Source organism: Delphinapterus leucas, chromosome 20, assembly GCF_059928025.1.
Source record: "Delphinapterus leucas isolate spDelLeu-1000000601 "Yukka" chromosome 20, BTC_Dleu_Yukka2, whole genome shotgun sequence".
NCBI lineage: Eukaryota > Metazoa > Chordata > Mammalia > Artiodactyla > Monodontidae > Delphinapterus > Delphinapterus leucas.
The window spans coordinates 11645548-11760184 of NC_143148.1; the positions used below are offsets into that span (position 1 = coordinate 11645548).

General features: G+C 55.3%; 4 protein-coding genes across 5 annotated transcripts; 1 reads left to right on the forward strand and 3 right to left on the reverse strand.

The window, feature by feature from the left end:
• Positions 1 to 15656: 15656 nt before the first annotated feature.
• RABAC1 (Rab acceptor 1) lies at positions 15657 to 18754 on the reverse strand. Of its 2 annotated transcripts, XM_022585533.2 has the most exons (5): positions 18593 to 18744; positions 18088 to 18300; positions 17676 to 17773; positions 15985 to 16086; positions 15657 to 15902 (listed from the first exon to the last, which is right to left on the reverse strand). In XM_022585533.2, the coding sequence occupies exons 1-5, from the start codon at positions 18646 to 18648 to the stop codon at positions 15814 to 15816; spliced, it is 558 nt and encodes a 185-aa protein (XP_022441241.1). In that variant the 5' UTR covers positions 18649 to 18744; the 3' UTR covers positions 15657 to 15813. The 2 variants fall into 2 exon arrangements, with proteins under 2 accessions (XP_022441241.1, XP_022441240.1); XM_022585532.3 differs by lacking the exons at positions 15657 to 15902; positions 15985 to 16086 and adding an exon at positions 16122 to 17391 and having other exon boundaries at positions 18593 to 18754.
• A 4560-nt stretch (positions 18755 to 23314) lies between these two features.
• On the reverse strand, positions 23315 to 39248 carry ATP1A3 (ATPase Na+/K+ transporting subunit alpha 3). Its single transcript, XM_022585535.3, has 21 exons — positions 39106 to 39248; positions 38760 to 38963; positions 36983 to 37096; positions 36735 to 36869; positions 36184 to 36301; positions 35782 to 36050; positions 34310 to 34508; positions 34123 to 34232; positions 33906 to 34040; positions 31426 to 31618; positions 30962 to 31137; positions 30740 to 30876; positions 29941 to 30091; positions 29651 to 29819; positions 26621 to 26775; positions 26421 to 26544; positions 25501 to 25646; positions 24815 to 24945; positions 24188 to 24289; positions 23829 to 23920; positions 23315 to 23504 (listed from the first exon to the last, which is right to left on the reverse strand). Exons 1-21 carry the CDS (start codon positions 39151 to 39153, stop codon positions 23476 to 23478), a joined length of 2937 nt encoding a protein of 978 aa, XP_022441243.2. The 5' UTR covers positions 39154 to 39248; the 3' UTR covers positions 23315 to 23475.
• Positions 39249 to 47768: 8520 nt separating this feature from the next.
• GRIK5 (glutamate ionotropic receptor kainate type subunit 5) lies at positions 47769 to 99348 on the reverse strand. The gene is made up of 20 exons (XM_089902783.1): positions 99072 to 99348; positions 95439 to 95560; positions 95064 to 95315; positions 92635 to 92732; positions 92372 to 92537; positions 89517 to 89695; positions 87437 to 87490; positions 87176 to 87337; positions 85421 to 85573; positions 84963 to 85067; positions 84729 to 84836; positions 73836 to 74039; positions 60838 to 60954; positions 60559 to 60668; positions 59976 to 60149; positions 55476 to 55641; positions 54701 to 54926; positions 52749 to 52877; positions 52533 to 52654; positions 47769 to 48762 (listed from the first exon to the last, which is right to left on the reverse strand). Exons 2-20 carry the CDS (start codon positions 95509 to 95511, stop codon positions 48334 to 48336), a joined length of 3027 nt encoding a protein of 1008 aa, XP_089758909.1. The 5' UTR covers positions 95512 to 95560; positions 99072 to 99348; the 3' UTR covers positions 47769 to 48333.
• Positions 99349 to 105725: 6377 nt separating this feature from the next.
• ZNF574 (zinc finger protein 574) lies at positions 105726 to 111168 on the forward strand. Its single transcript, XM_022585541.2, has 2 exons — positions 105726 to 105833; positions 108195 to 111168. Exon 2 carries the CDS (start codon positions 108215 to 108217, stop codon positions 110900 to 110902), a length of 2688 nt encoding a protein of 895 aa, XP_022441249.1. The 5' UTR covers positions 105726 to 105833; positions 108195 to 108214; the 3' UTR covers positions 110903 to 111168.
• The last annotated feature ends 3469 nt before the right edge of the window (positions 111169 to 114637 follow it).

Here is a 114637-nt window from a genome sequence, read left to right on the forward strand (position 1 = left end):
CACCCAGAAAGACAAGAGGTGGACAGAGAAAGACAGGTGGACAGGGGGTTATGGAGAAGCCAGGGCCCCCAAAGCCAAGTGGACACCCCAGGATGGAGCAGAAAGTGGTACAAAGGGGTGAGGCTGGATCCAGGACTGGGGGAGACTTTGGCCTCGCAGGGGATCCAGGCTGAGGGGCTTCCCGAGGCACAGCTTTGGAGCGGAGCTGGGGACGGGGCTCCCCTGGTCGGGGTCTCTGCCCACCACCCCCTCCTAATCCCCACCGCCCCCACCCGGCGGGCTGCCCGGCGGAGGCGACAGATTGAGCGATGAGGCACATTACGCACTTAATCCGCCTGATTGAATGTTTTGCTTTCGCCCAAATTGAAACATTAAACAACACGGGACGAGAAGAGGCGGCCGCAAATCACTCATGAAAGATTCATCTTCTCCCCGGCAGCCGCCACCGCCGGCCTCCACCGCCACCCGCCCCAGCCGGGAAGCCAGGGGCTGGTTGGGGGGGGGGCCGGAGCGGCGCCCCTGCCCACTCTGTGGGGTCGCCCCCCAGCCGTCACGGCCCAGGGAAGTTCTTCTCACTGTCTGGCCTCCATCCCACAGGTGGTCTCAGAGACCGAGACCTCGGATCCCTGGATCAGCAGGGTCAACATGACCTTGGCCCTGCCCCTGTGGGAGGAGAAGCCCTTTTGCCCCTCTGGAGTCCACTTCTCTAGCTCCCTTCCCGGCGCAGCCCAGGACCCTGGGGCGTGGAAGGTGCTGCTCAGTTGGTCTGGAGCAGGGGGATGAGGTCTGAGAGCCTGGATGCAGCAGTGGGGGGTGGCACCTGGGGATGAGTCGGGCGGGGGGGGGGTTATGTCAGAATGAGTGGAGATGGGAGGACAGGGAATGTGTGTGTGCTTCCTGTCATTCTGGAGTTCAGTCTGTCTGTCCATCTGCCTTGCAGGGATGACAACACTTTGTCTCCCTGTCTCACTCAGCCTATGTTGTTGTAACTTGCTGTGTGACTGTGCCTGTCTTTGTGTGTCACTACCCCCATGCCTATGTGATCCTGTGTGTGTAGTTGTAACTCTGTGGGCCTGTGCATGTCTATCGGCCTGTGGGCATCTGAGTGTAACTTTCTCCATCTGCATCTTGTGTGTAGTATCTTTGTGTGTTTGTGTCTATGTGACTTTCAGGGTATGACTATATGTGACTTCCTGTGTGTTCCTCTGTGGGTGCCTGTGTGTCTGTCTGTCTTCCTGGGTTTGTGTCTATGCGCTGCTTGCTCTGGGTCTGTCTGAGGGTCTGCATTTAACTATTTCGTGTCTGGGTCTGTTTTGTGCATCCCCGTGTCTCTGTGACCATGTGTCTCTCAATCTCTCTCAGTCTCTGGGTGTTCCTTTCTCTGTCTCTGGCTGAGAGAGCACCTGCTGGGGCCAGAGACAAGTCACCAGAACAAGTGGGGCCAGGGTGGGGAGAAGCAGGGGAGAGAGGAGGAAAGAAAGAGAAAGACAGGACAGCGGTGACGGTGACGTCTGAGAGCAGGGGAGCAGGGAGCAAGCGCGAGGGAGCTGGGGGGGCCGTAGTGAGCGCCACGGCTGGAGCGGGTGATCAATATTCGATTTAGGTTTTAATTCCGGGGCTTTCGGAGCCTGTCAGCCCTGATGTATGAGCTCACACCGGGGCTGCCCAGCCAGCCACCCAACGGATGCCCATGGCCTGGTGGCCTGTCCTGGCCCCAGCTCCCTTGCCCGGCTGGCTGCCTGCTGTGGATGAGGGGGAAGGGGAAAGTGGGGCTGAGGAGGAGGAGGCCCCGTCCAGGGTCCAGGGGCAGAGGGAGGGGCTGCACACCCATGTGTGCACAAGTTCACCTGAGTTCACGGTTGAGTTCATGCCTGGTCACTCACTTACCCAGCGGACCTGCAGACCTGCTCCAGCCTGCCTGTGCCAGAGGGAGACAGGAAGGGGACCCTGGCTATGTCCCTAGGGACTCCCAGAGGTCTCAAGGACACCGTGCCAGAGTCCCACAGCCCTCCTGTCAGCACTGGTCACACACATCTAGACACACACATATGCTGCTGCGCTCACGCATACCTGTGTGCATACAAGCCCTGACACACGTGTCCGCACACAAACCCCGACAGTCAGGTGTCCACACACTTGCCTCTGGACTCAAACACACATTCGCACACACTAACTCTGACACACACGTATCCTCTGACATACACACATGTCCACATACACATTCTGACACACGTATGTGTCTGCACACATAACCCCAAGACTCACACAGACCCATGGATAAAGGCTCCCCATTAATGGGAAGTGGGAGCAATGTGGGGAGACACCCTTCCAGTAAGAGATCATAAAGAGACAGAGAGACGCAGAAACTCAGACACAGAGACTGACATGGTGACAGAGATGGAATGGACACAGGCAGGTAAAAGAAGTGACAGAGGAAACCAGGGGAGGCTGTGAGAAGAGCTAGGGGAGCAGCGGACAGGGATGTGGGATCAGTGTGGGAGGGGGATGGGGAACTCTCCCTTCCTCTCTGGATGCGGCCCCCCCAACCCTGTCTCTCTCTCAAGAAGATGGATCCTCCGCCCTCCCTGATGACAATGCTGTCTGCGCAAACTTTAATTAACACTTTGAGTTAATTAGTTCGAGATCATTTAGGAGTAAAATGTTTTTATTAGGGAGGCTGCGAGCCTGTTGATGGATGGGGCGCGATTCGCTCTTCCGCCCGCCGGGGACAGCCGGTAAACAGAAATCAATCAGCGGCCTCCCAACCCAGCCCCCCCCTCCACCACCACCACTGCCACGCTCCCAGCCCAGGGCCCAGGAGTCCGGGCTCCCGGCGCCCTCGGCCTCCCAGGTTCCCCGAGTTAGGGTCCCGAGTCCACCACTCTCCCAGATCCAGGTTCCCGGAACCCTGGCTTTATCTTCCCCCTCGGGCCCCTGAAGGCCTTGACTCCTCCAGCCTCGGTAGGACCCTCCCCACCCCCACGCCCACTCCCTTCCCGGGCTCTTGGGCAGAGAATTAAGGACCGATTCGCTGTTGCGGGGCTTCCTGGGCTGCCGATCAGACCCTTCCCTCAACTCTCTCCCACGGTCCCTGACTCCCGCGTCCCCGGAACTTTCTCTTCGTCGTCTGGGCGGCTCTGTCTGGCTGTCTCGTTTGGTCTCTGCGAGGGCCGTCTCGGTCGGGCTCCCGCAGCCCCTCCCGCCCCGCGGACGGCTTCATCAGGTGGCCGGGCGGCGGGGGCGGGCGACGCCGGGCCGGGCGAAGGGGGAGGCCCGGGGCGGAGGGGGCGGGGGTTCCGGGGCCGATAAATCTTCATCAGGCGGCGGCGGGGGGGCCATTAGGCGCTAATGGGAAGATGGAGGGGCCTGTCGGCCGCGCGGGCCGGGCCTCATTTGTCCTGCTTGCCGCTCCATTGGCCGCCGCCCCCGCCCCGCCCCTCCCCCGCCGCCGCCGCGCGCCCCATTTCCGCTTCGAACCTTTGGAAGAGATGGGGGCGCAGAGAATCTGGGGGGTGGGATTGAAGAAGGAGGGAGTTGGATTGCGGGAACAGACTTAGAAAAGAAGGAGGGGGCGTCGGAGGCGAAGGGGAAGGCAGTTAGGCAGCAGAGGCAGAGTTTGGAACGTGGGCGACTCAGATAGAAAGCAGGCGGGGGGAGGGGAAGATAACTGTGCGGGGAGGCGAGAACGTGGACGTAGTAAATAGAACTCCCTGGAGGAAGGAAGAGCTCGGCAGGGTCACGTAGAACGCGAGAGAGGACCTGGACCGCGGGAGGGGTGGGACGGGAACTCGGCGGGGAGCGGGAGGAGCGCGGGGTTGGAATTAGGGGAGGGTAGGATCACCGGCCCCGGCCTCCAGGGCGGGGGACCCGGGAAGGCGCGCGGGCGGCGTCCCTCGAGGCAGAGGCGCAGCCGCCGCAGCCCGCTCCCGGACTCGCGCCCCTCGCGCGTCCACTCTGATTTCTCGGCCCATTTTTCTTCCTCTGCTGTCACTCCGGCTCTCGCCCTCCCGCCGCCGGCTGCCCCGCCGCGCTCTGCTTCCCGCGGGAACCCCCGCCGCAGCCAACCCCGGGGACCGCAGCCCGGCTCTGCGCCTCAGGGCTCCCACTCCCGCCCCGCCCGGGCCCCCTCAGTGCCCTCCAGAACTACGTAGGCCAGGCGTGTGACCCCCAAATCGGTCACCCCCGAAATGGATCACCCCTCCCAAAAGATCCACAGGAGGGGCCCGACCTTGGGGGCAGCAGTGGAGCTGGGGTGCCCAGACCTGGGGATGGGGTCTTTAGCACTTCTGGGCCCCAGCCTCAGATTCCCCCAAAGGAGGCGGCTAGAAACCCAAGAACCAGGCACGTGAGTCCCCACCGGCTCTCAGAAACCCCCAGGCAGACTGGAGACCCCTAGGATCAGATCCATACCTTGAGCTGAGTCACCCCAGGCCATATAAAGTTACCCAGACTCAGAAACGTATTCTACGCACAGCCCAGCCCTAGACACCCCCAAACGAGGGTTCTGGGCCCCAGCCCCATTCACCCAAACCTCCAGCCCAAGACACTGACAGGATAAGGGAGATGGGCCTTAGATTAGTCACCCCAAAATAAGTAACTCCACAAGTCACCCCTAAAGTAGACATTTATTCCCTCAGACTCAGTCATCCCAGAGTTAAGCATCAGAGGCCCTAAAGTTGGCACACCTAAACTAGACTTTCCTCATTGAACCCTAAACAAACATCAGGACTTTGAGATAAGTCACCCATGAGCTAGACAAATGGGCCCCCAGCTGCTGTCACCCCACTCAGGGCATGAATGCTGTTCTCAACACAAATGGGGAAATGGGACTGAAATTCAGTCGCCCGTAAACTGAGTAACTCCAATCTTGACAACTGGAGCCCCAGACTCAATCAATCCAAACTTGGGATCTGGGCCCCACCCAGCTTAAGACTCCCCCAAAACTAGACAGTTGGCTCCAGACTCAGTTTCCACTAAGACAAGGTCAGGAACCCCCTAGCAAATCACCTTGACACTAGTCACCTAGGTCTCTACCATCACCCCCAAAACGTGCATCTGGACCCAACCGTTGGTAACCTTAACCCAGGGACCTGAACAAGCCGCTTTCCTAGCTCTCCAACTTGCCATCTGGAACCCCGCCATCAGTTGCCCTTAAAATGCACATCTGAGCTCCCTCCGCATCACCTCCCCTAAGAGTTAGGAACTTAACAAGTTAACCCACAAACTAGGCAGCTAGCCTCCCAACCTCAGACATCTCCAAAGACAGGACTCTGACACTGAAGCTTAGTGATCCCCAGACTATACCTCTGGCCCCAACCTTCAGTTACCCCTACACTGACCATTAGTATCTCATAGGCTGTTACCCTAAAAGTAGGCAAATGAAGCCAAGCACCCCCTAGTCAGGCATTTGGAGCTGACCCTCAAGGTCAGTCACCCTAAAATAAACTCTGGGAACCCCATAATCAGAAAGATTCAAACTCAGAATTTAGGGTGCCTGCCTCAAACGCCCCCGTAGTGGGTTGTGATGGCCCCGCAAAAGATGTCCATGTCCTAACCTGCTAATGTGACATTATTTGGTAAAGAGTCTTTGAAGATGTCATTAAGTGACAGATCTCCAGATGAGACCATCCTGCATTACCTGGGGTGGCCCTAAATCCAGTGACGATGGTGATGTCCTTATAAGAGACCAAAACTGAAGAGAAGCCTCAGAGGAAAAGGCCATGTGAAGATGGAGCCAGGAAGAGGTAAGGAAGGATCCTCCCCTAGAGCCTTTGCGGGGATGGTGGCCCTGCTGACACCTTCATTTTGGACTTCTGGCCTCCAGAACTGCGAGGGAATAAACTTCTTCTGTTTTAAGCCACTTGGTTTGTTACCAGCCACAGGAGACTAATTCAACCCCCCCCCAAAGCCAAGCCTCTGTATCCCTCCACTCAGTGACCCCCAAACTAGGGATGTGAACCCCACAGTCAGGTGCCCCAAACTAGCCTCTATTCCCCAGATCAAACTTCTGGATCTCAGCCCAATTACCCACCATCGCGACACCAGGGACCCACAGTCACCCCCAAATTTGTTAACTAGGCCCCGAAGCTCATTCAGCCCAAAAACGTGTACATGGATTCATAGCCACTGTCACCATTAAAATAAGTAGCAGGAACCTCCATGGGCAGTAACCTCCAACCTCTCCATCGCCACAGTCTCACAGACACCTGACTTTGAGACACCTCAAAAATAGGCAACTGGGCCCCTGGTCTCAGTACCTCCCAAATGAAATAAGCATTAGAGCCCCTCTAGTTGGCAAACCCTAAACTCAGCATCTGGGCCCTGAGGTTAGTTCACCCCGAGCTAGGTATTGAGACCCACCCCCATTAAGCCACCCCTAAACCAGGCATCTAGGCCCTCCAAGCTCTAAGCCGCCATGTCAGTCAACCCTTAACTAGGTACCTGGGTGATTAGCCTCAGACACCCCCATACTAGGCAACTCCAAACTCCATCACCCCTAAACCAGGTAAAAGGAAGCCCAGTGACAGTCGCCTCAAACCTTGGCAACTAGGCCTTGAGGCTCAGTGAACCCCAAATTGTATGTAAGTATTAGGAACTCTTAATAATCCCCAACTAGGCAGCTAGTCCCCCCTCTTAAATGCCCCCCAAAACTAGGCTTTTTTTTTTTTTTTGGACCGCGCCGAGCGGCATGCAGGATCCTAGTTCCCACCAGAAATCAAACCCACGCCCCCTGCGGCGGAAGTGCAGAGCCTTAACCACTGGACCGCCAGGGAAGTCCAAGGCTTCTGATACACAAGAATGACAGCCACCCCCAGCCCCCAGGGAGGCATCTGAAGACACAGTCAACTGCAGGTGACTGAGGGGGTCACTGCCAAACTTGACACCTGGGCTCCAGCCGTCATCCCAAACTGGCATTAGGACTCCCCGTTGGTCATCTCAACCTCAGCATCTGGGCAGCCCATATGAGGCCCCCCCCAAACTAGACATCTGAGTAGCTTGCCTCAGCTATCCCCAGACTAGGGCTCTGGGTCCCCCAGCCCCAGAACCTCCCATCTGGACACCAGGGTAAGTCACCTCGAATTTAGCATTTAGGGCCCCAGCCCTAATCCTCAAATTAGAATGCAGACCACAGTCTCACCCCTAAGTTTACCTTCAAGGCCCCGCAGTCGGTAAAGCCACAGCGAGTCTCTCTCAGAAGAGCATCTGAACCCCACGGCTAGTCACCCACAAGCTCGGCATCTAGCCTCCCAGTGTCAGATACCCCCAAACCACGGTGTGGGACACCCAGGCTCAGCGAGCCTCAAACTGCAGTCCACTCTAAAGTAATCAACAGGACCCCAAAATGAGCATATGGGCTGCCAAGTATGGTCACCACTAAACCCCAGACCAGTCACTCTCAACTGGGCAGCTGAGTCTCTAGACTCAGCCAGACTTGACAGGGGAAGCACCCCAGGAGGCCCCTCCTGTGTCACCAGTTGGGCCCCCGCTGTCAGCACTAATGCAGGCCTCTGGGGCCCCCTCCAGCCCCCGTGTAAGTCTGCACTGTCGCAGATCTAGAGCCTGGCTTTAGGCACCCAAATCAGGAACGTGGGCTCACAAGCACCAGAACTCGGCAGGAGGGACTCCGGTCACCCCAAATTCAGTATCCCCCACAAGTAGGGACCTGGGTCCCCAGTTTTCATCACCTGCAACAATGCGCTTGACCACCATAACCATGTGCCCCAATCTAGACTTTGACCCTCAGGACCCTGTTGTGTTTGACTAAGACTAAGGCAGCTGAACCCCCCCCGAGCCAGAAAGGCCCACAGCCCACTGTGCCCCAGCCTCAGAGACCCCACCCCCACCTCAGACCTGCACTCGGGCCCTGTCCTCCCCTCGCTGGGTGTCTCTGCCCCAGTGTCCATCACCTCCACGCCCACATGTTGAGGTATCCCAGCCCTGAAAGCCCTTGGCCCTTTGTGACACAGACGTCCCCAAACCCAATCAAGCACCCCTCAAGTGGATCCTGGGCCCTGGGGTCCTGACCTCTCGGGTTCCAGATGCCCAGACTCCCAGCTTCTGTAACCCCCAAACGGGGCTCCACACCCAGGCCACGCTTACTCAGAAATCCACACTTGTCCAGGGACCCCACGCCTGGGCACAGGAGGCCCCTGACTCAGTCACCCCAGGAGCGCTCAGCACACTGAGGCTCACCACCTGGAAGGCACCGCCCCCCAGTCCCTGCACCCCGAACTAGAGGACTGGGGTGACAAGCTGGTGGTCTTCCGTCTTACCAAGGGCACAGCCACAACCCCAGGCTCTGCACCCCGAACTAGAGGACTGGGGTGACAAGCTGGTGGTCTTCCGTCTTACCAAGGGCACAGCCACAACCCCAGTCCCTGTGCTCCAAGCTACACAGCTGGCCCCCGTGTTGCCACCCTCTACACAGATTCCTGGCCTAATGCCCCAGACTAGGCCCTGGACTCTAATCTCTGACATGGGAAACTAGGTCCCCCCACCCCTGGTCACACCACCCCAAACAGAGCACCAGACCCTTAGTATGAAAATATAACCAATCTCCATGATGCCGTGTGTCATCTCAAATTGGGCCACTGGATCCCCAGTTTGTGTCTCCCCAGACTAGACAACTGAGTCCCCATCTGTCATCCCAAAGTAGACTAGCAGAACTCTAGTCTCCGACACCCCAGCAAGGTACCCTTGGTCTCTGTCATCCAAAGGAGGCAAGCTAGTTCCCCATCTCAATTCCTTCCAATAGAGGGACTTCCCTGGTGGTCCAGTGGTTAAGATTTCGCCTTACAATGCAGTGGGTGCGGGTTCAATCCCTGGTCGGGGAGCTAAGATCCCACATGCCTCAGGGCCAAAAAACTAAAACAGAAGCAACATTGTAACAAACTCAGTAAAGACTTAAAAAAAATTCTTTCCAACTATTCACCAACACCCCCAATCTCAGTTACCCCATCCCGTCACCCCCAAATAGATTGTGAAACCCCAACTCTATCATCCCAAAGTAGATGACTGGCCTCACACAGTTTCTGTCACCCTAAACTGAACCATTGTTCACATGAATTGGCTCCCGACCCAGGGACAGGTAGTCTCTGTCACCTGGAACTGAGAGATGGTATCCCCCCAGCCATGTCACTTTGGACACCTGGTCTTATCACCTCAAACTAGACAACTGATCCCAGTACCTGTCTCCCCCAAATGGACAACTGAACCCCAATTAATGTCAACCCAAACTGGACAAAAGACTCCAGTCCTTATCACCCCAAATTAGAAAACAAGACCAACAGTTTCTGTCACCCCATCTGGGCAACTAGACCTATAGTCTCTGTCACCCCAAACATGACAAGGGATGAATAAAGTCTGCAACATCAGGGACTTCCCTGGTGGTCCAGCGGTTAAGACTCTGCGCTCCCAGTGCAGGGAGCACGGGTTCGATCCCCGGTCGGGGGGCTAAGATCCCACATGCCACAGCTAAACCCGTGCACTGCAACTACTGACCCCACGCGCTCTAGAGCCCACGCACCGCAACGAAGAGCCCTCGTGCTGCAACAAAGACCCCGTGCAGCCAAAACAATTTAATTAATTAATTAATTTTTAAAAAAAAGTTTGCAACATCAAACTAGACAACCAGCACTCAAACTCTCTCCACCAGTTAACAAGCTGAGCACCCAATCCCCCACCCGGACCATACCACCAACCTCTGGTCTTAACCAGCCTGTTACCCCCAAAACGTCCTGGGATGTCAGTCTCTCAGTCCTACAAAATAGATGACCACGTAGCCGGCTTTGTCATCCCAAATGCTCCCTGGGACCTCAGTCTCTGTCACACGAAATTAGAACCAGACCCCAAGCTCTGTCACCCCAGGCATGCTCTGGGACCTGCGTCCTTGTTCCACAAAACTAGACAGACTTCAATCTCTGCCACTCCAAATCCTCTCTGAGATCCCAGTCAATATCCGAGCAAACCTGACAATCAGACCCCAGTCTGTCTCCCCAAACATACTCTGGGATTTCAGTCTCTGATCTCCAGAACTAGACCACCAGACCCCCATTCTGTCACCCCCAATACACCCTGGGACCATGGCATCTGTCCTCTGAAAACCAGACAACCATGTCCCTAGTCTGTCACTCCAAATACACCCAGAACCCTAGTCTCTGTCCCACAAAACTAGGCAACCAGACCTCCAGAGTGTGTCAACTGAATGTCCCTGGGACCCAGTGTTTTCCCCACAAAAGGATACAACCAAACCCACAGTCTCTGACACCCCAAGTATGCCCTGGGACCCAGTCTTTGCCCCTCCCCCCCGAAACAAGACAACGGTACCTCTAGGCTCTGTCACTCCACTTTGGGCACCTGGGTACATAAATGTCACTTCAAACTAGAGACCTGACCCCACAGCCTGTGTAGCCTTCACCTTGTCAATCAAACTCCGGTCTGTCATCCTAAACTGGACCACCAGACCCCTGGTCCCGCTCATGCCAGACTAGACGAGCAAACTCCCATTCTACGTCAGCCTAAATGAGACCCCAGAGCTCTAGTCGTTTCATCCCAAACTGGACAACCGATCCCTAATCTCTGTTATCACAAACTAGACAACTAACCTCCTAGTCTCTGTCACCCCAAGCCGGGTCCTGAATCCCAGAACCTCTGGTCTCTGCCACTTCAATCTAGACACATGAACCCTCACTTCTGATGTCCCAAACTAGACACCTGGACCCCCAGGCTCTGGCACTTCACACTAAACAAAGACACCCCACGGTCCTCTGAAATCTCATGACAGCGGCATCCCTGGCCTCTGCTTCCCAGGCCAAACAGGAGCCCAGTCAGTCTGTCACCCAAACGAGGCAACCAGACCTGTGCTGTCCGCTTCTTCAAACTCGCCAAATGGTCACCCCAATGTCTTTCACCCCAGACCAGCACCCCAACCCCAGTGTCATCACCCTAAACTAGACAACCAGTCCCTTGGTCTCTATAACCCCAAGCTAGACAATCGGCCTTGTGTTCCTGGCACCCCAAAAGGAATAACCAGACCACAAGTCTCAGACACCCCAGTGGAGTTCACCAGACCCCCAATTTCTGTTGCTCCAAACTAGAAACTGAAACTTCAATCTGATATCCCAAACCTCAGGATTTTGATATCTCAACCTAACAACTAGACTATCATTCTGTCACCCCCCCAAAAATTAGACGCCAAATCTGATACCCCTAAGGAATCTCCAGGGCCCAGTCTTGGTCACCGAAAACTAGACAATAAGACCCCCGGTCTGTCACCCCAGACTAGTCACCATCACCCCAACCTTGACAAGCACCCCAGTATCTGACACCTCCAACTCCGGTCTCTGTCACTCCCAACCAGACAAAAGAGTCCTAAATCTGTCACTTAAAATTTGAGAACTAGACCCAGTGTTTTCAGCCTCAAACAGGACAAGCAGACATTCTCCAAACTAAAAAAAAATCATCTCCTAGGGAGTTCCCTGGTGGTCTAGTGGTTAGGATTTGGTGCTTTCACTGCCTTGGCCCAGGGGTTCAATCCCTGGTTGGGGAACTGAGATCCCACAAGCCACGTGGCACAGCCAAAAAACAAAAGCAAATGTTGTCCAAAAAAAAAAAAAAAAAAACTCCTAGTTGCTGTCACTTCACACTGGGCAGAGAACCCCCCAATCTCTGGTGTCCCAAATTACACAACAGGATCCCCAGGCTCTGTCACCACCAACCAGACAGTGTTGCCTGTCTCTGCCACCTCAAGAAACAATCAGACCCCGATCAGGTTGCTTCCAGCCCAGGGGACACCCTACCTTGTCGTCCCAAACTAGGGCCCTGGACTCCCAGTGTCCTCAGGAATCCCAGTCTGTCACCCCAAGCTAGATAAATGACCTCAAAGTTGATAAAAGATACCCAATTTCTATTACCCCAAACCAGAGACTGGACTCCAAGCTGTCACCCCAAACAAGACAATTAGATGGCCAGTCTGACACCCCAAATGAGGTGCAGGCACTCCCTGACTCTGTCACTCTACACTGGACAAGTAGATCCCTTGTCCCTGTCACCCCAAACCTGGGCCCACGGGCTCTTTAATCATGAAGTTGACAACCAGAGCCCCAATCTGTCTCTCCAACCAGCTAACTGGACCCCCAGCCTCTATCACCAAAATAGACAACCAGATTTTTGGTCCCCTGATGAGACACCAAGCCCCCAGTTTCTCTTTCCCAAAACCAAAACTCTCCACCCCAAGGTCATTCAGGAAGGGATAGAGGGGGAAGTGGCCCCCCCCCATTCTGCCCACCCCCATGGAAGCTTCTGGTCCCCACATCAGTTAGGGACCTGGAGTTAGTCACGTCCAGATTAGGCCTCTGGCCTGAGTCTCAGCCTCCCACAACCAACCCCCAGACCCAGGCTGCTGACCCCTTGCCCCAGGGATCTCAGTCCCAGGTCCTTGGGCCTCCGGCCTCTGTCACCTCCAAACAAGTCAGCCTGACCACATTGACTCCAGGCCCTGCAGTGGAAACTGGACGGAGTGACCACCCACCCCGAAGGGCAGTTTCCCCTGGGAATACTGGCGGCTGGATTAACAAACTAAATGCCCTCTGCCACCCCCCAAGTTGGGATTGGGACCCTGGCCTCTGAGTAGACTCTCCTCCTCAGGCACCCCAGGTCTCCTCGGCCAGGACAAGTCCATCCCTGGCTCCCTCCCCGGAGAAGGTCTGGAGGAAGCCCTTTTCTGCCCTCTGGTGGCAGCCACTGGAAGTGCGCCCCTGGTGACTGGGAACAGAGTGGTCCCAGACACCCAAGCCCCCTCATGTTCCCATTTTGCCAGAAGTGCGGGGGTCACCCTTGCCTGCTCTCTCCCACTCAGCTCCGACGCAGGTCAGTCGCCAAGCGCCCACCCTCACCTTCCTGAATCTGCCTTCCCGTCCGTCCTTTCCGTTCCACGTCCCTGCCTCATCTTCCCCAACCTGGCTCATCCTCCCCGGTCTCACTCCTTCCAGCCCATCCCCTACACGACACCGAAGGGATATTTCTTTTTCTTCTTCTTCTTCTTTTTTTTTTGCCCGTGCTGCACGGCTTGCAGGATCTTAGTTCCCCCATGAGGGATTGAACCCGTGCCCCCTGCCGTGGAAGCGTGGAGTCCCAATCACTGGACCACCAGGGAAGTCTCTCAGAGAGATATTTCCAGCGTTCACACCTGACCCTGTCCCTCCCCTGCTCAAAAGCCAGCCTTCCACAGTTCCACATTACCTTAAGCTAAAATCCAAAGCCCTCCCGTGGCTTGCAGGTCCTGCCTCATCTGGTCCTCGACATCCTCCCCACCATCATCTCCTGTGTCACTCCCTTCACCCCAGCCACAGTGTTGCCTTGTCACTGGGCAGGTCCTACCTCAGGGCCTTTGCACTTGCAGTTCCCTCTGGCTGGAATACTCTTCCGCCAGACCTCTGAGGGGCAATCTCCTCCTCATCGCTCAGCAAGGCCCTGCCCCTCCACTCTAAGCGAGTCCCTCCTTCCCCAGCTACCCTCCAGCCTCACCTGTTTCATTGGCTTTGCTGAGAGCTTCCTGCTGGTTGTTGCTTGGCTCATGAATGTGGGCCTACGTCTGTTTGTGGCACTGCTGGTTCCCCAGCATCTAAGCCAGTGTGTCCAGTAGAAACGGGATATGAGCTACAGATGTAATGTTGTATTTTCTTTTTTTTTCTGGCCGTGCCGCGTGGCATGCGGGATCTTAGTTCCCTGACCAGGGATCAAAGTCCTAACCACTGGACTGCCAGGGAAGTCCCCTGTGTTTTCTACCGAATTACATTTTAAAAAGTAAAAGAAAAAGGTGAACATAATAATTTACCCTGGCATATGCAACAGATTATCCTTCCAACACATAACCAATATACACAATTATTAACGAGATATTTTACGCCCTTTTCCTACTAAGTCTTTGAAATCTGGTGGGTATCTTACCCTCACAGCACATCTCAATCTGGACCAGCCATGTTTCAAGTACTCAGCGACATGTGGCTGGTGGCCACCGTACGTGACGGGATTCCAGAACAATGTTGAACACTCAGCGGGCCCCCGATAAACACTTGCTGAATGAACGATAAACCGGTGAGTTTTGGTGATGGAGACACGAAGTTGGGGAGGCCGGGGGAAGGCACTGCCAGGCCTGGGCACTGGCTGTACCTCTGCTTAGGCCACTGGGCCCACAGCTCTTCCTGTGGCTGGCTCCGCCTCCCTCAGAGCTCACTGAAATGCCACCTCCTTGGAGAGCGCCCCCAGACCAGCGCCATCTGAAGTAGCTTTTCAGACCCTATCTGTCACCTCACTTTGCTGTCACACCTGACAAGTGCTTTCCCTACCACGTGCACTTCTCTTTTGTCAGCAGTCCCACACGGCAGCCTTCACGTTACAATGAAAAGCAAATTGTGTCACTCACCTCACTCAGGAAAACCAAAGCCCCCCCCCCCCGCCCATCTGCTCCAGCCATACCGGCCTCCTCGCTGTTCCTCAAACCTCCGGGCACAGTGCTGCCTCTGGGCCTTTGCACCTGCTGCTTCCTCTGTCCAGAACATTCTTCCTCCAAAAGATCTGCGGCGGCTCCCTCACTCAATTTAAGTCTTCATTCAACATCATCTCAGGGAAGTCTTCTTTAAACTATAACTCATCTCCAGAACTTTCTCTATGAGGAAGAGTTAACAGAGTAGGCCCAAGACTGCTGTCCTTAGAGAGGCCTGCTTGCGTAGTGGCCCTTGGCTGGTATCTGGGAACCTGGGTTTCAGCACGGTTCTCACCACTTTCTGAAAGAGTGGCTCTCGTGTCTAAACTGTGCAAACGATGTTGTTTATTCTGAACAACTGCTTTCCTTTTGGGTACTAAGTCTCTGATGAGCTTCCCCAAGGACAACATTTCACTGCTGGGGGTATTACACTCAATCCAGGTGACTCCACTGGGAGAGGACTCTGGGCGGCTTGTGCCTGGTTTCCTCTGGATTTCGCCCCATGTGCCTTTTTCCTTTGCTGATTTTGCTTCATAGTCTTTCATGATAATAAATCACATCTGGGGACTTCCCTGGTGGTGCAGTGGTTAAGAATCTGTCTGCCAATGCAGGGGACAGGGGTTCGATCCCTGGTCTGAGAAGATCCCACATGCTGCAGAGCAACTAAGCCCATGAGCCACAACTACTGAAGCCCGCGTGCCTAGAGCCTGTGCTCCACAAGAGAAGCCACTGCAATGAGAAGCCCGCGCACCGCAACGAAGAGTAGCCCCCGCTCGCCGCAACTAGAGAAAGCCCGCGCGCAGCAACGAAGACTCAACGCGGCCAAAAATAAATAAATTAAAAATAAAATAAAATAAAGCCCCAGTAAGTGGCAATTCATTAGCTTAAAAAAAAAAAAATCACATCTGTGAGTACAACTTAGATACTGAGTCCTGAGTCCTCCTAGCAAATCACCGAATATGGGGGTGGTCTCGGGGGCCCCTGCATACTCTTTTCTCCTCCTTAGAACTTGTCATCACTGGCCGTCCTATCATATCTGTTATCCATCTTGTTTATTGTCCACCACCCTCCTCCCATCATGCCCGTGGCCCACTCGCTCCCAACCTTCTTGGCCTCTGCAGGATCCCAGTATCACCCAGCACAGACCCCCAGAAGACCCTGGGAGAATATTAGCTGAACATCTGTTAACAGTTTTATTTCCAAAGTTGGAGTCCCTCCCTGGGCTTGTAATGGGAAGGGGGCCTTTGGCCAGACCTGCAGAGCTGAGCAGGACGGGGGTGAATGGGGACAGGGCAGCTGGCCCGGGAGGCTGGCAGGTCCTTGAAGCCGCCTCACACAGGTTCCATTTGCAGCTCCACGCCGTCCACAGCCTCCACCTGATGGAAGGCGGCGTGGGAGCCGATGACCACGAGGGTGGCTCCTGCAGGAAAACGGGCAGTTCACGGCCTGGCTGCCTCATCTGGCCCCCACTGCCCACAGCGCTACCCAGACCCTGTACTCACCCAGGACCCAGAAGACGGCGGAGCCCGCGCCAGCCAGCCAGAAGAAGGGAAAGGAGACGGTCCCAGCCAGAGCATACTGATGGGCTGGGCTCACCTCTCGGCCTGGGGGCAGACGGCATTGGGGCAGCTGTTCTGATACTCACGCCCTCTCCCAGAGTAACCCCTGATACCCCCCCCCACCACCACCAATCTGGTGTCACAAGACACCAGATTGTCCGGGAGCCTCAGGATCTAAACTCCTAGCGCCAAGGCCCTCCAAGTCCATGGGCCCCACCCATGTCTCCAATGTCCCTACCCACTGTCCGTGGGAATACAAGGGGCCTTCCTCAGCCCCCTCGCCACCCTCCAACCCCACTCCTACTAGGAAGCTCCCAGCCTCCTTTTCCCCAGACTACAGCTCTCCTGCTCCAACCTGCACTCCCGTAGACCTAGAGTCTCCAACTGGTGGCCCAAGGGCCAAGTCTGACCCGTGGATGTATTTTTTTTTTTTTTTTTTTTTGCGCGGTACATGGGCCTCTCACTGTTGTGGCCTCTCCCGTTGCGGAGCACAGGCTCCAGACGCGCAGGCTCAGCGGCCATGGCTCATGGGCCCAGCCGCTCCGCTGGGGCACGAACCCCGGACCGGAGCACGAACCCGTGTCCCCTGCGTCGGCAGGCGGACTCTCAACCACTGCGCCACCAGGGAAGCCCCGGCCGTGGATGTATCTTTTGAGTCTGCATATTATTCCACAAGAATTTGATTTGATTTGTGGCTGACCGAGAAACTGGATGATTTTTCTTTCTTTTGTTTTTTTTTTGGGGGGGGGGGGGTGTTGTGCGGCATGCGGTATCTTAGTTCCCTGACTAGGAATGGAACCTGGGCCCCCGGCATTGGAAGCTTGGAGTCTTAACTACTGGACCGCCAGGGAAGTCCCTGGATGATTTCACAAAACAATAAAGTCAGTCCTCTGTATCCTCGGATGGAAACCCGTGGATCATTGTTCTTCGTCATTTTTTACAAGGGATGGCAGCAGTGGCTGAAGCCACGTCATGTCTATGCCCCAGGCGCTCCCTCCATGCCCTGGGCTTGCCCGACATGCCCCTCCACCCAGCCCACCTTTGTCATGTACAAAACTGGCAGGCTTCTGAAGGATTCTGTCTTAGCTCTACCTGTTTGTCTGATCCCAATTCCCCCTTATCCCCCCTCCAAACCTTGAGCTTCCCATATTTGGGAACTCAGGCCCCTCTTTCTTCTCAGTGGTGCTTGGTGCCAGTCTGGGATCACATGAGCCACAGGCCTCAGCTTTCCTCTCTGAGAAGTCCCAAGATTTTTCCACTTCCACCCCAGGAAGCAGGAAAGGGGAGCCCAGCTATAGGCCAGTGTAAGGTCGCCACCTGGTGTCCAATGTGGGTACCTGCAGCTGATGCCTTTGGCAGGAGGTAAGGGAGGAGGGAGAGGGAAGGAGGAGGTTTAAGGGACAGGAGCAGGTGGAGGTGGGTTCTGGGATATCTTCTGGGCTTGGGGAATAGCAATTTGGGGGGCTGAGAGTGGGTGGAAGCATCTGGTGTGTCTGAGACTTTAAGGGATTGAGTTTGGGGGATCTAGTGTAGATCTAGGCTTGGGCAGACTTGGGTTCACAAGGACTTAGGTTTGGAGTCAAAGGCTTGCATTCCAAGAGACCAGGATTTGAGGAGGGCAGGGGATTTCTCACCCATCAGCACAAACTTGGACTGCAACGTGCGCAGATAGAGGATGTAACAGGCGCCAAAGAAGACAGCCAGAGCCACCAGCAGCATGGGGGATGTCGCCCTGGAAGAGGGCAGGGAGGCATGCGTCAGGCAGCTGGGACTGGGCCCGACACGGAGGCCCTGACCTTCTACACTGGCGGATGACAGGCTACGTCCTTGGGGCCGGGGAAGTCTAGGTCACATTTGGTCACACTGAATCCTGGCCAGGCTGATGCGGGAGTAGGGACCTGGCCCTTCGGTCAAAAGGTCCGGCAGAACTACCCCATGGGGACGGGGCCTGGCCAGTGAGAGGAGGGGCCGAATGCTGAGGGCGGGGCCGGCCAGTGCGGGCCGGGCAGCCTGGTGGGCGCGGGGCCGGGCCGGAGAGGCACTCACACACAGTACAGGATGAGGCCCAGGAACACGAACACATAGTTGCTCTGGTAGTACTCCACGTTGCGTACGAGGCGCTGGCACAGCTCGCCCACGTTGCGGGGCCGCGAGAAGCGCCGCTGGTCCACGAAGGAGCCCCAGGGCCGGATGGTCGCACGGCGCCGCTCCAGCCACTCACGGCCCGCGCCGGACGGAATCAGTTTCGGCAGCAGGGTCCTGGTGGGTGCGGGGCCAGCTCAGCGATAGACCGGGATGGAACCCGGACCCTCGAGCAAGAAGAGGACCGAGGGGGCCCGGACTCCGGGGTTCTGGGGAAGATATGGTCCCAGACTCCTGGATCCCCGGGGAGAAAGGGGCTGAGGACCCAGACTCCAGAGTCCTCGAAGAGGACACCAGGGGCCCAGACTCATGTGTCTGGAGGCCGGGATTCCTAGGACCCCAGGGAGGAAGGGGCGGGGGACCAGGCCTCCCGGGTCTCGGTCAGGGGGGCTAGATCCAGCTTGCTCACGTGGCGCTCAGCCCTTCCACCTCGGCATCCTTCTGCTGGTCCTTCTCGGCCGCCATGTCTGTGCTATGAGGGAAAGAACCGCTGTAACGAACCCAGGGCCCTGCACACTCCGCGGGACCCGCCCGAGCCTGGCCTCACCCAGCGGAGCGGGAGCGGACGTGGCGCCGGTCTGGAGCCTCTGGGGGCGGTAGTTTTGCCGCCGAGCATTGTGGGAGCTGTAGTCCCGATGATGTCGGAGAGCGTGGGCGCCATGATGGTGGTATGGCTCGCGAAACACCTTGGGAGATGTAGTCGCGTAAAGTGACGCCTCTGGGCATTGTGGGAAAGGTGGGTTGTCTGGAGTCAGGGCGTTATGCGAGCTCTAAAGTCAGAAGCCGGAGCTCTAAAGGCAGAAAACGTTGTGTACTCCCCTATGCAGGGTACGATGGAGGCCGTGTAGAGCTGTCATTCTGACTCTAGAAGGTATAAAAGAAAACACTTGCTAAAACACGCAGATGTTCTGACTCAGAAGATCTAGGGTGAGACCATTCATTTGCATTTCTAACAAGTTCCTAGGTGATGTTGATGCTTCTGGTCCATGGCCCACATTTTGAATAGCGAGACTGTAGAGAATTTGTGGGAATCTGTTTCTTCCTTCTTCAAGAGGCTAGTGCTGGGGCCATGGCTGCTGGAGGGGGGTGCATCTAAGGTAGGGGGCAAAGCTCCCCCCACAAACCTTGGGCTCCCAAGGATGAATGGGTTAGGGTTAGGGACCTAGGGATGCCCCTGCTTTGGATAGGACGGAGGGAAGTGGGGGAAAGGAAAGGGTTGAGTTTTTTTTCATTTTTATCATTTTATTTTCTTCTAGTTTTATTGAAGGGGTGAGAATTTTTAAAAGACGGAGTTGCTATAACGAAAAGAGCTGGGATTCTGGGGTCAGAAGTCAAAATTCAGGCTGTGTTGACCTCATCACCTCCCTGAACCTCGGTGTCCTCAACTGGACAGTGAAGATCCTGGTGGTACTGTTACCAAGTCCAAGCTCGCTCTGCTCGCCGCAGGACAGGCCAATAAATCAGGAGATGAGGTGTTGAGGCAAGGAATAGCGACTTTATTTGGAAAGCCTGCAGACTGAGAAGATGGCGGACTAGTGTCTCAAAAAGACCATCTGACTGGGGTCTGGATGCCAGTTTCTTTTATAGAACAGAGAAGGGGAGGAGGTGAGGAAGTGAAGTAAAAAGGCCATAAGTCTTGCAGATATCTCCTGGAATGGCCAGCCTCAGGGAGGGGATGTGTTAATTTCTTCTTTCTTGCAGCCATTCACAGGTGGACAGGGTCAGGATGTTTCCCTGAACAAAGGCACTTTGGTTTAACATTCAAGCAGAGGGGCAGGGTTCCCTATAGACAGTATCCTTTTAGTGAACAAAAGCAAATGAGAAGCAAAGGTTAAAGTAAAAGAAACAGATCCAACCTGCAGTCCGATTTTGTTCGTCCCTGTAATTGTACCACACTCATGGGGTTGAGATGGGGTTGAATGGTCCATGTAAAGTGCTTGAAAGAGTCTTGATATTTTATAACTGCTCAATAAATGGTAGTCCATGTTATTGCCACTACATTATCACGACTGTTATGATTATTTCTAGAGTTCAGTCTTCTCAAACTTAGCAGTAACTTACTAGGGGCTGCTGGCCCCTTGGATATCCCAAAGAGTGGCTGGCATCTGAGACATGGACCTTTCTTTCCCCTAGCTCTCACAGCCATAGTTCTCTCAGTCTTTGCCCCTGCCCCTGAGTGAGCTGTGGGAAAGAAGGGTGCACCAGCATGCCTCAAGAAATGTGTGTGGAAGTGTTGGGAAGCCTGGGCTCCCTTACACAGACTGAGGACCTCATTTTCCAAGGTTGGGTGGAGCTGAAGGAGAATACTCACCTGGGAGATCCAGGTGACTCTTAACTCCAACTCTGTCTTCCAAGGATCACATTCCTTTTGGGTTTGGGCTTTGAGGCCTGCTGGAGGGCATCCCCCACAAGGTGGGGAAGATGACCCTCTCGAAGGGGCTGGTGTAGCAATAGGAGGGAGGCCACCTGTGTGCGCGTGGCAGGGGGGTCCCAAGCTGCAGCCGAATGAGCCGTACTTTGAAGATCAGGTTGGCTAGTTACCATTCACTTCCTCTTTGTCAGCCCCAGGCTTTTAGTAGAAGTTTGTTCAGGTTTCCCACTTGGGTCGAGCTGGGCTTCAGGAAATCAAGGGGGGGGTGCTGTGAGTCCACAGTTAGCCCAGAGCATTAATGGGGTAGCAGCGCCTGAGTTCAAAGTGATGGGAGCAGCAGGGGTAACCAGAAGAGCCCCCAAGAGGAAGATGAATCTTGGGGAGCAGAGAGTTGGAAGCAGAGGTCCAGCTGCCTTCTCCCAGGGCCGACCTGGGGAAATTGGGGTTTGACTTTTGTTATGAGGGCTTTGGGGTTTCCTCATAGGAACACGAATAAAAGTGATTTCACTCATAACCCGCCAGTACGTGCTCTGAGCAGAAGACATAACAGGCAAAGTCCTGGAGGTGTCAAAAGGCATGGGCCATGGATGGTGGAGTCCAGAGGCAAGGACACTGTTGGAGAGGAACCCTCTGAGTGGGGCAGGACGGGAACTTTGAATCAGGGGGTTCTGAGGGGTCTTGGCGTAGGGGCAATGTGGGGGAGGAGCCCCTTGAAACAGAGATTGTGGGAGAAGGGGCCCTAAGATGGAGATACTGTGAGAGATGGGAAGATCCATGAGACAGGGGGATGAGGGGAGACTGGGGGAGAAGGGACCTATGGCAAGTGGGCCCTGAATTAGGGGGATGGTGGGAGATAAGGGGGTGCCTGAAAAGATTATGAGAGATGGGCCCTGGCCCTGTCGTCCCTCCACCTGAGGCCTCCTTCCTGCCTCTTGGAGCCCTGGAGGAAGTGGAGCTGGGAGGGTAGGAGGACATTAGCACAGACAATCAGAAACCTGGGTTATTTTTCTGCTGTGTGACCTCAAGGAAGTCCCTGCCCTCTCTGGGCCTCAGATTGCCCACCCGTCTATGGGAGTGTTTCTTACCCTGTACCTGATGAATAGTTTCTCTGGCCTCCCCAGGAGAGGTCCAGGCTCACGTAACCCTTACCGGACTGGGCTCTGCCCTGGGCATCACAGGCGTTTCTGGCACACATGGCCGCTGCCTTCCGACTGCCTTGCCCCTCAGGTTCAGGCACTCCTCCTCAGCATCGTCTTGTGCAGTGGGCATGTGCACACACTCACACTCAGGTGGACTCTCAGCATCCCGACCACCCAGACACCTGTGCTGGGAGGCAGGCAGGCCCGGGACCAGCCCAGGCCTTCCTCTCACTCCAGTCTCTGGGCTGTGTTAGAAAGGCTGCCTTGAGGGAAGTGGTAGAGCTGCCCAACCAGAAGGGCTAAAATTCAAAAGACTGACAAAAGCAAGTGTTGACGCGGATGTGGAGCAACTGTAACTTTGATACACTGCTGGAATGCAGATGACACAAGAGCTTTGGAAGGGGTGTGGCTATTTCTATTAAAGATACACACTGTCTATCCCCCAATCAGCAATTCCATTCCTAGGCATGTACCCAACAGAGATGCACACATGTGTCATCAGAGGATATTACTAGAATGTGCCTCTTCCTAGAGGCACACAAAGTGTAAACAGCAAATGTCCATCGACAAGAAAATGGATCAACAAATCGTGTAATAGTCACACAGTGGAAAACTCCGCAGCAATGAAAAAGAACAGGCTACTGATACATGGAACACTGTGGATGACTCTCACAGACATGGTGTGGAGGACAGGAAGCCAGACACATGAGACAGCCTGCTGTAAGACTGCATTTCTACGAAGTCCAAGAACTGGTACAACTAAACGATGGTGACAGAAAGCAGTTCAGCAGTTACCTCTGGAGGGGGGCTGACTGGAAAAGGGGCATGAGAGAACTTTATGGCTAGTGGCTACATGGAAGTAATTTTTTAAATCATTGAGCTGTGCCCTTGAGACTTGTGCACGTCACTGTGTGAAAGTTTATCTCAACAAAAAGAGAGAGAAGAGCATAGTGACTTGGAGCTTGGACAGCCTAGGTTCAAATCCCAGATTTGTCACCTCTCAGCTGTGTGACCTTGGGCATGTCACTTTCCCTCTCTGTGCCTTGTGCGGATTGAGCGAGCTAGTACACGTAGAGTGCTTAGGAGAGGACAGCACGGGGTGGGAGTTCAGTGAACCATTAGCATCATCGCCTCCCTGGGTACCTCTCCAATATGAGAGGATCCAGAGTCTGATCCCCTTCCTCTCCCCTGTTCTGATCCCATGATCCCATCTCCTGGCAAATTCAAGGTACTCTCACTGTAACCCTCGTGGGGCTACAACTCCATGATTTGATGACTTTGAGATTCCATGACTCCCAAGCTCATGCCAGGCTAAACTCCTGGGGTTCTGTGAATCACCCAGCCACGGGTGCCAGCACAGGGAACACCGTCCTGCCCACACCCCGGGTCCACAAAGCAAGCAAGACACACACACGCGGCTTCTCTGTCCCCACTGATATATTTGATAATTGTCCAGAACCAGAGACGGCGTCAGCCAGGGGGTGAGGGGGAGTAAAAAAGAGCCCAGGGAGGGGGCTGGGTGGCAGGGATGAGGAGAGGGAGAGGAACAGACACACAAAAGAGAGAGAGGAGAGAGGCAGGGGGAGGGGCGGGGCGGGGCGGGGGCGGGGAGAGAAGCCAGCCAGAGGGGGAAGAGGGGGAGGGAGGCGGGAGATAACTTGAGGGGGCGGGGCCCATGGGAGAGAGGGCCCCTCCCCCCAGAATACAAAATGAGGGGGACCAGAGTGGGCTGTCCTGGGCTTGAGGGGCAGGGTAGAGACGGGTGATGTGGTGGGGTTGAGGTCAGTAGTAGGTTTCCTTCTCCACCCAACCTGGAGAGACAAAGGAGGAAAGAAACAGAGAAGAGAGGGAGACGGGCACGGAGAGAAGCACAAGCAGAGACAGACAGACAGACAGCGGCACAGAAAGAAACCAAAAGGGGCAGAGACACAGGGAAAGACACAGAAAGGAGGAGGCCCAGAGAGCCAGGAAGACAGAAGAGTTGCAAAGAGGGTGGAGAGACGACGCGGGAGGGAGGGGTTGGGGGGAAACAGAGAGTGGGGTTAATATCAGTCACACAGCGCTCTCTCGCCTCCCCTTCCAGCTGCCCCGTCCCGTCCCCCCAGCCTCCCCCCTGTACCCAGTTAGCCCCTCACCCCCGGGGTTCCTGCGCAGTATGAGTTTGCGGATTTCGTCATAGACGAAGATGAGAAAACTGTAGGGGAAGGCACAGAACCACCAGCTGGGCCTGCGGAGACGAAAGAGCAGGAGGGCGTCAGTGTGGGGCGGAGACGGGGCGGGGGGCGGGTCGGACACACACAGGCAGGGTCCCAGAGGACAGGCGGGGCGCACTGGGAAAATGCTCCCCTGGTCCTTCGTGCCCAAGGTGAGGGGTGCCCAGGCCATGGCTGTGGGCTGGGGTCTGCACAGCGCCCCCCTGTGAGGGCGTCCCGCGGGGAAGGCCCCCCGGAGGATCCCGGAGCAGGTGGTACATGGCAGGGGAGGGGGCACTCACTTGAGAGGGTACATGCGAAGGGCCACATCCATGCCGGGGCAGTAGGACAGGAAGGCAGCCAGGGCTGTCTCCTCAAACAACCCGAAGATCAGGATCTTGTTCCTGGAGGCACAGGCAGGGCTGGACCCAGAGAACTCGAGCAGGCACCCCCATCCCACCGAGACAGAGGCTCTGCCAAGGGCAGATGCACAGAGACAGACAGGGAGACACACAGAGATAGAGACCGAAAGAGGCAGAGAGGCACAGACGGGTCCAGGGTGATGGTGACACTGAAGTATAATGACAGAGACAGTGACACACAGGCAGGGGTATGAAAAGATACAGCAGGGAATTCCCTGGCGGTCCAGTGGTTAGGACTCTGCGCTTCCACTGCAGGGTTCCATCTCTGGTGGGGGAACTAAGATCCCACATGCCCTGCGGCCAGAGAAAAAGATAAAGCAGATCTGGAGAGGGACCAGGGACACCCCAGCAGTGTGCACACACACATACGGAGAGAGAGACAGACAGACAGACAGAGAATCCAAGATAGATGTGACCACTGGAGAGAAAATCAAGTCAGAGGCAAAACTGAAACGACAGACCACACGGGGCGGGGCGGGGAGCAAGCCCGGCGCCCGCGGCCCTCACCTCATGCCCTGCTGGAAGACGGAGTTCCTCCTGGTCTTACAGATGATCAGGTCAGCCCACTGCACGACCACTATGCTCACAAAGAAGGCCGTGTGGCACGTGAACTCCACCACTTTCCTCTGCTCGTAGGTCTGCAAGGGCGACGACGCGGGTGCCGGCTGGCGGTCAGTGTGGCCGCAGCCCCAGGCCCCACCCTGGGCCCATGTGCTCCTTGTCTGCGCCCCTGCGTAGGGCCCCAGGGCAAAGCGGGGACCCTGTCCAGATGGGATCCCCTAAGGGGCGTGCCTTCCCTCTGTAGTTCTAGAGCCCCACGGGAAGAGTCAGGAAATGTACAAGGAATTAGAGAGGGTAATGGTGACCTCAGTTGTGGACCAGAGATCCTGGGGGCCTCCCGAGGGGACTCCAGCTGGGCTTTGAAGGCACAGACAGAGATGGGGAATCGGGCAGCAAAGGCGTCTCGCCTGGTGGGGCAGAGAGCATGGCCGGCGGCCAGGACCGCGATGGGCTGGGCCAAGAGCGCCAGGAGGCCCCTTGTGTCCAGCGAGGATGCCGCCCCTGGGGCAGAGGGACCATCATAGGAAGCTGCCCCTGCATGGTTGGGACGGCTCGCCCCAGCCCAGGATGCTGTGGGCAGGGACCCCGCCTGGGAGGTCCCAGGCCATGCTGTGGGACCCAGCCCTACGCACCCACTGCTGCCCGTAACTGTCCTCCAGGTCGTTGACGGTGCGGTCATCCCAGTTCAGCCGGATGCCCACCAGGTTGCCAGGCAAGAAGCCATTTTCTGCCAGGATCACAAAGTAGGAGAAAAAGCCACCAAGAGCCTGGATCATTCCTGAGGGAGGAGAGAAGGGAGATGAGAAGAGGCTCAGGTGGGGCAGGCAGCCAGCCCAGGGCACCTCTGAGGCCCCTTGAGACCCACACTGCGAGGATGGTGAGCTACCCGGTCCTCTTGCCTGACATCATCCGGGGCTGAGCTCCCAGAGGGCCATCTGAGGGTGCCACCTGGTGGTGAGCCCCTGAGATGGGCCCCTTGGAGCAGGAACCTTGGAGACGGGGTTCTCCTGAGGAGAGAACCTGGAGGCTCCCTCCCACCTGCGCCAGGCCACCTGGACATAAGGAAACCCCTGAGGACCCCCTAGGCAGGAATGACCTCCCTAGGCCTCTGACCACCGCCACCAAGCCTCTGCTTCCTGGGACACTCCCAGCAACAGGGCGCTCAGCACCTGTAAGACTGCACACCTCACCTCCAGCAAAGACGGAGAAGGCAGGAGGGCGTGGGGCTCACTCCTGCCCTCAGAGAGCTCACAGGCTGACTGGTCCTTCCCATCATGGTGGCGGGTGGAGCAGGGGAGTGGCCATCCTGGGGCCAGCCCTGATCTGCCATTCGGTATCCCACGTGCTCCCCGGGTGCAGCCCCGGGCCTTTCCTCCACCTGTGCCAGCCCCACCTTGGTGACCACCGCCAGTCTGTAAGTCACTCCTTCCAAACCTCCAGCACCAGGTCCTACTTTTCACTCCACTCATTCGGCACAAGGTTTCTGAGCACCCACGGTGGGCCAGGCACCGGGCACCCAGCCATGAGCGAGGCAGGGCCCGCAGGTCCTCACCGATCTGCCCGTAGGCCATACTGATGAGCCTCTCATTGACCAGCTTGTCAGTGCGCGGGTTCCTGGGCTGTCTCTTCATGATGTCGCTCTCAGCGGCCTCGTACGCCAGCGAGATGGCGGGGACCTGGGCGGGAGGGGCCGGTGAGTCGGGGATCGGGGGGACCCTACCCTCCCGGAGCCTGGGGGTGCCGGGGCCTCACCATGTCAGTGCCCAGGTCAATGCAGAGGATGGTGATGGTGCCCAGAGGCAGTGGGATGTTGGCCATGATGAACAGCAGGAAGGGCGTGATCTCGGGGATGTTGCTGGTCAGGGTGTAGGCGATGGACTTCTTCAGGTTGTCGAAGATCAGGCGGCCTGTTGGCAGGGGCAGGCTCAGACCTCGGCACCCACACCAGGGCACCCTAGTCCCTCTGCCCCTTCCCTGCCCGGTCCATGCATCCTTTCTAATCCATCCCCCCCACCGCCTGCCTTTCCATACAGATGCCCAACCATGTTGCCCCTGTTCAAACATGCTCAAAATACAACCACTTCGGAAGACTGCTTGGTAGTTTCTTTTCTTTTTTTGGCCACGCAGTGTGGCTAGCGGGATCTTAGTTCCCCAACCGGGGATCAAACCAGAGCCCTTGGCAGTGAAAGCATGGAGTCCTAACCACTGGACCACCAAGGAATTCCCAGTAGTTTCTGTTAAAAGTGAAACATCCCTGCCTTATTGACCCAGCAATCCTCACCTTAGGTTTATATGCAAGAGAAATAGAGTGTTTATGTCCACCAAAAAGTAAGTACAAGAATGTTCACCATGGCATTAGTTATAATAGCCCCAAACCAGAACTGACCCGCTGGCCATCAGTAGGTGAGTGGATAAGTAAACTGTGGTCTGTCCATACAAAGGAATACCACCCGGCGAGAAAAAGGAACGAGCTACTGACACCCCCAACTCCATGGATGAATCTCACTGATGTTAATGTTGAGTGAAAAAAAGCCAGACACAGAAGCATTCATATCCCATGATTCCATTTGGAAGAGGCTGGAACCGAATCCACGGGCTGAAAGTCAGGACAGTGGTTGTTTCTGGGAGGGGGGTATAGACCGGAGGGGACCTGACAGAACCCCAACGGGAGGCTGGAAACGTTCTCTATCTTGATGGGGGTCCGGTGGTTGTGTGGGCGCGTGCGTGCGTAAAAAGTCACGGAGCTGCCTGCCTTTGTGTGAAAGCCGTATCCCAATAAAGATTCAATCAGTACGGTGTGTATGAAGTAAAAAGAAACTAAAGATGAACCCAGCCAGCCCCTCCCTCCACCTTCCCCCGTGTGCTGATGAGCAACGAGGTGTGTCATTAAGAAGGCACAGAAGGGCTGCCCTGGTGGCGCAGTGGTTGAGAGTCCGCCTGCCGATGCAGGGGACGCGGGTTCGTGCCCCGGTCCGGGAGGATCCCACGTGCCGCGGAGCGGCTGGGCCCGTGAGCCATGGCCGCTGAGCCTGCGCGTCCGGAGCCCGTGTTCCGCAACGGGAGAGGCCACAACAGTGAGAGGCCCGCGTACCGCGAAAAAAGAAAAACAAAAAAACAAGGCACAGAGGACTTCCCTGGAGGTCCAGCGGTTAAGACTCCACACTTCCACTGCAGGGGGCGCGGGTTCCATCCCTAGTCAGGGAACTCAGATCCCGCAAACTGCGCGGGGTGGCCAAAAAATAAATAGGTAGGACCCCATCTATCCTAGCACCCTGCTGGTTTTCTTCTTAGCACTTGTCACAATATGTAATTATGTTTGTTATGGTACAATTTGTTTGTTAACTTGCAGAAGGCTGTCTCTCCCAGCTCCTTGAGGGCAAGGACCCATGTCTGCTCTGCTCACAGCTGTATCTCCAGCCCCTGGCACCATACACAAGGTAAGGAGCCCAATAAATGTCTGGGCGGCGTGAACGCCTCCGTGAGTGTGTGCTCTGCAGGTGCGTGGAGGATGTCTTGGGGATGAGAAAGGGTTAACCATGTGTCCTCTGGGCCACGGGAGACAAGGGATAAGGGCGTTGAACCTGACACTGTAGGCTCAGCTTTTACTGTCTGAATTCTCTCTTATCAGGAGTTATTTTTTACACTGGGGACATTTCAAGTAGGAGAGAGAGACTGGAAGAAAATGCATGAACAGTGATTATTTCTGGATGGTAAGATTATGGGTGATTCCAATTTGCTTCTTAATGCTTTTCTACATCATCTATAATGATCATGAATTACTCTGATAATTAGAATAAAACGGAATGGGAACAAGCCCCATCTGTGGCCGCATCCAGGCCGGTCAGGAGGTGATGCCCGGCAGCCCCACCTGAGACCTTGAGGCCTTGCCTCTGTCTGCAACTCCCTTCGCTGGCACTTCTCTACGTGAAAATTCCCACATGGCCCTAGAGACTTGGCACAGGCGATCCCTGTCCACTTGGGGAGGCTTCCTTGGCCCCTGACTCCAGGCTGGGTGAGGGGCCTCTTCAGGGCTCCCTCAGGACCCTCTGCTTCCCTGAGGTTGTACTTATGAGTTTTTTTTTTTGTTTTTTTTTTTGTGGCACGTGGGCCTCTCACTGCTGTGGCCTCTCCCGTTGCAGAGCAACAGGCTCCAGACGCGCAGGCTCAGCGGCCATGGCTCACGGGCCCAGCCGCTCCGCGGCATGTGGGATCCTCCGGGACCGGGGCATGAACCTGTGTCCCCTGCATCGGCAGGCGGACTCTCAACCACTGCGCCACCAGGGAAGCCCCTATGAGTATTTTTTTTTAAAGACTTTTTTGACGTGGACCATTTTTAAAGTCCTTATTGAATTTGTTACAATATTGCTTCTGTTTTCTGTTTTGGTTTTTTGGCCCTGAGGCATGTGGGGTCCCAGCCCCCAACCAGGGATCGAACCCGCACCCCCTGCATTGGAAGGCGAAGTCTTAACCACTGGACTGCCAGGGAAATCCCTATGAGTATTGTTTTTTAATGCTTCCGAATGTGCCTTGCCCACCAGACTGGGCCTGTGCTGGGCGACACCAGGACCCAGAGGTGCATTGGCTGAGTCCTGCCCCCAGGGAGCCCCCAACTCCTCAGGGGAAGAAAACCGAAAAGGACAAGCTCAGGCTCTGCCGGGGGCCTGGTGGGATTCTGTGGTCTCCTGCCGTGCATCTGCTGCAGCCCTGGCCTGTTCCCCTCCCCCTTCTCGGGCTTCATGCAGGGACCCCAGTCTCCAGGGCCACCTGGGCCAACTCACTCACCCTCCTCCACACCCGTGACAATGGAGGCAAAGTTGTCATCCAGCAGAATCATGTCTGCTGCCTGTTTGGAGACGTCAGAGCCGGCAATGCCCATGGCCACCCCAATGTCAGCCTTCTTCAGGGCGGGGGAGTCGTTCACGCCGTCCCCAGTCACAGCCACGATGGCTCCCTGGAGGGAGAGAGGGTGAGGATGACGCCCAGAGGCCTGGCCCCAAACCCTCTTCTCATCAAGGACCCCGGAGTCCAGACCCCCGGCCCCCTCCTCCGAGGGACCCCCAACCCGAGCCCACCTGTCTCTGACAGCCCTCCACAATGATAAGCTTCTGCTGGGGGGAAGTGCGGGCGAAGACGATCTCAGTGTGGTTCTGCAGGATCTCGTCGATTTGCTCAGAGGTGAAGTCCTTGAGGTCGGTGCCATGGATCACACAGGCCTTGGCATCCCTGGGAAGAGCAGAGAGTGTTCAGGACATGTGGGGCAGTGACACCTGTTGGACAGACTCACAGACAGGAGAGACAGAGGACCAGGCTCTGATAGAGGGACAAGGGCTCTGGGGGTCAGAGATGAAGGGAAACAGGGGAGGAGGGGGCTGCAGTAGGAAGGATAGAGGGCAGACCTCAGGAAGAACCTTGGGACACTGGACTTAGAGGAACAGAGATATGCAGGCAACTAGGAAATAGAGACAGACGCAGAGAGACATGAGCGTGGGAAAGCTAAGTAAGTCAGAACAGAGATGAGAGACACAGAGAGAGACAAAGACATAAAAGAGAGATGGGAAGAGAGAATGGCAGACAAAGAAATAAGGGGTCTCACAGAATCCTCTCAGATGTGAATTACTAGCAGCCCATTTTAGAGAGGAGGAAACTGAGGCACAGAGAGGCTAAGTGACTTGCCCAAGGTCACACAGCTCATGTGTGGCAAAGCTGGGATGCAAACCTACCCCTTGCTAACCCCATGCAGCTGTAACACCAGGCTGCCCATCCTCACGATGGTAGAGGAACAGGACCCGGATGCTGAGTCGGCAGAGGAGGCCCAGGAGGAGGGGGACCCGCAGTCCCAGAGGGACCTGAGCTGGGCAGGGCGGGGCTCACCGGGGGTTGACCTGGCTGACGGGAATGTTGAGCCGGGCGGCGATGTCCTCCACAGTCTCGTTGCCCTCGGAGATGATGCCCACACCCTTGGCAATGGCCTTTGCCGTGATGGGGTGATCGCCGGTGACCATGATGACCTGCGGGCATCATATGCAAACGGTCCAGCCTCACCGCTGGCCGCTGGGGCCCTGGCCCTGCCTCCCCTGCTGCTCTGGGCCACACCTTGATGCCTGCGCTGCGGCACTTGCCCACCGCGTCAGGGACGGCTGCCCGGGGAGGGTCGATCATGGACATGAGGCCCACGAAGCAGAGGTTGTCGGTGGTGAAGTTCACATCGTCACAGTCGAAGGCAAAGCCCTTAGGGAACTGCTCCTCGGGCAAGTAGTAATGGCAGAAACCTGGTGCAGGGAGAGGGGCACAGGGGCTCCAGCCTCGGTCCCCCCTGCCTCCTGCCCGCAGCTCCCAGTCCCAGCAGTCAGGCTCCCTAGTTGGCCAGACAGTCAGTCAACACCCATTTCTGACAGACGCCTTCCTGTCTCATTCATTCATTCATTCATTCATGGTGCATTCTGGGAGGCCCTATTCTGAGCCAGGCTCCGGGCAGCCTCACATCCCTCCTTACCCTCAAGGGGCCCCCAGAGCTGGCCCAGCCCCTGCCCCAACTTGGCTCCACCCTTGGTGCGCACCAAGCACGCGCTCGCCCAGGCCCCCGAGCTCAAGGTAGGCATTCTGGAAAGCCTCCTTCATCTCCTCGTCCAGCGGCTGCTCCTTGCCCTGCAGCAGGATGGTGGCGCACCGGTCCAGGATGCGTTCAGGGGCGCCCTTCATCACCAGCAGGTACCGGTTGTCATTGGGGTCCTCGGTCTCGTGGATGGAGAGCTGTGGACAGAGCAGAAGGCGGCCGCGCCTGAGCCTCACAGGGAGGGACCCGGAGGCTGCCCTGCACCCAGCTGGGGAAGAGGACCCCCCCTGCCGCCCTGTCCAGAGCCACGGGTACCAGGACAGACCACCGCCAGGCTCCCCCAGAGGGCACTCCCAAATCTCTCTACCCGAGAGATGTTCATCTGTTTCTCAGCCTCTCTCACAGAGACCTCTGCTCATCCCTGCCCGTTTCTGTCTCTCGGTCTTGCAGATATTTCTTCCCCTCTGTGTCTCTCTCACAGAAATCTCAGGGGTCCTTAGGATACGTGCTTCTCTCTCTGGCTTGCCCGACAACCTCTCATCCCGCATCTGACCCATCACCGAATCTGGTCAGCTCACCTCTGAAGTACCCGGATTCTGACCTCTTCTCACCTCCCCTGCCCTCCCATCCAGCCACCACCGTCTCTCATGAAATATCACAGCAGCCTCCACACTGAGTCCCTGTTTCTGCCCTCCCCTCCCCATAATATTTCCTCCCCATGGCAGCCAGAAGGAGCCTTTAAAATATGAGAGTCACGGGACTTCACTGGTGGCCCGGTGGCTAAGACTCCGTGCTCCCAATGCAGGGGGCCTGGGTTCGATCCCTGATCAGGGAACTAGATCCCACATGCTGCAACTAAGAGTTCGCATGCCGCAACTAAAGATCCCTCACGAGGCAACGAAGATCCTGTGTGCCGCAGCTAAGACCCGGCACAGCCAAATAAATAAATATTTTTTTAAAAAATGAGAGTCAGTGAAAAATGGTGCAGCCACTTTGGAAAACAGTCTCTGGCAGTCCCCCGAAAGGTTAAGCAGAGTTACCACATAAGCCAGCAGTTCCCAGATATATACCCAAGAGACATGCAAATGATGTCCACACAAAAACGTGGAGGCGAATGTTCATAGCAGCATCATTCATAGTAGCCAAAGGGTGCAAATAGCCCAAATGTCCATTGACAGATGAATGCATAAACAAAATGTGGTCTATCCATACTGTGAGATATTACTCAGCCATAAAAAAGAATGAAGCACTGACCCGCGCTACAGCATGGAGGAGCCTTGAAAACATTATGCTAAGTGAAAGAAGCCAGACATCAAAAAACACATAGTGTATGATTCTGTTGCTTAGGGCTCGGGGAGACAGGGGGAGGTAGGGGGATAAAGCTGAGGATGTGAGGTTTCTTTTCTTTTTTTTTTTTTTTTTTTGTGAGGTTGCTTTTTGAGGTGATGGAAATGCTCTAAAACTGACTGGGTAGGGACTTCCCTGGTGGTCCAGTGGGTAAGACTCTGAGCTCCCAATGCAGGGGGCCCGGGTTCGATCCCTGGTCAGGAAACTAGATCCCACGTGCATGCCGCATGTGCACGCAGCAACTAAAGATCCCGCATGCCGCAACTAAGACCCGGCGCAGCCAAAATAAATGAATAAGTAAATAAATAATTTTTAAAAACCTGACTAGGCAGATGACAGCACGTATCGGTGAATATACTAAAACTATTGAATTATGCACATTAAGTGGGTGAGCTATGGTGTGTGAACTGTATCTCTCAATAAAGCAGCTTTTAAAAATGTGAGTCAGGTGTCATCTTGCCTCTGCTCGGTGGCTCATGTCCCCCTGAGGGTCACACCCAAGTCATGTCCACAAGGCCCTACGGGACCTGACCCAGCACCCACTGCCCTCCCCTCCCACCACGTTTCCTGGCTCAACGTTCCCTGGCTATTCAGTACATCAACACACTCCTTCGTCAAGACCTTTGCACACGCTGTGCCCGCTGCCCCCAGCCGCCTGCAGGGCTCCCTCGCTCAGCATGGTGACTGGCGGACGTATTCCAAATTTCCTAATGTCTTCATGCCTTTGTCATTGTCTGTCTCCTGGCACTAGAGCATAAGTTCCGTGAGAGGAGGGACTTCACTGCCGTCTGTGTCCGCAGCACCTAACACAAGTGCCTCTGACACGTAGTTGCTGCTCAAAAACCTATTTGTTGAATGGGTGAATGAGATCTCTGGCTGGTTCCCACTCTGCTGCAGGAAAATCTTTCCTCCCCTGCTGCCCACTCCAACAAGAGACATTGCTCTCACTCCCGGGTCTGTGTTCCTCTCCCCACTGGGTGGATACTCTTGGACTTATTTTACAGATGGGGAAACCAAGGCTCTGGGAAAGTTAATAACTTGCCCAAAGCAGGAGGGCAGCGGGGCAGAGCTGACTGCTTTTCGGGCGTCGTAGAGAAAGTGAGATCCAGGCCGACTCTCCCGGAGAGCCTAGGGTACCTGGTATTTGTTGGTGGAGTTGAAGGGGATCTCAGCCACTTTCTTATTACGTTCGCGCATCAGCTTCACGGAGCCGGAGGACAACTCGATGCACTTGAGCAGGGCAGACTCGGAGGCATCCCCGGCCACATCCCTCTGTGGGGAGAGAGGGCTGTCAGAGCAGAGCAGCGCGGGGTGGGCAGGGGCCAAGCTGAGGCGAGCGGGAGGCCAGACCCACCTTGAGCACAGGGATGTTGTCCTGACCCCCCTTGAAGACGGCACGGTTGCAGAGTCCAGCAATGTGAGACAGGGCCACCCAGGTGTGCGAGCTCTTGTCAAATGAAGTCCCTGAAAAAGGTACGAGTCAGGGCTGGGGGGTGTCCGGGAGCCAGGCCCCCTCGGTCTTGCCTGGGCCCCACCCTCACCTGACTGGTCCTCAGTGGTGTCGGCCTCGTGGATCTGGTTGTCGAACCACATGTGGGCGACCGTCATGCGGTTCTGAGTGAGGGTCCCTGTCTTGTCCGAGCAGATGGTGGATGTGGAGCCCAGGGTCTCTACAGCCTCTAGGTTTTTCACAAGGCAGTTCTTCCGAGCCATGCGCTTGGCGGTCAGGGTCAGACACACCTGGAGTGTATGCAAGGGCAGGGGAGTTACAGGTAGAGTCAGGCGGTGCAGTTGGGCCAGCAACACAACTGCCAACAGCCCAACTGCCCAGCCCAGAGAGAATCCTGGGCAAAGAATGGGGTGTCGCCCAGCCACTCCACCCAAGGTATAGATCCACAAAAATGGGCTCAGATGCACCCCAAAGAAATATACTAGAATGTTCATAGCAGCAACATGATAGTCCCAAACTGAAAACAACCCAAATGTCCACAGCAGTAGGGACAAATAAATTGGGGAACAAAAGGTGGGAATACTATACAGCGGTGAAAAAGAACAAGCAACCACTGCCTACAACTGCATGGGTGAAATTCAAAAACACAGTGTTCAGCGAAAAATGAGCCAGAAACAAGAGCTCCTGCTGAACGACTCCACTGATGTGAAGCACAAAAGCTACACTGTTTGAAGCCAGTCTATCCTAGGGGTAACCCTGGGGTTGGAGAGGAGGGGCTGAACAGGTCTTGAGGGGGCTTCTGGGGAACTAGATCTGGGTGCAGCTGACCTGGGGTGTGTTCAGTTGCCTCCAGCCCATCAGGCAGTACCTTCATATGTGCAACTCTTGTTTGTATAGTGGAGGTCAATAAAAGGCCTTTGACTTAGAGTAGCTTTGAATATGCTAATATGGAAAACTTTGCAGGATCTATTAAGTAAAAGCATCAAGGAACAGAATAGTATTCCTAGGATGGTCCCTTCTGTGTACCCTGAAAACATTTACTACACACGTGGCAATATGCCCACCGTTGCCGGGAACAGGGCAGAGAGCCTGCTTCTGGAGGGGGGCTGACGGCTGGGCAGTGGGTCAGGACTGTTATTTTATTTTTTAACTATTTTAATGTATTCTTTAGGCTTTTTACCATGAGGTTGTGCTTCTTAATTTTGTAAGTTAACTTCAAAAATGATAGGGCTGTTAGCCCTTTCTGACTGGCAGTGTTTCTCAAGATTCTTTGTTGGTTTTTTTTTTTTCGGGGGGGTGGCCATGCCTCTCAGCTTGTGGGATCTTAGTTCTCCACCAGGTATTGAACATGGGGGCCCTCAGCAGTGAAAGCGCGGAGTCCTAACCACTGGACCGCCAGGGGATTCCCTGTTGGTTTGTTTTGTCAATGAGGCCCTCTGGGCCCCAGGACCCTCCTCATTCAACATCTGGCAGGCTTGGCCCTTGATGTCCAAGTTGCAATCAAGATTGTTGCCATTGGGCCCCAGCCCCCTCCTCCCTCAGACCCGAGGGTCCGGGCCTTACAGTAACAGTGGCCAGCAGGCCCTCTGGGACATTGGCCACGATGATGCCGATGAGGAAGATGACAGCCTCGAGCCAGGTGTATCCGAGAATGAGGGAGAGGATGAAGAAAGAGACGCCCAGGAAGACAGCCACGCCAGTGATGAGCTGGATAAAGTGCTCGATCTCAATGGCGATGGGCGTCTTGCCCACCTCCAGCCCGGAAGCCAGAGTGGCGATGCGGCCCATGACAGTGCGGTCACCCGTGGCCACCACCACGCCCCGAGCTGTGCCTGTGGGGTCAGAGGGGACTGGGCTGAGATTCAGCGAGCTTCAGAGGGACCCCGCGCCCCTGAGGCACGTCCATCTATCTGGACGAGCCCGGCCCCACCTGGGTGCCTGAACCGCCCCTCCCCGCTGCCTCACCTTCCACACAGTTGGTGGAAAAGAAGGTGATGTTCCGAGTCTCCAAGGGGTTGTCGTGAGTGCAGTCGGGGGAGCGGGTCTGGGGCTCTGATTCACCCGTGAGGGAAGAGTTATCCACCTGGGGACACAGGAGACAGGTGTCAGCCCCGGGCCTGGGGTCAAGGGACATTTGTCCAGAGGAGATTTCAAGATTTTTGTTTGTTCGTTTGTTTTGTTAACGAGGCTGAAGGCTGTGTCCCTGGAAGTCACAGCTAGAAGTCTGGGTGCCTGTGTCTGGGAGGACAGAGGTTGGGCTCTTGAAGCTGGGGAGGGTACATGGCTTCTTGCCAAGGCCTAAGGTACCTGGAGGTCAGAGGTACTGGATCTGAGGGAGGAGGGGGCCTGGACTGCAGGGTCCTGGGGGAGGAGGGGCCGGGGCCCTGGACTCCTGGGTCTGAGGGAGGAGGGGGCTGGGGCCTGGACTCCTGGGTCCTGGGGGAGGAAGGGCTGGGGGCCTGGACTCCTGGGCCACTCCAGGAAGGGCAGAACTGGGCCCCAGGCCCCTGGCCCACCTTGCAGCCGTGGGCTGAGATGATGCGCAGGTCGGCTGGGACTCGGTCTCCGCCCTTGATCTCCACCAGATCCCCGACCACCACCTCCTCAGCATTTACCTGCATCTTCTCACCTTCCCGGATCACCAGGGCTTGCTGGGGGGAGAATGGAGAAGAGTCACCTCCCTGACTCCCTCTACCTGGGGTCACTGGGCATAGCCTTGCCCGCCTGTTCACCTCCATCTGGCCCCTTCCTGGGTACCCCTTACCTGGGGAACCATGTTCTTGAAGGATTCCATGATCTTGGAGCTCTTGGCTTCCTGGTAGTAGGAGAAGCAGCCGGTGATGATGACCACGGCCGCCAGCACGATGCCCAGGTACAGCTGTGGGGAGATGCAGGGTCACAGCCCGCCCTGAAGCAACTCCCCACCACCCCCATCCCGAGGCTTGTGGAACCTGGGAAGAGAGCTTTGAGTCATTGGGGGTCTGTATTTGTATGTCTGACCTCAGGTTGTATCCATTTGAGGGTCTGTGTCTCTGTCTGCCTGTCCACGTTTGAGTCCCTCTTTCTTTCTTTCTTTTTTTTAAATGTTTGTTGTTTACATATTTATTTATCTATCTATTTATTTGTTTATTTATTGGCTGTTCCCCGACCAGGGATCGAACCCAGGCCCTCGGCAGTGAAAGCACGGAGTCCTAACCACTGGACCGCCAGGGAATTCCCCTGAGTCCCTCTTTTTTTTTTTTGCGGTACGCGGGCCTCTCACTGTTGTGGCCTCTCCCATTGCGGAGCACAGGCTCCGGACGCGCAGACTCAGTGGCCATGGCTCACGGGCCCAGCCGCTCCGCGGCATATGGGATCCTCCCAGACCGGGGCACAAACCCGTGTCCCCTGCATCGGCAGGCGGACTCTCAACCACTGCGCCACCAGGGAAGCCCCATGAGTCCCTCTTTCTGAACATAGGTGTGTTTGAGCCTCTGAGTCTGTCCATCTCTCTATTTTGTGGGTTTGTCTGTCTTTCTGCCTGTGTCAGAGAATCTGAGTGTGTGCTATTCTCTGTCCATGTGTCTGTCTGTTAAAGTCAATGTGTCTGTCTGCCTGCCTGCCTGGCTTTAAATGTACGGGACTGTTTGTGTTTGAGTCTCTGTACGTGGATCTCTGTCTCTGTCTCTCTCTGTTGGTCTGCGTAGGTCTGAGACTCTGAGTCTGTCTGTTTGCCTGTTTAGGTTTAATTTCTGAGAATACTCTCTGTACTTGATTCTCACATCTGTCTGCCTGTCACCAGGCTATGCCTGAAACTCTGTGTGTGTTTGATTTCCTATGTCTGTCTATCAGTAAATGTCTGTGTCTGTCTGTGCCTATGTGTCTGAACTAGGTGGCCGTGTTTGAATCTGTGTACAAGTGTGGCTGTCTGCACTGTTGTATATATGTGCGTGTGTGCACGTGTGTGTGGGTGCGAGGATCTCCGTGTGGTCAGAATGTGGGTCTGTGTTTGCGGGCATCGTGTCTGTTGAGGCTGTGTGTGTCCCCTGTGTTGAGAGGATGGGACACATCAGCAGGTACTTGTGCCTGGGTCTCCATGTGGAGCCCACTCACCGTTTGAGCATCTTTCAGGCCATGACCACCTGCTGGTGTCTATCCTCAAGGCCGCTGAGGTCACACAGCTTTGGGATGGACCCCCAACTCACACTTCTTACTGTGTGACCTTGGGCAAGTCACTTGGCCTTTTTTTTGGTGGGGGCGGGGGGGGGGTCAAGCCATGAAGCTTGTGGAATCTTAGTTCCCTGGCCAGGGATCGAACCCGTGCCCACTGCAGTGGAAGCATGGAGTCCTAACCACTGGACCACCAGGGAAGTCCCATACTTCACCTTTCTGAGTCCCAGTTTTCCTCATAGCTCCTCTGGTTCTCTCACTGGGTGATTGTGAGAGTTAGATGAGAAAAAGTTGGAGGCTGGGCTTTGAAAAGTCTAAAGGGAGAAGTGGGGTGTGCATATGTGTCCCTACATGTATGAGCCCTTGGGCACGGCAGGGTGGAGGGCACTCACGTTGTCGCCAGAAGGATCATCCTCGGTGCCTGCCTGGATGCCGTAGGCCAGGAAGCAGAGGATGGCCCCGATCCACAGCAGGATTGAGAAGCCCCCAAATAGCTGGCGGCAGAACTTGACCCACTCTGGGGTGGTGGGCGGCGGCGTGAGCGCGTTAGGCCCATCGCGGGCCAGGATCTCCTGGGCTTTGCTGTGGGTCAGACCCTAGGGGACACAAGACTCACACAGAACCCTCCCGGAGTAACTCTGGCACCCCCAACACTTCCCGAGTGCCCCCAGGCACCCAAGGGTCACGGCTTCCCCTCCCCTCCCCCCTCGGACCCTTCTCCCTCCGGTCCAGCCCCACCTGCACACAGTCGGTGTTGTACTTCCGGCAGACCTCTTCCACTGACATCTTGTGCTCTGTCTGAGGAACAGGAGTTTGGGGGGATCGGGTGAGTGAGGAGGCCGGGCAGGGGCAGGTGGGGCCTGCTCTGGGTGGGTGCAGAGGGTGGGACTTACCATAGCCACCTCCTTTTTGAGGTCATCCAGGTCCCGGCGGTCTTTGGTGCCCTTGCTCTTCTTGGGCGAGCCCTTGTCATCTTTCTTGTCCTGCGAGGTGGCGACACGATAGCTGTCAGAGCCACCAGACTGCGGGCGAGAAGGGGTTACAAGGGGACACCAGCCCTGCGTCTGTGCAGCTGCGTCTCTGGGCAGGGGCTGGCTCTGGGGGCTCAGTCTGTCTCTGCCCTGTGGCTCTGGGTATCTCTCAGAACCCCTGAGTCTCATCTCTTCCTACTGGCCTCTCCGTCTCTGGCTCCATGTATCTCTGGGTCTCTGTCCCTGAGAGTCTCCATCTGGGTCTGTCTGTGCCTCTCTCCCTCTCTCTGTAGGTCTCTCCCCTTCAGTCTCCATGTGTCTTTTTATCTCTCTGTGTCTTTTTCTCCCTCTCCCTGGGCACTTAGTCTGTCTCTTGCTAGGTCTGTCTGTCTCTCGCTACGTCTGTCTCTCTCTCTTGATCTATCTCCCCAGGTCTCTGTTTGTGCCTCTCTGTCTTATTCTGTTTCGTCTCTGTCTCCTTGTACCTCTTTATCTATCCTTCTCTTTGTGTGTGTATCTCTGTCTCTCTGTGGCTGTTTCTCTGATCTCTCTCTCCCTCATCACTTCATATTGTCCGTCTCTCTCTCTCTCTCTCTCTCTCTCTGTCTCTGTCTCTGAGTCTCTGTGTGTGTCTCTCTTTGATTTTGGTCTCTCTCTGATCTCTGGCTCTTTATGTTTTCCATCTCATACAATATCTGTTTCTATCTCTTGAACTCTCTCTCCCTGAGTCTGGCTGAGTCTGCCTCTCTGGGTTCTCTCTGGGTTCCTATCTCTTTCCCAGTTGGTGTGCAGGGATCTCAGACTGTCTCTGAGTGTCCGTGTTTTCTGTCTGTATCTTTCTCCATCCTTATCTCTGCTTCTCTCTGATTTCATCTCTCAAGGTACCTCCTTTTCTGTAATGCTTGGTGTGTCCCTCCGTAACTGTCTCTACTGCTTCAACCATCTTGTCTATCTCTCACGATCTCACTCTGCCATCTTCCTCTATCCCCGCATCTCTCCTCCTCCGAGTCCGTCTCGGCATCTCTGTGCTTCCAGTTGAAGGTCTCCCCATATATCACTCTCCCTGTCTTTTCTGCCTGACTCTTTTTCTGGGCCTCTCTCCCCAACCCCATGGATGTCTCTGTCTCTCAAAGGACCCAGCAAATCTTGGGAGACCCCACAGGCCTGGCAGGAAGGGGGAGGTTAGTCACAGCTGGGACCAACGCCTGGGAGGCAGCCTACTGTGCACAGGGATGGTGGCCTGGCTGGACATGCAGCCAGTCCTGAGGGCCTTGACTGACAAGCTGTGGGCCTAGACTCTTTCCTGGGCGCTGGTGGGAGCCATGGATAGGTTTGGACAAGGGGTTGGCATGGTTAGGCCTCTGGAGGACAGACTAGGAGCTGGCTGGGATTTGGGGTGCAGAACAGCAAGAGGCAAAAGCCCTCGGGCTTGACTTGAACTGGATGTAGCGTGAGGGGGAGTGACTGAAGTTCCAGTTTGGGGACCTGGGCTGATGGGGAAGGAAGTGTCCTTGGAGGCTGGCAGGAGGGGTGGGGTGAGGCCAGGTGCTGGTAGAGGAGCGCTGACAGATCCTAAGGGTCCAGGGCCAAGCTGGGATCCCAGGCTCAGTGCAGCTCAGCGCTAATCCCCTCGTGACCTTGTAGAGAGTTGAGCTGCCTGCTGTCTGCCCCCAGACTGGGAGGCTGAGCCTGGGAGGCTACTGCAGCCTGGAGGCCTGGGAGCCTGGGTTTCAGGGGTGGGAAGGAGGCTTGGCCCTGGGCCAGCCCTGCAGCAGCACTGCGTCTCACATGGAACATGGAGGCTTGGGGGACAGGGAGGACACTCCTCCACCCCCAGCTTCAGGAGGGGTCTCAGACTCCACAGAGGGGTAGACCCAAGGATGGAGAGAGTGGAGATATAAGGTCATGGGCACAAGTTAGAGAAATAAGAGGAAGGCAGGAGAGGAAAGAGATGGAGGTCTGGAAGGCAGGAGAGGAGAAGTTGGGAAGAAAACCAGCTGCCCACCCCTGAAACCTCAGGGAAGGCTGGGGAGCTGATGCTTGGCCCCTATGAGGCCTAGGGGTGGCTTCCTGGACTCCTGGGTCTGAGGGAGGAGGGGCCAGGGGCCTGGATCCTGGGGCTGAGGGGGGAGGGACTGAGATACCCCAGTCCCTGGCAGACAAGCCTTGGCTCCTCCTTGCCCTTGCCATGACCAGACTCCCTTGGGGGCGGGCTTCCATCTGTTAGAGGGGGAGCCGAGGCTTTCCCAGTCAAGGCAGGAGGCCCAGATGGGCGCACTGCAGGGCGGGAGCACCTCTGAGCGTAGGGGACACGCCTGACTCGCTGCAGCCCGCCTCTGCGGCTCCTCGCCATTTTCCATGCTGTCCGCCTCCCCTGACACCTGCCCAGCTCACGCAGCCTCTGCCCCTCAGCCTGCCTCTCCCTCCCCCTTTCAAGGTGTCTGAGGCCTCATCTCAGCGTCTCTCCCTCGACCTCCCCTTTTGCCCTCTGTCCCCTCTTCCCATCATTCAGGCTGCCTCTGGTTGTCTCTGGATAGGAAATGTCTGTCCTTGGGTCTCCTCATCTCAGCCTCAGTTTCTCTCTTTGTCTCTCCTTGTCTATGTCCCACACATGTCTCCCTTCATCTTTCCATGTCTCTCTGCCTGTGTCTGTCTCTTTGTCGCTATGTCTCTTTTTCTCTGTCTCTTTCAGAGCATCTCTCTCAGTCTCTGCCCATTTCTCTCTGCTTTCCATGTCTCTGCCTCCCATGTCTAAAGAGCCTCACTTCTCCTCCTGTTCTCACGTCTTTTCCTAAGACCCTCCCGCTCCTTTTTTCTCTAAGGCACTTAGCCCCAGTCCTCTCCTCCAATCTGCCCTCGGCTTCCCCTCCATTTCCACTTACCTGGAAGCCATCACTGACTCCCACCTCTCCCTTCTCTCTCCCAGTCTCCTCCCCACCCAGTTCTTCTCTCCTTCTCCCCTCGCCCACCCCAAGCCACAGATCTGCAGCCCCATTCCCCAGCTCCATCCCTGGGCCCATCAGCCTTCATCCGCCATCTTTCTCTTCATCCTTCATACTCCCTCTCCATTAGCCTCTCCCATCCCGACCCTCTCTCTCTCTCTCCATCCCATCCATCCCAGCCCACCCGCCTCCTAGCCCCCCATGGCCCCGCCCGACACGCAGGGAGAAGTCCAGGGCTGCAGCGGGGGTCAGGTGGTCAGCCAGGGGAGGAGGCAGCATCTGCTGGAGAGACTCACAGACAGACAAGGACACACGGACACGGAGGAAAGGGCATAGCCAGGCATGCACAACCCCTCCCCCCATACACACACGTACGCATTTGCATACATACAGCCTCAGCCAGGCTCTCAGTCTCCCCGCCATGACTCTCCTGCTCCCCCCAGCCCCTGTGTCTGCTCCCCCAGATTAGGAGCTAGACACACACTGCAGCCCCAGGCCACTCCGCATTGCGGAGCACCCCCATCCAGGCCTGGAAGGAGAAAGAGAGGTCATCTGGTGTTCATCCCACAGTCTGGACCTGTCCCCGCCTGGCCAGGGAAGCAGACGGGCTTCAACGCCCCCAGACACAAACACCAGCTTTCAGACACACCCAGACACGGTTACAGACATTCAGACACAAACCCGGGCCACACAATCGCAGGCGGACGGTGCTGCAGGGCCTGACAGAGCCAGGAGCACACACACGCACACATGCACACGCACACATACGGTTGAGCAGGCAACCGCACCAGGTCAGGCAGAGGTGCTGAGGGCGGGTCCGTGCCCCGCGGGCCCCGCACACAAAGGACACACCAACATGCGCCACAGACCCCAGCCAAGCCAGGCGGCCCCGCGCACACACTCAACCGGAGACACAACCACACGGACGGGCTGGGTCAGCCGGCTCACAGGTTCCTGAACCCGGGTCCCGGAGAGCAGGGGTCCCAGAGTCCCCGGCCCCCGCAGACACCCAATCTCACAGGACCCACAATGTCACACACACACACGTATCGCCCGGCCGGCCCGAGCACCTACCCCCATCTTGGCGGCTCCGGGGGACAGGGGCAGGCGGGCGGGGCAGGGGCCGGGGCAGCGGCCTCAGGGTGGGCTCAGGCGCGGGCTCGCGCTGGGGGCCTCTGCAGCGCCCGCGCCTCGGTCCGCGCGTCCGACCGGCGGTCAGCCCCACTGCACACAGTCTGCGGCGGTCGCCGCCTCCGCCTCCTCATATGCCCGCGCCCGCCGGGGGGCCGGCGCTGGCCAATCAGGGGCGCCGCCGTTCTGATGGACGGCCCGCGGCCCCGCCCCCGGTACTGCAGCTGTCCTCCCCGCCCCCCACCCTCCGCAAAGCGGCGGCGAGGCGGCGAAGGGGGAGCGCTGCGGGAGGCGGAGACCCCCGAAATGAGGGACCTGGAAACCCCCGCAGTGTGGGGTGTCGGCTCCGAGGAAGGGGCGCCGAGGGTAGGAGAGCCCCAGAATCCCCCTCATTGTGTGCCACCAGAGGGAGGAGTGCGCTGTGGAAGGTGGACACCCACCACCGGGTGGGGGGAAAGCCCCGTAAACCACCGCAATAAGGCAGGAGGGCCAGAGCACCTTCTTCTGCAGTGAGGCAGGGGGGAACCCTGGGGACTGTGGGGTGCTGTTCAGGAGGGGGAGATGGAGGGGGCACAAGGGGCAAGGAAGACCCCACAGTGAGCGGGGAAGCTGCAGAGGGGGTAGGAGCCCTGAGGTTCCCCTCACTGTGTGACCTCCCCCCAACACACACACTATGGTATGGCAGTTATCCAACGAGACACAGCTGCACAGGTACACAAGAGACACATCACAGCCAGAGGATTCCACCAAGCATCATACTCACACATGACCATCACCCAGACAGCACAGATGCCGTGGACACACACGGACACCACCCCACCACTCACCACCAGTTTCACAACCACATTCCATCACACACCAGCTAATACCCTCCCACACACCCTACACTACCCCATCAAACAACCCCAGGGACTCACAAACATGTAGAAATGAAACACACATAGCACACACACCTTGCACACCCCATCACACCATAGAATCAGAGTCATAAAATGCCATGTAGATTAACACACACCCTCAAAACACAACCTCACAGATATGCACATCACGCACTCCATCAGAGCTGGCCTTAAACCACCTCACATAGAGAGCCATAACCATAAAATCCATGGACCCACAAACCAGTACACTCAGCACCATAGCACAGGCCTCACACTGCCCCAGACACCACTTGAGGCTTTGTGAACACTGTTTCACGCAACATCACGCAACATCACACACACTCCTCCCCAATATATCCGGGCATAAGCAAAGGCCCACAGTGCAAAATTGCCAAAGTGTTGCTAATTGTGAATGACAGACAAAAGGTGCACACAGACTCACACACACACAATAATTCACCGACACAGATCACACAACACCATCCCACACACCTCACACACTACACACATCAGGTATTGCAGTGCTATCTCATACAGCTCTGTTGTAGCTCCAAACACACCCCCAATGCCCACACCCACACACCATGCACATCCCATCTTGGTATGTATATACACACACAGATGCACAGCCAGCACCCACACCCCAGGCCTGTCACATACACACAACACCCCGTCAGCCACCCACTGGAGCCTGAGGAGTTACAGCCTCCTACCCCCACCTCTCTGCTCTATGAGGAACACTCCCAGACTCTCCCTGAGAATGGCAGAAGGGGCAGAGAGCAGGCAAGAGCCTGTCTCTGTAGCTTCCTCAGAATGTGGGTATCCTCCCCACCTATGGGAGTGGGGATGTGGGGGACAGGCAAGGGGCACAGAGTAAGCCTGATGTATAGCAGGTGAGAGGGGAAGGTTAAGGACCTGGTCACCGAAATGTGTGAAAGGGTGAAGGCCAGAGTGAGACACACAAACTGAGAAAGACAAGAGTCAGAGATTCAAAGCCACAGAAAGATGGGCATGGACAGGGAAACTGGGCCAGAGAGTAAAAGGGGGCAGGGAGGTGGGTTCCTTGGCTTCCCCCAGCACCCAGAGCCTCAGCCCAATCCTGTACTCTGACCCATCCCCATCCCTCCCCGCTGTCCCTTGTTGCCATGGTAATAGGGAGGCCGCATTTGCAGCAAAGGAGGCTGGGCTTGCAGACCTGGCCTGTCTCCATGGAGACTGGGGAAGGGGGGAAGCCACATCTTCTAGCCCTGGTAGTTGCCCCCCTACAACTCTGCCCCCTTCCAGAGGGAGCGAGGGAAGGAGGGAGAACCTGTCAACATATTATCTTTTCCCCCTCCACCTTGTCCTACAGGGATGGGCTTGGACCATGGGAGGGAGATTGGGGTGACAGAGAAGCCTGGGGATGTCAGGATCCCAGGAGATTCTCGGCTTTCTCTCCTCCTGCTTTCCAGCTGGACTGGGGGAGACCCCCGTCCCCCACACCACATCCCAGACACAGGCTCATGTCCCCCCCTCATGCACTCCTCAGCCTGGTGAGACTGATGACTGTGCACCGTGTTCCCAGTGCGAGGCTTTGCGGAAGTTGGGTGAGGGGAGGAGGGAAGATTTACGAAGGTCACAGGGATGGATGGGGACAAGAAAACTCGGCAAGAGAGATGGAGGGAGAGACTAAGAGAAGAAATGGATGCACAGAGTTCAGAACCAGAGAGAGGCAAATAGGAACAATAAAACAAAAACACCAACAAAGACAGAGAGATGGGCAAAGACAGAAATGAGAAAACAGGCGTAAGAGGCAGATAAACAGAATTACTTAGTGAAGATGACAGAGAGACGCAGGGACATAGAAAGCCAGGCAGACACGTTTGGCACACTGGGGAGACTTAGAGATAAAGACTGGGGAGACAGAGCAGAAATGGGGGTGGGGGAGACTCAGAAATGGGGAAAGACCCCAGAGGAGATCTGCTTGGTACTGGAACAGAGAGGGAGACAGACCAGAAATGTCTGCAATCATATTCTAGTCACCTTGACAGAGTGACAGTCCCGCCCAAGGGCAGAGACATTGATTAGTCTGTGAGAGATGTGGAAACGAGAGACCTTGAGACACAAGCTCATCCCCACACCTGTCTGGGCACACACACGGCAAGGGTCTGAGACACAGAAGAGGCCAGATGGAGACTGGGGACGCTGTGTGCCAGGCGGGGTCCCCCGAAGTGTGGCTTGCCCAAACACTGAGAAGGCAGGCAGGTTCTGCAAGGGAGACAGGGCAATGCTTCGCTCCAGGACCGCTAAGCCCAGCAGGCCGGTGCTGAACGGACAGCTCCCGAGCTCTGGCCCCTGCCCGAGGGGCGGGGCCCAGCCTCGCTCCTTTCCCTCGCTTGCTCCCTCTCTCTGTCTAGCGTTCCTCACTGCTCGGGCCCCCTACCGTCCTCATCTAGTTTTCTACAGCTTCTTGTCTCACCTATCTCTGTTCCACCTCAGTCTCTGCTTCTCTCAGCCCCAACTCCCCGGGTCTCTTATTAATTTCCCTGTTTTCTCTGTCTCCACCTCGTCCCCTTCTCCATTCTGTCTCACCCTTCTCCCACCTCATCATGGTATGTCTCCCTGTGACTCCCCATTTGCCCTATTTCTCCATCTCTCTCTGAGCCCCCCCCCACAGTTTCTCCCCATGTCTACCCCATCTCTGTCTCTTCCCTTTCTGTCTCTCCGCCATCCTCTCCCCATCTCTTTCTTTCTCTCCACCTCTCCGTCTCTCCCCCTTCCACTTGGCCTCGTTTTGGTTCTGGCTGTGTGACCTTCACTTGTCCTTTCTCAGCTGCAGTTTCCACAGAAACCTCCAGCGGGGCGGGGGAGGGCGTGGACAGAAAGCAGACCCACCCTTCTCCCCGCTCAACGAGCCGTCAGCCTACCCCGCCCCACCTCCTCCCTCCCCCCGACTGGGATTTCTCACTTCCTCTCTTGGGGGCTGGGGAGGTACGTTCTCAGCAGAAACACAGGGTCACAGTCACACAGCTGAAGGTGGGTTCACGGATGTACACACATACACACATGCACATGACTACAAAGTCATGACAAATTACCCTGGCCCAGGCACACACTTGCCACCATACGGGCCACCCCAGGCACCACCACACTGAACTGTTCACTCACCCTCCCCTCCCCCAGCCCCATCTGGTTTCTGTCTTTCTCTGTCTCCTTTTCCTGGTGTCTCCGCCTCTCCAGATCCCTGTATCTCTCTCCATCTGTCTCAGGGTCTCTGTCGCAGCCTCCTTCTGTCCTGAGAGAAGGTCAGTGGAGAAGGGCCAGCTGCCCGGACCTGGGCTGACCTGCTGTCTGTGGGCAGGGTGGAGAATCGAGAGAGTGCAGGAGTGACTATCCAGTCTGTGGTTCTCAGCAGACTCCCTGGAGGGGGAAGCCCAAGCCTTCAGTGCCCTCGCACCCCTAGGAAATGAGACCCGGGTATCCCCAGTTTTGGGGTTTTGTTCTTTTTTTATTCCAACGGGGACTGGGGTGTGGCAGGGGGAGGGATGGGGGCCCAACTGACCCCCTCCCTGTGGGGGTCTCATAGAAATTCCGAGGTTTCTCCCCAAAAAAAAGAGAGAAAGAGAAGAGTTGAGGGGCACCAGGGGACACCCATCTGCCCAGAGGCCTCCCACTTCTCCAGAAGTGGGGAGGGCTGCGTTAAGTCTTGGGGAGCCCGAGCAGTCCCAGGATGGGGTTCTCCCCGCAAACTGCTTTCCGCTTCCGGGAACAGCCCCTGCAGTCCTCGGCCCCTGGAGTCCTCGGTTCCTGCGCTCCTCTTGTTCGCAGTGGGGGACGGAGTGCGGGCGTCCGCGGCACCCTCTGGCGAGTCCACTAGGGGGCGCAGGCAGGTTCCGGAGCCGAGCCTCAGACTTCACCGGGAACCAAAGGCAAAATCGCGGCGTCCGGCGCGCGGGGGCACAAGTCCCGTCCCTCGCCCACCAGGGAAGCGAGGGCGGCCGGGCCCTGGGGCGAGCCCAGTCCCTGCGGTCAGTCCGGGCGCCCGCCCGGCCCCGCCCATGATCACTCGTGCTCGGCCAGCTCGCGGGGGCCGGCGGGGCCGGGCCGGGACCGGGGCGGGCTGGTGGCTTCAGCGGGGGCGCCCAGGCCACGCGGGGGCGCGCCGGCTCCGGAGGCCCGCAGCGCCTGGATGCGCCGGCACTCCTGACAGACACGCACGTGGGTGCAAGGGGTGGGGGCGGGGGGCCGGGCCCCGCCGGGCGGCCCCGGATCGTCCAGGAGGCGCTGGGGGCCCCCGTGCGCGCTGCCAGCATCCCCGCCCGCGCCGGCGGAGTAGAGCTTGCCGTTGCTGAGGCGCATCTCACGGACGGCGCGTAGCGACAGCAGGGCCCGGCTTGGGCCTCCCGGGCGCCGGCGCCGGCGAGAACGCGACGTCTTGCGGCAGGACACCGCGTGCCGCAGCTCCTGCAGCATCTCCTGGCACACCGACACCTGGTGGCGGCGCGGGGCGCGGTGGTCACTGCCTGCGACCTCCTTGCCGCCGCCCCTCGCCGCTCCTTTCCCCTCTGATCCTCTCGGAAACCTCCACGCCCTCCTGCTCTCCCCGCCCCACCTCTGTGTTCACCTCTCTTTCTCTTTCCTGCAAGCCCTTTCACCTCCTCTCTTCCTTCCACCCTTTCCTCATTTCCCATTCTCTTCCCTCACAATTCCCTTATTTCCCCGTGCTCTTCCTGTCTCGTCTCTCCACCTCTCAACTCCTGTCTCTCCTCCACTTCTCGCTCCCGTCTCCATTCTTCTTTGGATTTGTTCTTAAATCTGCCCTTCACCTCCGATCCTCGCTCCTCTCTTCCTACTCCTTCCTCTTGCCTTTTCACTCGAAAGTTTCTAACTGCTTCTAGTCCTTCCCTCGTACACGTTCTCCATCCTCGGCCACTGATTCATGCACGCACTATTGCCAGACGTATTTGCTGACCACCTACTGTGTTCCAGGCACTGTTTCAGGCACTGGAGATACAGCAGAGAACAAAACAGACAGAAGTCCCTGCCCTCATGGAGGTTATATTCCAGTGTGCATAGACAAAACATAAATATGTAAATATAAGTTGTATGTTAGATGGTGATGAGTGCTTTGGAGAAAAATTAAATTGGGAAAATAGGTGGGGGTGTGGGTGGGGAGTGATGCTGAATTTTGAGATGGGTCCTTAGGGGAGACTCATGGAGAAGAGGAACTGCAAGTAGACAAACGCAGTGCAGGATGAGCTGCGTGGGGCCTGGCAGGAGGGAAGGCAGACCGTTCGGCTGGTTACAGGTGTGAGGTGCTGGAGGAATGTGGAGCAGGTCAGGGTGGCCAAGGTGCAGTGGGCAAAGGGGAGAGGGAGGAGGCGAGGTCAGGGAGCAACGGGGGCCGGCTTGTGTAAGGCCCAGAGGCCACGGTAAGGGTTTGGCTTTTACTCTGAGCCAGACGGGAGCCACTGGAGAGTTTTAAGCATAGGACTGCTGTGCTTTCACAGGATCACTCTGGAGCTGTGCTGAGAACAGACTGTAGGGAGGCCAAGGGCAAGAGCAGGGGGCCCACTAGGAAGCTGCTACAGTCACCAGAGATCAGATAGAGGGCGTGAGAAAGAGGGAGGAGTGAAGGGTGACTCCACATATTTTGGCCTGAGCAACTGGAATGATGGCATTGCCTGATGGGTGGGCAGGAGCTCTGTGTTGGCCACATGACGTCACGCACTACCTGGTGGACATCCACGTGGAGATGTCAAGTGTGGAGCTGAATATACAAACCGTGTGGACATCCACGTGGAGATGTCAAGTATGGAGCTGAATTTACAAACCGTGGGTTCAGGGAGAGGTCCCTGTAAGGGATACACATTTGAGGGTTATGCTGCCCCTGGGGTGTTCACACCCTTGGGTACTCCCCTTTGCCTTTGTATGAGGTTCACTCTGTGACCAATAGAATAAGGCTAGGTCAGCTGACATTTTGGCTTCTTCCTGACTCTCTCTTGCATCACTTGCTCTGGGGAAACTCAGCTGCCACGGCGTGAGGACACTCAAGCTGCCCTATGGAGAAGTCCCTGTGTGAAGAACCGAGGCCTCCTGCCAACTGCTATGTGAATGAGTGTATTTTTATTCTCTCTATCTTAGGATGTTTTGACATCTGAAACATCTTGCTAGCCAGGGAGAGACTGCCCTCCCAGAGCTAGCCAATTGTTAGGGATAGCAAAGGGCTGGGAACCTGCCTTTCACATGAAAACCAACCAATCCTGAGTCTATACACCCCCTTTATCTGACTCTCACACATTAAGCCAATATTTCCCCTGCCCTAAATCAACCCAGGGCCAGGTACCAGACAATTAGAGACCACCCCTCTCGTCCAGAGCCTGCTGACAGTACGCACACTGCCCAGTCCTAAGCCGTTTCCTTAGCTGCCTTGCCTTTCTCATGGAAACCCCAGTAAAGGCTCTGCCCTAGGTTTCTCTCTCCCTTCTTCTGCCTCCTGACCAAATCTGGTGCTTTCCTTGTGGCACTATGTGGCGTGGTAGGCCCCTCCTGTCAGGTAATGTAAGTAATAAATTCTTCTTTCACTGGCATTGGTCTCTTCTGCTCAGTCACTTCCATAAATTAAAACCCCACAGGTACATTTTGAGACAGTAAGCCATCCTGGAAGTGGATCCTCCAGCCCCAGTCGAGCCTCCAGACAACAGCAGCCCCAGCCAACATCATGACCATGACCTTACCAGAGACACTGGGCAGCCAGAACCACCCAGCTAAGCTGCTCCCAGATTCCTGACCTAGGGACACTGTGAACTGATAGAAGTTTGCTGTTTTAAGTTGCTAAATTGGGGGATAATTTGTTACACAGATAAATAATACAGGAGTCATCAGCATACAGATGGTCTTACAAACCATTTGGCTGGATGGGATCACCAAGAGAAGGGAGAAAGAGAAGAGAAGAAGTCCAAGGATCGAGCCCTAGGGCGCCCCAACAAAACAGTGCCCGAGAGGTAGGAGGAAAATGAGGCAGGAGCAGGGAAGAGAGCATTGTGAGGAGAGAGTGATCGGCTGTGCTGAAGCCCATGGCTGCCTCACGATGATGAGGCCGGAGACTCAGGCGCTGGATTTCAGATGCGGAGGTCACTGGTGGCAAGACTGGCTTCAGAAGAGAGGTGGGGACAGAAACTGCATGGGAGTGTGTCCAAGAAGGAATGGGAGCACAGAAACTGGAAACAGCAGAGGGACACACCCTGTCAAGGCTACAACAGGAGGGGAGAAATGGGGTGGTGACTAGGAGGGGAAACGGGTCCAGAGAGGGTTCCTTGAAGATGGGAGAAATGACAGCACATCTGTACGCTGCCGGGCTGGATCCAGTAGAGGGAGGAATGCTGATGATGCTGGAGGGAGGGCAAGAACAGCTGAGGCACGTCCTTGGGAAGGCGAGGGAGGAGGAGACAGGGCGCATGCGGAGAAGCCTTAGCGAGGAGCGTGGATGTTCATCTAGAGTCACTAACGGGGCGAGTGGAGAAAGCATGAGGGTAGCTGGATGTAGAGGTGGGGCTTGGCATGCTTTCCGACTCCTCTGCTTTTCTCAGGCCAGGAGAAGCAAGGTCATGGGCTCAAAGCAAGGGCGGGGGAGGGGCTGGAGGCTGGCAGAGAGAGGCAAAGGTTGGAATCGCGGAGGAGCACGGGGGCCCGCGGGGTTAGCATTGGAGTATGGCTGGGCTGAGACCGGCCAGCAAGTCTGTCTTCCTGCTGTCGCATTCAGCTGCATTCTCCTTGCCCCTGTCTCTCCTCCTATTTCTTCTTGCTTTACCACCTCATTCTTTCCCCATATCCTTCTCTCTCTGCTCCTCCACACTCCTTCCCCTGCATCCTCATCTCTGCCTGCGCCCTCTTCCCCCTCTGTCCTTCCTCACGTCCGTGGACCCTCTCTACCGTCTTCCATCTGCTCTCACCTTTTTTTTTTTTTTTCTGGCCGCACCGCGGCTTGTGGGATCTTAGTTTTTTCCCCCATCAGCGATCAAACCTGGGCCCTCTGCAGTGACAGCGCAGAGTCCTAACCGCTGGACCGTCAGGGAGTTCCCTGCTCTCACCTCTTAATGGACCTCCTGGACCCCTGGAGTCGCTCCGATCCTCTCACGTCCCCAGCTCCCAGCCCCCCAACCCTCGCATTCCTCCAGTAACGGCTCCCAATGCCATAGTGTTCACACCCCCTGCCCCTGGGGTCCCACTTCTTCCCACACACCCTTCGCCGGCCCCCTCACCTCTTCTGACTCTGCCGACCTCCGCGTGGACCATATGAATTCCATGACTGCCACGAAGACAGCAATGATGAGGCCACAGATGAGCACGACAAAAATGCCGCCGATGTTCTCCATGCCCAAGCCTGGGGGTGGAGGGGGAGAGCCAGGGGTCGGGCTGCGTGGGCCAGGGGTGGCAAGGGGCCTTTGGGAAGGGCACGACGTGCAGGGGTGGCTGACCTTTAGCTCGATGGTCCTCTTCCTTGGGGCACCGGCTCCCCTCCCACCACTTGCGCTTCAGGATCTCCAGCCGGTTGTTCTCCTGAAGCTGCAGAATGGCCAGTGTGATCTCATCCCGGAATGGGGAGCCTGGACCGGGCACACGGTGGGGTGGAGAGTCATCGGGACCCTGGAGCCCTGCCAGCCCAAGCCCCAGATGTTCCCTCCCCTCTGCAGCTGCTCTCCTCCCACCTCTGCAGCATCCCCAGCATCTTCCCTGTCCACCTTCAAATCTGACTACTGCTCGCCACCTCCCCTGCAACCACCCCTGGGCCAAGCCCCCACTTGTCACATTTGTCACCGTTCCCCTCTCCCTGTGCCCCCCCCCCTCACTCTCTCCCCGCCAGGCTCTTCTCAACACAGCAGCCAGAGGGACAGTTTCAGAAACACAGCCAGAGATCACGCCTCTCTGGTGCTTAAAACTCTCCAATGGCTCTGTCTGCAGCTAGAAAAAAAAATCTTCAAATGTTCAACAAGATTCTGCGTTCACTGGTCCCACCACCTGGGGCTCCCTTAAGACCTTTGCCTCTGCCTGGAATGTTCCTTCCCTCACTTCCTCAGGACGCTGCTCACAGGGTGCCTCAGGGGCTCTTCTCTAACTCTATTTAAAATGACAGCAAGCACCCCACTCCCTGTCCATCTCTTCCCCTTATTTACTTCAGAGCAGTTGACACTGCTTGACATCCCATTATAAAGCTATGTGTTTACTGTCTGTCTGCACCCCTAGTAGACGGCTGGAGGTGAGAGCCGAGCAGCTAGCTCCCCGCTGTGGCATCCCAGCACCCAGAGCAGTCCTGGCACACAGTAGGACATCAGATCTGCCAAGTGAACGGATCCCCAGCCACACCTCTCCTCTGCGTGGCCCCAACCCTGGACCACCTCTCTCCTCTCTACCCTCAGATCCTCCCCTTAAACCGTCCTTGGGCCCCAAACACCCCACCCATATCCTACCCTCTACTCATTTCTTCATTTACTACTATAATTCTTGAGCATCTACCAGGTGCCAGGAACTAGGGATGCAGGCAGGTGGGGTGATTGGTATTTATCAGGCACCTACTATGTGCCAGACCCTTGGTCCGCAGAAGCGTATTTAGTCTCAGAACAATCCTGTGAGGCGCGTTACCACCCTCATTATCTGCGTGAAGCAGGCGACACTCCTGCCTGAGTCAGGGAGGAAGCTGGGATTTGAATCCAGGTTGCTGTGGCTCCAGAGCCTGTCCCTCAAAGCACCAGGCTATACTGCTTCCCTGATACAGCACTGACCCTACCACAAAGCTGCTAAGATTTGGGGTAATTTGTTATGTAGTCATAGCTAAGAAATGCAGTGGTCATCAGAATATAGGTGGGTTTAAAAGCCGAAATGCCAAAATTTGGTGGCAAAATTGGTGGTGAGTTTCCAGCACCAAGCCCTGGAAAAGCATGTCCAAGTCTCCCTAGCAGATCCATCCATCATTCTTCCTCCCTCCCTCCTTCCGCCTCTCCCTCCCTTCCACCCATCCAGCAACATCCATTATGTTGCTGGAACACCTGCTCTGAGCCAGGCTGTGGGTTTGGTGCAGAGAATATGAAGTAAATAAAACCAGGTCCTCACCCTCGAGGGGCCCTCGGACCAATGGGGGAAGGCAGCAAGCCTCACGGCTCACACGCACTGACTTGTGCACAGTATCACCGGGTTCTCCCAACAGCCCTCCAGGGCTGGAGCTGATCGTTCCTAGGCCTGTTTATATGCAGGTGGAGGGTGCAGAGGCTTAGGGAGGCGGCATCACCTTCCCAAGGTCACACAGCTAGGAGGCCACACACACACCCCCAGCCTGCGCGGGAAGGGCCTGGCCTGCCCCCTGGCCTGCTCACACAGCTTGGTTCCAGCTGCCTGGGGACCCACGGCCTCCCACCCCACCCCACTGCCGCCGTACCCAGCGGCATGCCGATGCCGTAGCCCTTGGTGTCGAGGAGACCCCCGATCTGGGTGAGGTTGCAGTTGAGGCGCCGGTGGTACTCGTTCATGGTGGACTCGAGCAGGAAGGCGTAGCGGGAGTTGAGGACGCGGGCGATGCCCTCCTCTGTGCTCTTGACAAACACGCTGGGCTGCTTCGACTGCATGTAGTTCCACATGCGCTGGTACGTCTGGTACCGTGAGTTCTGGGCAGAGGGCGCATGAGGGGAAGACGGGTGAGGGTCTTTCCACCCCTGCCTTTCCCCTGAGCCCTGTCCCCTGCCCTCTAGAAAGTCTCCCTCAACCCGAGAGAGCGGGGAGACCAGAGGAAGACAGGAAGAGCCAAAGACAGAGGAGACGCACAAGACAGACAGACTGCTCAGGGCCAGATCCAAGCCAACCCCACACCCACCAGCCCAGCGAGGATCCTGAGGACCGAAGGCTTGGGAAGACGCAGCCACAGCCTGTTCTTCAACCCTTTTTCTCTCTTCCACCCCTGGGCCTGGGCTCGGCTTGACACCCAGCCCTGTCTTCCCAGTGTTCCCAGGCCTTATTCAGAGAAGCTGGGAGCAGATGCTCAACCATATATACCCAGGGCCCAGCCTGCTTCAGGGAGACCTGCGTCCAAGCCAAACAGGACAGCTTACTTCCTACGGGCCCCGTGGGAACTTTCTGAGGAATGCACTGCCCTACCCTGGGCTGCTGTGCACAGCGGGGATCCCGAAACCAAGCCTGGGTGGCTCCGGGGGCCCCACCTGAAAGAAGGTCATGGTGGAGCCAGCGTGGATGGTGCCATACTCAATGTTGGTCTGGTCCGCCAGGTCGTCGGCCGACTCCACAGGCACCTCCATGCGTTGCACGGTGAGGAAGGCAGCCAGGTTGGCCGTGTAGGAGGAGATGATGATCAAGGTGAAGGCCCACCTGAGGGGGGGGGAGGGGTGAGCTACAGGTTGGAGCCACCACTGCCACCCTGCCCCTGTGGCCATGCGCCCCACTGGTGGTGCCCCCCTCAGTGACCCCAGCATCTAGAAGGCTGACTGCTGACTAGTGGAGGGGCTGGGAGCATGGAATCTGGAGCCAGATTCGTTGGGTTTCAAATTGCTTTCAGAGGGCTTCCCTGGTGGCTCAGTGGTTAAGAATCCGCCTGCCAATGCAGGGGACACGGGTTTGAGCCCTGGCCCGGGAAGATTCCACATGCCATGGAGCAACTAAGCCCCGTGCGCCACAACTACTGAGCCTGTGCTCTAGACCCCGCGAGCCACAACTACTGAAGCCCGTGCGCCTAGAGCCCGTGCTCCGCAACAAGAGAAGCCACCGCGATGAGAAGCCCGTGCACCGCAACGAAGAGTAGCCCCCGCTCGCCGCAACTAGGGAAAGCCCGCGCGCAGCAACGAAGACCCAACGCAGCCAAAAATAAATAAATTAATTAATTAAAAGAAAAGAAACGTTGATTTCCAAGGCAGAGCTGTCCTGAACCATGACGAGCCCTTGGGTGTGGCGGCAGGAGGCTATGGCCCGTGTGGACATGAGATGAGGGGCCCAGGAGGGGAGTTCTGGCCGAGCTGCTGCTATTCAGGGGGCGGCCAAGTCCCTAGAGCACTGGCACCCACCCCCACCACCCTACCACCGGCACTGGCTTGCTGAATCACCAGGCCGAGGTCACATCTGGAGATTAAGAAACATCTGTTGAATGACTGAATGTGGGGGAAGACTCGGGGTGGAGACAAGAGTGAGCCTGGGGTCAAAGGGGTCAAAGGTGAGAGAGGGGACATGACTGGGGGCTTCCTGGGTGACAGCGATGGGAAGGGGCAGAGAACACCCAGCTGGGGAAGAAGGTCCCTGACTGAGGAGCAGAAGGGATGGGCTGTAGAGAGTTGGTCACTGGTCCCCCACCTGACTGGGGGACTCGGCCAGATTTGCCACAGCGGGTCCGTTCATGCCCTCTCAGCCACCTCCTCACACGTGCCTCCCTCTCGTGCCTGGCTGGAATGCGCCTCCCTCTCTCTTTGGCAGGCATGCCTCTGTTTGCACCTTCAGATGAAACAGCCTAGATGGCACCTCCTCAGAGGGGCCCTTCCCGAGCACCCTCATTCTCTACTGTTCTCTTTCACTGCACCCTGTTTGGTTCTTCAATAGCGCAGTTTACATACATCTGATACATCATTATATTAAAAATGTTAATAAAGTTTAGTCGGGGTGTGTGGTAGGCAGAAGAAAGGCTTGCCCCCCAAAGATGTCTACATGCTCATCCCTGGAACTTGTGAGTATGTTCCCTCACAGGGTAAAAGGGTCTTTGCAGATATGATTAAGTTAAGAGTCTTGAGATGGGGAGATTAGCCTGGATTATCCTGTTGGGCCCATGGAATCACAAGGGTCCTTATGCGGAAGAAGGAGGTCAGAGTCAGAGAGAGAGATTTGAAGACGTTATGCTGTTGGCTTTGAAGGTGGAGGAAGGGGTCAGAAGCCCAGGAACGCAGGCGGCTTCTAAAAGCTGGAAAAGGCAAGGAAATGGATTCTCCCCCAAAGCCTCCAGAAGAACTGGCCCTGCCAACACCCTGATTTTAGCACAGTCATATCTATTTTGCACTTCTGACCTCCAGAACTATAAGAGAATAAATTTATGTTGTTTTTAAGCCACGAAGTTTGTGGTAATTTGTTGCAGCAGCAACAGGAAATGAATACAGGGTATAACTCCTGACATGATGCCAATTCCAAAGTGTTAAAAAAAAAAAAATCATCAAGATTCAAAAGTTTAGGGATCTGGTGGTCCAGTGGTTAGGACTCCGAGCTTCTACTGCAGGGTGCACGGTTTCAATCCCTGGTCGGGGAACTAAGATCCCACATGCCACATGGCACAACCAGAAAATTTTAAAAATTAAAGAAAAAAAAGTAGGGGCTTCCCTGGTGGCGCAGTGGTTGGGAGTCCACCTGCCGATGCAGGGGACATGGGTTTGTGCCCCGGTCCGGGAGGATCCCACATGCCGCGGAGCGGCTGGGCCCGTGAGCCATGGCCGCTGAGGCTGCGCGTCTGGAGCCTGTGCTCCGCAACGGGAGGCCACAACAGTGAGAGGCCCGCATACCGCAAAAAAAATAAAGAAAGAAAGAAAGAAAGAAAAAAAAGTTTCAAAGCCCTGCTGCAACTAAGGAGCCCACATGCTGCAACTAAGGAGCTCTGGAGCCACAACTAAGGAGTCCGCCGGGTACAACTAAGACCTGGTGCAACCAAAACAAACAAACAAAAAGTTTCAAAGCCAATGGACCAAGCAAATTGCAAACAACTGCCAGAAGGTAGTTAGCCTCGCTTAGCTGGGAAAGAAAAAAACCTGCCACCATTATGGTTAGTCCTGAAGAAACAAGTTTTGAATCAAACAGTATCTTCGGGACATATTCTTGGCATAAAATATGATGTCCTTGTGTTTATTTATCTCTTTATTCTCAGTTCCTTTTCCTCTTGAGGACTGATTTTCCACCTGAGTGCCTGGCACATGGAAGGGCTTGAGAAGCACCTCTTGCTGAATGACTACTGAGCATGGATCCTGACTGATGGGGAGGAGGCCCAATGCCTCAGTTTGCCCTGGAGAGGCACCCAGGGCCTACGGGGTGGGTGGCACTGGGGCGGGAGGCTGGCTCAGCCCAGCCCTGCCTCTAGCCAAATGCATGCTCTTTAGCAAACCACTTCCTCTCTCTGGGTCTCGATCTTCTAATCCATAAAACCAGAGAATATTCCTTATCCTAAGCTCCTCCTCGGCTTTCTGTGGTTCTAATGAGGAAAAGGAGCTGAGAAGAGTTATATGAGCTGCAACCAAGCCCAGCTGCTATTTCAAAGATAGGGTGGCAAATGTGAGTGTTTATGGAAGCCAGGCCAGAAAGTGACTGAAGGGGGACTTCCCTGGCGGCGCAGTGGTTAGGAATCTGCCTGCCAATGCAGGGGACACGGGTTCGAGCCCTGGTCAGGGAAGATCCCACAGGCCACGGAGCAACTAAGCCCGTGTGTCACAACTACTGAGCCTGCGCTCTAGAGCCCTCGAGCCACAACTACTGAGCCCACGAGCCACAACTACTGAGCCCTCGAGCCACAACTACTGAGTCCGTGCACCACAGCTACTGAAGCCCGCGCGCCTAGAGCCCGTGCTCCGCAACAAGAGAAGCCACCGCGATGAGAAGCCCGCGCACCGCAGTGAAGAGTAGCCCCCGCTCACCACAGCTAGAGAAAGCTCGTGCACAGCAACAAATAGCCAATGCAGCCAAAAAAAAAAAAATTTAAAAAAAAAAGTGACTGAAGGAGGGAGAGAAGACTGAGGCCAGTGGAACAGGCATCGAGGCCAGGTGGGAACGCCAGCCGAGCACTACCAGATCTCCCAAATCTTTGAGAAAAGTGAGAAATCTGAATTTGGGGAGTTTCCTGGTGGCCTAGTGGTTAGGATTCCGGGCTTTCACTGCTGTGCCCCGGAACAAAGATCCCGCAAGCCGCGCAGCGTGGCCAAAACAAAACAAAACAAAAAGAGAAATCTGAATTTGTATGTGAATTTACCCAATTTTTAAATGCCAACTAATTCAAAATCTTTTAAACTATGGGCCAGACACCACCAGTTGTCAGTGTCTGCTCTCTGACACATAGGTTCTTGGAGCTTGTCTTGGGGGCAAAATAAGTTCCGTTCAAAATAAGTTACTGGGTCTGGGTAATTCCCTGGCAGTCCAGTGGTTGGGACTTGGTGCGTTCACTGCAGAGGGTCCGAGTTCAATCCCTGGTCAAGGAACTAACATCCCACAAGCCATGCGAGGTGTGGCCAAAAAAAAAAAAAAGTTACAGGATCCACGTGGGACTTTGAGGGAGCAGGTATCCCTGTCCGGGGCCTCAGCCTCAACGTCTGGACAGTGAAGGCTGTCCTGGCGCAAGGATTCCAGTGTCTCTGTGATTGCCCGGGCAATGTCCGAGACAGCAGTAACAATGCCAATACTGTCCTGATTATAACCCCTCAGGTCAGCAGAAGCACCTTCCCATCCCTTAGCCACACCGAATCCTTACAACCTGAGACATGGGCATTTTTATCCCCATTTATCAGATGAGGAGACTGAGGCATGGAGACCCAAGGTCACACAGCCAGTGAGTGGCAGAGCTGGGGCTCAGCTGCCCCCACCCCATTCCCTGTCACACAGCTTGTGTGGGACACGGGAATGGGCCCAGGCCTCAGAACCCCCCCGCCCTCCTCCCCACCTCCGTCAACCCTGACTGGGGCAGACAGACAGCCTCTCACCAGACTCCGCTGACGCAGCGTGTGGACAGTGCCCGGGGCATGATCTCCGAGCCCTGCTGCATGAAGCCCCCCACGGGGAACCAGAGGCTGTTGCCCAGCGTGTACTGATTCTCCAGGATGTGGGGACGTGCCCGCAGGCACGGGTGCGGGTTATACCACTCGTAGGGGCTCAGCCTGTGGAGAGACACGGGGAATGGGGAGAAAAAGGAGAGGAACAGAGGAAAGAGAGCCACCGTGATCAGAAGAGATGGGGGGACAAAAACGGAGGGGAAGAGAGACAGAGATGGACAGAGAGAGAGACACACACACACAGAGAAACAGAGACAGTGCAGGCAAAAGGGGAGGGGGACAGAAAGAACAGGAAGGGGAGAGACCCAGAGAGAACCACGGAGCAAAAGTCAGAACCACAAGAAGGAAATACAGAGACAGGGCCAGAAAGGGAGAAGGGAGGGTGCAGGGAATCCAAGGCCCCAAGTGGAGGCCGAGGATGGTCCAGACAGACGACAGAAAGGTCAGGCATGGAGACCCCAGCTCGTGCTTCCTCCCCGCCCTCTCCTTCCCAGGCAGCAGGTAGTGGGCTCACCTGGCGGCCAGGAACAGGACGCAGCTGACAGCCAGGTAGGCCAGAAGCATGAAGAGCCACACAGCAGGGGAGAAGGGGTCCAGGAAGGAAAAGTAGCCAGGCTTGCGGCCCTGGTGGGAGACGGAGTGAGAGCCGGAGCCACACAGACCGGAGCCCCTCCCCCAGCCCCGGGGCCCATGAGCCCCACCGGCCCATCCGAGGTCCAGCCCACAGCCTCTGCCTCCCTTGGGTGTCCGGCCCCAGCACCAGCCCCCACCCCCACCTCCAGGGGAACCGTACCATGTGCACGCGGTAGAGGATGCTGATTCCCAGGGTCATGAAGGGTTTGGAAAAGTCGATGACCTTCTCCCGCTCAGCTGTGATGGTGAACGCAGCCACAGCCAGGTCTGCCTTCTGCTGGAGGGGAAGCAGGGCGGGGGTAGATGGGCGGGCCAGGGAGACAGATGGGCAGTTAGAGAGAACGCACTGAGGGAGCGACTTAGAATACCAGAAGCTGAGAGAGAGGCAAAGAGAGAGGACAGCAGAAGGAGCCAGGGGACTGGCTCCAAGAGTGCACCTCGGGCCTCCAGTTGGACCCTTGTCATCTCACATCTGCTGTAAGCGGCTCCTGTGGCCTCCTTCCTGCCCGGCTGCCCTGCCTCATCCAATCTCTTCCACTCCCCAGTCAAGTTCATCATTAAGACCCTGCTTTATTAAAACCTACCACTGACCCCCACCACTCCCACCATGCCAGGGTCCTGAAGAGAGAGCCTGAGATTGGAGTTGAGATGCCTGGACACTGACCCACTCAGGACCCTCTTGGAGCTTTGGTTTTCTCTTCTGTATGAACAATTAACAGGTAATATTTATCAAGTGCTTACTATGTGCCAGGCTCCATGCTAGATGTCACTTTATGTAGATTATCTTGTATAATCCTCTTAACAGCTCCCTGAGGGCCACTACTAGGCCCATTTTATAGAAGGGGAAACTGAGGCTCAGAGAGGCAAAGGCACTAGGGAGTAAAGGCAGGGGCTGGGGACCATAACGCAGAGACATGACCTCCACTCTCCTGCCCCTGGCAGACACCAGGGACCTAGATGTGTGCATGAAGCCACCCCTGACACACAGGACCACACCCGGCTCAGTTGAGGTAATGACCTCAGGAGAAGCTGCATGTGGTCTTGAGTCAGGGAGGGGTGGCTGGGGTCCAGGTCTGAAGTGGTGAAGGGTGGGTAGTGGGTGGGGTATGGCAGAGAAAAGGGTGTGTGTTGGGGTCTCGCTGACACACTGGAATGCCAGATCCAAAGGGGCCATCTCGCTCTTGGCCAAGTGCACATCAGCCAGTCGTTAGCTGTGGGCAGGACACAGGCTGGGAAAAAACCTGGCACTTCACACACACACACACACACACACACACACAGCACACGTGAGCACTGTACACGGTCAGGTCTACACCGCCAACATGTGCACACCATGCCATATCCACACATGCATGCCCAGACACAGGCTGACCCAGTGACATACTGTCCACGTGGACTCAGGCAGACAAACACGTGCCCTGTACGCGAGTGTAGGGAGGAGTGATGACATCGTGGGGGGCATTCCCTAGAGGCACAGTGCACACACCCGAACACGTGGCCTCACGTGTGCACATACATGACAGAGGGGGCAGGGTGCTGGGAAGGGCCGGGGGTGGGAGTAGAGAGCCCTGGCTCTGCCCCAAGCTCACTGGGTGACCAGGGGCAGGGGCTTAGCTTCCATGTCCCTGGGCCTCAGTTTGGTTCTCTGTAAAACTGGGTGGGAGGGGAGCGAGTTGTCTCCTGGATTTGGAACCCGGCTCCCAGGATGCCCCTTCCAGGCATACTGATTCCATCGCCCAGGGCTCAACCGGGCCCCGGCACTGACTCCAAATTCAAGTAGAGTCCTCCTCCTGGGGCTGAAATAAGAGTCAAGGTCCTGGATCACTGGCCTGGGAGGAGGGACACACTCACCCCCCAAGGGGCTGAGACTGAGGCCACGTGAGGTAATACAGACTAGGACAGAGCTGGGGTGGGGAGAGAGGGCACAGGCCCCAAAGATACTGCAAAGAGACGCGGCACAGTCCGAAAACAAAACCAAGGTCAGGGAGAGATCACGTGGACCCAAAATGAAATCCAGGGTCTAGGAGAAAAGAGATCTGAAAGGCAATTTGATGTCAGGGAAAGAGGACAGACCCAGAAGATTAACCAAGAGTAGAGAGAGACAGCACAGGTGAAGCAACTATGGCAGGGTGAGAGAGAGATGGCACGTCCCCAAGGCAGAATCCAGAGGCTGCCATGTGTGGCAAGGGCCCAGAACACACCAGATTCAGAGCATACCCCTGGGAATTCCTGGGTGTTGAGAGTAAGGAGTGGTTCCCCCCCGCCTTTTTTTTTTGGCCACACCCCACGGCTTGTGGGATCTTAGTTCCCCAACCAGGGATCGAACCCGCGCCCTCGGCAGTGAAAGAGCAGAGTCCCAACCACTGGACCACCAGGGAATTCCCGGTTTTCTCCTTTCTTGTGCACTTGCCACTCTCGTGACTAATATGTGAATCGTTGTGAACAATGTTAGCTAATACAGGAATGTTTATTTTTATGCACCCACAGGAGGTCTGTCCTGGCAAAGGCCCCCCACGATAACCCATCAGCTTCCTTACTGGACCCCTGCCTCTGCTCATAACACCCCCCCCACCCAAAACGATAGTCACCTGTTTAAAAACCCTTGGGTGGCTTTTCCACTGCACCTAAGACAGTGTCCAGGGTGGCTGGAGCAGAAAGGGGGGTGGGGTGGGAAATGCAGCAGAGTGGGGACCAGAGCCCTGCAGGGCCTTGCAGGCCAGGGGAAGGGGGCCGGATTCTACCCCAAGGGCAACAGAGGACATCACATCAGAGGGTGTGAGCAGCGGAGGGTAACATGATCTGGCCGCCCTGAGAACAGACCACAGGGGCAAGAGTGGAAGCTGACTAAAGATGCCCACAGAGGTGCTGGGGGCGGGGCTAAGTAGAGGTGGAGAGGAGGTGGTCCGATTTGAGATGAATTCTGAATGGAGGACAGACAGATCCTTAAATGCTGCAAGTTCTTCTAGACCCCCCCTCAGAGTCTTGGGAACCCCTGCCCCCTTTCCACCTCCTCCTCTTCCTCCTTCATTTCCCAAAAGGGACACCTGTTCCTTAGAGAAGGCTTCCCTCCCCAAGGGAACCCTGACAGTTTAATCTCTGGGATGAAATCAGGAAGAATCCAAATGATAAGCCACCTGTAGAAATGACAGGGGGATTGTCTAAATGCCTAAAAACCAACCAAAGCACCTGTGACTGTCCCTCTGCCCCAGCCCGCCCTGTACACCAGCTCTGTGCAAACCATCTGTGCTGTGCCATCAGCTCCCTGACAGGCTCTGCCAATAGGGGGCACTAGAGGAAAGCTGCAAGGCTGGAGGGAGGAGAGTTACCTGCTCCTTCTGGTCTACTCTCGGGTCCCCAGCCTTCCTGCGCCAAAGGCAGCAGCATTTCTTCCACAGGGCGGCAGACAAGTTCAGTCTGCAGCTTCCCAGCACTTGCAGAACCAGCCTCGCCCAGCCTTTCTTGGGGCACCAGCACCAGCTGACGAGTGCCCCCTCCTCGGGGTCTGAGTTTCCGCCCCACAGAGCCCTTCCTCTAAGTTCCCGAGCTTCAGCTCTTCTCTGCTCCTTCAGAACTTGAGACAGAGCCACTTCCTGCCTTGCTACCTCCTTGATGCCTGAGAGAGAGCAAGGGTGTGTAAACTATGGTCCTCAGGCCAAGTCCCAACTGCCCGATTTTGTAAATAAAGTTTCACTGGAACACAGCCAGGCGCACTTGTTTAGGTATTGTCTACAACTGCTTTCCATACAATGGAAGAGTTGAGTAGTGACAGGATGACCTGGAAGCCAGTAATATTTACATGTGGCCCCTTGCAGAAAAATTGCTGATTCCTGCCTTGGACTTCAACTTTTACCCTCTCAGTTAACTAGTTAGCAACTTTATTCCTAGTTAATAATTCTCTTCATTCAAATATCTGGGGACTTCCCTGGTGGCCCAGTGGTTAAGAATCTGCCTTCCAATGCAGGGGATGAGGGTTTGATCCCTGGTCAGGGAACTAAGATCCCACGTGCCACGGGGCAACTAAGCCCACGTGCCACAACTGCTGAGGCTGTGTGCCACACCTAGAGAGAAGCCCACGGGCCACAACAAGGAGCCTGCACGCTGCAGCGGAGATCCTGCGTGCCGCAACAAAGACCCGACACAGCCAAAAATTAAATAAATTAATAAATATTTTTAAAAACCCCACAAATATCTGGAGTGACTAGTTTCCCTGTAGACCCCTGACTGATGCAAAAATGACAATACCCAGGTCACATGAGCGCTCAGGTCACGGGGTCACTCACTGTCCATGGGCAGGTGTTCAGTGTCTAGCAGGGCCCGGTAATGAGCAGTTTCTCAAAAGGAGAATAGTATCTGCAGAAAACAGCATGATTTGCTTCAAAACCCTAGAGGTCTGCATGCGAGTCACCTCTTGGTGCCTGCTTCCCTATTTGCCACCAGCACTCTACATTTCCCGGGATCTGCCGGGTCATCAGGCGCAGGTGGCAGATCAGCTTGCATGAAGCTAGGACCTGCTGCAGGGCTTTTGCATGCTCTGGGCCTCCCTCAACATGGAAAGCCTTACAGGTTGTTTGGTAAAGGGATTAAAGCAGCACACACAAGTTATACCCAGGTATAAGTTGTTGCTCAAATCCAAAAACCCCACCAGATATCCGCAATACCAGACAAACAGCAAAGGTCTGAGTTTCAGCTCTATGGGGACCCTCGTCTGAGTTTCTAAGGTTTAATCTTTCCAACTTCTTCCCCTTTCCCCTTAGCCCTCGGGGTGGTGGCTGCTTCCTCCAGCTGCTACCTTCAGGATCCATTAGATTTCTTTTTACTCTTTCAGTTAGTGGGTTAACAACTTTACATCTAGTTAACAATTTTTTTTTTTTTGCTGCACTGCGTGGCTTGCAGAATCTTAGTTCCCTGATCAGGGGCTGAACCCGGGACCTCAGCAGTGAAAGCATGGAGTCCTAACCACTGGACCGCCAGGGAACCCCTAGTTAACAATTCTTTGTATTAAATTCTCTCTGTTCAAATAGCTGATAAGAGGGGAAATCCCTGTTGGTCCAGTGGTTAAGACTCCGAACTTCCACTGCGGGGGGCACGGGTTCGATCTCTGGTCAGGGAACTAAGATCCCACATGCCTCGAGGTACAGCCAAAAAAAACCCAACAACAACAAAACAAAACAAAGAAACAAACAAAAATAGCTGAGATGATTCTGTTCAAGTAACTGGCGCTGTTTTGTCTCCAGATTGGACACTGACTGACTGGTATCAGCCGTGGGTTTATTGCCAACCTCCTCACTAAATGCTATTTCAGGCTCATAAAATCTGATCAGCAAAATGTTGCCAATGTGATGGACCAGCGTCAAGAGGCCCAAGTTCTCAGTGTTCTATATCGGGGTCCCCAACCCCCGGACCGTGGACCGGCACCGGTCCGCAGCCTGTTAGGAACCAGACCGCACAGCAGGAGGTGAGCGGCGGGCGAGTGAAGCTTCATCTGTCACTGCCCGTGGCTCCCCATCGCTCGCATTATCGCCTGAACCATCCCCCCGCCAGTCTGTGGAAAAATTGTCTTCCACGAAACCAGTCCCTGGTGCCAAAAAGGTTGGGAACTGCTGGTCTATATGATGGCAGAAAGCAAGAGAGTTGATGTCAGCCTGAGGCAAGACTGAAGGTTTATACTCCTGGCTTCTGGTGGTCCTTGGAAAGTGGTATGGAGGAAAAAGCATTTGCTAGGTCAGTAGCTCACACCAGCTGCCAATGGCTGTGTTGACTTGCTCCAGTAAAGATACTTCATTTGGGCCAGCATCTGCGATTGGAGTCACCACCTGACTGCATTTACAAGAATCCGCAGTCATTCTCCAAGATCCATCTGCCTTCTGCACAGGCCAAACAGGCCAGTTGAACAGGGATGAGATCACTACCCCTGCTTCTTTCAGGCCGTTAATGGCGGCACTAATCTCTGCAATTCCTCCAAAGGATGTAGAATTGCTTTTGGATTACTATCCTGGGAAACAGGGGGAGGTCCAGGGGCTTCCACTGGCTCTTTCTACCGTAATGACCCTGACTCCACAGGTCAGAAAGCTTATTCCAATTATACAACCAGGACCTGGAAACACACAGAGTGAGCCCAAGGGCCTATCAGGCCCACTCTGAGTGGAACTTGGGCTCAGACTCCATTTATCACTTGGCCACATAAGCCCTACTGTGGTCCACCAGACAAAGCAGGAAAAATCAAAATGACTTGCCATCTACGAAAATGACAGGAGGTTGTCTGAATATCTAAAAGTCCATCAAAAGCCTCAGTGCCAAGAAGGAGCCTGTATAGAAACTGATGTTAAAAAAGAAAAAAAAAAAAGAAACTGATGTAGTCTTTCTGGAAAGCAGTTCAACAGTATACAACAAAAGCCATACGAAGGGCTTTCCTCTTTCACCTGGTGATTCTATTGAGATTCAATCCTAACCAGCTACAATGCAAGCCAAGCTTTCGTGCGTAGAGACGTTTGCTTATGGTTGTTTTTAACAGCACAGACAGACATCTAAAACTACCTGGAAACAACCAAATATAAAAAATGCTTCAATAAGTTACAGTACATCCACATGGGAGTTAATACGCAGCCATGTGACATTCTGTTTAGGTTAAAACAATGAGATATTTTTAGCCTCTCAGATTGGCAAAGGTTTTTCTAAAAGATTGATAATACCCATTGTTGGCAAGAGTGTGGAAAATTTGACATTCTCGTGAACTTTTGGTGGGAATATAAATTGGTGGAACCTTTTTGAAGGACCATTTGGCAGTATATACTTAAAAAACGTTCATACCCTTTGAACCAGTGCCTCCACCACTTGGAACTTATCCCTCAGGAATACCCCCACCAATCCAATTGATGGTAGCATTGTCTACGCCTGCAAAAACTGGAGACCACCCAAATATCCATCAATAGTGGACAAGTTAAATAATTCATGCTCAGTCACACAAGGAAATTCTTTTGTCTCCCCCTTGAATTTCAAATAGGCATCTCAAACAACCCACGCCCAGAGATAATTCTTATCCCCCCGACCCCCGACCCCACCAAGTTTCTCCTCCTATGTCCTCCCCATGGTGGAAACTGGCCTTGCCATTGGCCCAGCTGCTTAGCCAAACCCTGACTCACTCTTGATTCCTCTCACCCTCTGGCACACATCCCACCTGGTGGTACACCTGACACAGCTACCACTCGAGCACAAGCCAGCATCTTCTCTCTTCCACACCTTCCAATGGCCTCTGAAATGGACCCCCTTGTCTCTACTCTTGGTCCACTACGGTTATTTCTCAGCAGCCAGAGTAATCATTTTTAAATGATTTTGAAATTAAATCAAGGTCCTATATCCATACAATGGAATATTAGTCAGCCCTAAAAGGCAGTACTCATCATTTTACAGCGTGGACGAACCTCAAGCACATCATGCTGTGTGAGAAGCCAGACACAAAAGGCCACATATTGGCTGATTCCATTTATATGAAATGTCTAGAATAAGTAAATCCATGGAGACAGAGAGCAGAGTGGTGGTTGCCGGGAGCTGGGGAAGGGGGGAATTGGGAGTGACTGCTTAATGGGTTCGGGTTTTCTTTGGGGGTCATGAAAATGTCTTGGAACTAGATAGAGGTGATGGTTGCACAACACTGTGAATATACTAAATGCCACTGAATTTGGTTAATTTTATGTTATATGAATTTCACCTCAATAAAAAAAAAAAAAGAATAGGGCTTCCCTGGTGGCGCAGTGGTTGAGAGTCCGCCTGCCGATGCAGGAGACATGGGTTCGTGCCCCGGTCCGGGAAGATCCCACATGCCGCGGAGCGGCTGGGCCCGTGAGCCATGGCCGCTGAGCCTGCGCGTCCGGAGCCTGTGCTCCACAATGGCAGAGGCCACAACAGTGAGAGGCCCGCGTACCGCCAAAAAAAAAAGAATAAATAAATTAGATCATGGCACTTTCCCTGCTTAAAACCTTCCAGTGACTTCATAACACAATAAAAACAACATCCAAAAAGGAGAAAAGGGACTTCCCTGGTGGCACAGTGGTTAAGAATCTGCCTGTCCATGCAGGGGACACAGGTTCAAGCCCTGGTCCGGGAAGATCCCACATGCTGCGGAGCAACTAAGCCCGTGTGCCACAACTACTGAGCCTGCGCTCTAGAGCCCATGAGCCACAACTACTGAAGCACGCGTGCCTAGAACCCGTGCTCCGCAACAAGAGAAGCCATCACAGTAAGAAGCCCAGGCACCGCAGCGAAGAGTAGCCCCCGCTCTCTGCAACTAGAGAAAGCCTGCGCGCAACAATGAAGACCCAACGCAGCCAAAAATAAATAAATTAATTAATTTAAAAAGGAGGAAAAAAAGGGGGGGTTGGTTCCCTGGCCATCCAGTGGTTGGGACGCGGTGCTTTCAATTCTGGGGCCCGGCTTCAATTCCAGGTCGGGGAACTAGGATCCTGCAAGCCACCTGGCTCGGCCAAAAAGAAAACAACAAGAACATGCAAACTCCTTACCTGCAAGGCCCCAGTAACTCAGGCTCTGTTCTGGGACCTCCAGCTTCCCCCTCACCCACTCCCCACAAAACTCTGTGAGGAAGGGAACATCATTCCCACTTCAAGAGGGGGAAGCTAGGGGCTTCCCTGGTGGCGCAGTGGTTGAGAGTCCGCCTGCCGATGCAGGGGACACGGGTTCGTGCCCCGATCCGGGAGGATCCCACGTGCCGTGGAGCAGCGCTGGGCCCGTGAGCCATGGCCGCTGAGCCTGCGCGTCCGGAGCCTGTGCTCTGCAACGGGAGAGGCCGCAACAGTGAGAGGCCCGCGTACCGCAAAAAAAAAAAAAAAAAAAAAGAGGGGAAGCTAGTTCAGAGAGATGAAGTGGCTCACCAGGGACCACATGGGAAAGCGGGCAACCTGAAGCTGGCTCTGTCTGGCATCTAACCAGCCCACAGCTGTAGTGGACACCGTGGTGGCCGCCCAGACCCTCCTTCCGGATCAGGCACTCATGGTACCAGGTGTTGGTGGCTGATTGCTCTGTAGGTGGAAGAACCCCTTTGCCCCAGGTCCTGACCCTCCCCGAGGACAGCCCTCATCCAATGACGTGTCGGTGGGGGGCATAAAAGCCTTCCCCCTTACCTCAGGGGGATGTCTTTTTTTTTTTTGCGGTACGCGGGCCTCTCACTGCTGTGGCCTCTCCCGTTGCGGAGCACAGGCTCCGGACGCGCAGGCTCAGCGGCCATGGCTCACGGGCCCAGCCGCTCCGCGGCATGTGGGATCTTCCCGGACCGGGGCACGAACCCGCGTCCCCTGCATCGGCAGGCAGACTCTCAACCACTGCGCCACCAGGGAAGCCCAGGGGGATGTCTTTGATGGCCATCCCAGCTCCAGAGCTGCCCGTGGGACGGCTGAGGTCCAGTCATGACTGCAACACAGCTCAACTCCTCCCTCTGCCCAAGCCTCCTCCTCCACTCGCTGCTTTCCAAGGTCACCGCACACACCTGCCTGCTAACCTGCACCTCGGAATCTGGTCCCTGTAAACCCGACGTAAGATATCTGCCTAGTCCTTAAGGGCCAGACCGGAGGGCCCCGGGGGGTGACAGCTAAAGCCTGTGAGTGATAGGTCAGACTTGCCTCGTACAGAGATCCTACTGGAGGACAAACTGGAGTGGAGAGAGACGGGAGGCCAGGAGGCCCAGGAGGAGGCTGGTGAGAGGGGCGGGGCCTGAATTCACAGCGCAGCGGTGATGGCAGGGAGAAAGGTAATTCCTGCAGTGGCCACTGGGTGGAATAAATGGACCATAATTCGAGACTGGCCTACAAGCCCTGAGTCTGGCCGGGGGTGGGGGGCGGGTGGGGGGGGGTGGCTGGGGGGATGCTGGTGCCCTGGGCTGTCTTCCATCTGGAAGTCACTTGTCAGCTCTGGGCCATCCTGCTGGGGTGCCAGCCCTGGCTCTGCCTGTCACTAGCCGTGTGGCCTGGACAGTATCTTGGTGCCTTACTCTGTCCATTAGAGAAAACTGGGCAAACACCAGGTCTTCCTCAGGGGGTGCCTGTGAGGAGTCAAGGAGTTCACACAAGCTCATACAGTTCGGACAAGAGCCTGGCACGGTGTGATCACCACCTCGGCCACTCTAGGGTTCCCAAGTACCTGCTGGGTGTCTGGAAAGGACACAGGCCTTGGGTCAGTCACACCTGGCTGCAGCCCTGCGTGTTGGGGGCAAGTCCGTTCACTACTGAGCCCCTGATCTCACATCGGTAGGAGGGCAGTGATCCTCTGGGCCCGGAAGGATTATTAGAAGAATTAAGTAACACTTGCAAAGTCCCTGGCACGTGGCGGGAAGCCCATCAACATCAGCTGCGGCTGCGAGGACGGTGCTAAGTATCTGTGCAGGGCTCAGTGTGCTCGGCGCCCCCCGCAGGCAGCTGAGCCTAGTGCTGAGTATCTGTGCGGGGCTCAGTGTGCTCGGCGCCCCCCGCAGGCAGCTGAGCCTAGTGCTGAGTATCTGTGCGGGGCTCAGTGTGCTTGGCCCCCCCCCCCGCAGGCAGCTGAGTCTAGTGCTGAGTATCTGTGCGGGGCTCAGTGTGCTTGGCCACCCCCAGCAGGCAGCTGAGCCTTGGAGAGGCCAAACTCCGCCCATCCTTTGCACTCTCAGCCTGCTCCTCCTCCAGTGTTCTCTCCCTAAATGTCATCGCCATCGCCATCGCCCAGCTGCCCAAGCCAGAAACAGAAGGGACGCTCACGTCCTCTCTCCTCCGCCCCCACCACAGGCGGCCACCAAGTCCTGGTCCTCTCCAGCCTCCCCTGACCTCCCCGCAGGCCATCGAGCAGCCCCGATGATTCTGTTTCCTCATTTGAGCCAGCTCAGCCCTTTGTGTGCAGGGGGTGCATCCCATGGACCTCTGGCTGCGGGCCAAAGTCTTGAACCGTAAGAGCAAGGCCAGGCCAGGCCACTGAATCCCCAGGGTGTATCACAGGGCCTGGTATACAGTAGGCATTCAATAAATACTAGCTGGCTGGAGGACGGACGAACGCATGAATGTATGTATGTGCTGGCAGGAATAACACTAATGATAGCACAGGCACACAGCACCCACTACCTGCCCGGCCTTGTTCCAAGCCCGTACATGGATTAACTCATTTCATGCTCACAACAGCCCTATGTGCTAGCATTTGTTATTTCCGCAGTTTTACAGGGAGGTTATGTAACTCACCCAAGGTCACACAACAAATGCTCAGCAGAGACTCAAACAGGACGCAGGACCACAAGAGCAGTAACCAATGAGAAAAGCTCCCAGCCCTGCTATGCTTACCCCAGGCACCTTCACACCAAGTCCTAAGGGAAGGCTCGAGGCACAGGGAGTTAAGACTCTTGCCCAAGGTCATACAGCTGTAAATAGGACTTCTTTGTTGATGAATAAACAGATGTCCAGTTGACGGTGACTTTGGTTGGGGAGGGCTGCTCTCCTGGAGTCTTATTTCTGGGGGCCCTGATGAACAAAAGTTCTGAGCTTACGAGACTGGGGACCAGGCTATGGCAATGAGGTCACAGGGAAGCCTGCCAGTGAGGTGGGCGTCCGGCCACCAGCTCCTGCCTCCTGTCTCCTCAGGCCCTGGCTTCAGACTCTTGAACCCACCCAGGGCAGAAGCTTTCAACCAGCTGGCTGACTGTAGGGCAGTGCCTCGGGCCTGCCAGCTGGGTGGGGTGAGAGAGACCGAGCCACCAGAACCCGGGGGACGACCCCGACCTCTGTCGCCCCCAGAGCAGCTCTGCTTTGTCCAGGGCCCTGAGGGCGCTTTCAAACGGAAAAAAGGCTCTGCAGTCAAAACAACTTTCGAAAATCAGTGCCTTATGGGGATAAACATCCTTGTCAAGCAAAGTAGCCTTTTTGAGTCTCCCCTGGTGACATTCAGGGGCTCAGGAGGGTGAGAGTCTCTGACGCTGTCAGCCAAGTCCAATGTCAAGGCCACCCTGACCGTTTGTGGCCACAGGTCCCGGCTCCACACACCTGCCCTGGACGTGCCCCTAAGCTGGGGGCCTGTTTGTCTTTTTTGGGCATTCGCCCACATGGCTTCTCATGAGTGGAATAAAAAGAACCACCTATGACAAGCAACGTGTGCAGCGTGTCTGTAACCTTACTACAGACCTGTCAGGTATCATTATCCCCATCCTAGGGAGAGGAAACTGAGGTTCCGAGGAAAGAAATGACTCACCCCAGCACTCAAAGCCAGGTTGGTCTGACTCCAAAATATTTTTTCCGCTGCACCCCTGCCTACCACCCCCCACCCCACTGCCTCTTGCCCTCCTCACCTACATTCAAATCCTGCCCACATTCAGGGCCCGGCTGCTCTTCTAATACGCCCCATACCCAACTCGTTCTTACTCATGTTCCCAACCCACCCCCCGCTGTTTGTAAATGCCATCAAACACATTGCCCTTCTCCCATAACCCCCCTTCACCCTGCTGACTCCTTCACACTCTTTGGGAATCTGCTTGGGCGTCACCTCTTCCGGGAAGCCCTCCCTGGATGCCTGGCTGGGTCAGGAGCCTCTGGGTCCCTCCTCTGAGTTTTCCCCATCAGCCAATGGCTCTGTCTTGCGGTCATTTGCTTTTCTGCATCTCAATGGGGCCCCAAGTTGCTGGGAGCAGGGTCCAGGTCCCCTGTGCTCACCACTATATCCCGCACCAGCGTGGTGCAAGGCACACACTAGGTGCTCAATAAACACCTACTGAATGCGTGGCCTTGTGAGCGCAACAGGCAGCCTCCACGTCCACCTCCTGGCAGGTGCTGGGCACAGCGCACATCCCGGCCGCCTAGCCCTCTCCCTGCCTCTCACAGGAAGCCTTCTCCATCTCCTCCACGCCTGTCCAATTCCCACCCCACATCTCTTTCATTCACTCAACACATCTTTGAGCACCGACTAAGCCAAGGTGGCGTGAGGGAAGCATTTGAAAGCGGAACACGGGAAGGGATGCATCGCCCTTCTTCCCCACTGTGCCCACCCCGTGGTGCTCACCAGCCACAGGGACACAGCGCACCATCGGCTCCCGCCCCTTGTATGCACCAGGCTGATTCTGAGGCACCGTTGGCTGCCCGCCTGCCCACCTGCCCACCCTTGCTCGCCCGACCCACGGCCCCTTCCTCAGCCCCGGCCCCGCCATACCCGGTTGATGAGCTCGCCGACCATGCCCGTCCAGGAGCCGTTGGGCTCGGGCGCCCCGTATAGCCCGTCCTCCACCAACCGCAGGCGGTAGCGGAAGCGCAGCAGCTCGGCCAGCTCCCGCAGCATGTCCACACAGAAGCCCTCAAAGCGTTCGTTCCCCGACAGGGCCTGGAAGTTGGGCCGGCGCATGACGTACGGGTTCTCCTGGGGAAGCAGGAGAGAAGGGGTGGAGGGGTCAGAGACTGGGGCATCTGGGGGCTGGGTCGTGGGTCCCAGGGCCCAGGCTGCAGCCAGATCAGGAACCTGCCCGCAGAGTGGAGATGACGGAGTCCTTGCCCTCATCCCCTGCTTACAAATGCTCAGAGCCGGTGGCGGGGGCATGTAAATTAGGAGGCTGGGATTAACATATACACACTGCTGTATATAAAATAGATAACCAACAAGGGCCTACTCTATGGCGCAGGGAACTCTACTCACATTTTGTAATAAGCTATAAGGGAAAAGAATCTGAAAAAGAATATATGTATATGTACATACATATATATGTATAACCTGAAACTAACAACACTGTAAATCAACTATACTTCAATTTAAAAACTGAAACTAAAAATAACTATCAAAACAAAAACAAATACTCAGAACCAGGGAAAAAGCACAGGGACCCTGCCAGGCCCTAGCAGACCGCAGGAAACTGGTTTGATCTCCACCAGACAACCTCATCTCAAGCTCAAATGGCTACAAGGGAGGCAGGTAACTTGAATGAATCAGACTGGATGGAGATCTTGCCAAACTTTCAAACTTTTGGCTAAAACCCGCAGTAAGATATATATATTTTACTTGTAATCCAAGTCATACACATATGTCTGTGTGCTCACAGTTGCACACATGCAACTAGACTTAGTTCCACAAAGCAGTCCTTTCCCTTAAGACTATGGCAGAATACCCTGCTATCTTCCATCCTGCTCTACTTCATTTTTCTACACAACCAACAACAACCCATTAAACTGACTTCATGAGCCACCAAGGGATCAAAGAGGATTTAGCTCCAGCCCAATGCTGCCACAAGGGAAGCAGGCCTGAGATGCCAGATGGTCCAATGTCAAGAGAATTTGGAAACCCAGGATGTTTTGTAAAATCTCCTGATTTTAAAGGTTAGCAACAGTTCAAATTCTAATACCAATTTTTTTTTTTTAATGCTTTGCAGGCTAAACAAACACCTGACAGTTTGCAATCTCTGGCCTACAGCTGTTTTGCTATGTTGATGCTTATTTCTGAGGGGTTTGAGCACACTTTACCGACCCTTTTTGTGCCAAATAAGGACAAAAGCAGAGAGAGCATATTCCAAGTGCTAGTAAGACGAGGTATATGAGGATGATGGTAACAAAAGGGGTCCTTATCTTACATAGCTATTGTCTAAATGGTTGTTTGTACAGTGTCACTTTGGACTTAGGAATAAAACGAGTTAGGACTTAGGAATCAGCAAGAAGACCTTTGGCAATAATACCCATATGGTTACCATGTGGACTGAACACCTGCGAAGTACCAGCCCCTGGGCTGTGTGCGTTCTCTGGATTTTATCAATTTAATTCCTCACAGTGGGAATTCCCTGGCCGTCCAGGGGTTAGGACTCCACGCTTTCACTGCCGAGAGCGCAGGTTCAATCCCTGGTGGGGGAACTAAGATCCTGCAAGCTGTGTGGCGTGGCCATTAAAAAAAAAAAAAAGGGGCTTCCCTGGTGGCGCAGCGGTTGACAGTCCGCCTGCTGATGCAGGGGACACGGGTTCGTGCCCCGGTCTGGGAAGATCCCACATGCCGCGGAGCGGCTGGGCCCAAGAGCCACGGCCGCTGAGCCTGCGCGTCCGGAGACTGTGCTCCGCAACGGGAGAGGCTACAACAGTGAGAGGCTCGTGTACCGCAATAAAAAAAAGAAAAAAAATTCCTCACAGTGACCTTCCACGGGAGGTATCCTTAGGCTCACTTTACACATGTGGAAGCTGAGGCTCACAGAGGTCAAGTGACCTCTGCCACCTCTCATTCATTCAGCACAAAATTACTGAGCTCCAAGGTAGATGCCCAGTATTTTGCAGCTCCTCCCGTCAAGAGATAGAGCGGGGCTTCCCTGGTGGTGCAGTGGTTGAGGGTCCGCCTGCCGATGCAGGGGACACGGGTTTGTGCCCCGGTCCGGGAGGATCCCACGTGCCACGGAGCGGCTGGGCCCGTGAGCCATGGCCGCTGAGCCTGTGCATCCGGAGCCTGTGCTCCGCAACAGGAGAGGACACAACAGTGAGAGGCCCGCTTACCACAAAAAAAAAAAAAAAAAAAAGAGAGAGCGGATTTCTCCACTCCTTGGGTCTGAGCGGCCCTCGAGACTTGCTTTGGACAACAGAATGCGTTGGAAGTAGTGCTGTCTGACTTTCAGAGCCTGGGCCCTCAGAGAGATCTCTTGGGACCCCAGTGTAAGGAAGCCCGGGCCAAGGACTTCCCCGGTAGTCCAGTGGTTAAGAATCCACCGTCCAATGCAGGGGATGTGGGTTTGATCCCTGGTCAGGGTACTAAGATCCCACATGCCGCAGGGCAACTAAGCCCACGCACTGCAACTACTGAGCCTGCGCACTCTGGAGCCCATGCGCCACAACAAAAGATCCCGCGTGCTGCAACTAAGACCCGACGCAGCCAAATAAATAAATATTTTTTTAAAAAAAAAGGAAGCCCAGGCCAGCCTGCTGAAGGATGAGGGAGAATGGGTGAACCGAGATGTGCCGGCCAACAGCCCAGCCTAGACACCAGCTGAATGCAACCACGGTGAGCTCAGCAGAACTGCTTAGTTGGCCCACAGAACTGTGGGAAATAATAATCGTTATTGTTGGAAGCCTCCAGGTTTTGGGGCGGTTTGTTATACAGTGATGGGTACTATAAGGTACCTATAGACTAGATTCCAGGACCCCAACAAAGTCTCAGAGCTGAGGGGAGATGGGATGGAGGGAAGTCAGTGCTTTTCTCTCCCTCCCAAACCACATTTTCAAATCCAAAACTGTGGAACCAGGAATAGGAATGAGATAATACTAATAATAGCAGCAGCAGCTAGCATTTCTTGTGGGCTTGCTGTGTGACAGCTATTCTGTCAGCGTAGGAGGTCAGTATTATTACCTCTATTTGAGAGATGAGGACACAGGTCCCGAGAAGTGAAGTAGTGAGTGGCTGAGATGGACAAGTCAGGCTGAGTCCAAAGCTCTGCTCTTAAGCCCTATGCCAGACTAAACAAGAGCGGAGCTGGGAGAAGCTAGACACAGAGACGGGGGGGCCTGGCCGGGTATCAAAGCTAGAGAATCAGAAATCAAGAATTCTCTAGACAAACACCCAGTGTTAGAGCTGGAAGGTGCTCATACAGTCCTCTTGATGTACATAGGAGGAAACCGAAGTTCAGAGAGGTCAGGTGTTTTGCCCAAGGTCACACAGCTGAAGCAGGGCAGTAGGAAGGGGAGATTGGGCAGAGCTGGGATTCAAAACCCAGTTGCTGTGCTCTCCAAAGCCCTTGTTCCTTCCACCAGGCCAAGCTGATCTTCAAACTCAAGACTGAGGCACCTGGGTTCTGGATTTGGGTTTGAGGCCTCAGGATCAGGTGGGAGCTGATAGAGCCAAAAACAGGGACTGAGGCCTGTGAACAGAACGCTAGGTCAGAAAACAATGATCTATCGCTCAACCTGCAGCCCCAGACCATCAGATCCAAGGGTTTTAAGAAGCCTCTAATCCAAGGTTTTCAGATTTCTTCAAAAAGAATCTTCTGCAGAAGCCCAGCATTGCAGATGGACAGTGGGATGTTGCTAAGTCTGATTCTAAGAACTCATCCTACGAATGGCTATGCACCTGTACACAAAAATGTAGGTCCAGGAGAATCATGGCAGCATTTCTTGTATCAGGAACAAAGACTGAAACAGCCTAATTTGGAACAGGTTAAAAAGATTATTGATGTCATCAAAGAATCCCAGGCAACTACTAAAATAAGTTCTATAAGATATATTCAGAGGAAAAAAACAAGCTACAGAACAACGTGTACAATATGCTATCCTTTGTGAAGGAAAAAGTGGGTATGGGCTCGTACATGCTCAGACATATCTGGGAGGATGGGGGAAAAAATGGGGGACTGGAGAGGGAAGGGGACGGATTTTTTCACTCCCCCCCCTCCCCACACGCTTTGAATTCTATTTAGTGTAGAATTAAACTGAGTGCTACTTAATTCTATTTAATTAACTTCTGTCCTGCCCCCAGTTTAAAATATTAATATTAAAATATTTCTAAAATTTTAGAGATGATATTTAAATGCATATGGAAATGTAAAAGATCAAAAGAACCAAAGCAATCCTAAAGAAGAACATGAAAACTGGAGGATTTACCCTACTGGGTATTAAGACAATTTAAAACTGTGGTGTTATGAAAGAATGCTCAACATCATTAATTATTAGAGAAATGCAAATCAAAACTGCAATGAGGTATCATCTCACACCGGTCAGAATGGCCATCATCAAAAAATCTAGAAACAATAAATGCTGGAGAGGGTGTGGAGAAAAGGGAACCCTCTTGCACTGTTGGTGGGAATGCAAATTGATACAGCCACTATGGAGAACAGTATGGAGGTTCCTTAAAAAGCTAAAAATGGAATTACCATATGACCCAGCAATCCCACTACTGGACATATACCCTGAGAAAACCATAATTCAAAAAGAGTCAGGGACCAAAATGTTCATTGCAGCTCTATTTACAATAGCCAGGTCATGGAGGCAACCTAAGTGTCCATCAACAGATGAATGGATAAAGAAGATGTGGCACATATACACAATGGAATATTACTCAGCCATAAAAAGAAACGAAATTGAGTTATTTGTAGTGAGGTGGATGGACCTAGAGTCTGTCATACAGAGTGAAGTTAAGTCAGAAAGAGAAAAATACTGTATGCTAACACATATATATGGAATCTAAGAAAAAAAAAAAAGGTCATGAAGAACCTAGGGGTAAGACGGGAATAAAGACACAGACCTACTAGAGAATGGACTTGAGGATATGGGGAGGGGGAAGGGTAAGCTGTGACAAAGTGAGAGAGCGGCATGGACATATATACACTACCAAACGTAAAATAGCTAGCTAGTGGGAAGCAGCCGCATAGCACAGGGAGATAGCTTGGTGCTTTGTGACCACCTAGAGGGGTGGGATAGGGAGGGTGGGAGGGAGGGAGACACAAGAGGGAAGAGATATGGGAACATATGTATAACTGATTCACTTTGTTATAAAGCAGAAACTAACACACAATTGTAAAGCAATTATACTCCAGTAAAGATGTTAAAAATAAATAAATAAATAAATAAAATAAATAAAATAAAACTATGGTATTTAAGACAATGTGGTATTAGAGCAAAGACAGACAAACAGACAATAGAATGGAGAGTTTGGAAACCCACACATAAATGGATACTTGATTTATGACAAGGGTAAGACTGTGCTGAAGGGGGAAAGAATGAACATTTTAATAAATGGTGCCATTCAATAAAACATCCATATGGAAAAAATGCATTCTGATCCCCCCTACCTCACATAACACATAAAAATCAACTCTAGGTGGATTGTAGATCTAAATGTAAAAGGCAAAATTATTACATTTTCAAGAAACATATAGGAGACTAGCTTTATGAACTTGGGGTAGGCAGAGAACTCTTTTTTTTTTAGCCATGCTGTGTGGCATGTTGGATCTTAGTTTCCCGACCACAGATCGAACCCATGCCCTCTGCCATGGAAACGCGGGGTCTTAACCACAGGACCGCCAGGGAAATCCCAAGAATTCTTAAATTCTAAAAGCATTAACTGGACTTCCCTGGTGGTGCAGTGGTTAAGAATCCGCCTGCCAATGCAGGGGACACGGGTTTCAGCCCTGGTCTGGGAAGATCCCATATGTTGTGGAGCAACTAAGCCCGTGCGCCACAACTACTGAGCCTACTCACCACAACTACTGAAGCCCACACGCTCTAGGGCTCGTGCTCTGCAACAAGAGAAGCCACCACAATGAGATGCCCGCGCACCGCAATGAAGAATAGCCCCCGCTCGCCACAACTAGAGGAAGCCCGCGCGCAGCAACGAAGATCCAACGCAGCCAAAAATAAATAAATAAGTAAGTATGTAAATAAATAAATAAATAAAAGCATTAACCGTAAAGCAGGGAGAAAAGGATAAAATGGACTTTAGGAAAATTAAAAATCTTTTCATCAAAAGATACCACTGGGGGGACTTCCCTGGTGGTCCAGTGACTAAGACTCTGCGCTCCCAGTGCAGGGGGCCCGGATTCAACCCCTGGCCAGGGAACTAAATCCCGCATGCTGCAAACAAGAGTTCATAAGCTGCAGCTAAAGATCCCGCACGCTGCAACAAAGATCCTGCACTCAGCAACGAAGATCCCGCATGCCGCAACTAAGACCTGGCACGGCCAAATAAATAAATAAATATTGAAAAAAAAAAAAAAAAGATACCATTGAGGGGAATTCTCTGGCTGTCCACTGGTTAAGACTCCTCACTTTCACTGCCGAGGGCCCAGGTTCAATCCCTGGTTGGGGAACTAAGATCCCACAAGCTGCACGGCACAGCCAAAAAAAAATACCACCAAGAGTGAAAAGGCAAGCCTCAGAGTGGGAGAAGTTCTCTGCAATGCATATTCCAACAAAGAACTTATATCCAGAACACATAAATAGATTACAAATCAATAAAAAGGTCAGATATTCCAATTTTCTAAAAATAGAGAAAGATCTGAGCAGGGACTTCCCAAAAGAAGGTTCCAAACAGGCAATAAATGAAAAAGTGGTCACCTTCCACGGTCGTTAAGGAAATGTAAGTTAAAACTACAGTAGGGTTGGCACCTTCCTATACTCAGCACCAGCTAAACTGAGGAGCGACTGGAATTCTCCTTCACACACTGCCAGTGGGAATGGGGAATGGTACCGCCACTTTGGAAAATGCTTTGGCAGTATCTACCGAGGCTGGAAAACTCCAGCAATTCCACTCCTGCAAATACACTCGACAGAAATGCCTATACATGTTCACCGAAAGGCGTGTGGTAGAGTGTTCACAGCAGGACTATTCACAATAGCAAAAGAACTAGAAAAAACTTCAATGCGCATCAATTTGGTGGGTAAGTAAATCGCGGTTCGTTCATATAACAGGACATATAACGAGACTAAACTATTTGCAGCAACGTGGGTGAATCTCACAAACACGTGTTGTGCACAAGAAGGCAGACCAGAGAGAGAACATAGAATACGATGCCATTTATGTGAAGTTCAAAGCAGGCAAAGCTAACCTGGGGGGCGGTTAGAGACCAGAAGGGGCATATGGAGAGCTGGGGGTGGGAGAACTGGTCCCACAGGTGTGTTCAGTAATTGCAAATTCAGTGAGTGGTACACTTAACGATTTGTACAAATTTCTGTATGCATGTTACACTTCTATAAAAATCCCTTGAAACTAAGAAATGTTAAAGTAGGGTGGGTTCTAGAACATTCCTCACAAGCTGCTTGCCTGGACCTTTTTTGTGAAGCCAGGACCCAATTCCATAACCAAGACTTCCTGGAGGGCAGTTTAAAGAACCCCGATCTAGTTTACCCCCTTCAGTTTATTATGCATATTTTAGTTCCCTCATTTTATAGGAGGAAGCTGAGGACAGAGAGGAGAGACCCACCCAGGTCACAAAGTGTACAGACGGCAGGGCCAGGCCTAGAACGCAGAAGCGAGGGCTTGGAAAGAAGCAGAAATCGATGTGGTGTGGCACAACGTAGAAGCATGTGGGCTCTGCCATCCTCTAGTTGCGCGATTCACGTCACCTAACCCTCCTGCACCTTAGTTTTGTCTGAAAATCAGAGCTCACAACGGTACCTGCCTCAGGGCTGCCATGAACGCCAAGTAACACCAGCGAAGAGCTCAGCATACGGCTCAAAGACTCTGGCCACGATGATGGCTATTCTTTACTTTTTTTGGCCCAACTACTCGGCTTGTGGGATCCTAGTTCCCCGACCGGGGATTGAACCCCGGCCCTCAGCAGTGAAAGCGCAGAGTCCTAACCACTGGACAGCCAGGGAATTCCCGACTGCTATTCTTACTGATGATGCCAGATGGGGAGAGAAAAGGGATTCACATGTGCTCAGCACATCTTCCCAGCAGGACACTGCCAGGGGGGCCTGCTGATCTCATGCCATCCTCCCACAGCCCTTCAAGGTGGGACTATTAGACCCATTTTAAGGATGAACGTATGGAGCCTAGAGAGTTGGATGACCTGAGGTCCAGGCAAAGCCAGGAATGCAAGTGAGGTCTGTCTGACCCCAGAGGCACCAAAGAGCAGGACGACATGTCCCAGTCTGATGAAGGGAGAACCTCTCTTGGAGGGGGCGGGGCCTGGGGCTTGGGGAAGGGCCCTGCAAAGCCTCATCCCCTGGGGCACCTCTCCTGCACCCCCAGCTTCCCTGAGGGACCTCTCTCGGTCTTGGCACCAGCCCGCCCTCGCTCAACTCCAGATGTGTGGGCACCACCCAGGGACAGCCCCAGCCTCCACCCCACCTGCTCCCTCCCCCAGCCCAGCTCATTAACATCCCACATCAGATCCCCTCCCTCCCCACAGTCCCAGACAGCTCAGGCCTCATCCTCCCCAACCTGGGGTGTCTCTTTCTCCTGCAGCCTCCCTCAGGGCCCCGCCTTTCTGACACCCAGATCTGGCCCTGCCCCTTCCTGCTTAACGGTCTCTAACGACCAGGATAAGCATAACTAAGTTCTCCAGAGACCCTTCCCCACCTCTGTCACAGCACTCACCACCCCTCCATGTTCGTTAGGTGCCAGGCACCACCCCAGGCCCAAGGGACAGAGCAGGCAATAAGACAAGCCCTGAAAGCTTCCTGTCCCCAGCGCCCAGGTTGACTCACGTCTGAATCCCCAAGTGCCTGGAGCAGGCCCAGCCCAGAAACACAAGTCTGAAAATGTTAGTGAACGAATGGGCAGGTCCGGCTGTGCACACTGAGGCCACTGCCTCCGCATCCGATCTGGCAAACACCTCCTGAGGCCCCTGCTCCTGTGGTTCCTGCTGCCTGGAAGGCCAGGTCCCTCCTTCTCTGTGCACCCAACTCCTACACAGCTTCTAAAGCCCTGTGTAACACCACCTCCTCTGTGAAGCCTTCTTCAGGCCTTTGAAGGCTGAGACAGCCCCTCCTTTCTGTGGGGGTCCCTTATTACCCTGTGTGGAAATGATTGTGTCCAGGTCTGTCTCCACCAGACTGGGATCCCCCCTGTAGGGTCACTCAAGGATAGGGAGACCACGGGTCCACCTGGGACTCATTCCTCCGCCTCCAGAATATGTGTGAGGTCTGGTGCAGGGCAGCTTCAGTAAATATTTGTGGAATGAATGAGCAAATGAATGACTCCATCAAGAGAAGAATGAAGGTCAGGAAGAGGGCAACACTGGCTCAGGGGCCCTGGGGAGAACTGGAGACAAGTGTGGGAAAAGACTGGAAGCCCCCCGGGGTCACAGCCCTGCTCTCCTGATACGCCCTCCCTGACCTCCACCCCTGCTCCCCACCGAGAACCCCAGGAAGCCTCTGGGGTTGGCTCCACTCCCACACGTGCAGAGGCGCTCCGTCTCCCAGCCAGCCTGGCCTGGTCCTCAGGGCCCCTGAGTGAGGCTGTTACGAAGCGTTTGGTTTCCCGTCTGTAAGCCATCTGGCCCTCCCCCGGAGGAGGTCCACATTAGGTCAGGAGCTCCCTAGGGACAGAGGAAATAGCTCTGTGACGCGCTGCTTTAGGGGGCCTCCGACGTCCTGTGGAACCTGTGTAATCCTCTCAACCTCAGCATCCACAGCTATCAGCCGGCCCACCTCACGGTGACCGAGGGGCTTCGCCCAGACAACGGATGCCGGCGGGCCAGGGACCCAGCTGCTCGAGGCAGCTTCCTGCTCCCCAGGTCCTGTGCGTCTCCCCTCCATGGCCTCCTGGCAGGAAGCAGCAGGGTGCAGGGGAGAGGGCAGGGGCTCCGAGCATGTCACTCAGCTCCAGCAGGGACTCGCCCTGTGACCTGTTTCCTTACCTTCAGAAGGAGGAAGATAGGACAAACCTCACCGACTAGCTGAGAGGTTTAATGAGTGACACCTGCAAGGGCCTAGCACTGTGCCTGGTGCAGAACAGGTGCTCCATATATCCTCGCTGACCCACAAAGGCACCTCGGTCTCTGGTCTGGTAAAATGCAGGAGTGACACTCCAGGGGCTACAGGACCATCTCCACGGCTGGTGCTCAGGAAGGAGAGGACTGGACATTCAGAGCACAGTGGTTAAGACTCGGGCTCTGGAGACTCAGAGACGCGGCATCCATCCTGGCTATGCCTTATAAGAGACGTGGCATTCGTCCTGGCTATGCCTTATACTTGCTGTGTGACCTGGGCAAGTTGCTTTACCTCTCTGAGCCTCTTCAAGATGGATATTAAATAAGTTGGCATGTGTCAACACACTCGGTGGGCAAATGTGACAAAATGACTGCTCTAGCAATGGTGATTTACAGGGGCCTACCCTGCGCCAGGCGCTGCGAGAGGCGCCCCGCCTATACCGCCTCGTGGAATCCTCATGATGCCAGTCGTTCCCATCTCTGCAGTGCATCGGCAGGCTGGCAGCACCCAGGGCTGGACCTGGCTCTGATGGCAGAGTCTGTGCCCACAGCTGCTCCAGCAGCAATTAGGCTGGTGATGTCGCGGCCACAGTCAGGAGTTGTTGGGTGCCTGGGTCACGTCCCCACTGGTCCGTGTGCCGTGCCAGCCCAGGCATCCCTCCTCCTCACTAGGCACCGCTCAGGAAAGGCACCTTCATCTACCGCCTGTCCCCACAAGGGCCACTCACCAGGATGGTCGTAACCACCAGCGTCTTATTGGCCAGTGTCTGCGACAGGTTGATGTCCAGGGTGGTGGCGTTCATCGCCAGGGTCCGGTTGGAGTACCACACCCCGATCTGAGGCAGAGAGGGCACTGTCAGCACAGGCCCTGCCTGAGGATGCCTCAGCCCTCTGGGCCCCGCCCCGCCCTGCCCCGGCCCCCAGCTCCATCCAGGCTCTGGCATCGTCCTGGGGATGCTCACCTCACGGTGGCCCTGCCGAGACTTCTCCAGGATGCGCAGGGTGTAGTTGGTCCTCTGCCCTTTGCTGTTGAACTCGACCCGCCCCGTCAGCCCGTCATACTCTACCTAGCAGGGCGGGAGGAGGGCAGAGGGAAGGGTGGCAGGGGCCCAGAGGGGAAGAGACAGAGATGGAGGAGACGAGAGAGAGGGAGAGGGACCAGGAAGGACCACAGTTAAACGAGTAAGACAACATGCCAGCAAACGAGAGGAGATGGAACAAAGAAGCAGGGCAAGGGCAGCGCAGACAGGCAGAGGAAGGCCGGGAGAGGAGAGACAGACGGGAGAGTGAGGCCCAGGGAGAGCAGGAGATGGGGCCGGGGTCGGAGGTGGGGGGACAGGGCAGGGGGGATGGACACAGTGAGCACCCCCCCGGGAGGCAGGCTGCCACGCCACCTCGGCCCTCCCCGCTCCCGGCTCACCATGCGCAGGTAGTTCATGAGGCTGGTCCCATGGGGCCAAATGTTGGCTGACGTACAGGCCAGCGGCTTCACACCGATCTCCTGGCTGCGGTTCAGCTCCCGGACGGCGCTCACCACCACGTGCACGGCGTCGAACATCAGGGCAGCTGACAGCTGGGGTGTGGGGTGTGGGGGCGGGGCAGAGATGGGGAGGGATGGGAAAGATGCAGTTCAGCCAGGGGAGCCCCAAAGCCCCATGGTGCCACCCCCAAGCCCTGAGACAACTCTCCTCTCTCCAGGAACATAAAACCACGCAGGTCAGGAGCGAGGAGGGTCTTCTAGGGGATCGGAGATGACAGTGGGAAAGACGTGCATGCTGCCCACGCCGCCATGGAGGCAGCTCTTCCTGACTGCGTGCGGCCTGTGTCTGTTTGGGGAAGGGCATGTCTGACAGGGTTTGCCTAGACGGCCAGCTGTCACCCTCAAGGGGGATGTTGGTGGGCGCAGGAATCTGTGTGTCTTTGTGGCTGATGTAGGGTCATGGAGGGTGGGGGGAGACAGCCACAGCCCCTGTCTGAGTGTGTCTGGGGACACATTTATGTGGGTGGGGCTGGAAAAACATGCTTATTTGTCTATATACAGGGTGGGCCTGATGTGTAGGAAGCAGGAGAACGTAATGGTTATGAGTCCAGGGCTTGGGAGGCTCTGAACTGGAGGCCCGGCCCTACTACTTCCTGTAGAGAACCAAGTCCACACCTCTCTCAGAATCTCAGTTTCCTCCCTTGTAAAGGAAGGGTGATAGTTATCTCTGCCTCCGTGTGCTTATGTGGGGCTCAAGCGAGACAATGCATGCAAAGTGCTCAAAATAGCGCCTGGCACACAGTGAGGGCTCGACACAAACTGGCCACTGAGCGGTGACGGCCAACATGGGACGTGTGTCTGGGAGAGCGTGTCTTGGCTGGGTGGGGTAAAGGTCTGAATATCCGTGTTGGGTAGGTAGGTGTGGGGTGCGGATGGACGCTCCCCTGTCCGTGTATGTGTGCGATGGCCCTGCACGCACATGTCTGACTGCAAGGCTCAGTGTCTGTGTGAGTTTTTCTGCACGTAGGAGTGTCTTGGTACCTTGGTGTATGGCTAGATGTTTGTGAACAAATACACATAAATATGCATCTTTTGTATGTCTGCATTTATTCAACATATATTATCGGATACCTACTCTGAGCAGGTGGTTTTAGATGCTGGGGATACCATGGTGAACAAAACAGAAACGCCCGCCCTCATGGAACTTACAAGCTAAATATGTGTACATACCTCTAAGCAAAACGTAGAGCAAGCCACATGGTGACTAGATAAGCAAAGATAGATGCTATGGAGAAAAATCTGGCAGGGAAGGTGGCTAAATAGTGGGTAGTTTGCCATTTTGTAAACAGGGGGACATTTGAGCAGTAACCTGGAGAGGAGGGAGCAAATTGCTAGCTCCCTGGGGAAGTGCACGCAAAGCAGCAGGAAGAGCAAGTGCAAAGGCCCTGAGTTGCGCATGTGCTGGGGCAGCAGAGGCACCTGGAGGAGACCCATGTGGCTGGAGCGGCTTGGGAGGTGGAAAGGAAGAAAGGGGTCAGACTTAGCTCAGGGCCACGCTGTGAGGCCTCGTGGATGTTCTCAGAAAGCGAGTGGGGCACCGGAGGGTTCTGAGCACAACCGGCCAAGGCCTGAAGGGGCCCTGGAAGTGTCTGTGTGCAGGATGCCCATGTGCCGGGGGCAAGGGTGTGAGCTCACCGCGGGGCCGGGGTAGGTGCTGGCTTCACAGTTCTCCCTCCAGGACATGTTGAGGCTGCGCACAAACTCAGGATAGAAGGGGTGAGAGGTGTTGAACATGGAGAAGCCCAGGATGTTGGAGGAGTCCTCCACGATCCCGTCCAGGTGCAGGATGGGGAAGTCCTGGGACCGAGAAGAGGGGGTGAGGGAGGGGCTGGGCCCACGTCAGGGCAGATGCTGCACACGGAGATGGGGGCTTCGGGGACTGCAGAGGGTACGCACCATGGTGGTGAGGATGTACTTGTAAAACGCTGAGGTCATTCCCAGCTCCGAGGCCTGGAGAACACAGGAGGCAGGCATGGGGAGAAGTCGAGAGAGCAAGAGAGATTTAGAGACAGGCCTTGCAAGGAGACACCCCATGAGGAACAGTAAGAGACACCCAGAGACAGAGAGAGACAGGGGAAAGGAGACAAGTGGGGGCAGAGGGAGACCTTGGTTGCTCATGTCCCGCAGGGTCACTAGGGCCCCAGGTGGGAAGAAGATTTTGTTGGAGGAGAGAATGACACCCTCAAGTGCCCGCCTCCCTCTTTAGGTCACTTAGAAGACTGCCTTCTGGAGACAGGCAAAGGGACACCTCAGAAACAGGGTGGGGGAGGGCAACCTTAACCTTAACCTTAACCCCCCGGTTGCCCCAAAGCCAAATTTGGGCTGCTAATGTGTAAGGCTCAGCCTGGTCACAGGTCAGAAAAACTACCCCCTGCAATCTTTAAAAGCACTTTGCAGGGCTTCCCTGGTGGCGCAGTGGTTGAGAGTCCGCCTGCCGATGCAGGGGACGCGGGTTCGTGCCCCAGTCTGGGAAGATCCCACATGCCGCGGAGCGGCTGGGCCCGTGAGCCATGGCCGCTGAGCCTGCGCATCCGGAGCCTGTGCTCCGCAGCGGGAGAGGCCACAACAGTGAAAGGCCCACATGCCGCAAAAAAAAAAAAGCACTTTGCAATGAAAGGCAGCCAATTTAAATCTCAAGATTCGGGAATTCCCTGGTGGTCCAGTGGTTGGGACTCCGCACTTCCACTGCAGGGGGCACAGGTTCGATCCCTGGTCAGGGAACTAAGATCCCGCAAGCCGTGCAGCGCAGCCAAAAAAATAAAAAATAAATAAAAATAAATAAATCTCAAGATTCATGTTGTGAGCCCCCTTTCTCACAGTCCTCAAGGAAAACAAAGCTAGAAGACGTCTCCATGCTAGGAGTGCCCAGTTCTGTCCTGCTACCATCATTAGAACATGAAATGGCACCAGACTGCATTGCCTGTGTGGCAGGAGCTGTTATCACATGGGTTACAGCCCATTCCAGGACAGAAAAATGCAGGCTCAAGAGGAAAGTGACCACCGGTCACTTGGCTCGCAGAGGAGGGGCTGGGACCCCGGCCCAGGCCTGCATGGTCTGCCTCCAGAACCCGAAATCTTTTCTCTAAGCCTCAAGAGCCCTGTGGATTCTGTCCACACTTCTTCCTGTTAGCTACGATCGGCAATGATATATGGTTTTAATTTTTTAAAAACTGGAGAAAAATAAATAATACACATTCGATTATGAGGAAAAATTAAGAGCAGGGAACAATGAATGATTAATGAATGTGGGTCACCATTAGATGGCATGCGGAGGGCCCATGGGGAAATGTCCTGTGCTGGCCCTTCCTGGGTGGTGCCCTTGAGACAGTCCGTTCCCCGCCCCCCCCCAGAACCCCTGCTTCTTCATCCAAAAAATGGTGTCATACCTGCCCTGCCCTGCAGGTTGGGGTGAGAGCCAAATTACCTTGTTTTTTTTTGTTTTTTGGGGGCCACACTGAACGAATTGTGGGCTCCTAGTTCTCTGACCAGGGAGAGAACCAGGGCCCCCTGCAGTGGAAGCGCAGAGCCCTAACCACTGGATCACCAGGGAAGTCCTGAGAGCCAAATTAAAGAAGGCGCGCAAACACCTCGACACAGAGTAGGAGAGGCACTCAGTAAAGATGACAGGGCGCTCCCACTACGCCCGTGTTTATTCTGGGCCAGGGCCTGTCCCAGTGCTTCCCCACCTTTCACTCATTAACCCTCACGGCACCCCACTGAGGTAGCAGGTATGCACAGAGAGGGAAGGCGACTGTCCAGGGTCCAACCAAGGGTGCAGCTGGCAAGCAGCTGAGCTGAGAGACAAAACTTCCTATTTAGCGTTTGCACGTAGGAAGCGGGGCTCCGGACCACCACGTGATAACTGAGGCCCATGGGCCTTGGTTGACTTGTTCTGTCACCCCATGTTTCTGCTCCTGACCCTGTCGGGAAATCAGGTGGGGACCCACCAGAGAGGGGAAATCAGGTGGGGACCCACCTTACGGAGAATGAGGTGGGAAATGGATGCGTTGGCGTCGATGATGATGGTGGACACTTTGTCATCTCGGATCTCCTTGAGCAGCGGCGTGGGGTCCCGGCTGTCATCCAGCATCCTCACTGACAGCGTCTCCTTGGAGATGAGGAAGCCGCGCACCAGTTCCTCCAATCGCAGCAGGCCTGAGGGAGGGGTGGGGCCCTGGGTTAGAGCCCCTCCGTGTGCCTGGAGATGGGGCGGCCGCCCCCTCCTCTCTGGCACGGGGTAGCTGGGGAGAGGACCAGGGCTCGCCCAGGATGTGGGGTTCCTGTTTGGAGTGCAGCTGGCTCTCTTGGGGTGCTGGGCCCAGGCGCCTGATGCTCGGGTCCTCTCAAATTGAAGTCTCAACCGAGACCTCCCCCGACCTCCAGATCGCTGTCTCCTGCCACCTTTCTGCCCCCACCGGGCTGCATGACAAACGTCGCACACTTCACGTGTGCATAGCCGCAATCTGCTCTCCTCGCCAAACCACCACAGTGGTGAACAGACTCCAGCCGGCCAGGCGCTCAGGCCAGAACCTTTGATGGCAGCCTGGCCCCTGTCTGTCTCTCGCACCCACGGCCAATCCACCGAGGCTCTACTTTCAAAACACACCCCATGGCACCGCGTCCCCGTCACGGCCCTGGCCCGAGCCACTGCCATCTCCCGCCTGTGACATTGGCCACGCCTGCCCCCGGAGAGTCTGTTCCCTACACAGCAGCCAGAACTGCTGCTGTAACGCAGATGTGTCCTCCTCTGTTCCAAACCCTCCAACGGCTTCTCGCTGGTTCAGAGTGAAGGCCAAAGTCCTCACAGTCTGCAAGGCCCTACTCCATCTGCCGACTCGCTTCATTATGTCCCTGACCTCATCTCCTCCTCTCCCACTCGCTTGGCTCCGGCTACGCCGGCCTCCTTGTTGTCACACACACACACACACACACGTGTCCCATGGCCTCTGCGCTGGCTGTTCCCTCTGCCTGGAACGCTCCTCTCCAGACCCCCACACTCCAGATCTTTACTCAGATATCACCTCCTCAGTGAGGCCCACGCCAACCATTCTATTTCAAATTGCACCCCCTTACTCCAGCTCTCCCAATCCCCGTCATCCTCCTCTATTTGTCCACAGGACTCACTACTCCTGACCAGACCACGTCTTCTCTATGTCCACTGCCTGGCTCTTCTCATTAGGTTTGACAACGGCCTGGCTCATGCACTGCCACATCCCTAATACCAAGAACAATGTCTGGGGACTTCGCTGGTGGATCAGTGGTTAAGAATCCACCTGCCAATGCAGGGGACAGGGGTTCGAGCCCTGGTCCAGGAAGATCTCACATGTCTCAGAGCAACTAAGCCCGTGCGCCACAACTACTGAGCCTGCGCTCTAGAGCCTGCAAGCCACAACTACTAAAGCCCGCGCGCCTAGAGCCCGTGCTCCACAACAAGAGAAGCCACTGCAGTGAGAAGCCTGCACACTGCAACGAGTGACCCCCGTTGGCCGCAACTAGAGAAAGCCTGCGCGCAGCAACGAACACCCAACACAGCCAAAAATAAATAAATTAAATAAATAAGTAAAAAATAAAAATAAATGTCTGGACCACGGCAGGTGTGCAGTGAATACCTTTTGAAAGAGGAATCCCTCCTGGAGGTGACTGAGCACGGTCCTCTCTCTCTCCAGCGGCACCCACAAGCCCGTCAGCCTCCCAGACGTCTCCACTTGAATGTCTCAAAGACACCTCAAACACAGCATGCGCCCCTGAACTGACTGTCCCCTCCTCCTCGGGCAGGACCTGGTCACCGTCCATGACCCCACCCTCTCCCTTCCCTCACAGCTCTCGTCAAATCCATTCTGGCCCCTCCGTCCCCATGCCACCGCCTGAGCCCTAACCAGGACCATCCCTCCCCGCCTCTAGCTGCTCTCCATGCCACATCTCGTGTCATGGAGTCTCCAAGCCTACTCTCTGTGTTGCAGCCAAAGAGCCCAAAGAGCTCTTCCTGCAACACACTCGTCCCTGCCCGGTGTGGGTACTTTCCATGGCCCCCATCGTCTTCGGGAAAAAACAAAAGGCCCTCAGTGATCATGCCCCGTTCCCGGGTCCTACTTCATTGCTCCCATGCTGGGAGCATCTCTAAGCCTCCCAGGGCCTCGCCTCTGCCCTGCCCTGCCCTCTGTTTTGTACATACTCCCTCTCTTCTCTCCCACCTCACCTCCTCCCTACCTTTCAGGTCCATCTTAGAGGTCCCTTTCTCTGGGAGGCAGGCTCTGAACCTCCTAGACTAGGGTTGGATCACCCCCGCTTAACTCCTGAGAGCTCGCAACACTCCGCATCACAACTGCTCGACCACGGCGTCCCCCAGTGGCCCCGGAGCTCCGGGAAGCCGGGGACCACGCCTAGCGCTGTTCACTGCTGAATCACTGGGACCTAGCAGGGGCTCTGCTCCGAGCGCGTGCTCGGTCACTATCTGTGGACTAAAGAGTCTCTTTGGGGTCAGGAGTGGGTGGGGAGGGGGTGGCCTGTGGAACCAGAGGTCTGGGTTCCTAAAGGGGAAGGGATGGTGGAGACTAGGAGAGCCTGTGTCTGGATTCCCCGGGCCTTAAAATCAGGGGGCATTCATGACTGTGGGAGACTAGATGTCTTGGGAAGGGGAGTTTGGGGGAATAGAAAACAAGGCATCCAGTTCTCCTCCCTCGTGGGACTTCCCTGGCAGTCTGGTGGTTAGGACTCTGCACTCTCACTGCCAAGGGCCTGGGTTCAATCCCCGGTCGGGGAACTAAGATCCCACAGGCCGGGCGGCGCGTCCAAAAAAATAAAATAAAATAAAAAACAGTTCTCCTCCCTCACACTCGGCCTTGGCGCAGATGAGGCTGGCCGAGGGGTAGTTGAAGGACTTGAGGATCCGGGAGACCGCCAGGCTGACGTCCTCGTTACTGGGGTACAGGCTGACAGACGCGAAGCGAAGGTACTGAAGGCGGGGCATCTCCTCGGGACCCACCTTGACGTGGGGGATCTGAACAGAGAAGGACCTTTGCTTCCATCCTGCTCCCCCCTCCCCAGCCCTCGCCTCCAGGGACCGTCCCCCCGCCAACCCCGCGTTCCCACCTCACCTCCTTCTCCCCACAGATATGGCTCACGGTGGAGGCCGACGCAGGGCTGGAGGAGGGCCCCAGGACAGACACGACCCCCTTGGGCAGGATCTGACACACTGTGAGGGGTGGGAAGAGACCGCAGATTCAGGGACCCTCTTCCTCCTCTCTGTCCCCGCCCTCAGGGAACTGCCTTGGCCCAGGAGAGAACCCAACACTCCACATGGAGGTGCCTGACCCTCCTCCACCACCTGGGGACCCAGAAGCCCAGTCCCTGACCCAGCCCACCGCAGGAGACAAAAGGAGGGGGCACGAGACAGAGGGAGGCAGGGAGACATGGCAACAGAGGGCCAGCAGACCAAGAGAGAGACAAAGGAAGAAATGAAGAGGATACACCAAGGACCTCCTTCTGGCTGCAAATCCAGTGCCTGGTTTCTCAGCCTTTGTCTCTCTTAAGCTTTTGAACCACGCACAACCTAAGGTGCATCCAACACCCCCTCTACCCTGAACCCACAGCCAAGGTCCCCTCTACACTCTACACCCCAAACACCATTCCTCTGCTGCATTTCCTCGCTCCTCTTTCTTCCATTTTCTTTCTCCTTAAACATGTGTGCATCTCAAGACTGGGAGGTGGACAGAAGCCTTGGTTTTTACCTGTCCAGTGCCCATCCCCATGGCAGAACCCTAACTTTTCCTGAGGGAATCACATGGTTCCCAGAATTGATTGGTACCTGACCCAGGATCAAAGAACCACATTGTGCTGGCCACAGGGATCGGTTCAGAGATGGGGACAGGCTCAAACTAGGCCACTGAGAGCCTTCCCCAGGTCCTCTGCTAAAATTATCACTGGGTTTGCTAAACTGGTGAGATGCAAAGTTTTGAGCAGTTGAGGCCATCTTGCCACCAGCTGGGGAGGACCTTCCTGAAAATGAAGCCAATTTAGAGGAAAGTAGGACCCAGAGATGAAGACACAGACGTTCCTGGAACATCATTTGAGTGCCTGTATTAAGCCTTGCCTGAAACAATCCTGGGATATCATTTGGGTACCTGGATTCAACCAAGCCTGAAATTAATCTTTAGGCCTTTCAGTGACATGAGCTGATAAGTTCTCTTTTTTCCTTAAGGCAGCCTGAGTTGGGTTTCTGCCATCCAACTAAGAGCACCGTAACTAAACGTCTCATCTTCCTCCAAACTTATTTCTTCTGTGTCTTCCATGTTGGTGAGGGTCCCACCATTTACACACACCAAATACCTGGAAATGGTCCTTGCCTTCAATCTTCCTCCTAATGGCCAATTAGTCACCAAATCCCGTCTCTTTTTTGTCCCCAAATTTTCTCATATCTGTCCGCTTCTCTTCGACCCCTCCTCCCCTGTCCTACTTTAGGGCTGTCAACTCAGGCACGTACCAGTCTCCTCGCCAGCTACCCAAATCTAGCTTCCAGACTCCACTTTCACCAGCTCCCTGTTCCAAACCCATCAACGACTCCCCACTGCCTGTAGGTGAAGGTAGCGTCTTTCAACCTGACCTGTAGACCTCCTCGAGCTGGCCTGTCAATCTGCCCAGCCTCACCTCCCACTGCCGAGTCACACTCCAGTCCAGAAGTCTCTCACGATCCCCCCAAACACGTCCTGAGTCCAGGTGTTCAGGATGGGTGCAACCCCACATCGAGTTGCTTGGCTCCAAATACTCAGCCCTCCCCTCTGCCCCAGCTCCAGACTACAGGCACATGCCTGGAATACCATCTCCCACCATACCCTCCAACCCGGTCTCTCATTGTGTTCTGTGTTACACCAGTCAAAAAAGTCCAGGGAACATTGGACCCCATTCCCCCTCTCGGTGATCTGAAACACACATGAACATAACAAAGGCTCTGATAAAGGCCTGCAGGAAAGAAACCTGTCTAAAACACCTTTGAAGGCAGCATCTCCCGAAGGTCTAATGTCCCCAGCACGTCTATTCAAGGGACATTTGCTCAGTCTGTGAGTATTCAACAGACTCATGCACCCCTACTATAGGGCTGGTTGTGTTCCACGGGGCATACCGTGAGCAACACCTCTCCCTCTATATCCTGCTCATCTTTCAGAGCTCAGCTTCAGTTTAGTCTTCTCCAGAACACCTTCGCTGTCCCTGCCCCTGAGGCACCCTGGCCTCGCTGCCTGGGCCCCTCATTACTTAGCTCTGGGGGCTAAGTGTCCCCAGCCAGCTGTGAAGCTTCTCTTTCAAACGAGGCCCTCAGCTCCTCCAGGGCAGCACGGGGGCTGATGCTCTGCCCACCGCCCCAGGCCCAGCAGCATCATCTCTGGGAAGGAGAGGGCAGTGCAGACAGGAAGGAAGGGGCAGATGGAACTAGAAGAGAACATGGCAAGCTGAGGCGGCCAGGGCCGAGGAACAGACGGAGGGGCCACCAGCCTGCCCTGCCTCACCCCACGGCCCCTGTGGCCCTGCTCACTGGTGTCCGTGGTCTCGTACTGGCTGTCCCGCTGCAGCTCAAAGATGTCTACTTCCACGCGGGCCTTGGCTGGGACCTCGATGATCCCGTTGATCTGCTCCCGGGCCAGGGCCAGGGCCAGACGTTCACCGCGGCCACACACTGTCTGGTCGTCCAGGATGGCAGCTGAGGGGACACAGGAGTTGGGGACCATACTCCTGGGTCCTGAGGGAGGAAGGGCTGGGCTCCTGGACTCCTTGGCTCTGAGGGAGGCTGGAGGTGGGGGTCAGATCAGACTCCCTGATCTGAGGTTGGAGAGAGCCGGGATCTGGACTCCTAGGTCCGGGGGAGGAAGGAGCCGGGGCCAGCGGGGGCGCCGTGGGGCCTCACCCATGCGCAGCGATGAGAGCACCTGGCAGCTGGGGCTGGCAAAGGCGGCAATCAGCAGCAGCAGCAGCTCAGCCGGCATCTTCCTCCTTCCTCATGGGGACGCAGCTGCCGCGGCCCCCACTCGCCACCTGCAGGGAGACCCCCAGCCCACGGGGAGACTGCTGATACGGGGGCCTCTAAGCCCCTCTGGGGACTGCTGGATGGGGTGGTGACCACAGAGCCTGGGACACTGTTGCTGAGCTCTGAAGGGCCCTGCCCTCATTAGAGCTGACAAGACTGGAGGCATCGCTGTAGGGGGAGCTGAGAATCAGAGGAGCGCTAGCAGGGAGAAGCCCACAGCACGCAGGCACTGAGTGGGAGAAACACTGCTAGAGCCACCAAAATGGGAGGCAGGCATGAAAAGGATCTCAGGTAAGAGCGAATTCCAGGAACCATCTCCACCCCAGGAGGAGACCAGGAAGTGCCACCTCCCCACCCAATTCCGCCCCTGTCTCTGGGCAGGCAGCTGTTACTAGGCAACAGAAACCGGCTGGAGAGGATGCAGTGGTTGCTAGGCAACCCCATTCCAGGCCTCACTTGCCACCTTCCTGACGTCCCTGGTTCCCACAATCCCACAGGGAGAGAGGCCTGGACATCCGGGGTCTGGAGGGGAGAGTATCGAGGAGTTAGGAAACTTGGGAAGAGAAAGACACATGGAGGCACACAGATGGAGTCAGATGGTCAGACCCAAGGCACCTAAGGGACTAAAAAAGAAAAAAGGAAAAAAGAAGGGTAAAGAGAGGGAAGGGGGGAAGCAGAGAGACAGAAAGAGGAAGAGAGGCCAGAGGTGGGAGGGATACCAAGAGACTCAGGAAAGGAGAAAGGGAAAATAGGCCAAAATATAAGGGAACAGAAAGCTGATATGAAGACAAGAGAATGGGGATAGCAACGGAGAGAAACAGAGGAGAGTTACAGGAAGATGAGGACAGGACTAGGAAAGAGAAAGAGGGAAGAGATAGGAAGACAGTGAGACACGGAGATGGAGAGACAAAGGGCAGGGCAGGGAGAGGAAGAGAGCAGGCAGGCAGAAGAGAGGGAAGTCAAGACACAGGAGGGACACAGAATAGAACAGGAAGACAGAATGGAGAGGACACAAACCCACCGGAGATGCCACCAGAGACCTGGATGGGAAGACTGAGTAAGGCAAGGGGTGCACTGCCTGCAGAAGCGGGTGCCAAACTGTGCCCCCGCACCCTGCACCAGGGAGCTGAAGACTAGGGGCAGACAGTGAGTCTCTGCTCCCCACAACTGCTCCAGGTGCCCTGGGCTTCCGCAGGGTGACCACTGGGCAGGGATGAGTTTGGCCAGATGCATGGTGCCCCCTGGCCAAGGGCTATGCCCCGAAGGGAAGGGACACTTGGGTTTCCATGGGAGGGGGTTACTGAGAGGCCTAGAATGCTGTGAGGTGAGCCTGGGGGGACTCCCCACACCCCACTCATGCCCACAGAAGGAGGGCTCAAGGTGGTGAGATGGTAGAATGAAACTTGCTAATGGAGACAGAGGCACAATGCAAAGTTCAGATCATCCCTTGAAGCCAGAAAACCTAGGCCAGGGCCACAAGAGACCCCGCCCTCAGTCCCTGCTCTGCCACCGACTCCCAGGTGACCTCGAGCAGATCCCTCTCTCTCTCTCGGGACCTCTGGGAAAGACAGGCTGGGGATGGGAGGGCCTGCTGGACAGCCTGGGGCCTGTGGACTGTAATCGGCATCTAAGGTGAAGGCCTGTCAAGGGTGGAGGAGCAAGGGAAGCAGGGAGAAGCTGGAAGGAGAATTCACAGGGGGAGGGATGTGGAGGGCGGGGCTAGGAGAGAGGCTGGAGTGAGGGGGTCATCCTGAGACACCAGGGGCTTCTGGGGGCAAATCAGGGAGCAGAGACTAGAGGATAGATAGAAAGACCGAGAATGAGACAGGAGCCAGAAGGGCAGGGACCCACAGGTGGCAGACACGGGTGGAAACCGAAAGACACAGTCCAGGGACAGGGCTGGGGGCAGCAGATGGACACTGAGGTACAGGAAGGCACAGACAGAAAAACAGACAGACCAAAAGTAAGTAACTAGGGCTAAATGAGAGAGAAGGACACACACACATCACCTACAATTGAGACACCAAAGGGGACAGAGACAAGACAGAGAGCGTGAGAGAGGAGGGGCAGGGAATCAGGCCCGAGTCTCATAGGCCCAGGTACTTAGGCAAAGCCAGATAAAGATGGAAACACAGCAGCTGAGTGAGCGGAAAGGGCGCTGCCAGGGTAGGAAGACAGACCAGTGGGCAAGTGAGAGATATCACAAAGGGGAGAGGGCAAATGAGGTGAGGCAAAACAACTAACAGGTACAGGAACCGTGGGGAGAAGAGAAATTGCAAAACTCTGAAAAGAAGGAGGGCTAGTCGGAAAGAGACAGAGAGAAAAGGTATGTGAGCCACACAGTTTCTCTAGAGAAGAGGAAGGGGCAAGTGGGACAGACACAAGATAGAGAGACAGACTCCCAAACAAGGAGAGACGAGAAGTGAGAGTCAGGGAGGGAAACTGAGGGAGGAAGAGTGAGTGACCTGGAGGGGCACAGGCAGGAGACAGGACAAGCAGCCACCTAAGGGGGGCAGGTCCACACAGAGGTGCATCACTCAGAGCACCTTGGAAGGGGCGGTCATTCCCAGAGCCTGCAAGCCCCAAAGGGAGGGAAGGAATGGGAACCAAAGGCCTGGCAGGGGAATGGAGAAGTGGGAAGAGAGAATGGGGGTGGGGGGGAGATCACCACAGAAAAGACAAAGTGGACCATGGAGGGGGGCAGTTGCTAAAGGAGTGAGGGATGGAGGAGACAGGACGAGGAGTGGATCCGGGGAAGAAAGCAGAAAAGTAAGAGGAGGAAGACAGCCTCCGAGCGCAGAGTTAGAGAGGCAGACGGGAGCAGAGGCACAGGCAAAGCAAACAGGGGACAGAGGGCAGTGGAGAGAGGGCTAGACCGGGCATGGGATCCTCCCAAAAGAGAGAGAGGAGAGACAGGGGAGTTTTGAGAGACAGAGGGAGGAGAGGGAGACGGAGACAGAGATCAGCAGAGACACACCGAGAAAGGGCTGGGCTAGCAGTAAGGAGAAACAAGTTGGACAGAGCCAGAGCGAGGCCCAAGAGACACATGAAATGGAGATTCCAAAATGGAAAGACATTTCCAGGAGATAGAGACCGGCTGGGATGGGACGCATGGCAGGCAGAGAGGATGAGGCTCAGAGGAAAGAAGAGAGACTGAAGCAGAGTGAGAGAGCAGAGCCGGTCACCGCGGGGCCGAGGCTGGAGCAAGCAGGGGCGGAGACCAGCCAGGAGTCCCGGAGAGGGAGTGAGACCGCAAGTAAGAGCCAGCCAGCCCCTCAGGAGCCCAGCAGCTGGGGGCTGGGAGGCAAGATGAGCTCTGTACCCAGAAGAAGGGGTGAGGAAAGGCCAAGGGGAAGGAAGGCTGGGAGATGGAGGGCGCAGGGCAGGCCCTTGGTGGGGGAGGGTATCTGCCGTTCCGGGGAGCAGGGTAATGCGGGGCCCCCCACCAGGCCGCAGTGAGCCCAGCCTTCCAGGACCCAGGCCCGGCCCCAGCCCAACCCCCATCCTGCAGACACTCACGGATCCTGGTGGGACAGAGGGCTGGGCTCCCTCGAGGCCGGAGGAACGACAAGGAGGAGATGCTCTGACGCTGGGCGGTGTGGCTGGGGCGGGGGGAGAGGGCAGTCCACAGGGCCCCCTCCCCCACCTCCGGCAGTGGCCCCCAACTAACCCAAAATGGGGGTGCTCCCGGGGCGCAGCGAGGAAGGACAGGTGGAAGAGGAGAGGGCGGGCCGGGGAGGGGAGGAAGGGGAAAGGAGAAAATGGAGGAGGGAAGGGGAGAGAGGAGAGGGGGAAGGAGCAAATGGAGGGGAAGGAGGGAGGAAGGTGAAAACGAAAGGGAGGGGGCACAGGCAGAGCCGGGGGAGGGGGAAGCCGGCCCAGGCAAGGGCCCCCGCCCCCTCCCCTAGCCAGGCCGGCCTGGGGGGGCCACGGGGGGCGAGGACTGGGTGGAGACAAGGAAGCTGGCCATCGGGAGAAGTGGGGGAGGGGAGGGCTTGGTTGGGGGGAGGGGGCCACCCCTTCCCCCCTCCCCCCTGGAGCGCCGGCCCTGCCCTGGAAGAGGCTAGGGCCTGTGGACCTCAAGCCCTCAGCCCCCACGGGAAAGCATGCTGGGGGCGGGGAGAGGCAGAGGAGTGGAGGACCTGGGGAGGACGGAGTGCTGGGAGACCCAAAGAGTGATGAGAGGGCCGGAGAGGTGGAGAGATAGGGAGGAGGGAGAGGAGGAGGGAGGGGAGGATGGAGAGAAGCAGGTGGAAGAGGGAGAAGGAGGAGGGGGGGTGTCCCGGGGGCACCCAGCGCAGGGCCTCAGCAGGAGGGCCTGGCCATGGACCCCTGGTTCCCTGTGAGAAGCAGCCGCCGGCTCCGGGTCCCCAGCTGGGCCTGCCTTCCTGCTGCTGGTTGCCACCGCAGCCACGGCCACCACCACTTCTCCTTCTCCCCTCCGAGGCCGCCGCCTGCCTGCCCGCCTGCCGCCCGCGCTGGGTCCTGGAGCGCAGGGGGGCGGGGGGGAGAGAGATGAGGGAGGGAGGGAAGGAGAGAGGGAGGGAGGGAGATGGGGAGGAGGGTGGGCAGGAGGGAGGCAGGCAGTCAGAGAGAGAGAGAGAGAGACGGAGCGATGGGAGTCAGGGGAGGGGGAGCCCGTATTGGTCCGAGCTGGGGGGCCCCCGGAGAGGAGAATGCTGATGAGGGGAAGGCGCTGCATTGGACAGAGGGCCCACCCGCCGCCACCTCCTCCACCACACCATGCCACCGCCCTGCCCAGGCAGCCCTTGGGCACAGGAGTCTACAGAGACACAGCTGAGAGGCAGGGAGACCTGGGGAGAAGGCCATGAAGCTGGGGGACAGGGCTACAGAGATGAAGAAGAATGCAGAGAAACAGCAAGACAGCCATCAAGAGCCACAGAGGTGGACCAAGGTCCGCAAACCCCACAAGGACAAGGACAGGGAAAAGCCCAGAGCAAAGAAAGGGTCACCTAGACCAGGGAGCAGACCACAGAGACAAGCTAAGGACCTCGGAGACAAGGGCAGCTCGTGGACTCAGAGAGCCCCCCATGAAGATGGGGACAGGGGGCAGCTCATGGACTCAGAGAGCCCCCAGGAAGATGGAGAGAGGCCCACAGGAACAGAAAGCACTCCTCAGGCATGGGGAGTGGTCCATGGTGACAGGAGAAGACCATGGACAGGAGGAGAGGACCACAGACATTGGAACAAGGATGCATATTACAGAGACAAGGAGGAGGGCCAAGAAAAGTGGGAGAGGGTCACGGAAATGGAGGGAGGCCCACAGACACCAGAAAACCCACAAAGGCAGAATGTGGACACAAAAGACCCACTGAGGCAGGAGCAGCCGGCCCATGGAGAAAAGGGAGAAGCCCCCAGAAATAGAAATAGCCCCCATGGAGGTGAAGGGATGGGTGGTGAGTATGAGAATTCTCCATCATGCAGAAAGAAATCCTGGGGACCTGAGTGGGTGGGGAGAAGATTCACCCAAGCATAGTCAGTGGGAAAGGGCAGGGAGCTGGAGGGCAGAGCCCGCAGAAGTGGAAGACTCCCCCCCTCTTGGAGAGAGCTGAGCAGGGCAGGGGGATGGAAGAGAGAAGCAGAGATACAGATCTTGGAGTGGGGGTGGGTGGTGCATGGCTGGGTGGGGGGTGAAATTTGGGGGGAAGGAACATGACAGTTGGCGCTGAAGGCTGAGTCCATGACTCACCACCACCCCCAATGCTCGTGATGGGGAGGAGACACTGAGACACTCACGTGCAGCCCCCAGCACACGTGACCGCATGCCTCGCGCGCATACACTCTGCACGTGGCAACTCTCACATCGGCCTGGCATGGGAGGCCCCCTGCATCCCCCACATGCTTCTGACATATACATCTGACCCTGAAGGCCCACCGACTTTACATATACCTCCTCGCCCTACTTAAGGGGCCCCCAACACCCACCCTCAGCTCCAGCTCGCTCTGAAAGCGCAGACTCGCCCTGGCCTCTAGGCCTTTGCTTATGCAGGGACCCCAGCATAGAATGCCTATCTTAGATTGAACCTGTCCCAGAAGTCCTAGTCCTGTGCCACCATCTCCAAAAAAACTGACGCAGGCCTCAGCTTACTCGTGTATCATCTGAAGTGAAGGGACCTAGTCAATCCAGATAAATTGGGAAATACAAGCAGAAGGTCGCAGCAGAAAGGGGCCTGATAAATCAAGCCTGACCCTTCCATTTTCAAGTGGACAGGAGTGAGACTCTGCCCCAGGGCATGGAGTCTGTCAAAGGCTGGGTCTAGCTTCCAGGTTATCTGGTTCCTGCCCCTGGTGATTTCATCCTGAGGGCAAATCCAGATTACTAGCTTTAGAGCTCACTGGTTACCACCAACTTCTTTCCTTTACTTCTTGCATTCATCCATTTAGCATGCCACTCTGGACGTCCCACCTGTCAGGCAGTAGAGCCTGGGAGCCAAGAGTATAGACCTTGGAGTCAACTCCTGGGTTACAATCCTGGCTCTGTCTCTTCCTAATGATGGACAAGTTATTTAATTTCTCTGAGCCTCAGTTTCTTTGCAAAGTGAGAGCAATAGTTCCTCCCTCCCAGGGTTATTGAGAGGATTAAACTGGATGATGCATGGAAAGCACTGAGCATAATAGCAAGTCATAACACACTCAAGACACATTAGCTATTATTACTAGGCTCCTTGAGATCCTAAAAAAAATAACTCTTGGGCTTCCCTGGTGGCGCAGTGGTTGAGAGTCTGCCTGCTGATGCAGGGGACATGGGTTCGTGCCCCGATCCGGAAAGATCCCACATGCCGCGAAGCGGCTGGGCCCGTGAGCCCTGGCCGCTGAGCCTGTGTGTCCGGAGCCTGTGCTCTGCAACAGGAGAGGCCACCAAAAAAAAAAAAAAAAAAAAACTCTTACATAGATTAAAAAAAATTTTTTTTAATTAAAAAAATCTTACTGAAGTATAGTTGATTTACGTGTTAATCTCTGCTGTACAGCAAAGTGACTCAGTTATACATATGTATACATTCTTTTTTTATATTCTTTTCCATTATGGTTTATCACAGGATATTGAGTATAGTTCCCTGTGCTCTATGGTAGCACTTCGTTGTTGTTTTGCACTTTGTTGTTTAATCCATCATACATATAATAGTTTTCATCTGCTAATCCCAAACTCTCAATCCTTCCCTCCCCCACCTCACCTCCTTGGCAACCACAAGTCTGTTGTCTATACCAGTGAGTCTGTTTGTTTCGTAGGTATCTTCATTTGTGTCATATTTTAGATTCCACATATAAGTGATATCATATGGTATTTGGCTTTCTCTTTCTGACTTACTTCACGTAGTACGATAATCTCAAGGTCCATCCGTGTTGCTGCACATGGCATTATTTCATTCTTCTTTATGGCTGAGTACTATTCCATTGTACATATGTACCACATCTTCTTTATTCATTCATCTATTGATGGACATTTAGGTTGTTTCCATGTCTTGGTTACTGTACATAGTGTTGCTATGAACATAGGGGTGCGTGTATATTTCCAAATTATAGTTTTGTCTGGATATATGCCCAGGAGTGGGATTGCTGGATCATAAAGCAACTCTAGGTTTAGTTTTTTGAGGAACCTCCATACTGTTTTCCATAGTGGCTACACCAATTTACATTCCCACCAACAGTGTAGGAGGGTTCCCTTTTCTCCGCACCCCCTCCAGCACTTAACTCTTACATAGCTTTTACTCTGTGCCTCACAACCACACAAGACAGGGGCTATTATCCTGCAAGTGAGGAAACTGAGGCACAGAGGAGCTGACTTGCCCAAGACAACCGCTAAGAAGTGGCAGGGCCAGGATTCCAATCCAGGCAGCCTGGTTTAATTACATGGGTCTGGAGTTAGAGTTTAATCTAGTAGAAAGTTAGGATACCCAGTTAGAATCCAATCGAAGGATATAGCAAGAGTGGCTGAAGAGTCAGACCTAGGTCTGACTCAGTGTTTGGGGTCCCCTCGGAGCTTTTTGGCCTTAGGAAAGTAAATGACCAATTCCTCTAGACTCAGTTTACTCATCCGAGAAATGGGGGGGGCGGTTAGAACAAGTGAATCTCTTGCAGCTCCTGTCCTTGGGAAGTAGCACTGGAAACATAACAGTGCTGGGGCAACTTGCTCCCAAGGCTCTAAGGGCCAGAAGGGGACATTGAGTAGGAATGGCCAGAGCTCCCTGAACATATAGGTACTCCAGCTTCCCTGAGCTTTGGGGGCATCAGCCTGGAAGGGGGGCACCCTAGAAGAAAGGAGAATATAATCCAGACATTACAGGGTCACTTTCTTCAGGTTCTCACCCTGGTTGTCCTTCAGGTCATCTACCCCCTACATTCCCTGTTTCTTCAAATGAAACTGCCTGAGCTGTCTGAGGACTGGGCACTGTCACACCCACTGGCTCAGCCCTGGGGTTGGGATTGGCCTGAGACCTTAGTGACACTTGGGTAAGGGAGGTGGGGCAGGGACTAGGTTTCCCAATAGGCAGGGATTCAGACCTCTGCCCTTGGCTAAAGGAAGCCTGTGGGTACCATGGCAGGGAGAGAAGGGGCCCTCGAGGTCCCCATTGCAACTTCCTCTGTCCTGTCTGTCCTGGCTCTGAAAGCCTTGATAATAAAGAGACACTGTCCTGGACTTGGTTTCCTTTGAGATTCTCTTGGACCAGGGCCTGGGTTGAGGGGACCTTGGGCAAAAATGATGATCCATCTGGATACTTTCCATCAGTAGTTTACTGGCTAGCTCCTTCCTGTCATTCCTCAGTGACCTCAGAGAGAGGCCCACCCAAGTTCATTCCACACCCTCTGCCTACCTGCTGTATTTTCTTTACAACACTGTCACTGGCTGTCTACATTTATTTTTGTACCTGGTATTTTCTACCCTCACTAAAATGTAAACTCCACGAGGGCACAGACTTTTCTTGTTCCTTCTCTATCCCTACAAAGATTAACCTTGACCTGGCATATCGTAGCCGGTTATTAAATAATCACGAATAGAAAACAAAACAAATGAAACTGCCCATCCCCGATTTTATGTTTTCTCCTCCATTTCCCATTTCCTCCCTTATGCTTCAGGTTTTCATTGTTCCCTCAGATTCCTTCTCTCCTTGTTTTTCCTCCGACATTTCTTCTCCCCCTCCCTCAAGAGTCCCTCGGTTTTTCTTCCCTTCCTTCTTGCTGCCTTTATTCCTCTTTTTTAAAAAATTAATTAACTTATTTTTGGCTATGTTGGTTTTTTTGTTGTCGTTGCCGCTCCCGGGCTTTCTCTAGTTGCAGCGAGCGGGGGCTACTCTCCGTTGCGGTGCCCGGGCTTCTCATTGCAGTGGCTTCCCTTGTTGTAGAGCACAGGCTCTAGGCGCCCGGGCTTCAGTAGTTGTGGCTCACGGGCTTCAGCAGTGGTGGCTCACGGGCTCTAGAGCGCAGGCTCGGTAGTTGTGGCGCATGGGTTTAGTTGCTCGGCGGCAATGTGGGACGTTCCCCGTCCAGGCCTCGTACCTGTGTCCCCTGCATTGGCCGGCAGATTCTTAACCACTGCGCCACCAGGGAAGTCCCTATTCCCTTCTTTCTAATGAAGTGAGTCTGGAGCCTTGATTTCCCCTTTTTCTCTCCCTGCAATTGGTACTATAGTTTCCCGTCTCCCCTTCGCGCTGACGGTGCTTCACTCTCCCCTTTCTTTCCTCTGGGATTCCTGCGCCTCGAGTCCCCCGCCTCCGCCCTCCGAGCGTCGGGTGCCTCAATTTCCCCCACTTTACCCCTCGACCCCGAGGCACCTCCCGACCGGCAACCCCAACATGGCGCCCGAAGCAGCGGTCCGCCGTCTGACGTCACCGCGCTGTCCTCCCCTCTAGAGCCTTCAAACGGAATCGCTGAGGAAGTGGAGGAGGAACATCCTTCAGGGGGCGTAAGGGGGCGGGCACTATCAACCCGGGGGCCGGCCGGTGAGAGAACGTCGCTGGAGGATTGGTTGGGCGCTGCGGGGGATCCAAACGTCACATATTATTGGCCCAGGGCTCGGAGACGTGAGCGTCGATTGGCAGAACGGCAGGGGCCAGACGGGCGATGATTGGGCTCATTCGCCATCGGCGCGGCGGCCGACGAGGAAGGTGGGAGGGGCGTTCCTGAGGGTGATTGGGGGCGAGAGCGAGGCTGCGGAGCAGGCGAGAGGAGACGGCGGGAGCTAGAGAGGGCGTAGCGCTAGGGTGGCCGCGCGAGGGGAGCTGCTGCCCGGGCCCGGGCCCGGGGGGTGCGAGACGGCTGAGGCGGGTAAGTGCGGGCGGGCGTGTGAAGGGCCGGCCGGGCTCCCCACCCTCCCCCCGCTGTCTCCACTCGTCACCTCGCCTGCGCACTGAGGGCCGGAGGGGGGCGCGCGCCGGGAGATGAGGGCGGAGCGGTACCAACGGCCCGCGGGGCGCGCAGGAAGCTGGGCGGGGGCCGGGCCGGGGTGGCGGGTGGGAAAGGGGCCAGAGTCCTGGGAAGGGCGAGGAGGGACGGGGCTTGGGCTGGGGGCTGGCAGGGACCTGGGTGGTAAGGGAGGCGTTAGAGCTGCCCCCGGGAGGGTCTCCAAGGCTCCTGGGAGTACGCGGCAAAGGGCTGGGCGCTGGGACAGTCCAGGACCGAAGGAGGGTGGACGGTTAGAGGGCAGTAGGGTGCCCAGGGAGGGGTTTAGGCCGTGAGAACAGAGGTGGTTAAGTTACCGTAAAGAGAAACTCTAGTTATTCCTGGAGAGTTAGGCCAATGAGAGGGGTCTTGGTGTGAAAAGATATCAGGAAATGGATGTGCCTAGAGGGGAGATTTAGAGCTGAGGGAGAGGTCCCGGCGTGAAGAATGGGGTTACATTAATGTGAAGAGTTAAACCGCTGTGGGGGGGGCGCGTTGGGTACCCTTGGAATGGGTTGAGAGGGATCTCTGTGCAAAGAAGGGTTATGTTTTATGTTATGTTATGTGAAACTGGCGTCTGGGTATCCCTAGAATAACTTGAAGAGGAATGGTCTTTCTGAAAAGTACTAGGAATTAGGTCAAGGTGAAGAGTAGGAATTGGGGATCCCTGGAGGGGGTTAGGGTGGTGAGAGAGATCTGTGTGTTAAGCTGGGGAGGTCTGGGTAGCCACAGGGTAGTAGGATGGTCAGAGGGCCCTGGGTGTGAGGAAGAGGGGTCTGGCTATCTTATCAGGGTTAGGGTGGTGGTTGGAGGGGTTTTGCCTAAGAGGGGGTTTCACGGTATTCTTAATGAGATTTGGACAGTGGGAGGGGTATGTGGGAAAGGAGTTTAAGCCATTATGAAGTATAGTCTGTACATCCTTGGATTGTAATAGGGTATGTGTGGGATCTTTTTGTGGAAAAGAGGAATTTTGATATGAAGAGGGGGTCTGAGCATCCCTGGAATGGGTTAGGGTGGGGTTGGGTCTTTTTGCAAATAAGAGGGGTTTAGGTTGATACGAAGAATGGTATCTGGGCATCCCTAGAATGGGTTGGGGCGGGGAGGAAAGGGGTCTTTTTGCAAAGAAGAAAAGGTTAGGCTAATAATGTGAGGTGGGGGGAGTCTGTCCCAAGAATGGGTTAGGGTGGGAGGGGTCTTTTTTGCAAAGAAGAATATGTGAAGAGAGGTTCTGGGAATCGCTGAATGGTCTAGGGTGGTTGTCTATAAAGAAGGAGGGTTTAAATCAGTATGAAGAGGGGGTCTGGGTACCCCAGAGAGAATTGTAGATGATGTCTCAGTGCACAGAAGAGGTAGGTGATTAATGTGAAGGGTGTCTGGGTGCCCTGGAAACATGAGTTAGGGTGGTGGGAAGGGTCTGAATGTGAAGAAAGGATTAGGCTTTTGTGAAGATGGGTTTGGGTGTCCTGGATAGGCCCTTAGGGTTGTGGGAGAGGGCCTTGATTTGTAGAGGGAGTTAAATAATTTGAAGAGGGGGATCTGGGGATCACGGGGAAGTGGTTAAGGTTTGGAAAAGGTCTGCGTGTGGAGATGGGTTAGGCCAATGTGAGAAAAGTTTATTGATGTGAGGACCTGGGCACCAAAGGGAGAAAGTTAGCGGGTGACAAGCTGTGTACAAAGGAGGAGGGTTGCACCATGAGAGGGTGCCGAAAGTGGCAGGGCCCTGGGGCAGTTTGAGTGGTCAGGGTGTAAAAAGAGATAGAGAACCTGGGGGTGGGAGCAGAGGAGGAGTGAAGCTCTGAACAGTGGGTGGTTTGGGCCTGTGTGAGGACTCTCCCCGGCAGTTGGGGGTAGGGATGGGGTAGTATGTTGGTAAGAAGAGTCAGTGGAAGGAAATCTGACTGGAGAGGGTCCTGTGTGATGGGTTGGGGCTTTGGGCCAGCTGTGAGGCATGAGAATGAGAGATTGGACAGGTTGCAAGGATCTGGTAGGTGGAGTTTAATGCTAGTTGATGCAGAGGTGAGATTTGGGCAGATTCACTGGGAACGGACTGCGGGGAAGGCTTTGTGCTTGGTGCTCTTGTGTGTTCAGGAGAGGAAGGATTGTTAGGGAGTGGAAATATGGAAGCAAGAAGTTAGGTGGGGAAATTGATCTAGGATTTTGGTAGGGAAATGATAAAGGAAAAGAATTTTCCCTGGGAAGGACTGAGGAAGCAGTGGCTTAGATACAATTTGTCCCCACTTCTCCCAGCCCAGGGTCTTGCCGCCGTCATGACTGAGGAGTCAGAGGAAACAGTCCTATACATTGAGCACCGCTATGTCTGCTCTGAGTGCAACCAGCTGTATGGATCCCTGGAGGAGGTGCTCATGCATCAGAACTCCCACGTGCCCCAGCAGCACTTTGAGCTGGTGGGTGTGGCCGACCCTGGAGTCACTGTGGCCACAGAGGCAGCTTCTGGCACGGGCCTCTATCAGACCCTAGTGCAGGAGAGCCAGTACCAGTGCCTGGAGTGTGGGCAGCTGCTGATGTCGCCCAGCCAGCTTCTGGAACACCAGGAGCTGCACCTGAAGATGGTGGCGCCCCAGGAGGCAGCGCCAGCTGAGCCACCACCCAAGGCGCCCCCCCTGAGCGCCAGTACCATCCACTATGAGTGTGTGGATTGCAAGGCTCTCTTCGCCAGCCAGGAGCTCTGGCTGAACCACCGGCAGACGCACCTCAGGGCCACTCCCACCAAGCCTCCGGCTCCAGTTGTCCTGGGGTCCCCAGTTGTCCTGGGGTCCCCCGTGGGCCAGGCCCGCGTGGCTGTGGAGCACTCATACCGCAAGGCGGAAGAGGGTGGGGAAGGGGCAGCTGTCCCCTCTGCCGCTGCCACCACCGAAGTGGTGACTGAGGTGGAGCTGCTCCTCTACAAGTGTTCTGAGTGCTCGCAGCTCTTCCAGCTGCCAGGCGACTTCCTGGAGCATCAGGCCACCCACTTCCCGGCTCCCGCCCCAGAGTCTGAGGAGCCTGCCTTGCAGCAGGAGACTCTGACCCCATCACCTGCAGAGGTGCCTGTGTCTCAGCCTGACCCCCTGCCATCCTCTGACCACAGTTATGAGCTGCGCAACGGTGAAGCCATTGGACGCGATCGCCGGGGGCGCAGGGCACGGAGGAACAACAGTGGAGAGCCAGGCGGGGCAGCCACCCAGGAGCTCTTCTGCTCAGCCTGTGACCAGCTCTTTCTCTCACCTCACCAGCTGCAGCAGCACCTGCGGAGTCACCGGGAGGGTGTCTTTAAGTGCCCCCTGTGCAGTCGTGTCTTCCCCAGCCCTTCCAGTCTGGACCAGCACCTCGGAGACCACAGCAGCGAGTCTCATTTCCTGTGTGTGGACTGTGGCCTGGCCTTTGGTACAGAGGCCCTCCTCCTGGCCCACCGGCGAGCCCACACCCCAAATCCTCTGCATTCGTGTCCATGTGGAAAGACCTTTGTCAACCTCACCAAGTTCCTTTATCACCGGCGTACCCATGGGGTTGGGGGTGTCCCTCTGCCCACAACACCAGTCCCACCGGAGGAGCCTGTCATTGGCGTCCCTGAGCCAGCCCCAGCAGAGACTGGAGAGCCAGAGGCCCCGGAGCCCCCCGCTGCTGAGGAGAGCCCAGCAGGGCCTGCTGCCCCAGGCACCTACCGCTGCCTCCTGTGCAGCCGTGAATTCGGCAAGGCGTTGCAACTGACACGGCACCAGCGTTTTGTGCACCGGCTGGAACGGCGCCATAAGTGTAGCATCTGCGGCAAGATGTTCAAGAAGAAGTCTCACGTGCGTAACCACCTGCGCACACACACAGGTGAACGGCCCTTCCCCTGCCCAGACTGCTCCAAGCCCTTCAACTCACCCGCCAACCTGGCCCGCCACCGGCTCACACACACAGGGGAGCGGCCCTACCGGTGTGGGGACTGCGGCAAGGCTTTCACACAGAGCTCCACCCTGAGGCAGCACCGCCTGGTGCATGCCCAGCACTTCCCCTACCGCTGCCAGGAGTGCGGAGTGCGTTTTCACCGCCCCTACCGCCTGCTCATGCACCGCTACCACCACACGGGCGAGTACCCCTACAAGTGTCGCGAGTGCCCCCGCTCCTTCTTGCTGCGACGGCTGCTGGAGGTTCACCAGCTTGTGGCCCATGCCGGGCGCCAGCCCCACCGCTGCTCGTCCTGTGGTGCTGCCTTCCCTTCCTCGCTGCGGCTGCATGAGCACCGCTGTGCAGCTGCCGCTGCCCAGGCCCCGCGGCGCTTCGAGTGTGGCACCTGTGGCAAGAAAGTGGGCTCAGCTGCTCGGCTGCAGGCCCACGAGGCAGCCCACGCAGCTGCTGGGCCTGGGGAGGTCCTGGCTAAGGAGCCTCCAGCCCCTCGGGCCCCACGGGCTGCTCGCACACCAGTGGCCTCCCCAACGACCCTTGGAGGCATGGCACCTGCAGCCCCTGCGGCCCCTGCCCGACGCCGTGGCCTGGAGTGCAGCGAGTGCAAGAAGCTGTTCAGCACGGAAACGTCACTGCAGGTACACCGGCGCATCCACACAGGCGAGCGGCCATACCCGTGTCCAGACTGTGGCAAGGCCTTCCGTCAGAGTACCCACCTGAAGGACCACCGCCGCCTGCACACAGGTGAGCGGCCGTTCGCCTGTGAAGTGTGTGGTAAAGCCTTTGCCATCTCCATGCGCCTGGCAGAACATCGCCGCATTCACACGGGTGAGCGGCCCTACTCCTGCCCCGATTGTGGCAAGAGCTACCGCTCCTTCTCCAACCTATGGAAGCACCGCAAGACCCACCAGCAGCAGCATCAGGCAGCTGTGCGGCAGCAGCTGGCAGAGGCAGAGGCTGCGGTCGGCCTGGCTGTGATGGAGACTGCAGTGGAAGCCCTGCCCCTGGTGGAGGCCATTGAGATCTACCCTCTGGCTGAGGCTGAGGGGGTCCAGATCAGTGGCTGACCCTGCCTCATGTCCCTCTTCAGCACCACCATGCCCTCTTGCTGAAGAACTTTCTCTACCATCCCCTTAAGTCTCTGTACATACTGTGCCCCTTTTCCACCCCTCTCAACTGCCATGTAAGTTCTGTAACTGGATTTATTCTTCTGAGGGGGGTGCTCTAGGGTCCTTGACGTGGATAAGGTGCCCCCGCCCACACACACACCTGTTGGCCCCAAGGTGAAATGGTCAATAAAGACTGAGTTGGACATTTATGTGCTTTTGTCTGGCCTGGCCGTGTGGGGTGGTGGAATTTGGGAGCTGTGAGCCCCAGGTTCTTGGGTCTGACTTTTCATGGCTGCATTCCCAGTGCCTAGAACAGGGCCTGGCAAGTAGTGGAGCTCAGTAAACGGAAACTAAGGAGGACCTAGAGTCCATGGGCATGGCTTTCAGGGAGCAGGGACTTCGCTGTGGTAGTAGATGGGGCCAGCATGGTTCTCTTGCCACTAGAGGTCCCCACAGCCCCATAGAAAAGCCTGAAGCTGTTTCTGCTGGTGGCAGGAACATTTAGGAAAATCTTTAGGTTCTCACCACCCCTGTCCCCTTCTCTCTGGCCTGATGTGAGCCGTCTCCTCCAAGGCCATCTGATTTTCTCACTATGCATCCCTGAAGGCGAATGCAGGTCTCGGAAGGGCACGATCTCCGGGGCAGTAGAGGAGGTGGCTTCTGGGACAAGATCCAGCTGTGGGATTGGAGAAGATTCTGAGTAACAGCCTCTGGGGGTAGGAAGCCTCACAAGGGGAGGTGCTCTGACACCCACCTGGAGTTGGCCTCTGGCTCAGCCCACGGATGTTGGTTGTGGGGAGAGGGGTGGTTGGGGTAGCTGACTGATGTTTGAATGCCCAATTTGTCTCAAGTATTTTCCTACATTTCTGGGAATGATCTTCACACTGATCCCGTGAAGAGAACGTTTTGTAGGAAAGGAATCTGAAGTCAAAAGCGGTGAAGTGACTTGCCCAAGGTCATTCAAACCAGATAGGGCAGAGCTTGAATTTCAGTGTAGTTTGATTTGGTTTAATCACCTATACGCATTCCTCTACACTCTTCTGCCTTCTCCATACTTGGGGGAGGGCAGTGGAGAGAGGAGATGGTGAATGTGTGACTGGTGGAAATGCTCGGCTCCTATGCTAGTCTTTTCTCTTAAGAACCACACTCCAAGAAAAATAACCGCCCCCCCAAGGTTACTGTAGTCTTTTTGTTAGAATTCTTATCGGAACCCTAGTAAATGAGAGGTAAAGGGAAGCTGTTTGCATTGAAACGAGGGGAAAGGGAGGCCTGAGAGCTGCCCACTCAGCCTCTCCATTACTCTCGACTCCCTTCAGCAATCCTGTAGCCCTCTGTGGGCACTGGAGTTTATGCTTCTCTTCATTTTTAAAAAGGTAAAGCACTCAGCCTTTTGATATCTCGACAGCTCCTAATGAAGTAGAGCACTTAATATGTTAAGCAGTTGTTTTCGACCAGAGTGTGTTGATCGTGGGCACCATCTTTCAGTAACCTCATACCCTGCAGAAAGGACTCGAGCCATCTTAGCCCAGCATGCCAGAGCCCCTTAATCCACAGGTGAAGATTCATTCTCAGACTGCCTCCTTTCAGGAAGAGCTGAAACATCCAGAAAGTCATATCAAATAAATGCTTAGAACAATTGGAGGATTTATCTTGCAAAACCAGATAAAAATCAGGCTGAATCAAGGGACAGGAATGGAGGAAAAAACCCTGAGGGTCAACCCTGGTTGACCCCAAGATAAAGATGCTTTCAGCAGAGAAGCAGCTGGGTGACAGTGGAGGGGATCACCCTTCCTCTATTGTGGTTCCTTTAAGAGCCTCTAATGAAAACTTTAGACTCCCACCCTGAGAAAAGTTTATGTGTGCAAACATGTTTATGAACAAGCCATTGTTCACCGTCACCCTACTGAAACTTCCGTGGTCCTCAGTTGCACCACTCTCCTAAAAAAGATCGCACTAATCAAACCCTTCTTGGATGCTGGGATTTGCATTGGACAGGCAAAGGTTCTTGAACTTTAATGTGTGTTAGGCAATTTCCCCAGAGATTTGGATCCAGCAAGCATGTCTTGGTGAGACCTAGGCATCTGTGTTTTGAACACACCAATTCGGATGCAGGTGACTTGCAGACCCCACTAAAAATAACCTTGCATTGCTTGGTTTTAGTTGGATGTGGAAGCTGCTTAAGCAGAACTGTCAAGGGGACAGAACAGTGGTCCTCTAGTGACAATATGTTCTTGACGATATGAGGCCCAAGTATGACTGTACGGGGAGACCACGTAGAGCAGTTGAGCACGTTTACGAGGCTACAGGTGGATGCCTAGTTCAGCTCCAGAGTGCTCTCAGGTGTGGCATCTGTGCTTGTCACAGGCTGGCCTGGGTGCCAAAGACCTTTTGGGTCTGTATGGTTCTGACTGCACCCCCTACAGTCAGGGGGCTGGAACAAATGACCTTCCTCGGGGTACTACTCTGAACCTCCAGCCCAACATCCCACTGCCCCATCCCTACTGACTTGGCTTGAGAGTTGGAGAAGTACTTTTTTTTTTTTCTCTCTTGCCAAAACGGTGCAGTACTAATATATTTTCTCTTTCCAAATGATCAAACCCTCTCCTACTTGTTTCCTTTCTCCTGTTCCCCTATCCCTCACTATTGAATTTGCAGAATCCCAGCACCTGTGTGCCAGGCATACGTTAGAGCATGGAACAGTGACAAGAAGACCTGACGGCAGTGAGAAAACACAGTTATTGACACCATTTCAGATTTTCAGCAGTGAGGTCCTGGGGATCAGCCCGTGGTCTGGCCTGTGGAACGGTTGTTCCTGCCAAATGACTTAGTCGAGATGAGCACAAAAATTTGAGTGAACGAGAGACCTAATGTTCTGAAAAAGAAGTCAGGTGTGTATCTTGTACCACCAGACAACTTCAAAGTCAACTCTTTGTAAAGGGTCTTGTTAGTCCTCTGTGGATGGAGGTAGGGAACTACTCACTTGTTTCCTGCATTTCTCATAGTTCTCATTTATTGAAGCCAGCGTGCCGGAGATCTGTCCTAAGCACCTACACCATCTCATTTAATTCTTACAACCCCACAGGCTACATATTGTCTCTGTGTTACAGATGTGGACACAAGTTCACATGTTGAAGGTCATATAAAATGGCAGAACTGAGATTTAAATTCAGGAATTTGAATTCGTTCTAAGTTCCAAGGCTTGTTTTTTTCTTTTCTTTTTTTTTTGGCTGCATTGGGTCTTCATTGCTGTGTGCAGGCTTTCTCTAGTTGCGGAGAGCAGGGGCTACTCTTCGTTGTGGTGCGCGGGCTTCTCATTGTGGTGGCTTCTCTTGCTGCAGAGCATGGGCTCTAGAGCACAGGCTCAGTAGTTGTGGCTCACGGGCTCTAGAGCGGAGGCTCAGTAGTTGTGGCGCATGGGCTTAGTTTCTCCGCGGCATGTGGGATCTTCCCAGACCAGGGCTCGAACATGTGTCCCCTGCATTGGCAGGCGGATTCGTAACCACTGCACCACCAGGGAAGCCCCGAGGCTTGTTTTTTTAATTGGTGAAAAAAAAATTGCTCAGGTCTTACTTCTGAACATTCCCTGAACAGAAGTAAAGCCCTCCCCTCCACAGCACGCACACACCCACCCCATACCCTGATTTCCCCGCCACCTTTCCCAAGACAGAGAGGAGACCAAGGGAGAAGAGGCTG

Bases quoted from the DNA above. Each gene is read 5' to 3' on its own strand.
- RABAC1 (XM_022585532.3), bottom strand. From the start codon at position 18,648: ATGGCGGCCGAGAAGGACCAGCAGAAGGATGCCGAGGTGGAAGGGCTG. The intron at 17,774-18,087 runs GTGAGTGCCTCT...GCCCTCTTCCAG, and splicing joins GGCCTCATCCTGTACTGTGT to GGCGACATCCCCCATGCTGC. The intron at 17,392-17,675 runs GTGAGAAATCCC...CTCCTGCCAAAG, and splicing joins GTCCAAGTTTGTGCTGATGG to GCATCAGCTGCAGGTACCCA.
- ATP1A3 (XM_022585535.3), bottom strand. From the start codon at position 39,153: ATGTCAGTGGAAGAGGTCTGCCGGAAGTACAACACCGACTGTGTGCAG. The intron at 36,302-36,734 runs GTGGGCCAGGGG...CTGTGTCCCCAG, and splicing joins TCTCAGCCCACGGCTGCAAG to GTGGATAACTCTTCCCTCAC. The intron at 26,545-26,620 runs GTGAGGCCCCGG...CCTCCCGCCCAG, and splicing joins TTGACCTGGGCACTGACATG to GTCCCCGCCATCTCGCTGGC.
- GRIK5 (XM_089902783.1), bottom strand. From the start codon at position 95,511: ATGCCGGCTGAGCTGCTGCTGCTGCTGATTGCCGCCTTTGCCAGCCCC. The intron at 55,642-59,975 runs GTGAGAGGCTGT...CCCCCCCCTCAG, and splicing joins CGCTGCGTCAGCGGAGTCTG to GTGGGCCTTCACCTTGATCA. The intron at 54,927-55,475 runs GTGGGGCCCCCG...CCCTCTGCCCAG, and splicing joins CCACCATGACCTTCTTTCAG to AACTCACGGTACCAGACGTA.
- ZNF574 (XM_022585541.2), top strand. From the start codon at position 108,215: ATGACTGAGGAGTCAGAGGAAACAGTCCTATACATTGAGCACCGCTAT.